The sequence below is a fragment of the Dryas octopetala genome, chromosome 2 (assembly GCF_963921425.1).
Source record: "Dryas octopetala chromosome 2, drDryOcto1.1, whole genome shotgun sequence".
Taxonomy (NCBI): domain Eukaryota; kingdom Viridiplantae; phylum Streptophyta; class Magnoliopsida; order Rosales; family Rosaceae; genus Dryas; species Dryas octopetala.
Genome location: NC_141367.1, coordinates 25,407,739 through 25,521,739, shown reverse-complemented (window position 1 = coordinate 25,521,739; position 114,001 = coordinate 25,407,739). Strand labels below are relative to the sequence as shown.

Here is a 114,001-nt window from a genome sequence, read left to right as displayed (position 1 = left end):
TAGGTTTTTCTTTTTATATTCGTTTTGGCCAATTACTTGTAAAGGTTTTGCACAGAACATTCGGTAGTTATCACAAGACGCCATTGTTTGGCACCCAAAAAAAAAGAATAACTCAGATGGCAATATCCCACACTAGCTGAAGACTTAATTTAAAACTTCTTTAATTACTTTTTCTCCACCGACAATTAAGATGCTAACAATTTTAATTACACATCAAAAATCATCTTGAATAACCATCATGACATAACAACTGCCCTACAAAATTCAGTGCCAGTCCCCCTACAACAAATTTGACTTGGGCACTAGCTATGTTTGAGGTTGGCTCTCAAAACTCTAACCAGTCTGACCGCTGAAGAAGGCTTTCACCCCTAAGAGAGTCCAATGATTTATCATTTAAATATATTTTAATGGCAGATCTCTATACAAAGATCCTCATAACTGCTGACTAGCTGATCGTGTCTGTTGGAGCATCCCACTTGTAGCACTTCGAGTCCTTAGGATTGTTGAAGTATTAAAGGTTGGAAACTTGAATCCAAAACGACCAGAACTTGAAGCCCCATTGCTTGTGCCTTCCGGAGCACCAAACCCATTTGAAACCTCTCGACGATTTGATGTTTCAACCACTTCCGAGATTCCATTATTCTCCTGAACCAATTGGAGGGTTAACACTCAATAGATAAAAGAACCAAACGGGAGGCGAAGCCAAGAAAAAATTCAAATGATTGCAGAACCCAAAAAAGGTTAATAGTGAACATGTTGGTTTTAAAACCAAACAACTTTTCAAGAAACACTTTTCCGAAGTGGTAGTTACAGATAAAACAACCAAGGAGACAAATTAAACATGGGTTTGAAGTTACAAAGAAAAAATGCGTTGAAACCTTATTTCAATTCAAAACCACTTTTTCTTTTTTTTCCAAAGCGTACAAAAGACATAATAAAACACACTAAAATACTTTGTACTTGCTAAAAAAATTTAAAAGGGGAACCACAACAGAGACCTACTATTTCCTTATCCAGACTATATTTCCGAACTTTATTTGAACGCAGAGGAGAAGAAAGCTAACAAACCTGAAATCCGTTGGAACCAAAGCGACGTGGTTCAGATTCTAAAACAGGAGGCAAAGAACCAGTCTGCCAAAGTCACAAAATAAACACTAGTAAGAAGGAATAGCTTTTTGATAAGAAAAGTAGGAATAGCTCACAAACCATATCATGAACATCGAGCATTTCCAGTCAAAAATTGTTTCTCCATACAGTGAAAAGGAAGGCAGAAAATATTATGAAGACCAGTTAAATGGGAAAGCAAATGAGCAATGTATTTGGTCGGAATCGTAATATTTAAATTTCTTGAGCAGATATCCTGATTTGGAGAAAGCATTGAAGACTCCAACACAAAACTCAAAACTATAGTCTTACACTAACAAAGTGGCTCATATCAACAGAGTGCATTGGAAGGGAAAAATAATAGGATTCAAACAAAAATAAAAATGTCCAGAAGCAATACCCATAATGTCCAATACAATAGAAAGTGCATGGTTATATAATCAGATTTTAATATAAACATATTTGTTGATCTAGTTATTCAGCCTTTGGACTTTGTAGTACAATTACCATACTATATCAAATGAAAATATTATAAATTTGTACAGTCATATACATACATATATACAAGACATCAGACTACTTCAAAGCAATGAAACCTACATATATTTGCTTTAAAACCTCCAAGCAATTTAAAATATTTTCTTATTAAAATAGCACATCAAACTGATAAACTATCCACTCGGAAGATAAAACTTACCCTTGAGGGTGATATTGGGGGTAGTTCGAGTGCTGACCTCGAGGACTTTGATGGTGACACCTACATAAATCAGTGAACAAGATAATTGACAGGAATAAATACACAAACAGAAACACAAAAAGAAAATCTCTACAGACATATATGTTGTGTCTGTATCAGTAAGCTTCTCTGACGAAATCCCGCAATGTTAGGTCCCGTTTTTAAATTTTTCATATATATATATATATATATGCATAGAGAGAGAGAGAGAGAGAGAGAGAGAGAGAGAGAGAGAACCATTCAAGTGCAAGTCCACACTGTGAACGTTAGCACCTAACTCGGCCTCTGTGTGTGCGTGTGTGAATGGATGAGCATGCATGCATATTTATCAAATAACGTAGCTAGTTTTAAAAATCATTTAACTAAGAGACCATTGTAAGACTGATGTGAATAGACTTGGATGATTATCTTTACCAAAGATGAGGGTGAGGTTGGTGGTAGTTCAAGAGCTGGCCTGGAAGAGCTGGATGGTGATGCCTAAACATTATGGAAACTAAAGTCAATATGATACCAAATGTATAACACACTGAAAATCATGTCTGATAATATGCAGTTACAAAACCATACAAGTAGTGAAATTTTGGACCAGAGTACTATTGTGATATAAAAAAAAAATTAATGTTGAATGTGGTTGATTTTGTTATATAAGCAGTATAATCGATCATTAGACGAAAAAAGAACATAAAACAACTGTAAAATCAGACATAAGAAATGAACTCCCAGAAATATTATGCAGGGAAAGTTCAGTACATGCCTGAATACGTTCTGTGGTTCTGCCAATTTCCAAGCCCTGGGCATAGTCACACAGCCTCCATACTCCCTCATTAGTCAAATCCTAAGTAGATATCAAAGTCCATGACAATGAGAAAAAAACAGTATTCTTGGGAAGAAGATAAAGCATCACAAATCAAAAGTATACAAATAATTTGTCATTGCCACACAAGTCAAGCTTAATACTATAATACCTGCTTGCCTTCTATTCTATTAATTTTAGTTTCCTGAGACAAAAAGAACAAATCAGTCTTCATTTCCATGTCCATGAAGATACTTGTATGGGGGAGAAGAACAGAAATAAAATAATATAAAATATAAGTCACCAGAGTCAGCACTGCGTGTTGAACTTTTCTAAAATCCTTACTGATGCTATCTGTTTTTCCTCGTAGTTCAATAACCTATAAACGAATTAAAAATATTTTCTTGTGAATAAACTTAAAACACTAGAACAATTGAATAACTACATTACTCATTAATATGTAACACGCCCACCTCCTGGTGTGTTGCAGCAGTATTTTCAATAGTCTCATCTAAACTATGATCCACGCCATCGATTTTTGAAGATAATATCCTCTTAGTGGCCTGAAAAACAGAGCATATATTTACAAAGTAAGAAATCTTTCATGCTTAGCGACCAAAAAAAGATAAATCCTTCATGCTTTTATTATTCATTAGAAGAAAAAAATCAATCAATCCAAAATATGGGCAAGCATAACAGGTTCAGCAAATTTCCTCAAGCAATATGCAGACTTTAAAATTGCATCAACTATAACCAATGACCATAAATTCGAAACAGTATAATAAAGAGCAATATATACTATGTTCTTCAATAGTGGTGTCCATCATGCCATCACCTAATCTAACATTATTTAATACAGAAGAATAATTCACTATTTTAAAGAATAAACAAAATGAGGGAAAAGGAAAACTTGCCGAAATTGATGTATAAACATTCTCAAGCTGTTTGGAAATAGAATTGCAAGCATCGGATAAGCTACGTCTTGTTGCAAACATCATATTAGGAAGTTTCCAACCCTGAAAACATACAAGAATTGCAAATAAAAAATAAAATTTTTGACAAGAGAGCAGAGAGAAGAGGGGAAAAAAGGTCATCCATTCCTTAGTTTTCTTGAAACGTAATTTGTTTATCTAGAAAAAGGGATTTAAGATTTTGGGCCAACATCTATCATAATTACAAAATGCATCATTGCAAACTTCTAAAAAGTTTCTTTAATACTTATACTCTAAACTATGTAGAGTTTTAGAGTATGACAAAAGCACTTGGAAATCCAAAACTCTATCAAGTTTTCAAGTTTTAGATACAATGCACCTCACTGGACCAAGTCAAGCAGAACCAGGAGCCTCAACAAAGTTAACCTCAATTAAGCAAAGCGCATGTTTCAGTAATTTGCTCACTGATGTAAGCTACAGCTGTACCAGGTGACAAAAGACTGTATCATACCAAGTAGGTATAGTTAGACAGACCAAACATGGAATGCACGTTAGGTCATTAAGAAGATGGTTATTTAGATTGTAGATCATGTCAAAATAGCAAAGCAAAAAGTTAAGAGGTTGGTGTCAGTTCACTGGTATCAAAAAATTATTTAGCAATCATAGATGATCATATCAAAATTGTGGAAAAAAAGGAATTATCTTGTGGTTTAAGTTTAATGTCTTCACTAATATGAAAGCAAACCATGTTTTAAAAATACATCAACTTATTCAAACTTCCAATGGAGGAATAAGCTGAAGACTTTGTAATGTGGCCTAGAAAGATAAAACAACACATCAGACTCCTTGTTCTCAAATTTTTTTTTTTTTTTAAGGAAAGAACTATTGCTTTTGTTGGCTCTTCATATGTGCTGCTTATTAACTTTACCAAAATTTTCAAATCCCTTATAAATTACGTGGTAGAAAAGTTAACTATGAGCATGTCATTTCCAATACCAGTATTACAACTTCGCAGGTAAATTTCTCTATATTGCCCAAACAAGTATAAACCACCAAAGTCATGGAGAAAATGATCAATTTGCATATCGGCAATGTTAATGTAATTTACAATTTTACGCAAAAGTATAATTTTTTAAAAAAAAAGTTTGATTGGTTGGCCCAAGGGGAAATCTTTAAGTCTCTTATTATATCATATAGGACAAAACTTCTTACCTTCCACCAAAAGTAGCCATATCCTGCCACTACTACAACAATAATTACACCATATCTGCTAGAACCTGCACTAACCAAAAACAAGTCAGAGAATACTCATGAACTACTAAAGAGCTATATACAACATATTACAAGAAATTATGAAAAAAACAAATAAATTAAAAAACCATTTTATGCTCATTCATTTGTGCAATAAGATGTTTGCAATTTTATGGGATAATATGATATCAAAACTGCACCAATTTTCTTATTAAAGTTCAGTTGACACATGCAATTGGTACTGGTCCAGACATACTATACCAAAAAATAAAAAATAGAAAATATTTAAAAGCAAATAGAAGGCAACAGAAACCTGTTTGAGTCGCAGTTACAATTACTGGTCCACCCCTTGATGCCAATATTTCCAACTCATGCCGTATGGTGTCCATCTGTACAATTTAATTTAAATTTTTAATCACATCATGCCATCCTCAAGAATATTAATTCCTATGAAGTCCCATAAGAAACCACACGGATGCTGACTTAGAACGATAGAGTCGGAACTGCAACTGTGCATAGAGAGGCATCCCTACTCTAATAAAAAACTACATTTAAAAAAATCATCATATTAAAAATTATATTAAGCTCAATGTGAAACCTGAGCCATCAAATAGTCGCTGTGTGGTTTCTTCACCACCGGAGTATGATCATCTCGTTTAATTTGCTTCCAAGCAATCTGTGGTAAAACACCAAATATTTATAAAATCGTATAGTCAGCATGATAGGCAGTATAATTTATGAAAATTTAAACAAAACCCCAAAGATCATTAAAATGTTTTAAAAATCAAATAATAACAGTCTCTAAGATGATACTTGTTTTGAAATCTACTTTAAAGCATATTGCGAAGACCAACAAAATATGCATCTTGTAACTAGATCAAAAGTTCACATATTGCACTAATGCTTACTCAAAAGCCATCAAGGACATTGGACCTTCATCCTCCTTTCCTAATTCATATAACTACCCATTCCTAGGATGCAACATCACAAATTGACAGCAAGAGCAGTATGAAATGCTTTGGATGCAACACATACACAGACTTGAAAATAGTGCATATTTAGAAACAGAAGAAGCATGTGGATTGTGCCTATCTATAAATATGTTTAGTTTCATGAACTACCTTGAATGCACCAGAGACAAGATCAGATACGCGTCCTTCTTTTGCAAGAACTGAACCAAGAATACCTAAAAAGCATAAGACAAACTGATTGATTAGAAAAATATATCCTTTTCATTCCAACGTAAATTTATACTTTTATGCCCAACATCCCACAGGTGCAATACGTAAGTGCAGAGATCATGACAAACTATCAAATAGGCAACGAACCCAAATTGATAAGAACCCTTTACATGAGGATGAAGTCACCCAGCTACAATGCAAATCGAATTGGACAGGTGACAAAGGGAGCCATGAAAATTGAGAAAGAACAGCATATAACTTACACAAGAGAACATTTTCAACATAATGTTAACACGCAAATGATTTCCTTCCACATCTATATAGGTTTTGATACAATATTTAACCAAATTTAATCATGAAAAAGAAAACTGATAGATACATTTTTGAAACAAAACATCCAATTCACTTTAAAAAGCCACTAGAACCATTTGATAAGACACAAGGAGAGTGTACCACTTAAACTAGTTAATAAACACCAAATAGTACACATTTTTTAACAATGTAAAAACAAACCGAACATTATGTCATATGATGATATGATAATCAAATATCAACATGGCTCTACTTCCATAGGCTCAGACGCCTATTGCCAGTGCACAACATTGTGAAAAATGACGGATAACAATATATTAAACAAAAATAATAATTATATTTCCTCCTAGCAATAACCAAATCATCCAATTACTGTTCCATATGCTTAGGATCTAGGGCACGTCCGAAACCCTAAATTTTCTCCGCCAGTGCCATACCCAAAATAAAAATTGAAAATAATACACTGATTTGGGACTAGATTCTGACGGGTTTGGAAAGATGCCAAAATATATTACTATGAACTCTGAGTTATAACGAAACTGGGAGAGTAAGGGGAAGTTAAGGGATTGTACGGACCTGCACCAACCAGGATGGTAAGCTTGCCCAGAGGGAGAGCCATCGACTCTGGTATTTATATTTAGGTATCGTCTCGTGGAGACTAATCTGCGGAGCGATGCGACATCTGAGCCTCTTTGGAGATCGCAGAATTGGTGAATTGTTAAGCAAGAAAAGCCCTCTCTGTCTCTCTCTTTCACGGTGTTTTGTCTCTCTCTCTCCCTGAGAAAACTGAGAATCGACTAGTTCTATAGCTAGCGCGATAACCCTATTTCGGACTGTGCACGCAAAAGGACCTTGGATGGTGTTAAGTTACATAAAAGCCCCTTCAAATATGATTTATTGCTTTTTTTTTATCCCCGCGTATTTTAGTAAGAATAATACTTTGGTCATCCTTTAAGAGTACTACCCCTATAATTTTAATTTTGACAATGTCGATGTATGATCAGAACCGTTCATTTTTTAGATAATATATTAAAGATTATCTCTGCAAAAAATCAAATCAATTGGAAATCTTTTGATTATATAACTGTTGTTAATTAAATATAAAAAAATATATGGTTTTCAATTAAATAGTGATTTTTTGACCAAATCGTTGATTTTTTTTATTTAATCGACAACAGTTATATAACTAAACGATTTTTGATTGAGTTAATTTTTTGTAAAGAATATCTATAATAGGTGATTTAAAAAGTGAACAATTCCGATCATATGCCGACATTGTCGAAATCAAAATTTGAAAAGGTATGGTGACCTTGAGATACTCTCAAGGGTAAGGGGTCACCCAAACATTATTCTTTTAGTAAAGGAAAACAATCTCAAAAACAGGTAGAGGGTGTAGAGCATGAATCAAAATTTTATTAGAAGTCATCAAGTAACCCAAAGCTAATAAAGACATCAGCAAGAAAATTGAACACTTTCAAAATGAATAATATGGTAAAATTGAATACTTTCAAAATGAAAAACGAAATACAATATTTTATACTTTATAATCAATTGATTCTATTTAAGTAGTGGCTGGCAAATTCAATCATGTTTCTTCCTGAGTGAGAGACTGAGTGAGAGACTGAGATGAGTGAGAGACTGAGAGAATGAGTGAGAGAGAGAGAGAGAGATGAAGCTCTCAAAGATTTGCTTTGAAGAGAGAGATTGACGAAGTGACGAGACCGAGCGACCAGACAACTAAATGTGTCGGATGGCATTGCCCAAAAACTGTCATTTTAATAGAAAAAATAACCTCTATAATAGAAAAATCTCATATTGAAAACAAAAATAAATATTTTTTAGTGATTCTTAAGATGCAATTGATTTTAAATTTGATACTTTCATTATCCATCTTATACATTATTACTTGTATGTGGCATTACCAAAACAACTTCATTTTTACAAAGAATCTGACTTATCTGGTAAGTTACAAGTCAATTGACCCATTTACCTCTTGTTAGATCGAAAAATTATTGGGTATATTCGATACACCGTCATGTAGTGTAACTAATTTAACGTATAAGGGTATCATTAGACAATATATTTAGGATTCATTTGGTACTGCTTTTAGAATTGACAAAACCATTTTCAGATTAATAAAAGCGATTTTTGTTATGTTTGACATAAATAAATAAAAGTGTTTATGGGTTATAAAAGCGCTTTAAAGTGATTTTTTGAGAAGCACTTCCAAGTGCTTTTGTATGAAACATTTGAAATTTTTTATAAAAATTTGTATGTACTTATGAGCATAAGCGCTTCTAGTAAAAACGCTACTGATTATAAGTGATTCTAAGAAGCAGTGTCAAATAAGCTATTATATTAGTAGAATATAGTATTAATAACATTGACTCATATTATGACACGTTAGATTAGTTACATCACGTGACGGTGTATCGGTTACACAAAATAATTTATATGTTAGATCTACCACTTAAATATAAGACCTCCTTTGTGAACTGAAAGAAAGTGGTTTACATTGGTTAAATATTTGTGTATTAATATATCATTGATACGAGAATAATTTATATATCTTCTCATGTGATACCACATGATATATCCACTCTATTTCTCTCTATATTTCCCTATTTTCTTGTCTCTATCTCTCTTTTTAAAAAATATCACATTACTATAACATGAAAATAAGTAAGTTTTTTCTCATTCATACATATAGCCATATAGGTTATTTGCATTTCAAGTGTACTTGTTCGCCAAGTATGATCGCATTAATCACAACTATAGCCTCGCGGCTTTTTTGGTGGTATTGGACAACTCTACGTTCAGTGAGAGGAAATGTGACACGTTTAACATTCTGTGTTCAAGTATGGCCACCAAAGGTGGTCCCCTGGCAACAATTGAGTCTCATTATTTCCAGTCAATTTTCTCGCCAAACCATCCATATTTCTTTTTTTTTGGCCAGGAAACCATCCATATTTCTAAATATGCAGACATACATACACATATATAGGTATGTTTCACATATCAACTCTTCTCTTTCCTAATTTTTCTGTCCAGTGTCCCCTACCAAACAAAATATTTCTTGTTTTCGTTACTCATTTTTTATATTTTTGTCACGTACTTTACGTACCCTCTATTGCTCTTTAAATTTCATTCCAATTATCAATCATTACCCTAATATATATAAATAGTTTGTGTTAATGATGAATTAATTTCTTGGGTCTTGGATGGGACTATGGGAGTGCATATCTATACATGCATGAATATATATATATATGCACATTCCGATAAGAGATTTTCCAAATAATTTTATTTAAGAGATCCCTCATAAGGCTTATTATATATTATATTTCAATGATCTAAATCATCTATTTTGTTGGTATCTATTAAAAGATTATCTCTACAAAAAATTAGACAAATCATAAATTATTAAGATATCTAATTGTGATGAAACAAATAGACAAACAAAATGTTTTCAATAAACACTTGAAATTGTGACCTTTTAATCAATAATCAAATGATTTTTTATTTTTATAATTTTTTGCAAGAATGATCTTTCAATGAAAACAACAAAAAATAAAAAATAGTTCCGATTATAAAAATACTCTATGGAGTGAGTCTCATGAGGGATCCCTTAAATAAGCTTATTTAAGGGATCCCTTAACGGAAGGGCCTCGTATATATATACAAGCTCATTTAAATGCGAACGTGTAGATGTTCACATCTAACGCCAAATGCTCAATGCTGATTCAACGGTGTTTATGTTATGGTTTAACTTCGAAATTTTGGGTGGCTCAAACTCCCAGAGCTAAACCCTAATATAACGTCTTCACTAAGTCCATTATATACCCTAGGAGGGAATGAGATGAAAAGATGAGGATTTACCCTAAAAACTCGGCGATGGAAGCATTGGCGAGCGCTTGCCTGTGTTAAAAAATCATTGACGAGCACTCAGCAGCAAGGCGCACGTTCGTACATTCGCACCTGATCGAATATATATATATATATATTCAAGTGTGGACACATCCGCACGTTCGCACCCAGCGTTGAGCGCTTGGGCCCACTTATATATTTAATATTATAATATATATATTTTTTGCATCTAAATGTGCAAGAAGAGCAGCAATATTCAAGTGAAATTTTGATTCAGATTTGCACTCTTAAGATCATTGAAAGATGTTGGTAGTTTATGATTGTATTTGTTTATTAGATGATGATTTTGTAATTTGATAATGATTTTGTTATTAAATGTTAAGTTTTAGTTATTTTAGTATTTTTTTGTGATATGTTAGAGAATGCCCAATTTTTAATTCTTGTAAAAGGCCAACAAATCTCAGATCCGGCCATGGTGCAGCGCTCGACCGTTGTAAAAATTATGCTACCGATTATTTAATAATATGTTCGCACGTTCGTTCGTCCACACCTGATTGAATATGAATATATGTATATGGAAAACTAGGCCGATACGTACATTTTGATCGAAATACCATCAATTATTCAAATCTGCAGCACTGGCATATGTATCATAAAGTAGTTGGCAAAAGCAGCAGCCATTCCCTACCTGCGTCGGTATATCTCCATATCTGGGATAAATCTTGTATGGGGCTTGCCCCATTGGGGCATCTCTCACATGAGGTGGGACCCACATATTGGGGCAAGCCCCACCGAAGACTCACTCCCATATCTGTCCAAATGAGTCTTGTCCTTAACTATGGTGTTATATGAACCATATGATCATAACAAGTATCCGTCAAGCCCAAAAAATAATACCATCATCATCATGAATCATGCATCTATGGTACATGCATGCACGTGCTGCTTCACATAATTAATCACATAGTGTGAAAGAGAGGGGCATAATTTTAATCAAATTATATAAAAAATAATTGATCAACGTACTGATGACTAGAATCTGAATATATCCCTGAGGCACATAATTTTATTTTTGGTTCAAAACTAAAGGGTAATTTACAAAGTAAATGTACGTAATTAATTAATTGTCTGTGCACAGTACTGCACGTACAGGGGCATATATATTAACTAGTTAAAATGAAGTGTAGATTTGCATCTGGCTCAAGATATGCTCAAAGTTATCGGTAGACTTCTCAATTGCATGCGAATGCATGCCTTCATAAGTTGTCACAACAACTCCTTCGTCTTTAGTTAACCTTTGAACTTGCTTTTTCACATTGCACCCCTGATGCGTGCACCGGTAGTAGCTTCTATAGTCAATAAACAAAGAAACAAGTTAACTCCATCAATTAAAAAACATAGATAAACAAAGTTAATTTACTCATGAACACATGAAGTCTTCAATATATGCCAATTATTTAATTCATATATATATAAATGCTTTTGTTTGAATCTAGAAGAAGATCGAGTAAAGAATATTCAATCAGTGTTCTGTAAACTCTTTCAATACCATGAAATCTTGAATATATATTAATAATTGATTTCTGTGTACACGTATTAATTTTTTGGAGAATGGAGACCACATATGGGGGCTAATTAACTAATTCTAACAATGAGAATCCAAGGCGCGCATTTTCTAGCCCATACAAAAAAGGCTCCCGAACGCTTAATCAAAAAGTTTATATGAAGTTTCAAGTGAGATTTCTCACTGGTTGAATTGAAGCATACAATTAGTAGAGATTAAGCTGCAATTAATGATATATGTGAGATATATATACAAGAATGCTCTATATATATATATATATGCAAAGTACTGTTAATTTGCTTTAATGGTTCAACCAAGTTCATGGAATTAATTGCTGGACTTGATCGAGAATGGGTGCCAAATTGGACATCATCATCATCTCAAATGAAGAGTCGATCGATCTGTTTAATAATTAGTATAGAGAAGGTAACGATAATAAGGAATCCTAAATTACCATAGTGGCATATATATAACAGATGACCACTTAGTAATGGTCACAATATTTTAAACCCTATTTCGATCAACATGTATGGTTTATTAGGCAGCTAGCTAGGTGTAATTAAATTAAGTTTCATGGCATATTATTAATTATTTATCAGAAAGATTTTCAATCTATGTTATATATGTGAAATTGATGATGATTATGATGAAAATAGTAATTAATTAAGGAGCTAGCTAGTTTAATTAACTAGAGTACGTACTGACCTTGGGAATTTGTTATTCTTGACTGCTTTTTGGCCATACTTCCTCCACCTATATCCATCGTCAAGTATATCAACTTGACTCCTCGTTTGAAAAGCATATCTGGGCTTTCTGATCTTCTTCTCCGCTCCCTTTTTCGTTCCCAACCTCATCACCCCATTAGTGATTTGATCAGGCCCCAGACCAAAGCTGCTTTTGCTTTGAGCCCTTTGCAGAGAATTAATATCAATGTTGTTGTTGTTGTTGTTGTTGTTAATAATATTGTTTGAAACCTCCATCTCCGACATCAGTCCCAAGAACCCATTCGACGACGACTTGTTATTGCTTTGGAGGAATTGATGATCATGAGCAGTAGTATTGTAATAAGCCTGATGAAGAGGATTTGCCATGTTCAGTGACAACAAGGAAGAAGAAGCAGGTGCAGGTGGCGTTGGTGAAGGCGATGAAGGCGAATAAAATGTTGGGTAGCTTTCCATCATATATCAGAGAATGAGTGAGAGAGATAGAGAGATAGAGATAAATATATGGGGTCTTATAATTATGTGGTTATAAAGGTGGGTTTTCCTTGGATTTAATTTTAAGGCAGTGAGAGGCGGCTAGGTGGCTATATAGCGTTGAGCTTTTTTGTCCTATGTTTGATGTCGTAAACGGCACGTAAAGCAGGGAAGGGAAACTACTGATCATATTAGTAAAGAATTAATTAATGGTCATCCCACAAAGATAATTCATACTGAATCAAATAAAAGTACAATATTTTTCAGAGGTTCCATGATTAAGTTGGAAATGAATGTAATTGCATATTCGTTAGTAATATTATAATATATAATCTTGGTTGGTTTTGACCAGAAATTAATCCAGATTTCGTAAGGGTATACTTTTCTTTGAAATTTGAAACATATATATATATATGCTTATATTTAAATTTAACCAAAAACAATAATAATATATTTGTGATATTTGTAGTTTATTCACATGTGCATGATATAACATATAGAAATATAGACCATATCCAAAGTTTCTTTAGCTTGGTGGACTATATAATTAATAATGCAGGCAGCCCCACGAGGGGACGAGTAGTCTGGGGCCACGTAATTAAAGTTAATTGTGACACACAGTCCTCCGTGTCTCGTAGTGGAGGCGCAGTTTCTTCAGTCAGAAACATGTGTTTTCATATTATTGATGATCTGCAATCTGACGTTGTTTCCTTATCTCGTCAATTCTTTTATTATTTCGACTGATCAAACCATTTTTTTTTCCCCAATTACCAACTGTTAATTAAACTGTTTTGCTCAGAAACTTATGGACAAATTTATTGAGGTACGTAATTGTGAACTCTTAATTAAGTACGTACGTACTGTTTCGTTCCGTTGTTAAGAACTTTGTTGCTCATGACAGTCCTGCGAATTATTTCAGTCACGATCTCGAATGGGATGTGTAGTTTTTTATAACCCCTAGCTACCTGTGTTGGGGTACTATATATTCAAATGGGTTGGACAAAATTAACACTGATGGAGATCGAGAAGTATATATATATATATATATATATCATGTATGCTTGCTCATATACTATATCTTATGAGTGATGATATCACATGATGATCTTTCTGAAAGTATATATATTAGCTAGGGAGATAATTAAGGGCTCGATGAAACTAATAACCAGTTATATTTGCTAATGCAATTGGTACGTTCAAGTTACTTCAAGAATTAATTTTTCCATATATATATATATATATATATATCTTCAAACTACTTTTGGTTTTGACGTCTGCTAGAATATACAGATATCGATCGGGATATATTCAATGGATGTGGAAAGTTCAAAATAACAACTCTTTATTGTCCACTCGGGTTGACTAAATGCAGGAGACCAGAGAAAATGATCGATCAGAGGATCATATATATATATATATATCTCAGAATATTTATACGTAAAAATGCAGTTCATTAGCAGGTAATCAAACATAAGCTTGTTTCGTCGGATGGAATTGACTGTTGACCATTAGGTAGTTGTGATAATAGTCCCTTCTACTAGAAAGCAGGACTATAAGATTTTTTTGCCAAAAGGACTATAAGATTAAACTTGCGGTTTTATATATCGAATATTCTCCTTCTCATGGAAGAGAAAGAAAGATGAAGAGAGACAGATTAAAGGGCACGTGGGTTTGAATTAATATTCTCTAGCAATGCACGAAATGAAGGAAAGTCACTAGCAGTAGCTAGCTATTGATGGCGGCTGGGCTGAGTTTTTAAGGTTTATATAATGGTTGGTGGTCACTACGACACTACATCTGCACAGCCTCTCTTGTACGTCCAAGGGAGTAATTAATGATCAAATGCTTTTCATTAACTTAACATTAGGCCAATTTAATTATTCAAACACTCTAGTTTAGCTAGCTAATTAACTTTCTCTGTTTCTTTTTAGAGTGGGATGAACTACAGTTTTTAGTTGGAAAGCTAATGCATTAATCTCCATTCCTACATCATTTTGTGAGGCCAGAATGAGATAAGACGAATTCTCCTCAAGCCAAACAACTGTCTTTTTTTTTTTAGGAAAAGCCAAACAACTGTTTGATGGGCATCATATATATTAATTACATATATTTATTTACTTTATAATAATATTAGAGATACCATATTTTTGAGTATCATATATATTTTTCATTTCTAATTAATAGAAACAAGATATATTTATATTAATGAGTTACACAATACACTTATTAAAAAGTGGTACACATTTATTATTCAAAATATGGTCTCTTTAATATTCTTCTCTACTTTTTAAATTCAATAATGATGGAGCACTAATTAAACACAAAATTTGACTTTTCAACCGTTTTAGGCGTCTCACAATTAAATGCACCGGACCCAATGCTATTTGCTTTTTCCTCCTACTTTCACGTAGGATGGGTTAATATGGGTTTATAACTTTATACTTTATAGCATTTCCGCCGCCTAGCTGGTGGATTTTAGTGCATAGAAAATCATACATTTAGTTTATTTATTTTATATCTAATTTAATTTTTGTATACAATTTTTTTTAAGTTTAATTTTAATTTATTTATTTTATATCTAGTTTAATTTAGTCTATAATCTTTTTAAATTATTTTTATTATGTTTTCTTCAATTATAAATTATATTTTATTATTTTTTAATCATAGGAACCAATTTAAAGTATTAGAATAAAAGAGAATTAAAATTTGATGAAGTTTAAAAAATTTGAAATTTATTTAAGAAAAATTGGTAGTTTCGAGTACCCTATTTTGGGGCCAATTATCTTGAGTTTTAAAATGATCTTTATATGATTATAAAAAAGAGATGCATAGCTTTAAAAACAAGTATATGTTTGTTAAATTTGGCTGAGATTTGATAGGGTAAAATGTAGGACAAATTTGGATCTTTATTGAATAAGTAAAACAATTAGTGAACTAAAACTGAACTTAAAAAAGATCGTGAACCAAAATTGAACTAGCTATAAAATAAGTAGACCAAATTTGTAATTATCTCTTTTAGACTTTTAGTGCATCTCCAATATATTCTAATGAATTCACTTTTTAAATTGTAATTTGTGACCTATTTGACAATTTAAAAAGTAAAATTTGTTACTTGAATTTTTTGCTCTCCAAAAAAATCTTCTAACTTTAATTATTTATATTTTTTCTATGCACTAATTTTTTTTTTCAGAATTAATTATTCAAACAAAAGAAAAAAAAGTTTAATTTATTCAACTTAAAATTTATTATTATAGGAAAGAGAGAATGTATATTTTATAGGAATTATAAAGAAAATTTAATGTCATTAATATTTAAAGAGAGGGGAGAGGGTCTTAGATTTGAAGAGAAATAAATTGAGTTTTAAGTTGAAAATTCATTTTGAAGAATCTTTTGGAGTCCAAAATAATGTTCTCTTTCTTCAAAAAATGAAGAATTTTTTATTTGAATAATCTATTGGAGATGTTCTTACTTTTACGTACTTTGCGTTATCACCATTCCAAAACAGGTAAATAAACATCCTAGCACATGAAATGACAACTATCATCGTACCACTTAATTAGTGTGTGCAAACTCAAAAATTATACATGCATGAAACAGAATCTATATCGTTGAATGTTGATATCAAATCTGTGCACCAAAACATGAATATGAATTACACTCTCATCAGGGTCGTACCATTCTGAATTTATGAAGGGGCCGATGTGTAAATACTGACCCCTAAGGACCCTAACTCTCATAGAGGGTATTGCAATTAATTTTGGAGCCAGGGCTAAGTTTGTGTTTTTGGGTTGAGGTTAGGTTTAGGGAAAATTAATTAGGGGTAGAGAGAATATAAATAGTACTTTCTAGACGAATCTAGATCGTTTACTTATTTTAGTTATGTATTTATTATTCAATGATAGAAATAGTAAAAACATGAAATAGATTCTTTATATTTGTAATATTTTTTTTGGTGTGAAACTGCAAATATGATTATATAAATTATTAATGTATATTAAATAGTTATGATTGAAAGTTGAAACAACAAAAAACAAGAGAATGAAATAATCTAATTTTTTATTGCATAAATATGTATTGTACGTAGTTTATTATAAAGCAAGTTTGTGTAAGAATTACTATTTTAACGAAAAATACTCCTACATGAAAAAGGCCACTTTCAAGTTTCAACCTCAATTTTTTATCACACACAAGTATTAACAAAGGATTGAAAGAATCAACAAAAAACTGATGTTCGAAATATGGTAGAGGGATATTGGAGTCTCACTTTGTATATATATGCATTTCACTATACATGGCTGGTTTTCTTACTTCTGTTATCTACTTGGTAATTAATCCATTTTAAGCAGTAGTGTTACTTTAATTAAAATGGAATGCCAATTCCATTGTTTGGTTGGCAATTTTGTAATTGCACCAGTGTCCGTACATCTTCTTCGATGTACTGCTTAATTCACATTATATATTTTTTGGTCGAATTCACATTATATATAAAACCTACCTGACCACCTAGTACACGTGTGTACAAGTATAGAGCGTGGTTTTGTCTCCTTTGAATTGACGAGTTCTAAAATTCTGGACAAGTCATATTCCTTCTAGACGGTGAATATATATATATATATATATATGATGTAATTTAGAGGTTACACTTTATATGATCAAGGACAAGATAGGATTCAAATTAACCTTCTCATTTTTCTTGGTATACAACTTTAAGATTCTAAATCAAATTAAAATAATGTATAGATAACGACATGTATATATATATATATAGGGACCTTCCATAAGCGATTTCTCATTTGGTGTTAAATAAGGGATCTCTATGTGGGGCCCACACGAGTCATTTTGTGTCGATATGAACCATCCATTTTTTACATCTTTAATGATAGATCATCTCTGTAAAAAATCAGCCAAATCATAGACCGTTAAGATATCTAATTTGAATCAAACAAATAAACGAACAACAAGTTCGTCTATAAATACCTAAAATTTGATCGCTTAATCAAATGGATAAACAGTTTCCGATTTGGTTTTTTTTTTTTTTTTGCAAAGATAATCTATCAATAGAGATGTAAAAAATAGACGATTTGGATCGACACAAACGACCCGTGTGGGCCTCACAGGGGATCTCTCATTTAATACTAAATAAAGGATCTCTTATGGGAAGGCTACTATATATATATCCACCATTAAGGTATATCTCATCTTAAATATGATGATGTATAGCTTGTGGGACCACTATGCATTGTAACTTAATGATCAAAGCCGTCTATTTTATAAGTCTCTATACAAGGATCATCATTGCAAAAAATTAGATAAATAAAAAATCGTTTAACTATTTGATTAAAGGGCCATCATTTCAAGTGTTTACGGAATCACTATATTCGTCTATTTATTCTTTCACAGTTAGATGTTTTTAATAATTTTCGATTTACCTAATTTTTTGTAATGATTATCCTTGCATAGAGATTTAGAAATTAGACGACTTCGATCATCGAATTACAATATAAAGTGAATCATATAAGCCATACATCATCATGTTTAAGATGAGATATACTTTAATGGAAGGTACCTCATAATCTATATATATATATATATATATTTTTCTTTATAGATAACATATATATCTTTGGTATATATGGGATGAGTTTTGACGTTGATAACATTTATATATATCTTCATAGCACGTAGGTGAGTTATATATTGCAAATTAAAAAAGAGTGAGTTATATATTGCAAATTAAAAAAGAGTACGTATTTGAGTTATATAACTTATACGTATACAAACATTAAAAATGTGACTTGAGTTTTTTCTTTTCATTGATCATGGAAGATAGTGAATATTAATTAATTAAGTAAATAAATTTAATTACTAGTACTTTCGAATTTAGAAAGTTAGAAACTAATAAAAGAACAACCAATCGCATGCTTGATTTTTAAATAAAATACAAGCAGGGCAAATCATTACATTAATGTTTGATCATGAGGGTCAACAAATTGCATGCATATAGTCTAATTGAATTATCAACGGGCGTCATGGCTTACGCATCAAATGATGCCATCTGATGTCTACATGACCCTGACCATATAACATATATGCATATTTTTACTGCATAGGCTGCTACTCATTCTTGTAGTTGCTACTAGCTTCCTCTTAATTTGGGTATAATTTTTTCTAATTAAATTAAACCGATTAATTCTGTATTAATTAATTTTTAATCTGGGTTTCTCTGAATTAAACAAGAAATTAAGAGACAGAAAGTGAAAAATATATATTGGTTTTCATTATATACAATCACGAGTTAAAGGCGCGAAGCATGCATGCCTCTCTTAGCTAGCTTGCACATTCACTTTCTTGACAAAGATTTCAGATTTTCGAAGTTGGAGAAATAGTATTCAAACCTGAATAATTGGAAATCAAAATAAAATTGCCTATTATATTTTTATTTAAATCGTGATTGGTGGTAGCGTCAACCTCCATCTCTGTTTTTTATAATAGTTATTACTATCACCATTATTATTAATTACATGCTAATTCGTCGTGTAAATTTGAGAAGCTTCTGCATATGGCTTGGTACGTATAATCAGGGCGGCCTTGACTTTTGGAAGGCCCATGCGCGAAATTTAAATTGAGCCTTTAATAAAAAATTTTACAAAATAATTCACAATTGACAAGAAATCAATTAAGAAATTTTTGGTTGAATGTCAAGAAAATAATTGAAATTTTTTTTTTAAGAATATAAGAGAAAAATTAAAAGGGAAAAACACACTCAAACATTAATTAATTTCTTACCTTAATGAGACCTCTCTAATTTCTTTCATATTGAAAGAGCCTGTGGAGAACAAAAAAAAAAAACTAGTTTTCCACAATATGGAGAGGCAGAGATCCGTCTTTGCCAATTCAAAGCAAACATGCTCTTTGAATCCAACTTTTCAGAAAGAAGGCATGTACTTTTGATAAAAAAGAAAAGAGATATAAACCCAAGTGCGAAAAGGACCCACTGCCATGCAGATGAGGATGTTGGCTTGCTTTTCTTGTGATTCACGTGAGAAGATAATGTAGAACAAATGACAGAACGCTTCATGCAACAACTTGAGCGCCAGAAGACCAAGAAAAGGAACAAGCTTTAGTCCGGCCTAGTGTCATAAATGGGCCCATGATATACCGATTCGAAGGGAACAACGAGACAAATTCAAGTCATTTTGGCCAAATTCCTTCGTTTAGGGCTTCAAATAAGCAATTTAGTGTTTTTGAATAAGTTTTCTAAATTGCACTTTATTTCTATTTTTATTTCCGTTTTGAATTTCGAACGTCTAGGGTTCTGAACGTATTTAAACAACCTTTTTGGTTGTTTGTAACATTCATTATTATTATTTTCAATTAGAAAATCTTGAGATTTCTCTCATTTCTCTAGTGGATTCCAGATTCTTTCTTAGGGTTAACGCTGGTTTTCTCTAATCTCTTTTAATTGCGTGTTACGCTGCGTCAGAAGTCAAAGAAAAAATGAAGCAAGTTGGCCAAACACAAATTAAGGAAATAAAAAAGTGGCTTTCAACTAATAATCAAGGTAAAATAGGTTGTAGAATCCAAATTTTATATTTTAGAAGGACCTAGTTTTTTTTTTTTGTACAAAAGAGGGCCTAAGCCTAAAGAAAGAAACTAGATAACTACAGCTCTGACACAATAAGTAAAAAGGTCTAATTGCAACGAAAATATTATAAATAGACCTAACAATTATTTTTTTAATATATATATATTAATATATACATAATATAAAAAATTTGTGGGCCCCCTTGAAGGTGGGCACTAGGCGGTCGCACTCGGTGCCCCCTTCAGGGCCGGCACTGCGTATAATATGAATATTCCAGTCAAGCTTGCTGAACTTTCTGAGCAAGCAGCTTCAATTTATTGAGTATAACACACACAAAAAATTGCACTTTCGAGCATGAAATGTATTATGTATCCATTTTTGTTGTTTGGACTTTGGATGACATAAAGGTTTTTCAAAAATTGAAATAAAAACAAACCAAAAATTGTTAAACAGTAGTGTTCTGTGTATTTCAAATTAATAGCAATAACTGATATGAGACCTTTCCTGCGCTAGCATTTTTTGTTGTTTTTGGCCATTTATTAATACATCAGAAGAGAACAAATATTTATGTATTAAAAATAAAGGCTCTTTGAGGCCCAACTCTGTCTCCAAAAGATGCATTTCTCAGTCTTCGCATGCTTACTTCTTAGGCCACACTACACTCTCTTGACCAAGGCCCTAAAACTTTTCAGAAGAAAACGTACTCAGGCCCAGACAGAAATAAATATATGGGTGACTGATTTGAGAGTAGGAATTATGATTCGGGCCATATTTATAGAGACCAATGGTTCGGCCGATTTTGGATATGCCTTCCTTTATTGTGAGCCTATGAACAACTCTTAAAAGTCTTAATTTATAATCTCAATTAAATTTTTGACCTCTCAGAGCGAAGATCCACTTATATTTCATGTGTGCATACATCTTTGTATCTCACTCTCAGCATGTGTCAAGTTATTTGATAAGAGAAATAGGCACATAAAGTGTATACACTCGATTATATATAAAATTTACTTTTTTTGAGTGTGACATAATTAATATGATTTTTTTAAATTTGGCTACTCTGTGTTTTGTAATATTCTTATTTCGGCCTATTTAGTAATTGTGCCGTGTTTATGTTGCCTTAAATAGTAAAGACTTAAGACCTATATCCATGAAGACTCATTTATTATCATACTGTATTCAATGTGCCTTAAACGGGCCGGGCCTACAATTTTTTTTTTTTTAGTTTTTTAGAGTTAGAACCTCATCTTATAAAATGCTTTTTATGACGAGGGAAAAAATAAATTCGTTGGTAACAAGACTTTGCCTTGCTCCCTATGATACGAGACTACGAGAGGCGTTAGATACCTTTCTTACGCTTCTTCCTGCAAGACTTTGTCTCATAATTCATAATCAACATTTTTGTAATTGGAATTCATTTTTTCTAGTTGAAATATTTTTTATAAAGGAAAAAAGACAAAAAGACAACATTAAACAATAGTGCCTAATTTGGATCTCTTTCGTGTTCTTGCCAGTGTTGTACTTGGCTCATGTCGTGGATGATGGGTTGAAAACTTCAACCCTTCTCGACCCATCACTTGTGTCATGCTCGTGCTAATTCAACATGTTTTGTGCTCGTGTTATACCGTGTCTATTTTAATTGTGTTATTTTGTATTATGTTAGTGTTAACTCGACTTATTTGACCCCTTTAATATCAACAAAACAATAATTTTTTTCTTATAAAAAAGCGTAAAATTTTATTAAATAAAAAAGAGTAAAAAACTAATTAATAGTAAATGAACTAAATAAAAATAAAAAATGAGTAGATTGGGACGAGTATAGCAGGTCTTGTACTCCTCCTATTTGATCGGAGGGACTTTATCAAGTTCGGTGGTAGTGTTGATGGTGCTCTTTTACCTGCATTGGAAGTGGGTAGTGTTGGTGATGTTGTTATTAGAGATGGTAGGGGGAAGTTATGGTGGCTATGGCCCTTCCCCTTAGTGGCATTACTTCTCCTCAACATAACGAAATAAAGACAATTTCTTGCGGGTTGCAACTCACTTTGGATGCTGGGATTTCTTCTATTTGGCTAGAGTCGGATGCACAAATGATTCTTTATGGTCTTTCGTCTTTAGAGTTAGATCTTGCAATTGATGGACACCTTTTGAAAGAAAAAGCTAAGACGTTATTTGGTCAGTTTACTATGACTGCTCACTTGATTGTAAAAATAGCTTCGTTTAAGAGCCTGAGGGGTGAAGTACTGAAGTTGACCGATAATAGTCAGTTATTAACTTATTACCACACCGATAATAGTTTCGTTTGGACAATTGGACGTCAAAAGAAAAAAGAAAAAAGTAAGTAGATGTACCCAAAGGAAAGCAAGCGGAACCAATTACAAGAATTTCAACGCTTTTGTCACAGTCATTGCATAGGAAAATCCGTCTGCATTCTGCAATTTTGCGAACATATCCAAAATTCCTACTTGGTATCCCAATCCCAATCCCAAACCCGCCATAAAAGGAAGCGATTACTTGCACGCCACAACTATTTAGCAAGGCGCTTATATCTATAATCATTTTCTGTCTCTACAGGTTTCATCGACGTCCTGGACGATCCGATTCAGCTATGGATTCTTCGGTGAAATCGTTCTTGCTAGGTGTTCGAGCTTCCGCGAATTCGTTCTTATCCGGATACGAGCCTCTGTTTCTCGTTTTCGCTCCTCTTCTTGCACTCCTCGTTGCTTCGACACTTCAATCGGCTCTTCATGCTCTGCACGAGAAGGGAATCAAAGCCACCGTCCTAGGGTTTTTCATGAGCTCCATCAAGTTAGCTTTCCGTATAATACTCATTTCTGTATGTTTGTTCATTAATTTAGGAAATTATCGGTTTAATTTTGTAAATTGCAGGTTGGTTCCTGGCGTGAAGAGCTACATTGACGCTGAAAAACAAAAGGTCTGGTTATATGTATAAGTTTAATTATGAATCATATGTGATTCAATTTGTGTGTGTGTGCGCGCGTTTTTGTTCTTTTGAATTTTAATTTCGTGGCATTTTATTTGTTTCTTGCGTCAATTTGATACATATTAATATTTTTGGGCAATAAATGAAATGAGATAGAATAAGGGTGAGCATAGCATTCAATGTGACACTGTGAGCCTCAGAGACTTGCATTTTTCTATCATCTTGAAAGATGAGCATTTTCAGACCAAAAAAAAAAAATAGAGAAAGATGAGCATTCAATGCCGTTTGTTCAGAGGCAATTGATGTGTAGCCACTAGCCAGTTGTGTGAAATTTACTAAATTAAGTGTCAGTACCAACGGTGCCAATCCCTTTAGTTCTAAAACTTGCGCACATTTCACTATTATGAAGTTTGAATCCGGCCAAAAGGGGGATTAATTTACGGGTGGTTTTTTGGTTTCATGGTAGTAACAGTTGTATTGATCTTGTGAATGTTGTTGTTGAAAAACAAGGTTGTGGATAAGTTACAGTCTGGCAGTAATCCTGTAAGAGAAAGTTGGAGAACTGAACTTCCTAGCACAGGGTTTGGAGTAGGAGTTATAGACCATATGAAAGATGTGAAAAGAAAAGATGTGGCTTGGAAAGGCAAATGCTCTGGTACAGTGTATGTCTGCAATAATTAGCATGGAAATTTATGTTGAAATACTGATCAACACACACACACAAACACGTGTTGATCAAGATTCTATTTATTTCTGTGCCTGAGCTTGGTTGCTTCTCGGTTTGTGTTTGCAGCTACATTGGAGGAAATGAGTTTGAAGGACATTTTTCTATAATTAACGAGGCATGCTCATTGTAAGTAAGATTGATTTATGTTGGCACCATCATGGATACGTGCCCAATAATGTTTATTACAGTTCTTTGCTTCATAGCCAGGGTTACCATATATACCATTATCTGATAAGATCGGTTCCTCTCCAATCTCCACCCCTTACGCATGCTTTACTTCTTGTCTGTACTTGGTTTGAATTGTCTTTCAGGTTTGCACATACCAATCCATTGCATATGAATGTATTCCAGAGTGTAATGCAGTTTGAAGCAGAAGTGGTTGCTATGACAGCTGCACTGCTCGGAAATAAAAAGAAGTCTTCTGGAGGACAAATATGTGGAAACATGACATCAGGAGGAACTGAGAGTATATTATTAGCTGTGAAATCATCACGAGATTATATGAAAACCAAGAAAGGGATTAAAAAACCTGAAATGTATGTCAATTGCCAATGTTACACTTGTTTAGATTTACTGTTCTAGCATGTAAGAATTATTTATATAACTGATTTTATTCCCAAGCTCAGGATAATACCTGAATCTGCTCACTCAGCATACGACAAGGCTGCACAATATTTTAACATCAAGCTCTGGCGTGTCCCTGTAGATAAAGAATTTCAAGCAGATGTCAAAGCAATAAGAAGATATATTAATAGAAATACCATTTTGGTATGCATGAAGATATATTTATCCTTGTATCTGTGATAATGCATTCTAATGAACTTTGTTATTTTGATTTCACCCAAAAGAAAAAAAAAAACTTCTTTGTTTAACCCAATGTGTCAAGGATGCTTTTCCCAACTTAGTCTCTGTTTACCAGTAAAATTTACCTAGATTTTTCTGATGCTGCAGATTGTTGGATCTGCACCTGGTTTCCCTCATGGCATTATTGATCCCATTGAGGTATTTGAATCTTTTGGAAAAACATCTGATCTTAGTTTTAGTGAACTGAGAAAATATGGGAACTTCTATTTCAGGAGCTTGGTCAATTAGCTTCTAGCTTCGACATCTGTCTCCATGTTGACCTTTGTCTCGGTGGTTTCGTATTACCTTTTGCTCAGAAGCTTGGGTATGTCTGTTTTGATTCTTTTTTAGCCAAAGTTTCCAATTTCGACTGATGTGTTTGCTATTGATTTGTGTACCTTGATTCTTACTATTTGGCAGGTGTTCACAGTTTCCATAAACATGTCCACATGTCTTCTTTTTGGATTTATTTACAAATATCTTTGTATCCTGTATCCTGAAAATTAGATGGATGTTCATGTACTTGGTACTTGTTTGAAAATTATATTTTCTTATCACTAATTTATTTTTCATAAATTTTTGTTTCCAGGTATCCAATTCCACCCTTTGATTTTTCAGTCAAAGGAGTAACATCAGTATCAGCAGATGTGCATAAGTATGGCTTAGCTCCTAAAGGAACAAGCATAGTTCTGTACAGAAACCATGAAATTAGAAAGGTTATCTATTGATATTAGTCAAACTTTCAGAAAACATTGGTTTGCATTTGGATATCGCCTCCCTAATGTGCTTTTCTTTTCTTGTCATATTGGTTCATTGGAATGCTGGATTTTATGGCTCTCTATCTCCATCAGCATCAATTCGTTGCTGGTAAGTTTTTGTCCAAAAAGTTGAATATACTCAAGTGATTTTTTGATTTATCCTGTTTCTTGGATAACTTTGACTGAAGTATGCATTTATTACAAAAGTCAATTAACTCACTGGACAAATACTTTTGGTTTTCATGATAATATGGAAGTAATATTGAAATATGCTGAACAATCATTGCTGATTTTCGTGGTTTGAAATTTGTGCTTATGGTCCTTTTCTTGTTTTTACTTCCATGTTGTAGTGACTGAGTGGTCAGGAGGGCTGTATGTGTCTCCAACCATAGCTGGAAGCAGACCTGGTGGTTTAATTGCTGGGGCTTGGGCAGCTATGATGTCTTTGGGGGAGGAAGGTAAGGATGTATTGGCCAGATGTTTCTGCTAATCTAAATATTTCATCAATTTGGCTTGTGGCTGATTATGTTCCATTACATTCCCACATTTTATAGGGTACTTGGAGAACACAAAACATATCATGGAAGTAACAAAAAGACTTCAGAAAGGGTATTGTTTTCACTTATCTTATTTATTCAGTTATTCCTATTTTCCTTTGGGGATGGGGAGCAAGGCCTTTTGAAAATATGCCACTTTGTGTGCAGGATAGAGGAAATTCCTGAGTTGTTTATCATTGGAAGGCCAGACATGACAATTGTGGCATTTGGATCTAATGTTATGGACATATTTGAAGTCAATGATATCATGTCATCTAAAGGCTGGCATTTGAGTGCATTGCAAAGGCCCAACAGGTAGGCTCTGTGTGTGTGTTATAGCATGCGTGTGATTGTGTGAACATAGAAAGCCAGGACAGTAATGTGATAACAGAGGCTAATAGCCTCTCTTTTTCCCCCCACCTCAAAAAGTATCCACCCCTAATGACAATTAGATTTATTATTAACTCACTATATGGTGTCAAATAAGGGGCCTTTCAATATGAATTGGTTGGATGATTCTTGTTGGTGGATGATCAGTTTTAGGGGCTGACATAAATGGTTTATGCTCTATTTGCTGTCTTCATGATTAATTGGTGAACTCATACAATAATCAATTCCTGAGCTTATTTCTTTCTTCAATATGCTTGAATCAGCCTTCATATATGCATGACACTTCAACATGTACCAGTTCTTGAGGACTTTCTCAGTGATCTAAGGGAATCTGTAAAAACTGTAAGTGGTCTTTTACCATAATAAAATACCAAGCCATCTCTACCATTTGATCGCATCCCTTTATTGTGCACCAAAATCCATTAATGTGTATATTTATTAACTGTGATATCTTTCAGGTTAAAGAAAATCCAGGTCCGATAAGCGGAGGGCTAGCTCCCATTTATGGTGCTGCAGGGAGGATGCCAGATAGAGGTATGGTTGGAGAGTTGTTGATAAATTACATGGACGGTACATGCTAGTGGTGCTGTTCAAAATGTTTCTCATACTTTGCTTTGTGCCAGAATTCTTTGTCAAGTTGCAAGAAAAATTTGTTCCAAAAAGAAGTTACAAAAAAATAAAAAATCCATTCGTTGATTTTCTTCAATATTACTTGATATTTGTGCCTGAATTTAAGGACTCATTATTTTAATCCACAAGATATTTGGCATTTGGTGATCGTTTGTTGGAGCCCCGCTATTGTTTCTGTAATTACATGTATTTGTATAAGTTGTATCGGCTTAAAAGGAACCATTTGCAAAACATAGAAATATAGAATGGGAATAGTGGGATAGATTACAAGAAATGCAGAAAAAACAAAAATTGAGGAAAAAAGAGCAATGAAGTGAATATAGAATTTGTAAATTTGTAGACCAAACACAGATATGACTTTTTATAATAGAAAAATGTTATTTTTATCAAACTTATTCCTAGTTTTTTTTTTTTTTTGCATAAATTCAATTTAGACACATAACTATATATGCAATTTCAACGGGATTCACGAATTTTCAAATATTTCAAATATACACCTGATTTATTATGTAAATTGAAAAATGAAATTATGTCCATCAATTTATTGAGAGATCAGTTAAATGTCAGCTTGGCTTTTGCTAACAGAGATTAATTGGCGACGTGGCACCAACTCAGCATACATTTCCCGCCAAATGAGCAACACATGTCCACTTGACACGGGCCCACACACCCATCACCTCTTTCCCGCTCGTCGAACGCTTTCCTGATTATTTAGTCTTCAAAAAAACATTACGTCTTTCCCCAAATTCGAATATAAATCTCTCACTTGTGTTCAACGAGCGAGAATGAGATGATGAGTTTGTGGACCCGTGTCAAGAGTTAGGTGGACTTGTGTCGCTCATTTGGCGGGAAATGAGCGACACGGGTCCACCTAACCCCTAACACGGGCTCACAAACTCTCTCTCTCTCTATTATTATTAAATTGTGGGCCCGTGTCGCTCATTTGGTGAAAAATGTTTGCTGAGATAGCGCCACGTCGCCACGTCGCCAAGTAATCCTGGTCAGCAAAAGTCAAGCTGTTATTTAACTGATCTCTCAATGAATCAATGGACATAAATTCATTTTTCAATTTAGATAATAGATCGGGTGTATATTTGAAATATTTTAAAGTTCATAGATCTCGTTGAAATAGCTTATATAGTTATGTGTCTAAATTGAATTTATGCCTTTTTTTTTTTTTTTTTTTTTTTTCTGTTGTTCTCAACTTATGTGGTACATGATATGTACGCCACATCGCTTCAATCCCGCCCATTACATTTATGAATTGGGCTAAATTTTTCTAGCCAAAATGAGCAAGCGAAGGAACAAATTGAACGATCAATATCAACACTCGAAATATATATATGTTATGACAAACAAAAAGAACTCAAAATATATATATATATACATATAGATATTGAGACGAACAAAAAGAACTCAAAATATTGTGTTATGGGACCAAAGGCCAATCAATATCAACCTAACCGTTGAGCAAAAGGCCAATAGCAATCTAACACAAATCAAAAACTCTATAATTGAATTTGCCGTTGAAATTCGGAATGATATAAGCCTAAATCAACTTGATATAAAGCCTAACCTTTTTTTGTGGTTGAAGATGTAACTATGTAAGCCTAAATTATTCACTTTGCAACGGTGGAAAACGACAAAGCAACTTTCGCGGGAACTGGGAAGACTGTAAAACGGCGCCGTACGTTTTGGAGGGTAACATTCAAAAAACAGAGTGAATAGTCAATAGGGGTTGGCAACGTTTGCACTTTGCAGCGAGGAAAACGATAAAGGCATCGATTATCACCATCTGCTCCCGGGGTAACAATCACATAACCACGCAGAATCATATATTTCTGTTTACAGTTATAATCTATAATGATTTCTTTCTACATTTCACAGCAATTTGAATCATGATGAAAGCAATTTATTATTCATGTTTAATATTATAAGGATCTTTAAAATTATATTTCAAAATTTATCCGAAAATGGTTGAAATATGATCCCACGCACAAGTACATGATCTTATATTTTACATTCAATTCACCAATCAGATAGATTTACAAGAGGGGCTGCCCTCTTTTATTTACCTGTTCCACTCGTGCTCTTTGATCATTATTGGCACACGACCAAGTACCCAACAAGTAGAATCTCACTCTTACAAACAGTAGTACTATATTACTTCTTACTGATCATGCTAGCATGACAATTTGAAAACCCAACTTGCATCTTCTCCCTTTCACAGCTCCAAGACTAGATCTACAGGTAAACACAAGTACACAACACAACTGAATTAGGAGTCACCCAAAGAGCCTTATTAAAATAGCATAGGCATATCATTCATTTTAGTGTTTTGCATGTAGTCATTGTTGTGGATGGTCACATCGTCTATGATGTATTTTGAAATGAATTGTATAAGATTGCAGTGTACTCACAGTCTGCATCTGTTTTGATCCAGTGCTCCCCGTTACCGTTTGAATCAATGCCGCTAAGAGGAAATGGGGGTGGGTTAGATTGGCTCTTGTAGCGTCGTATGCTCTGCTTTGAAGAAAAGCCTTGTTGAGGATATAACATGATGTCTTCATCTTGAAGGACTTGATCTCCGTTGTTGCAATCCCCATCCATACTGGTTGTTTTCTTCTTGTTTTCGTTCTTTTGGTACTTACCAGATTTTTGCGCAGCCATGGAGGTTTCAGGGTGAACTTTTCTGTGGAACATCTGAAGGATCTACAAGCCACACACCATAGCCATCAGCCAGGACTATATATATAGCACGCATTTCGTATACCCCAATTCAGTTAACATTACTCTTTTGAGGCAAGAAGTCTGAAATATATATACAGTGTTTGATATAATAACTATAAGAGCAAAGTATTGAAATAGGTTCTCTTATTGTAGACCATTTGTCATTCTCGGGGCCACTTCATAACTATATATATCATGGGCATCAATATCAATTACTGTTCATGTCTAGGAGCAGTGAAAGGTTATTAGATACCGTTTTTCTTTCCACTTTTATGGAAATGCAGATCTCTTTATAGTGACCCAGATAAGCAAGAAATGAGTTTACTGTAGAAGGGGTTCATTAGAGGTACCTTATTCAGTTTTGTTTCTGCTGAAGCAGGATCAGCAGGACCAGCAGCAGCTGCAGCAGAGTTCCGAGAAGAAGCATGAAGCATTTTTTTCTTGAGCTTCTTTTTCATCAAGTGCAGGGCAGACTTATCAGCTTCCTTTTCTGCTCGTTTCTCCTCCTTGCTGAATTTTGCTCCAGAATTCTCCTCTGCCAATTTACTCTTCTGAAACAGCTCACCAAGAGATGTCCTGTGTTCCTTCTTTGCCACCGTTGTTGTTTCTGACAATTCATATGCTGACCCAAAAAGATATCCCTGGAGTGGGCAGACTGTAGTTCCATTCCCATTGCTCTCTGAGCCTTCCAGTGTCTTGCCACTTAGTGTAATGATGCTACCATGGCTACTTCTTCCATTGCTGACATGGCTGTTTCTTCCAGATGAATCATTGCAAATTTCATCCTTAGCTTCAGCTACCAGCACCTTCTCCAGCTCATCACTGATGAGCTTCAATTCATTCTCTGTGGCTTCAGTTTCTTTTTCAGTTATATTCTCCACAGTAGCGAGTGTTGGAGTTGATGGCTCGGTGATTCCTTGGTCCGAGCCAAGAGTGCCAATTGCAAGAAAGCCATGGAAGAGCTCAGATGCCGCAGCTGATGATTCCTCTTCATAGTATTCTTCTTCTACCCTTGCTGCTTCAAGGCCAGCAAAAGAATTTCGAAGGTGCTGGTCTTTCTGGGCTTGTTTGAAAGGTTTTGTGCCATAGTTTGGCTTTGGACAGTATTGTTGATCATCGAGTGATGGCTGCCCTGAAAGACAAGCACAAGAACGCTCTGACACAACAAAAAATGTAAGGAACTTGAATGTCTCGTCTCTAATAATGAACTTATGTTGGTTTCTAATTACATGTCGTTAATATTTTGGTTTCTAAGCTGTTATGCATATGCACTTCATCATATGATTTATCTTGGGGCTATTTCCCAGTCATAAAAAGCATGCAATAGGGAGAATATTGTCTTTACACAAAATTCTTGTTTGGACTAGTTCTGTATTAGGTGGATGAAGTCTTAATTGCATTCCTTTCTTCAGTAGTGAAACGATTGGATGTATATGAATAGAACTCAGCCTACAAATAAATGCATGCACATGATGTTTTATGCGCCAGTTTGTGTCTCATGGTCAATGATGGCCGTGTAATGAGTTTCATGGCCATTGTTTTGGTGAAGTACACTTACAGGAGCCCATAGCACAAAGATGCATGTGGCACCACACCACTTACCAATGGCAATGAATGGTTCGATGCTATTCTGACGAAACTTGCGATGCATCCAACCTAGTAACTGCAACATTGGCATGCAAGATCAACAACTTTATTTGAGACAGTTTTAGCTCTCCCAAGGATAATAAGAGAGTAGACTTTTCTTACCTTCATCTTATGGTCGTCTTTCAGAAAAACTTGAGCTTTGGTCCAATTCTTTTGCTAGGAAAGGGTGACAGAGGAGCTTCTTTGCATTGGGTGGTCTTTATGCTTACTTATGAATAAGATGTCAAATACGACTTGAAATCCTCCAATGCTCTTAATGAAAGGTGGGCAGAGGGATACACACAGATAGTTACAAAACTTGGGTTGGCTATTCTATGTCAAGATCAAATCAAGTGGCCAAATGGCATGTGGGTCCCGGACACCCAACCCAGTCATGCACATTTGTTTATGTTTGATTGTAGGGTTTATAATCATTTTGTGGATAATTCAGTATTAACCTTAATCACTACACATCTTTCAGTACTGTAGCGTACTAATGTATCTGCTACATTTCATGGATATGGTGTTTTGAGATGCAATTGCACACGCCCTTTTTTGAAAACATGCCCATATCAGGTGTGCCATGTTCATGCACATGCTTTCTGCCTTTCTGCTTAGTATATGAAGAAATTTTCATTCTAATAATTTCCATTATTTTATTATTTTGCTAGGTATTTGTTGGAAAGACCCTGCATTGAAGAGTAGGGAATATTTTGTCGGACCCCAATGGAGTCAAACATATAATTCGACAATTAAATAGATCCTTCTCACTGGGACTCAAAAACTAGAATTCACTATTCTATTTGGTAGGTCCGCCCCAATGGACAATAAACCATGATAAATTGTGATTGCTTTTAATAAATATCTTCATATTATTATGAGGTAGAAGTGTAGAACCTGTTCTTAATCTTTTATTTTGCCGTTTGCAGTCAATTTAATCCTGCTGAAGCAATTAGATGCCCTTGAACTCCCAAACTCCTATATTTTAGTCTACCATGTTTGAAGGATATCAGCTCATCAAGCTGTAATGAGATTAGTAATGGCTAAAATGACATGCAGGTCTGACTGCACATCTTGAACTACTGCCATGTTTTCTGTTTGATAGTCGTAGCTAGCCAGCATTATGAAATAGTTGTAGGTTTTTGCAGACCTTTTGTAGGCAATGGCTTTTGTTTTCCAGCATCATTCTGACATAAAAATTAATGAAGATAAATAAAGTTCCTGCATCGAGTACCTCTTTATCACCTCAATATTCCTGAGTCTTCGTTCCATGAGACAGTAAAGTTGCCACATGTTGTCAAGTTGTTCATGTTCATGTACTTACAAGTTAAAACTATCATTATCATCAGAACTCAGAAACGTGTTTTCTCTCAATTAGAAAAGCCCATGTGGAACGGGGCCGTTGGTCCTGGAAAGCCCCACGAGCATCTCCATATATGACTATATGAGTAAGAAGGAGCTGATAAAAGCTAAAGGGTTTGTATGGTTAGAGACAAAGGTAACAGTCTAACAGATGTATCCTTGATGAGAACTGAGAAGAAACATATTTGTACAATTCCAGTAATAACTTATAAAAGATTACTCAATCATTATAGTAGAAATCATGCTTTTTTGAAAATGATGGATGTGAACCTGGTCTCTTACTTTTCCTTCGACCTCTGCATTCTGTGGTCTTTGGTAACATGAACAAAACCAAGTGGGTATAAGATTATCTCTAGAGACTGGTTACCCTAGCTTCTCTTTCATTGGTTATGTTTCTAAGTTTCTTTTCTTCCACAAGTAATTTCAGCAATTTTATGACTTTTCAATCCTACGAAAAATTATCTTCAGATTGATTGAAAATGTTTATTTAATAGAATGGATACTAATCAAAATAATTGTACTACTGTTAGATTGGCAGGCTCCCTTTGTTTTTATCTCCACCTACATGATATGTTTGAGATTCCACTTTACCGGTCGATTAGCAGGAGACATGGCCCCTGCAAGCATGGATCCTAGTATGTTGATCATGAGAGCTGAAATCTTTCTTTTTATCATAATAATGTCTAAGCATGATGATACTCTTGATTTATTTGTTAATACAAAGAGAGAAAGAACCATATAACTTAAGTTTGATATGAGTTGATGACCTCACTTGATCAAAGGACATGAAGAGGTAAGTGATCCATCTTCTTTCATAATTGTGATTATTTGTATCCGTGAATCTGTATCCAAATCAACTGATTAAGAAGTTGGGGCAATTATTTGTGCAGGTTAAAAAAATTGTCTTAGATGTCTATTTCTCATTGTATCTTCTGTACCAACTGGTCATACAAAGCTCTCAATCTACGCCGCCCACAAAGCAAAATGCTCTGGAAAATGAAAGTTTCAGCATCCATGTTTGAAAAATATCACATTGTCCAAGCGTTGGGACCCAAGTGAACGTTTCTTCTATCTCCTCTTGGGAAGCCAACATGAAACTAAAATACGAAGTAGTGGACAACTTTCTGAGTTTCTGGTACTATCATGAGGGAAATCAACTCTCAAGGAGACACTTAAAGGTACACGCCCATCCCCACTTCACCTTTTTAATCATTTATCCTCAAAGTGCCTACCCTAAGTCCAAGTGTTAAGAGTGTGATATGAATACGTGTTATTCTATACATTGTGTTATGGGCACAGCATTAATTGTTTGTCTGAATGCCTTAGGCTCTTAGCTAGGTGACTATAATAAATAAGCAATAGTAGTAGTCGTACAGCCCTTGAAAACCTGCTTATTCGCTTTGTGGATACAACTGGAATCTGATTGATTAACACCTCATGATCGTATGTTTATATGTGAACTGGTAGGCAAACGAATGCATGAGACAAGCGATGCCTTACCTGTAAGTTGACAGTGATTGCTAACTCATATATGATTTAACAAAACTCTCATTTGACAAATCCTAGTAGTATACCCTGAATTCATATTTGCAGTACCGACATGTTTATGCTAGTTTAATCAACTTTTACTATGAAAAGAAAGATTAACAACTTGTAGTTAGTACTATATAGATAAAAACATTGAAACATCCAATATTCAATGTTAATGCTTCAGAATACAGCTTATTCCTAGTAACCGAGAATGGTGTTAAAGAAGCTATAATTATTGGCATGGGTCATCATCAGCTTATATCTATGTTCTTGTTTTTTTTTACCACACGTACTGTATGTTCTTGTTTATTTTCACAAAATTCAGCTAAATTGAAAATATTGATAAAATGATAAAATAATTTTTCTAAGATACCCCTCCATTCTCTTATCTTCTCACTATGCCAAACAACTCAAGGAATGAAAACTATCTTCCTCTCTTCCACTTTTTGCTTTTAGTTTTCTATTTCTCTTATACCCCACCACCATAAATTGATTAGAGTGGTTTTGTTCGTTTCCCTATTTTGGATCTAGAATAAAAGGCCTTTAAATGATATGTGGACCCAGTTGCCGAAGGGCATAACAGAAACACACTTGGGTTGGGTTTACATAATTAAACCAGGCTTTGCCGAAAGAGTATCTAGAGAGCTCATCTTCTCTAAAATTCTAAATACACTTGGGTTGGGTCATGCGGAGTAGAACATACACTAAATCTGGACACCCCAAATTCATCAATTCCCGTACAAAACTGATGTGATAATGTTGAACAACTCCTACTCGTAGTCCTGTCCAGTGTCACATCTCTTGTAGCAGCAGAGACCAGTGACCCCCCCACAAAGCTTTGTCCATCACAAAGCTAACAAAATGCAACAAGACAATTCTGTCTCAACCAATTCAATTCTTGCCTGTCTTTTAGGATGTACAAAACAATGCAACCCATGTCCGCCAGTTTCATTTTATACATAACAACCAAAACAAAAACCCTAGCATTACTCTCTGGTCTGTACATAATTACTTCTGCCTTAAATTATGCAAATATGACTTCTGCGCTAGCTTACAAGACAAGATTACCCTAGAAAATGACGGTACATCTGATTGCTGGTGGTAAGGAAGGAGAAGGGTATTTTCGGAATTCTTCGTGGTTTGCACAGCTGACATAGCATAGGGCACCTAACCCCAATTCGCAAAGGCCTTGGGAAAATATAAATTGCAAGGACGAATTATTACTTGAAACGATTCCAGCCAAAAGGAATCAAAAGAAAGCATAGAAAACCACATCCTTTGACATTCAAAAAAGGAGAACCCAATAAATAAATAAAAGCAGAAAACACTATCCTAATTTTTACTATTATAATAATCATTTTTTTTTAGTCTGAATAATCTTAGTTTTTTAATCATCGCTACACCCATACAAGTATACAACTCGAAATCGATTGGCCCACCTCACAGAATATCGCCACTAAATTAGGAAAACTCGGTTCCTAATATTCCTATTTCCCAAGCAAAAATAAAAAAATAAACAAAAAGAAGATATAAGCATTTTCCGTAGAAAAAAAAATGAGACCGAACCTTAAAAAGCAGGCAAAAAAATAAAAGCATTTTCATTGAGAGAGCCAGAGAGGGACAAACCTATATTCGAGCACAAAAACAACCTACCAGGCTACCACCAAAAATATAATACTTCTTCTCTCTTTTCTTTTTTTGAGGCTCGAAAAATAAAAGAAATTTCCATTTTCCAATTTTATTTTTTTTGGCTTAGACATTCGGACTCCAAAGGCTCCACAAACGAGAATTGAAGAGGCCCAACACGTCCGGCAGTACTTTCCTGGCCAGACCCTTGTGGTTGTTCGCCGCCGTGGTCCGTACAATCATCGCCATATCATCCGCCGTCTCCGGCGGCTCTACGTTGGGCTCCACCAGAGCTTGGTCTTCCACTTTACCATCATCATTTCTTCCGACAGCATCAGCTTTCTCCGGCGAAGTCGTTAAGAGGACGTCGCTTTCCGGCAGCACCGGAACATCCGAGCATTCGACGAGCTCCGGAAGAGCATTGAGGGTCAAAAAAATGTCGTTTTGAGGAGAAAGAGAAACATCGATGGGGTTTTGGGCCTCACGGCGGCCCAGCTTGTCTCCGCCTCTTCTCTTGCCTCTGCCGGAGTTCTTCTTGGACCTCTCACCGTGCGCTAGGTGGTCTTCAAACGCTTCGATGGCCTGGTGGATGAGCTCGCGGTTGGGCGAAGAGTCCCATTTGAACCAGTAGCTCCTGTAGCAGTCGAAGCAGTCGCAATCGAACATGGGGGGCTGGTGGGTAGTGTTGTTGGTGGTGGTCTTATTAGAATGATGGGGTTTCTTTGAAGATTTTTTCTTGGAATCTGTTTGGGCCGGCATTGAAGAAATGGGGGTGGTTTTCATGGACCGGGTTATCATGTAGGCTAGGACCTCGCGGTCCTCGAGAGAGAGGACAGAGACCAGAGCTAGAATGGCAGCTGGGAGGAGCTTCAGCACTGCCAGAACAACCCCATCAGAAGATGATGGTGAGGATGAGGATGGAGACGGATGGACTTTGCCTTTGTTCTTAATCTTCATGGTTGCTGATTTTGGCTTTCTGTGGAGGGATTGGAAAGGTTTTCACTTCTGTGGGTGTTCGATCTCTGTTTTACAGAGAGAGAGAGAGAGACAGAGAGAGTGAGTGAGTGAGTGAACAGTGTAAGGGTTTTTATTTTTGCTTTGTAAAGCAAACCAAGGCAGGCAGGACAGTACTACGTCGAGCAGAGCAGAGAGGTCACCGTTCCTTACTTTTCAGGTTAACTAGCCTCTCTGCACGCGTCGTCGGAGCGCGTGACTCAGGCCATTTTGTTTTTTGGTAAATTACACCTGTGCCCCTTCAATTCTGTAGCTTGGAAAATGCGGTGAGATTGCACGATCACCCATTCACAGGTCTCTTGCATGTTTGGCTATAAAGTAAGCCCTGCCTTAACCAGTTAACCTGACATTATCGACAAAGAGTCAAAGAGGTCCAATTAAGAAATGTATGCCCCTCAATGAGTGTTTTTTTTTTTTGGGAGCCTAAATGACTTTCTTATGCCTCAACTCTCAAGTGCGAAAGGAGGAGATTTTCGCTTAAAGTTCTTCACATATTATTTTATGGGGATTTTCCCTAAACCCTAATAACTTATCTGTCCCCTATAATATAACAGGGATATGTGTTATCACTTATCTCATTTAGAGAAAGAGAGAGAGAGATAAAGTGAGAAGGGGGGAGGGGATAGCAGGGAAGTCCTTCTCTATTTTATGACATTTTATGACAGTCTTAAACTATATATGTTTGATTAATAACTTTCTGCTTCTAGTTTTCGTATAATAATAATAGATGCATGTGTCTGTTCATAGTTGACGAATCACTTTTAAATAGGAGGCTAACGTTCAAATAATGGACGTTTTAGTTTTCATACCCCAATTATAAAATCCTAAAATCATTATGTAGAAAAACTAAGAACATGCTTTCAGCATGAGGTTAAAGGATAAGATTCCTTTAATAGGTAAATAATATGTATAAACTTGTTAGCTATAGAAATGGTGAATCGAATACAATTATTCCATATTAAATATGTGACTCTCTATAATCAAACATCTCTAGTATGACGTCCGTCGTTATTTTGTGTGATCAAATTAAGGATCATATTAATACAATCTAAGAGGCTGATAGACATAAGCCTCACTGAGGCATCATTATTTTTTAAATTCTTTCAACAGCTAGTTTGTAGTTTACACAAAAATGAAAAAATGCCTAAACATTAAGACAACGCTTTTTAATTGTAGAGATAAAGAAAGAGTTACATACTATTTGTCAAAAATATTATTACACCCTTCAAATTTATTTAACAAGCATTATTAATCTCGACAAAAAAAGGGTATTATTAATCAAATAGATTAGATTAATGTCATTTTGCTTCCTAAACTATTACTCTCGTATCAATTTAGTCCCCGTATTTTTAATTTAAAAAATTAAGGACTCTGACTTTTTTTAATTTTACAAATTGAGGTTATTTCGTCAATTTACACATTTTTTATCTAAATTTTGGTTTGCATAGCACCGTGTGCCAATCACGTGGGATCTTTTTTTAGGGCAAAATGTTCCCTTCTATTTAGATCTTACCTTTTTTTTCCTCATGCATTATTTTTTCCTCTTTCATTTCTCGCTAAATTTGGATGAAAAATTTGTAAATTGACAGAATAATCTCAATTGATAAAATTAAAAAAGTCAGAGTCCTTAATTTTTCAAATTAGAAGTTTAAGGACTAAATTGATACAAATGTAATAATCTGAGCAGCAAAATGACCTTAATCCCTTAATCAAATGAAGTAACAATCATGTTATGGTGAGTAGCAATTTACCATTATTCAAATAAGAGTTCATTTTAGACTAAAATACTAACGTCTATTTTGTCACTGATGAAATATTTGATCAAAGAAATGTGGTTGTTGTTACACAAACTTCGCTCGATAGCTGGATTTGAGTCTCGGTATCCTTGGTATGACTTGGCTCAGTTGACTATGGATGATCCTGTAAGTGAAGAGAATTGACCTCGGAGGTACTTGGGGTACTGATGTGATCCCGGTCAAGTGGTCTCCGAAGGTCAAATCATTGCACTGACCTTTGTGAACAATTGTTGGTGCTATTTATAAGACCAATTATTATTTAACAATGTATTCTATTGACAAGTGGACTTACCAATGACTGACACGTGAAGGTGATTCTGGTTCTTATGTTCGGGTCATTCGGTCCATCTTTGGGGTCGTGGCTCAGTTACCGACTCTATCTTGAAGTTCGTTTTAAATAGTATATTTAATCAATGAAAATCGCTTGTCGAGCAAGATATTGGAAAATAGTAAGTAATCCACCCGTGTACTTGCTATAGAAAAATTATAGGGTATAACCGATATACCGTTACGTAGTATAACTAATTCAATGTGTAAGTGTGTTATTAGATTATGTATTTATATTAGCAGGGTATAATATTAATTATATTCACTTATATTATAATACATAAACTGATTATATTACATGTCAATATATCGGTTATACAAAATAATTTTTTTTCAAATATGTATCAATAGTGGTGAGTGAACATTGTTGTTACAAACCAAATCGCGCAAAACATGTTCAACACTTATCATCAAAATTAATAAACTACCAACCCTCATGTTCTCTCCACGGCAACAATAATTAAGAACCCTGACCAAAAAGAAAATAAGTAATTGAAAGCCTCTACGCGCGTGGCTCTTCAATGTAGCTGCAGTGAGTAGGGAAGGTTCACTGCCCTATTGTGACTGGCATACCCCTATCCGGTTTAAATCAGACCGTCACAGACCTAGCACCCTGTATTACTTTTACTTTAATGGGCAAATTAGTCATTTAACATCCTCCCCAAAAGGATAAGGACAACTGCACAACCGACCAGAAGTACTGTAGGAGGCGCCAATTGAGGTGGAGTGGGTAAAGAGGAGTTGGATCCTCTATTCTTTTCCTTCCTCCCCTTAAATCTTATCCGTTCAAATCATTAAAAACTAGATCAACGGCACGGCCTTTTTTCTGAATTTTCAAAAACCCTAATATTTAATGACAACAGTTAAAATTAAATTACACCCTCATTCACTACTCACCCTTCTCCCAGAAATTACAGAGAGATTTGGTTCTTTTTCTACCTTTTAGATGTATCGGGTGGGTTTTACACTTTTGCCTCGGAGGATTCAACAAAAATTGAACATTTTTTGTTGGTCAACTAATGACTTACAATAGAAATTTGAGCTTTAAAATAAACGAGAATTTTTCCTTTTCTTGAGTTAAAATATTCCTCCACAGTCCACACCAACAAAACGTTACACAAAGCAAACATACAGATCAACAAGCCATGCATGGAGAACATGTTCAAGAAACTACAAGCAGCGAATTTGTTAACATGCAGTGAATTTAGAGAGGTAGGTTCTATATATATATATATATATATATATATTGCTTGACCACCACGGAGCAAGGACAACAAAATCAATCCGTTTTCTTATCTGCCGGTGCTGGACCTGCTGGTTCTGATTTATAATTAACCACAGGTGCTGTAGCAGATGATGAGCGCTTGTCCTCTGCCATCTTGGCATGAATTTCATCCCTCTCCCTGAAGTACCTCTCAAATGCTCTTGGAAGGAATCGAGGAATCAAAAATCCAAACAGATTGATCGAGAAATATAGCATATTGGCCACAGCTAAGCTTCTCCCAAACCAAAACCATGCAACATCCTGCAAAACAAACCCACCACAACATACATTGAAAATAAAGTATTTGAATCATCTCAACTCGGAATTTGGTACCTTGAGCTGTGCATTTGCAGGCAGAGTTTTGTTGATCCACACATCCGTGACCCAATCAAGGATGACAAAGATCCTCCGGACGGTGTAAAGCAACGGAACCAGAGCTCGCACTGGTGGTGAAAACAGCGACAAGCCACTTATTATATTCTCAGTGAGAATCTGAAACGAGAGCAAGAACAGGTGTGGTGTTGCTGAGCGCACCGCATGGTCGTCACCCCTCGCAAACCCACCAAGCACATACGCCAGAGGCAAGAACAGCCCCACCGTGGTCCCCACAATCACGTAGAGCCTGAACAACCTGCTGCCCTGGAAAATCTCCTGGGACCCAGAAGCGCTGACGTGGCCGTGGGATGGGAAAGCCAGGCGAGACAGGGCTAGAAGATAGGCAGAGGCGAAGGCTGGGAAGAGTAGATCAAAGAGTGGGACCAGTCCGCTGGCTGAGAACACCATTATGAAAGCCACCAGTTGAAGCTCTATTACGCGAAGGGAACCCATTACGCCACCAGCCACGGCCTGCTGCTGCAGTCGCTGGCGGTGGACGGGTTTGTCTTCGCCTTCAGAGCCGCCGCTGGTTGTCGTTTTGTCGGGCTCCGATCGAGGAGCCACAGCAAGTGATACACCCGACATGTCGTTTTCGTTTTTTAGATGATCAATGGCTTGCTGGATAGTAAGTAGTTAAATTATTGGATATATAGATGACTTGGTACTTGCTCTATCTTCTTAGCTAGTGATATCGGAACCTGAAAATGTTTAGGCCATGAAGAAGAACCCGAATCAAACATATTCATGATGAAAACGAATCACGATATACAGGGCATCATCAATTCATCAAACAGAGTAATGTCGAAGACAAATGCACCCAATATAAGGAATGAATCAAGGATTTTGATGTTAATTATTTGAAGGACCATAACAAGTGGCAGGTAGCTATTGAACAGGTTACAATTTACAAGGATTTCACTTGGGGACTCATTTAATCATTAATTACTTCTACTTGTGTACAGATTATATATCCATCCGATCCAATTAGAAAAAGGTTAATTTTAACTTCTTAAATTGTTATGCAATCGAGATCAATTGACACATCCATACGTAATTCTATACATAATTAATTGCGAACCCAACATTTCATAGATAGTAACGAATGGAACGATTGCTGTTGTTGAAATTCTTGACCCAAAACTGTGATCATATATGTAGCTTCTGTACGTAACACATGAACATGAACCCCAATATATTTAAGCAAATGATCTCAATGTACAGATGAGTTCACATAACACTCAGCAAGGCATATGATATCAGCACGGTAACAATTAATGCAAAGAGAAATAGAACTAAGAAGATGAGAGTCAGAGAGAGAGAGAGAGAGATCTTACTGATGAAGATATGATGAGTGAGAAAGAAAGCAAACGATTGATTCAAAGCCAAAACCGTAACCGAATGAATAGACGAAGCATCAGGGGAAAGAGCGAGCGGCCGAGTGCGTATTAATATGTATGTGTGAATTGAAATACAAGGCTGGCTCGGCTGCTCGCTCTGTAGACTACCATGTGTTTCTCAATCTCTTTGAACGTGTATAGCTTACTGCGCGACACTTGGCCTCATTCCCACGTGGACATTCAACTGAACCCGCGCGTGTCAAGACTATGCCCCCCACTCTGCCGTTTTGATATGGATCAGAAACTATTAAATTCGTTTCTTTTTTATTGTTATAATGGGGCCAAGGGCTTTATGCAATGCTTAGATTTACAGAATTGAGCTTTTAACAGACTACCATATATTTTATTTTATCTTCTATACGTGGAAAAATCTTACTGTATCGTCATCTTCGCCCGCACCCTCTATGTATTTATACCGTAATGTTCATATAGCTATCTCTCCTTGTCTTTGTGATATTGTTTTAGTTGAATGGAGAAGTAACATATGAAGTGAAGGACCAAGCATACTGTTATACAATTGTGAAAGTCCCTGCAGATCTTTGTTCTCTATCGGCACATCTTACGAAATGGCTATCAGAGGTTGAAAGTTGTAAGGTAATTGATAATATGTTATCAGATTAAAGCTGTTTCTCAATTTCAATATGCATGCAACTATGAACGGTGGAGGAAGTATAAATATGATGGTATGAAACTATGAATCACCCTTACAGCTGTTGTTCAGTAGCAATATTCGAACATAAGTGCTTTCTTGTTCTTGTGCAACTTAAAGGTCCTTTAGAAATATAGTAGTCACTAGTCATTGTATTTTTACATTAGTGCATCCCACAGGAAACCAATTTGAACTAATGCTAAAGTGGGCCTATTCACCAACCCATATATGAAAAAAATATACGAACTCTTATTGGGTGTTAGCCAGTTGATTGGCCTGTTGTGGGTTCTTTTATTTTACGTGCGTGTGTGCAGACTGCGCATGTGTGCGTGTTGGTTAGAAATGATTTGTTCTCTGCTTTGATTTAGGTGCGGGAGTTGGATGCAATGCTTAATGATGCCCAGCACACACTATGTTTGCAAAAGAAGATTTTTGAATATTTCAATGGAGATGATAATTTTGATGTCCCTAATAAGATGGGTAAAAGCAGGTTGGTACAATTCTTCACCAGTTATATCATAATACTAGATAATATGTAGTTGTTGAAACTTAAGTCATTTTAGTCACTCTGCTTGTCCATATGCTTAACTTGTGACATGAAGGTTTCCTTTCTTAACTTGCTATGTACTGATAGCATTATCATTTGCATGTGCAGCCCAATTTTGCGAGCAGATATAAAAGTAAGAACCTACAGATTTACTTAGATCCTATACTCGAGGCTGCTCATGCTTGGAAGTTATAATATATACGTACTGGCTCTTTTTGGCATGACAGGTCTTTCTGCAGAGCAATTCACAAGCCAAATTCACCCCCAGAGCAGTTGCAAGGTTAATGCACGGCATTGCAAGCCCATCCTATCCTTCTACATTTTGGTCTAACACTCACTTCTGGTATGCAAACAAAATTTATTCTTGAAATTGCGTTCATTTGACTTGGAGGTTTCGATGCTCTATTTATAGAGTTAATTAGTGACCCTTTCTTGGCAATGTGCTTTTATATGGTATGAAGTTCATTAGGAACGAATTTGAGCTAAGATGCTAAATCTGCGTTGCAGGGGAAGGTATACAAATATAGACTTCCAGGTATTAGGAAGCAGCAAGGGTGGGAATTGATCAATTTTGCAAGGAAAAGGAAGAATGCAGTCTAGCTGCGCTTAGAATCAAGCATACTGTCTAGTTTAGGATTCAACAGCAGGGTTATTGAAGGTAATACAATAGTTGGAATTGCCGTATGCTAAATAGTTAGAATATTCTCCAACTTATTGTTCACTGCACTTGAAGAAAGATGTTCCCTTTGGTTTTTGTTCTTGCAGTTTGTAATCAGCTAAACAAAATACAGAAGAAAAAAAGATCAACATCTTCAACCAGCATAGAACATCACTGATGATTTTTCAACTCTAAAATGCTCTCCTTGATGAATAGCATTGAAATAAATGGGCACAAAAACACCACTAAATATGCAAACAAAAATAGAAACATTCACAAAGTTAAAAATAAAAACATAACAATTCAGATTAACCAATCAGCTGCCCAATACATGGGTAAACATTCAATTATCCAAACAAACCGACTTCAAGCTCCGGTGACATTCGCTCTTCGTCCACCGTCTGATTTGCTTGGGTACTGTTTTTCTTGAATCAAGTAGGACCTATATATGTATTGGATCACTGTTAGGCTGTTAGCTTGTTGGTTATCTGAATTGTTATGTTTTTATTTTTAACTGAGCACGGAAGAGCGTAGTAGTATTGCTGCCCCTCTCTAAGTAAAGGTAAAGTCTCTCCTTCAGCTAGATTGTAAGGAAATTGAAAGAAGCGCGGAAAAGGGTCAAACGCGGTTGCTAGCATCGAAGAGAGCCGTCATCGACGATAAAGTGGGAGTTCGGACTTGGCGAACGAGCTCTTGCCGCGCCCTATTGATGAATGAAAGAAAGGGTTTATGAGCCCTAGCCCTGTAAGCCCACACCCCGGCCCTCTCCCGCGGTAAGAGCTCGTTCGCCAAGTCCGAACTCCCACTTTATCGTCGATGACGGCTCTCTTCGATGCTAGTAACCGCGTTTGACCCTTTTCCGCGCTTCTTTCAATTTCCTTACATTCTAGCTGAAGGAGAGACTTTACCTTTACTTAGAGAGGGGCAGCAATACTACTACGCTCTTCCGTGCTCAGTTAAAAATAAAAACATAACAATTCAGATAACCAACAAGCTAACAGCCTAACAGTGATCCAATACATATATAGGTCCTACTTGATTCAAGAAAAACAGTACCCAAGCAAATCAGACGGTGGACGAAGAGCGAATGTCACCGGAGCTTGAAGTCGGTGCCACGTCACTGGATTTGCTGCGCTTGACAACCCACAGATAGCCGATTGGATCGTAGATCTTTGCCATTCGTTCTCCAGGATCCTCTGGGTCATACAACAATGTTGAATCAGCAAAACCAGCAGCCTCAGCCCTTTTCCAGCATTTCCACACATCATTCACGTAGATCACAATGCTAAACCCAGTCTTCCCAGCCCGTGTCCTATTCAGACTTAGCAAAAAGAAAAATTACACAAAAACCAACACAGTTAAAAAGCTGCTTAACATTTTGGCCAAAAAAAAAAGCTGCTTAACATAACTAAAATAAACGAAATATTTAACTAAATTAAATAAACAATATATTTACCACTAACAGGGAAACACTTACAGATCAGCAGTGGATCCAGATTTTGCGCAACCAACATGAAGGGTGGTTTCACCGATCTTTAGCACCAGGTCTCGATCAAGTTCAGCAATGTCGCCTTCTTCCCGAGGTTCAACCAGAACTGCACCGAATGCATCCTTGTAGAATTTAATGGCCTTTGAAATGTTTGATTTTTCCAAGAAGAGTGATGTGATACATTTCTTTGAAGGATTAACAATTTGTTGTTGGGCGGCCATTGTGAAAGTGCAGAGGTAAAGACAGAGAGAGAACGCTAGAAAAGAGAAAACCCTAGGGGGGAGAGAGAGAGAGAGAGCCTATGAGAAAGACGAAATTACGAAGTCACGGGAGCAGGAGACCAATTGTTTATATATATGCTTTTTGGTCTTTTTCATCCATTCTAGTGTAAAAAGGGTAGCCATCACCTCCATCCACGCGATCACGTACCTCTGAATCAGAAAACGGAATTGCAATTTGCAAGCCATGGAGATGTTAAAGAAATAGCCATTGAATGACTCGATCATCATCTTATTCATCAGCTGATATGAATAGCGGACATGGACCACACCATGACTAAGCTTTCAACCTTACTTAATCTGCAAATACAGAAGTTAACGAATGATTTCTCACTCAAATTAACTCCCTAACTCCCACAGACCCTTGAAATATGATCAATGTATTTATAAAAACATCATTAAATTAACCAAATATAGTAGAGCCTGCACGGTAACATCAAATGAGACGGTGCGCGGAGCGGGAAGTCGGTGACATGTGATCGGGTTTGCTGCGCTTGACCTGCCACACATAGCCAAAAGGATCGTAGATCGTTGTCATGCGCTGTCCGGGCTGCTCTGGGTCATAAGCAGTAGTTGAACGAACAAAACCTGCCTTCTCAGCCCTATTCCAGCATTCCACCACGTTATTACAGTACAGCACGATACCAAGGTCTTTTTGCAGCGCAATACCATGGTCATATTCTTCATCCTCCGACCCCTCCACTCTACCCAAACAAGAAAAAATATGATTAGTAATCACACAACATAACCAAAATAAACTCAAACAACTCCACTAAACCGGAAAGAAACTTACAAATCAGTGACAACAGATCTTGGACCGATAAGAAGGGTCGTTTCACCGATCTTCAACTTAACATGGTCGTCTTCTTGCCCGGTCTGAGGGTCAACCAGAACGGCACCGAAGGCAGCGGTGTAGAAACAAATGGCCTCTTCAACTTTGAAGGGTTCAATAAGGAGCAGTAGATCACATTTGTGGGCGGCCATGTCAGAGTGAAAAAGTAAAGACGACAACCCTAAGAGAGAGAGAGAGGAAAATTATTTTTGGGATGAGGCTGGGAGTGCGGTTTTATACAAATAATCAAGGGTATACTAGGCAGGGGCGGACCTGATGCGGTGCAAGTGGTGCGATCGCATAAGGCCCATTACAGTAAAGGGCCTTATATTTTGTAGCTAATATTATAGGCTTTATTGCTCTATAAATTTTGAAATACGCATATAATTTCTTAAACATTTGTGTCATGGGTCTGTCAGTCTGTGGTCTCCAACTAGCATAGTAAATCAGGGCCCAACATAACTCGAATTTATTTTTTCAGAACCCTCTCCATTTTGTTCAAATTTGACGTTAAACGATTAGGATTCAAATTATTTCATTCTAAACACGAATTATATAACAAATAACTTACATTTGAAGAAGCCCAAAATCTAAAATTTGATTCATAAAAGATTTGACTGAGTGTGGTATTGATTCGGTGGTGGTGGTGGTGGTCGTTGGTAGTGTTCGGGGGTGGTGCAATTGAATCTCACGTTTTAGTGGTGGTGATGGAGACGAAGTTGAGTGTTATGTTGGGTATAGAAAGTTTAATAAGTTGGATGAGGTGTTGGGTTTTAATAAGGATAAATTGGAAAAACTTGTTAGGTATAATAATAAATTTTTATAACTTCTAATTTTTAGTTTGGTATAGAAAGTATGTTTATAATACTGATAACAAAAATGGGGTCCGAATGACACTAACAAAAATTGCTAATGGAAGATAAAGAAAAAAAAAAAAAAAAAAAAAACGGCGGCATATAGTAAACGTTGGGCTACTGACCAGCAGTCTTCCAGAACTTTTTTTCTTTGTCAGAATTTCTGCCTTTGGATTAAACAACTTAGCTTTGAGAAGGCTGCAGATACCTAGTTGGCCGGATTTAGAAGAACAATTTCAATTTCAATTTCATTACGTAATGAAGCATCCTACATTCATAATAACATCATATCTGAGAGTCAATGATACTATACAATTGTAACAGATAACGATTCCAAACTTCATAAATGAAAATTTTAGCCTTTCTAAGTTTGTGCATTGAGTAGCAGCATATATATGTTATTAAAGAAAAATATTAAAAGTAATTTGGCTCAAGAAAAAATCAGAGACAGAGACCGAGAGACATACTAGACAGTGTTCAAAGGAACTTAGAGAATCTGAAAATCAATCACCAACCAAAGTGGCACAAACTAAGCACAATTATTGAAAAAAAAAAAAATTGATCTATGTGTTCGCTGAGCCCTCATATTGTGGATATCAGCTTGAAAGGTAAATTGACATCTTGATGCTTGATTTGTGATACTCGAATGAATGCAGACTCCCCAAGTTTTGCTTGCTGAAAAGGATGTACGTATTGCAGCAATTCTGAAGAGGTGCGTATAATTAGTGGCTTTGATTACACAAAGCAATTGAATACAACTTTACACCAAATAACATGCGGTGAACCAAATTTGCTTAATGAGATTTTCAGAGACTAAGCAAGGACAATATGTGTTTGACATACCGACTGTGGCAAATAGCATTGGAGTTACAACTACCGCCGTATCAAATCATTTACAGAATTTAAAGGTTTGGATACTTTAAAAGCAGATCATATTTTTAAGAACAATTAACTATCTGAGTTGACAAAGGAAAATAGCTAGGTTGAATTGGATTGCTTGGATTTTGACACCTACCTTTTTAATTTTCATTTGTATATTTTCCGTGTTTGATTGGTATGATTCGTCCCAACCTCATCCCACCCTTAATACCTTATTGTGAAGACAATTTTCTTGCAGTCTGGGCCAGCAGAGCCAGCAGTCTGGGCCTGGACATTCCAGCTAAGCAGGTGGTAGCCCAATTACCCAGGGAAGTGAGTTCATCAGATAAAGAGAAAATTCAACTTTAAGAATTACATGCAAGGATTTACTCAATTGCGTACATGATTTCCGAGATTATTTATACATAATCCACGTGTGATCAATCCATTTCAATCCTAGAAAGCCTAATAATTATTTAGTTAATGCATCACTTGATCTTTAGTTAATGCTAGCAACCCAAAGGTTATGTATCAGGCTCACATTAAATTTATTTATTTAGCTGTTTAATTTCATAGACTATTTTTTATTTTTGGTATCTAATTAATGTTAGCAAAGTAGCAAACCATGAAGAAAACGTACGGCCCTGGATAATTTAATAAAGAGCTGAGTTTTTGTTTTTGTTTTTGTCTAAGAATTAAGAAAAACATATGAATATATATGCAAGGAGCATGCTCCTTTTGTTGAAGTATACCTCAACTTATTTATGTTGAAGTATGACCTTGTTGAGGCCCACACGAGTCGTTTTGTGTCGATTCGAACCGTTCGCAAGGATCATCTTCATTGATAGATCATCCTTACAAAAAATTAGTCAAATCGGAAATTATTTGCCTATCTAACTTTGATAAAACAAATGGACGGTTTCATTGAAAATATTTTGTTCGTCCATTTATTTGATCAAAGTTAGATAGGCAAATGATTTCCGATTTGCCTAATTTTTTGCAAGGATGATCTATCTATGGAGATGTAAAACTTGAACGGTTCGGATCGACACAAAACGACTCGTGTGAGCCCCAACATGGTATACCTCAACATAAATAAGTTGAGGTATACCTCAACAGAAGGAGCCTGTATGCATGGAGAGTGCCAATATATGATTTAAAAGATCATAATGCCAGATTTTACGTGATCACACAGTTAATTTTAATTATCAGTTTTGATTTAGTGGTCAATCCATTTCAATGCTAGCAACCCTAAGTAGTTACTTAAATATTTAATTTAATGACAGGTGAGAAACTGTAAGTTTTTAAATAGCAAAAAGTTGAAAGATACTACAAGTGTTGAGAGAAAAATCTCACATCGAAAATGTGAAGCTTTACATAGTAATTTTATAAAGGTTTGAGCTACTACTCCCATTACCAATTGGTTTAGAGAATGATGCCTAGATTCCTTCATGGTATCAGAGCAGACTATTCATATGGTAGGCCCAATGGCCACACGTGCTCCCACATCACCTAATATAAATTGTCCACATGTTAGGCTTGAGTGACACCACACATACGGAGCGTGTTGAGAGAAAGATTCAGTGAAGAGAAAAAATAAGTGAAAGGTCAAGAGTACTCTGAAGCATGAAAGGTTTTGAGTGGTTAAAGATAAAAACCTTTGGGAAAGGTCATGATCAACAAATGCCCTTAAGATGAGAGGTATGTTATGTACCTACTTACCATTTGGTAATAGAACTGTGATCAAATAAATAGACGAACACTATATTTCGATAAAAAACATATAAATGGTTATTGTTATAATCAAATTGCTAGAAGATTCTCGATTTAAGAGATTTTTACAAAGTTAATCATTGAAATAAGGCATAACAAATGAGTAGTTCGAATTATAAGATTACATTATATAGTGGGCTCAAAAAGGTTGTTAGCTTCGTATTAACTTGCTAATCAGTTAATTTTAGGGGGTGTCCCCAACTTAGATTTCAAAGGATTTTAATGGATTTTAAAATCCATAGAATCTATCAAAATCCAACGGAATTGGCTATAATTCTCATGGAATTTGTTATGCGTAAAAAATGCATTCAAATCCATTAAAATCATTTACTTAATGAAATTCATATCTTTTTTAGGACACCTGATTTTTTTGGATTTCAGTAAAATCTAAATTGGAGACACCTAGATTTCATTAGATATTTAAAATCCAATGAAATCTGAGTTAGGGACACCCCCCTTAGAGTATTTTTTTAGATACATAAAAAAAGCCATTTCATTGAAGCATACCTCATCTTAAATATAATAAGTGAGGTATGACTTGTGGGCCATGGGGGACCCATAAATTTTTCTTCGTGTGGGCAACATAAGAGGAAGTTTTCATATAATTTTTTCTTGAGAGAAAAACTTCCAAATATTCTCCGGCCATTTTTCTTGCTTCAGCTTCTTTCAGGCATTTTGTCAAGAATCTTGCACCTATACTTAGGAAAAGCAATAGAAAAAAAGTTGGGATGTTAGAGCAGCTCCAACATACTCGGCAAAAATCTTTAGCTGCTTAATTAGCTGTGCCACATTGGATCTCCAACAACCTTTGTAAATGGGCTCATCAAAATAGGGACTCAAAATCATTTCATAAGTTTTAACAAGTGAATTTGGTTCTTTAAATCTTAAAATATTTTTAAAATATTAATTTGGCTCTTCAAATATTAATGAAATCTTAATCTTAATGTGAAATTCTAAAAAGATTCCATTATTTCCTTTTGGAATCTTATAATTGTTTTCATACTCTTCCAATTTTAAATATGATTAAAGAAAAAACTAAATATGCACACGGAGTAGACTTGGTATAAATAGTAAAGTATCATGATACGAATAATAATACATCAATGTACAAATTTCAATACCTATAGGCATGGGCGAATCTACGTTATGGGCTGCCTGGGCTGCAGTCCAGGTAATTTTTTTTGTTTTTTAAGCCTAGTACTTATTTTCAGACAAAAAAAAAAAAAGTCCAATACCTATTTTTTATGTTTGCTGTGCATTAACCATCATTGTAGTCTTGGACTCTTGTAGACTTCTAGTCACGTGGGATGTGTAAAGATTAACCAAAAAATAAAATATTAATTTATTTTTTTTTCTACTGAACATTAAACAAAGAATAAAGTTTCATAAAAAATTTGTTTCTTTCTCCCTTCCCAATTCCCCCAATCCCCTAAAGGCAAAAGGGTCAAAATAGAAAAATTCAAAATATTTGATTCCATTGTTACATCTATGAAGTTTATTAAAAATTGACTTCGAAACAAGAGAGAGGATAAATTTCTTGTTGATTATATGATCATTCATATTGAACGAGAATTTTCTAATAGTATCGATAATTAATGATTTTTACTCGGTGAAGAAACGTAGGCCCTAGCTTAGATAGTCTTTATATAGTATTTGCATTGCATATTTAATTGTTGTTCTGCTATCTTTTGTTGTGTGGTTTTTTATGTTTAGATATGCATTTTGATGTGTAAGACTCATTACATCTTCTCTAATTATGTGTAACTTTTATTTTATGACAAAAATATTTGATAAGCTAAGTTTAGCCCAGTCTACTTAGAAATCCTGAATTCGCCCCTGCCTATAGGTATAAATGGTAATGCATCAAAATAAGAATGAAAATATATCAAGGTACAAATGATAATGTATTAATTTATGAATGATAATATATCCGGGTACCAATAATTATGGATCAATATACAATAGTAAGACATCAAGGTATGAATAGTTTGCCAATTGCTCGAAAAACGAGATATATCAAACTCCTAATTTACTCAATTAACCACCATTTATTTACAATTTTTTAATCCAATTTAACAGTTAATCTGAAAACTGAAAAAAGAATAAAAAGTCTCACTCTTTTCCTTTCGCTTCCTCTCATTAAAAGTTTAAAACCTCGTATTAGTTCCATAACTTCCATAACTTCCATTTAAGTTTAAAACTTAAATAATAGTTTTTTATAAGAATTTTCTTTTGTTAAGTTTTTAACAGCAAAATTAAACAATAATTAAATACGAAATGTTTTGCCTAAAATGTTAAGCTATAGCCTATAAAATTGATATTTTATACTTAATTAGATTACAAATCTGAAAATTTCTAAATAAATACAAATCTTTTTTGTCTAACTAAATAAATAAAGAATTAATATTTACAATAAATAATGTATTATGTATCCCATTCCTCCGCCACCAGGCCAACACCCGCGTCAATTCTTAATCCCGCTCAAGAGGCAAACAACGGTAACAACCCGATAAAGTACCGTTTGTAAAGCGCACATGAATAAAAAAACGGTTAAGGTTTTAAATTTTTTATGCATGTGTAATACAACGCATAGTATTAATGCAATTACCTTACGAATCAGAAAGTGCCACGTTATTTACAGACCGTTACTCGAGAGGGTCTTCCATGGGGCATGCCCCAGTGGGGCACCTCTCACATGAGGTGGGACCCACAACTATGTGTGTCCCAACTCATATGAGAGGTGCCCCACTAGGTCATGCCCCATTGAAGATTTATGCCCGTTACTCTCAAGGTTCAACACGGATATTGGGTCCCACCGCGACTATAAGCTGAGTTGTCAAATTCTGATTGGTTAGCATACAATTCTGTATGCTAACCAATGTGAAACATTCGAATTTTTGGAGCAGCTTAGCAGCATATGCCAACTAACAGCAACGTCTAGTGGGGGAATATAATATTGGGAAATAAAATCTGGCTGACTAGCTCAGGTTCACTCACCATGCTCCACCGGCTTACGTTAGCACCTCTCCCTTGGTCAGCATACTCCAAGAGGTAATAAACGTGTCGGATTTATCCACGTGTCCAAATTGTCCAGCTCTTCATAAATCTATCCGTTAACCCTACTCTCTCTCTCTCTCTCCGTCCTCTCTCTCTTCTGCAACTTCTCCGTTGAAGAGGAAGAGAAAAGAGTAAAAATTAAATTAAATAAAAAAAATATTTTAAGAAATTTGGGAAATGGGGAAACTACTGTGCGATTCTTCGACCACGGTTGCGGAAACATTTCAAAGCTCGTCGCCGACGGTTGCGTGGAGGGACGCGCCACTGGACGAGGACGCAATCGAGGCCGTAGATCTCGTTGACCAGTCAACAGCCGCCGCGTGGGACAGCGTGCTGGGCCTGGAGGACCAGCAGAGACGGCACCTCCAGAGGCTGCACACCAAGGGCGTGCTGTGGAAGCACCCAGAGGATGAGTCCTCCTCCGCCGCGTCGTCGACGTTTCCGCAGAAGTCGATGGTCTTCAGACTGTCGCACGGGGGAGAGGTGTCGTCGGACGGGAACTGCCTGTTCACGGCGTCGCAAAAGGCGATGAGGTTGGCGCGTGAGGTCGACGCGCGGGAGCTGAGGAGGCGGACGGTGCGGAGGTTCATGGAGGACTACGGATCTGCGGCCGCGGAGGAGAAAGACGTGATCAACGACGCGATTCGGCATATGTACTCACCCGATCTGAGGACTGGGTGGGGGATACACGTGATACAGGAGGTCAAGTTGTTGGCCAAGAAAGAAGAGCGCGCGAGTCTTGACTCCGCCATTGACGAGCTCCTTCAGCTCGGCATGCAGAGGTGATATTTTCTTGGATCTGTTCCTTTTACTCATTGTTTGGTTCAAGTGAAAATAAATAAAAGAAACGATCTTTTTTTTTTTTTGGCTTAAATTTTCTTTCTTGAAATATAAAGTTCACCAACAAATGTTATTTAGAATGTGGTCACTGGTCAGCGAGATTTTTTTTAGAACAAAAAAGAAAACATATTCCAAAAATGTTCTGGATTTGAAATGAATTATCTCTGCTCCTACTTAGATCTGAAAATTTGATTTCTTGTCCAAATATGAATACATAGATGTTGTTAGGATTGATTGACGTTAATGTATAATGCAAGTTCACCTTTAATTTTTAGGTGCTCGGGAAAACTATGTTATTGGACTCGATTGTCTTAATAATTTTGTTTTTTTGCTTTTTTTTTTTTGGGAGTGTAGAGAGCTGGCAGCAGAGTCTATATATAAAGAGAGATGTATCCCAGTGAATGATGGACCGAGTTGGACCAAGTACATGTCGATCTCTGGTTCCCCTGATGATGAATATGATATCATCACATTACAATACACAGAGGAAGGCTTATTATCTATCGATGAAAATAGAGAAGGTCATGCCGCGGCTTTTGGAGATGATATAGCAATAGAGTGTCTTGCTACAGAGTTCAAGCGCGAGATATACGTGGTAAGGAGAAGCTCTGGTAGTCTTAGATGAAGAATCTCTCTTTTGCTTAACTATCTGTTTGTGAATTCGATTGTTGGGAGATATTGCATGTTCACTCATCTTTTTATACGTTCATGGTTGAAAAATTTTGGTTATCAGTTTGATGAGTAAATTCTTTAATTAGGATACTTGAGTGTTTACTTGGTTATGTTACTATGTAGAAAGTAATACTCATGGAGGATTATATTCAAGCATATGCTTGTACTTTGTTTTTGTATATTCAAATCATATTACTAAAATCTAATCAGTATTTGTGTATCAACTCTTGTGATGTATTGGGAAATTTTTTATATTTTGTGGTGCGAGTTTTTGTAGTTGTGGAATACGGACATTAAAAAAAAACCCCCTCTCAGTGGATGGCACCAAACATAAACAGTAGAAAGCACGAGGGTGTGTTTAAACTAGTCTTATATATTAAAGTCATTCTGAGCAAATGATTATTTCTAAAGTATTGGAGAAGCTAGGTTGAGTTGATATATAAAGAGTGGTCTATTTGCAACAGTGTATGAGGTTTCATAACCAGATTTACAGAGTTGTGATCATGAACCTTGTTTTTCTACAGTTCAGTTATTCAACTTTTCGGTTGAAATCTTATCACATGTTTTTGCATTGTGTCCTAAAGCTGTAGTCCCCTTTGCATATAAGTGTGCCATTTGCTGTGATGGGGAGGAAAAGATACAGGGAACTGAGTGAAAGCATCACCAGTACAGTGTTATACCTGTGCTATGTGCATTTGATAAATTTGCCATTTTACTTTGCTTCATTAGGACATTGGTTTAGATGGAATTTCACTCTGTTGAAGTTTTTGAGCATGTGCTGGAAAATTCATCTTCTGAATTCATCAATTCCAGGTTCAAGCACATGGATCGGATGCAATGGTTGATGAAGAAAATTGTGTTTTCTTCCTCCCCCATCGACCAAGGAGTCAAATTTGTGAACCCCCCTTCTTTCTTTTCATGAAAGGAACAGGTAAGAAAGAAACATCTGCTCATCTGAAATGATTAAGTTGTTCATTAGCTCCTGGCTTATATTTCTGAACATTTCTCATACAGGCTGGTGTGGTGGTGGAGCTGATCACTATGAACCCCTCATTGCCCATCCTTTGTCATTTGTTTCCCAGGAGAAGGTTGCTGTGGTACTCTGAGGGCAACTGTCCTGCAGTTTTGTGGCATTAGAGAGATTGATCAATAGAAGAGAAGTAGTAGTTCTATTTATTTGTTCCCTTAGTGCTTGGCATGCAATCTGATTCACCTCACCCTTCTCTGGGTCACAAGGAGAATTTGATTGCACATCATTCATTTTTTGTTAGCTAGAATCAGTTATCCATCTTTTGACTCCAACTAGCAGATTTCGTTCCTGCACATGAGCAACCCTACAGAGTATTCGTAATGGTTTTACCAGCTTTTGTTGTTGTTGTCGTTGAGTTTTTTGGAGGGTGCATATATTGCTAGCTGGGTGCTATTTCGTCCAAGCTGGAATAGTGTCTTTCTGTTGTATCTTAGCTGGCCTTTGTCTTTTTAATGAAAGAAATGACTTTGTTTTCTTCTATCTCTTGTCTTGCTGATCTTATATGTTTACAGAGTCCTTGTGCGTTTTAAGATCAGTGACTCTGATGTTCCATGTTTTAAAGCATATATTACTGAAAAAATCGTAATGATACGAGCACCAATGAAACAGGACCGTAGGAAGTTCACCATTGTTTGCGTCTTTAACTGGTCGAATCATTTAAAGTTTTGCTTTTTCTAGATTGCTTAGGGACCTGAAGTGATCATATACCCACGTTTAAAGATTTCCTAACCTCTAAAGCAAATTTGTTCCACATGATTGTTGTGACATAGAATGACACTAAAAAGACAGAGCTCTCAATTCCCACGGCTTTGTTATTATAAAGTGATGATGATGCAATACTATGTAATCGTAAAAAGGTGTAGGGGTATATTATGTTTCAACTTTTCTTTTTGCTACATCTGAATTTTGAAAATTTTTTTTTGAGTCCGTTAATATACAAGTATTAGCATCTAATTTTATTAACCAAAATCACCTATAGCCTCATTCTTCATTTGCGGATCAATTACTACAAACTCATTCTTCATTTGCGAACACCACACCACTACTAGATTCCAAAATACCATGCAGACACCACACCACCACAACTAGATCCCAAAATACCATCCGAAAATAGACATAACAAAAACATAACATGCAAACATCTTTCAAAATACCAGCATCAACACATCGCTAAAAAACGGAAACTGAAACTGCAAGTCCGCAACTCCAATAAACTGCAGTTTCACTTGCAGTTAGTAACTGCAACTCCATTAAACTGCAGTTTCAGTTCATTTGCAATTCCAGAAATTACAGTTTCTGCAGTTTCAGAAACTGAACTAAAAAAAAAAAAATCAAGAACCTACTACTGATAAGGAACCTGCAGTTTCAGTTCATTTGCAGTTCCAGAAATTACAGTTTCTGTAGTTTCAGTTAACTTGCAATTCAAGAAACTGAACTAAACAAAAAAAAAATCAAGAACCTACTACTAATAAGGAAGGAACGAGAGTGGAGTTGGCTTCCTCAATAACTTTCTAGGCGTTGTTATAGTGAGGAACTTGGCTTGTTCTTTGGCAACATTGCGACAAGGCCGAGATCAGAGTCAACATCGGGGCTCCGATCGGGTTTGGGGGTTGCTGGGTGTTCTGAGCTCACAGAGATGAAGAGGGAAAAGAGAGGAACTCAGGGGTGGTTCTCTCGTCGCCATCCATGGCCGGATGCACACACATGCCGTCGAGGAAAGTTGCAGCGAGGGAGAGCAAGAGAGAACAAAGAGAGAGTGGTTGAGGAGAAAGAAAGATAGTGATGAAAGAAAAGATAAATTTCAGAAATGAGGGAGAGAGTTTTGAAAAAATTAAAAAATTAGCAACCATTGGATTGCTTGAATGGCTAAGATAAAAAGCCTATACCAAACTGGTACCAAGAAATGGGTAACCAATCCGGCCACTCTCAAAGTGACTTAATTGTTAAATATTTTAAATATGTGTATTACATGTTACAAACAATAAGTAAAGTGTAGTAGAGAGTAATTATTATTATTATTTTTTTTGGGGTCAGGTGAATTATGTAAATTGACTTGATCAATATATATATACCGAATTAATTCTTTAGTAAGGTATTTGTTTATATATTTTTTTGAAAAGATTGTTTGTAGTTATTTAGGTAAAAAGTAGTTGTACTCCTTATAAAGTAAGAACTTAAACTATAAATACATGTTTATTAAGGCATAACTGATTCCTAACAAAGGGAGTTTCATTCTAATTCTATTCCAAATTAATGTTCATTTTTCTTTTTAATTACAGAAGAAATTTTTTTTTCAAGCGCATATATGGAAGCATATATAATTAATTATTATTGTGAAATCATAGGAGTGATCAAATTGAGATGCAGCTCGATAATTGCTGGGCATGAGACCATGAGTATTCTCTTTACCACACCAGCATGACAGCATATGCATGTGCTTGCCATTTAAGTCGGTCTATATATAATATGACAAGACTCAAGAGAGTAGAAAAGAAAAGACACCTTAAAATTTGATCACATGTTTAATTTATTCCAGCTTGACAGTAATAAGGAAGAAAATAAAAGCCCTGTTTAATGCTGCAATAATTAACTTAGTTGTAGACAAAAGCATTGCTTTTACGCCTCCTTTAGATCGAGTACGTCCTTTCTGTGAAGCTTCATTCATTCACCTTCAAATACATGGACTCCACTCTCTCTCTCTCTCTCTCTCTCTCTCTCTCTCTCTCTCTCTCTCTCTCTCTCTCTCTCTCTCTCTCTGTGTCTGCGAGGTATATAAGAGGTGAGAAGTGGAGCTTCTTTTATTCGGAATCTGTAAACCGTCCATTTAGTAAAAGCAAATGCCAATTAATTCATTGAACATTTGTGTTCCAAAAAATCAAAAAGGTGCAACAACTAGTATATACATGGTCCTGGAAGCCCAATTGGATTTGTACATTCTTATATATATATGCACGACTGATATCTGATGGGTACGTCAACAATCAAATATTGTACAAGTAGAAGGGAAGGGTGCCACTCAATAATAATATTATTCAAGTTAAATAATATTAGAATGCTTTTGAATCAAATAAACATGTTAGTACGCTTGCAAAATGCATGCTTGCATGGTAATTACCCCAATAGCCTTGCTTTACAAACCCACCACTAATTCCATGCAAAGCGTTTCACCTCGTGGATGGTAGGTTTCGGCTTAATTTGGAGATCTTTTCTTCTTCTTCTTCTTTGTTCTTTAAATAAAAAATTGAATATTCTTAAGTGATGCAAACCTAACCCTTATTGATGTCATAAATTAATTATATATATACCTCCGATTTATATGCGTTGATCTTTGAATATGCTTAGTTTTGACAAATGATCGACAATGTTGTCTAGCCTAGGGTGTGTGGACAAGATAGTGCATCTCCTTTACTAAGTGCTTTTTCTTCATTCAAAATAGGTGCCATGCACAGGCCTCAATTATAAGGAGAAAAGCAAAAACCATACCATTTTTTTTTCTTTTTACATAAAAATGGCATTTTGGGCACTTTTACGGGGATTCTCTCTTCTCTTGCGATGCCCACCCTAGATAAATTAGCAATCATTTTTTAATGGTAATTAAGTCTTTAATTTGCTAGTTAGCTTTCCTAATTTTATGTTAGCTAGATATGGAAATCCTAATTGGTGAAAGCAAATGATCGAATTAGTGAAAAAAAGTTTCCATGCAAATGATTAATTAACATAAAGGGAAAGCCTCTATTTGAATTTTTTTTAATTATTCTTTCTTTTCTTTTATTTTTACTTCAAAAGGGACGGCTAGCTATAAAGAGAAAAGCCAGGTACGTAGTATGTATATCCCTACATATACATTGCATAGTCGTATGTTTTTTTCCTATCATGTAGTTTTACTATATAAATGATATGCATATAATAGCAATTCATATATGCATGATAATATGATATGATGCATGTGTAAGATGATGAGATTTAGGGATGGGAAGATAAAAGGTTTGAGTGTAAAGTGAACTGATTAATTAAACTTTTTCTTTAATTAATTGTATTGGTCTAGCTGCAATTGTTAGATAGTCCAGTTGGAAGGGTTATGAAATTGCCAACTCTCCATCCAAGTTTGATCCCCCTTTCTCCAGCTCAAAAAAAATATTGTATCGCCGCCTAGCTAAATAACTAAATTAAACATGGTTGATGTCACAGACTGGACAATTAATCAAACGGACCACGTATGCATAAAAAAACCAGGGGCTAGTTTGCTGATGCAACTTTATGTACTTTCTTAGTTCAGAAGAGGAAAATTGAAAACCATCAACAGTACTTGAAAAGGAATTGTGGAAAGCAAAGGGAGGAGGCTGAAAACAAAAGTAGCTAAATGAACACATTCTCAACCTGCCATGACTTTTCAAAAAGTCGCCTTCGCATACATTACATTGAAATAATATTTTTATTAACAAAGCTAACTAGTAGAGCATGCATGCATGCTTTAATTGAATCCCACCAAAATATACCCTCCTTTTTCCCCCACTATATATAACTCATTGTTTCCACTGCTTTAGTTTCAGTCAGATGTGTTGTGAATCCTCAATTCCTCACTATCTAATTCATCCCTCTAAATTGGCTCCAAAGGGCCAAACATTATTATTCTCTAAACCCCAACTTAATTAGAAATCCCACGAAATTTCTTCATCTTATTAATTTTACGGTCCAATGGCTCCAATCAAGGCTCAAAAGCTTGGAGCCATAAACTGTTACCCGAAGAGTAGCATTCATCAATTTCTTTACAGTCTCATTCTTCATGCTCTTATTGCACTAACATGCAGTTTACTTTGTTCCTACTCTTACTCGTTTCCTTCTATGTACACTATCAAACACTTTCTTCTTATCTCTCTTCCAAATTCTTGGTCGGGGGTTTTTAGCCCCAGGTGCCTGTTCATAGTGGTCAATTTCATAGTTGTGTTCCTTATTGGAGAATCAAAGCTCAGCAGCGGCAAGCAGTCGTCTCCGGTCACCGAGCTTTACGATGAATATGTTGAGAGGAGGAGGATTCCAAGTGTTAGGGGTCCACCGGCCTCGTCAATTCAAGAGAAGAAAGAAGAGAGGATCGTACCCGTGGTGAATCTGAACGAGGAGATCAATGCGAGCCGGATTCAAGATCATAAAGAAGTTGATGATCACCAAATTAAAGAAGACAAGCAAGAGGAAGACTTCAAAGAATGTGAGGATCAAAATGATATTGTTGCAGACCAAAAAGATCAAGAAGAACAAGTAAAAGGAGAGATAGAAGAAGAAGAAGAAGAAGAGGCTGGAATACCTGCTGAGGAACTCAACAAAAGAGTTGAGGACTTTATTGCAAGGGTTAACAAACAAAGGTGGCTTGAAGCTAGATTTTTGGTTTGTAGTTAAGCATGATTAATTAATATGTTGATTGGGTAGCCAAAAATTTGAAATCGGCTCATAGAATTGGGATAATTATTTTATAGTACTGCTATAAATTTTGACAATAAGCTAGTTTTAACAATGTATTTTCTATGTTGTTTTAGTCATCATGTGTAATAAATTTTTTTCAAAAAAAAAATGCAACTCCCTCGCTCCCTCAACCCCCGCAGCCATCTCCCTCCATTCAACCACCCTCCCCACCCTCTGCACCGGCCGGCCATACCATTTTATTTCTCTCTCTCTCTCTCTCTCTCTCTCTGGGCATCTCTATCCCCAAAGATGGGGTTGGATGGGTGGGAGGGGGTGGGTCGGAGCTAGGGGAGGGAGGTAGGTCGCCGGTGCTGGTTTGGTGGCCGAATGCTGGGGGGAGGGAGGGGGTGGTTTTTTTTTTCTTTCTTCTGTTCTTTCATTTTTTATTTATTTAATTATTTATATATTTAATAATAAAAAACTAATCTAAAAAGACTAAAATACCCTTGTTTTAACATAAAAATTGATGGGCTTGGATGGAAGTGGGTAGATTGCAAATTTTTTATTTTATTCAGTGGCAGATTGCTTCAATATTTTATTTAGGTTGGGACTTGCAAATCGGGGTATAGTCCGAATGAATAATTTGTAAAAAAGCCTTTTAAAATTAAGGGATATGACTCACCAGTCACTTACCAAGCAATTTATAAAAGATTCACAATTAATAAGGTAAATCATGTGATTATGACCTAAAATAAACATACACTACCTAAATGCATTAAAAAATTTACGAAGTTTATGTTAACAAATATCTTAGCACTCACTTTATTTTTTTTATTTTTATTTTGATCAAACACGTACTCACTCACTTTATTTGGATACCAATAAATCGTGAATATCAATTACCAATTAAATTGTTAATGTTTTATTATTTGTTCATATTTGATCTTATTTTGAATTTCAATAATTAAAATATCATCGTATAGTATCACTGGCTTTAGACTTTGAAGCGCATATTAATATTGAAAATGACTTGTCATTTGTTTTTTCATTAAGACTTGTCGATTTGGCATATTAATTGATCGAACTCTAATAGCTGCAAGTAAGTGTAAGTGTAAACTAATCATTTTAATTTGGAGAAAGGAATCGGGGATTTTGTAGGATTTGGGGCAGCATAGATGGACAATGGTACCCCACCACTATGCTGCGTTGATTTTGACGCTTAATAACACCTGTAATTCCTTCCTTAGCACCGAAGAGAGTAAAAAGAACCAACCAGTCAAGCCCGACTCCCAAATCAATTTCCTTGTTTGTTTCGATCCCCAATATATTACTCATATATAATAATATAATATACCAAACAAAAGTATAAGCTCCCAAAAAAAAAAAAAAAATTCGCAAAATTCATTTGTCTATCAATAATGCTATTTGGACCGATTTTATTGATAATTTTGGTTATTATTATTAACAAAAATGACTAATATAAGAGATTAATTATGAAGAATTGTGACATATTTTATAAGAGCTCTTAAATTAATACAAAATGACACATATTTTTATTAACTTAAACTTCACTCATGCATATTTTATTATTCAATTACTTTTTTTTTTTTACAAAAAAAGAAAAAAGCCTCACCCAAATCCATTGTATTTATCATCTCATTTTTTATCCTATATTTATATCCTTTAATAGATTCACCGCATATTCTCATAAGGTGTAAAATAGAGCTCATGGAGGCTGCATAAACCAAGTGTTATTTGATTAATCTAAGAATTTTTATAAAATAGTCCATTAAAGTTCTTATAATGATAATATTAAAAGTCTAATTTATTGTCAATCATCATTTAGTCTAATGGTGATACCTAAAGTCCCTTTTGTAGGAGAAAATCCTAAATTCAATTAATGACAATTGATTAATTAGAAAAATATCCTATTTTTATTAATGTTGTATTAAATAAAAATGATGTAAATAACATTACTTATCTCCTTATATTAACCACAACAATGCCATGGCGCTACCATCTCATGATCATTGCTAATATGGTTGACTTTTTTTTTTTCTTAATTTCAAATAATAAAATAAAAAAGTGGGGAAGACTAAAAAAGAAAATAACATTTATAAATGAGGAGGTGTGAATCAACCCTTTTTTAGTTTAAATAGATACTTTATGAGCCCAGTTTCCACTTGTGGAGTGTGGACATAAAATTTCTCTCTTTCTTTTGTCCCAGTTTATATAATCACGTTATCAAATATCAATCACATTATGGTCATCATTCCATGATTCCCATTCATGGAGATTGGGCTTCTCAACTTCTTTGTTCCTATGCCTCCCGCTTTGAATTTCCTTTGTGTAAGAAATTCGGGACGGCCCATTACGGTTCAAAAAATGGGCCTACGGAGGCGGCCCATCACTACTCGGGCCTACATTGCTTTAGTCATCCATTACTGCATATTTAATATTTTTTGATTAATTAATGATTTAATTAGAACCTAATTAGAAGAAGGAATCAAAGCGGGACTTGTCCTGCTGAGTGCTTGGTCCCTCTCTCGTTTCATCGTAGGAGGCTTGTTGGCAAAGACAAAGCAGCCTTTCGGAGATCTCAAGGGGTCTAACAACATAACACAACACCCCTTCGATGTTTCCCAAGTCCTCCTTATTAACCTCTTCTCTTCAAACCCAAACCCAATTTGCTCTCTGAATTCTGAAACAAACAAAGAAACCCAGAAAACAGAGAGAGATGGCGGCCCTTCCATCACCCCATTGTAGCCCTACTTACTCACCATTGCCATCATCGTCGTCTTCGTCTTCGTCTTCGTCGGTATCATATTTACCTTCTCATTCATCTGTGTACGGACGTCTGCAGCGTGTTGCGGTTTCTTCGACTCCGAAACGTTTCATCTCAGCTAAGGTTTCTCTGCCATCTCAATCCGTTTCGAGTCCAAAAGCTGTCCAAATGCAAGATGGTTAGCTCCTTTAGTCTCTCAATCTACTTATTTTTTGTGGGCTTATTTTGCTTATATCTTAGTGTGTGATTGTTTAAATTGTGAAGTTGCTCGTTTTATTTGTGTTTGAGTCCATTATGTAGGAAAATACTGGAAATTTTTAGGAATTTGAAATTTTTGGGATGTCAGTATACCGCCTATTAGTCAACTAAGCCCTATGCAATTTAATGGCTTTACTAAAAAACGTAGAATAATTTGCTTCAATTAGATGCCTCAGAAAACAGAAGATTTCTTTCATCTGTTAGTAGCTTCCTCAGTTCCTCCTTTGTTTATTTATTTATTTATTTATTTATTTTTTTTTCAAATTCCAGTCTCTTATTTGGATTTCCATTAATTGTAGGAGCAGTGGCTCCAGCAGTGAACCCCATTGAGAATGAAACTCCTTTCAAGAAATTGAAAGATGGGTTGCTTTCAGCTACATCTGTGGAGGCAGGTAAAGACCCCGTCGAGTTTAATGTCAATGAAAATGAGTCCACTGTCAGTATTACTGTGGTTGGAGCCTCTGGGGACCTTGCTAAGAAGAAGATATTCCCTGCACTTTTCGCACTTTATTATGAGGGTTGCCTCCCTAAGGTGTGGATTTTTCTTTTTTCTTTCCTTTCATTTGATTACTTGATTCCTAGATTTGGATCAATCAGCGAAAAATAAATTTATAATGTTTTGTGGCAGCACTTCACTATTTTTGGTTATGCTCGGAGTAAGATGACTGATGCAGAGCTCAGAAACATGGTTAGCAAGACGCTTACTTGCAGAATTGACAAGAGGTGAGTTCAGCTTTATCCTTTGACTGTGAAATGAGGTTGCTTTGCTTATTCTGTATAGTTTGAAAGCTCTAACAGCTTATTCATTGTTTCTTCTAGTTGGTTATGGAATTTTGTTTTATAAGTTGATTGGTACTTGACAAATTGTTTTGTTGGAGCTTCAGGGAGAATTGTGGTGAAAAGATGGACCAATTTCTTGAAAGATGTTTCTACCATTCTGGTCAGTATGATTCACAGGAAAACTTTGGGGAGCTGGACAAGAAGCTAAAGGAACATGAGGTAATTTGAGTGTGTGCCGCGCTTAGTGATAGACCACTACAGTGGATGAGTTTAGTGATAGAATGTTGCATAGGACGTTATACTTTGCATTCTGATCAACCTTTGGTGTTTCTGTAGAGTAGAGGAACTTTAAGCTCTCTTGCTTTCTTTTATTTGCTAATGCTTTGAATAGGACGTTATACTTTGCATTCACATTCATTTATGGGTTTCACACTTGCTCATGCTTACATTTTGTTATTGCCCATTTCAATGACATTCAAGTAAATCATTTTTCCATATCATTTCTATTTTCCTTTAGATTGACAAGGAACTGCATGTGTAGGCGGGAAGAGTTCCTCATCGCCTGTTCTATCTATCTATCCCTCCAAACATATTCATAGATGCTGTTCGCTGTGCAAGCTCATCAGCTTCATCAGGTAATGGCTGGACTAGGGTTATTGTTGAGAAACCCTTTGGCCGAGATTCAGAATCCTCTGCTGCTTTGACCAAAGCCCTCAAGCAGTACCTAGAAGAGGATCAAATATTCAGGTAGAGCTTTTCTGAACCTGGTTGGTTTTGATCATGCAATGAATGTGGACCATAATCTAATAATACAGTTATTTTTTTTCTTTCTATTAACAGGATAGACCACTATCTGGGCAAGGAGCTAGTGGAAAACCTATCAGTTCTCCGCTTCTCCAACCTAATTTTTGAACCATTGTGGTCAAGGCAGTATATAAAAAATGTACAGTTTATATTTTCTGAAGATTTTGGCACTGAAGGGCGTGGAGGGTACTTTTCTTTCCCAAGTATGCATGACTTTTTAGTCTTTGTGAGTGCTTATGATTTATTTTCTTCCTTGGGGTGTGTCTAGGTACTTTGACAATTATGGGATAATAAGAGATATAATGCAGAATCACTTGCTTCAGATACTAGCACTTTTTGCAATGGAAACCCCTGTCAGTTTGGATGCAGAAGATATCAGAAATGAGAAGGTTTTTTGAGAATACCTGAAATAAGGCTTCTTTAATACTATATTTTATGATTTTCCACTTTTTTTTTCTTATATTTAAATTGCTTGCTCGGTGCCAGGTTAAAGTATTACGTTCCATGAGGCCATTGCAACTTGAAAATGTGGTCACAGGGCAATACAAGAGCCATGTTAGAGGAGGTATTACTTACCCAGCTTACACTGACGACAAGACTGTACCCAAAGACAGCTTGACTCCAACATTTGCAGCAGCTGCCCTTTTCATAGACAATGCAAGATGGGATGGGGTGCCTTTCCTAATGAAGGCTGGGAAAGCATTACATACTAAGAGGTTTGTCAATTAGGGATGAGATCCTTATTCTTGTTTTATGTGTTGTGGTTTGGACATATTGATTCATATTTGTTCCCTTTATTTCCCCAGGGCTGAGATAAGGGTACAGTTTCGGCACGTGCCTGGAAATTTGTATAATCGAAATATCGGAACAGATTTTGATCGATCTACAAATGAGCTTGTTATTCGAGTACAGCCTGATGAAGCTATTATTCTGAGGATCAATAACAAAGTCCCTGGTCTGGGAATGAGGTTGGACAGGAGTAATTTACATCTTCACTATGCAGCCAGGTAAAGTTAATTTTTTTTCACAGTTTGAAAGGATTTGATCTTATTGCAGTGAAACGGTTCTATGTTATAATTGTAACATTTGAAACATTTGTGAAATCCAGTTATTCCCCATCATCCCTAAGGTATGGTATGGTAGATAAATAAAGCAATTAGCATAGATAGGAAACATTTGCCTTGTAGAGCTTGTCATAGCTTTTGTGTCACTGAACATGTTCTGATCAGCACTTTTGGTTATTATTGCTGATTTTGTTTTGCATGTTGTTTGTAGATATTCAAAGGAGATTCCGGATGCTTATGAGAGGCTTCTGCTGGATGCTATTGAAGGGGAAAGGAGGCTGTTTATTCGGAGTGATGAACTAAAGGCTGCTTGGGCACTCTTCACACCCCTATTAAAAGAGATAGAAGAGAAGAAGATTATTCCCGAGTACTATCCTTATGGAAGTAGGGGTCCTGTTGGAGCACACTATCTTGCAGCAAGATACAAAGTCCGGTGGGGTGACGTTGGTATGGAGCAGTGACTCTGAAGTCCCCCTCGCCATTGCTATCCAAGTCAAACAACTGAGGCAAATTCTTTGCATTTTTGCTTGTTTAACTTCGTCCAATGTAGATCAGAGTGTGATGTTAGTAAAAATCAACTAGCATTCAGAGGTAGGATTATCCTTCACTTGTTGTGAGTTCTGCTCTATGTCAACATTTATTTCTACTCCAAGGTTGAATTAGATGGACGCACTTATTCACTCTTCTGGTAAGACACTCATCTATACATGAATATGCTTGGCCTAAGGAAAATGATTAAAACAAATCATTTAGGATTTCAATTATTCGACTGGCAGTCTGGCATTCTTAACACAAGTAATTGTGGAAATGGAATGATTAACTATAGGAGAGCAAAATGTTATTATCAGTAACTCACTTCTTCAATAAATTAATGTTATTGTCGGTAACTAATTTAAAGAATGAGAACCATAGGAATTAGCTGAGGGTTTCTTTTGGCTGTCAATTATTATATTAATCTGTTGGATGTGTCTTAATATTAACCAACTCATAATTGTTGCACTCAACTGGACCGATAGAACTCAATTGCAAATTTGATTAATCGATAATCTGTGGTAAAGTAACAAGCCTTTAACCAAAGAGCAAATGAATTCATTTGAGAAAATAGCAACTTGGAACCATTTAGTCATTTGCCACCTGACTTTTTTTTTTGGTCGAACTATTTACCACCTGACAGACTAGTAAAATCCCAATCACAAGACAGAGCAATGTTTCCTTCCAAAGTTGAAGCTAGCCACTATTATATATGTCTGGTGGTATAGGGACAGACTGTTACTACAGATTAATTTTTCGTTTTGTTGGGGCACATTATCTTACAGCAAGATAAAATTGGGTGATGGGTTGGCGTGGAACAATGACTCTGACAAGGCCTCATTGCCATTGCTATCCGAGTCAGATCATATCGGGGCAAATTCTTTGAAATTTTTGCTTGCTTTACCTTGTCCATGGTAGATTAGAGTGTGATCATATAAGTAAATCATCTAGCATTCAGATCAAGGTAGGATTATCCTTCACTTTTTTTTTGGGAATTTTGCATTCTTTGTTAATATTTTTTTCTACGTACTCCAAGGTTGAACTACACGGACGCAAGTGTTTCTGTTGTCATTGTTACCCGAAACACTTTCCTTGGAAGACACTCATCAATACATGAACATTCTTGCCTGCAAGAAAATGATTAAAACAACAAATCTTTAACTTACGTGTTCAATTATACTCTACATTATTGATACTACAGGTGTATTACAAACTTCGCTATTTTTCCTAGCTTTTACCCTTTATCAATTTTTAACCATGTAAATAAAAAAACTCAAATGCAAATTGATTAATCGTGAATCACATTTGCAATCTGTATAATAAAGTACGTAACAAGCTTGTTTCACCCAAAAACAAAAAAGAAAGTAACAAAACAGTGAGATTTTTAAGCAAAAAAAGCATGCAAGTACTAACAAAATACACCATAAAACAAAAACGTTTATAACGTTCATGCTAGCAAGTGAATTAGCATGTAACTTTGCAACGAATGTTGTCTTGTCCCTGAGGGTCCAGCTCGATGTTTCAAATTGGGCCATCTACCAAGGCCCAAATATTTGCAACTTTATGGGTTTGGTCCATTTCCATGTGTTGCTTGGTTGCTAAGAAAATGTGGAAAACTTGAGAGAACATTGAAAATGTATTTGGTATGTAATTAAGGTTTTTTAAATTTTAATCGTTTCCACCTACTTTTCAGCTAGTTTATAGCATTTCATTTATGCATTTCTTGAAATAATGGTTTTTTTTTTGGTGATGATTTCAATTGCCTCATTCTCTTACTCTAATGCTCAAACATAAATGCTTTGATTGCCAAGCAAAAACTGATCTCATGAACCGCAGGTATGAACATTCGGATGAAACAGCTCTTTTCACTTCAAATGGAAGAAGTTAAGAGAAAAATGCTTTTAAAAAAGGGGATAAAAAAGTAGAACAAACAATGGTTTTCTATCTTTAAACCTACTCATTTATATTTATTAAAAAAAAAAACCTACTCATTTCTAAAGTAAGAAGTTCACCATAAACTTTAGAAATTTAAGTGATTTTTGTTGATTTGTCAATAGCAAGCTTTTTAAAAATCCCTTTTTGTCTCCAAGATGGGCAACACATGAAAAACAACACAAGAATCAGACGCAGATATCATACCTACCTACCCTTAAATTCATTAAATAAAGCAGAGTCTTCCCCACTGTTGTGTACGTGGCTCATGTGCTTACTTACCCCAGAAAATTTCCACAAAAACAGACTACATTTTATAAGACATACAACCTCTTTTTTTTGTCCTTTAGAATATTAAAAATAGCTGATCTATATCTTAGAAACTTAAACTTTGATAACAATGATAGATTAATGAAATTTAATATGATCTTAGAACAAGAACATTTTGAGTTTGAAACTTTGAACTATTACAATTGCACACGAACCAAAATTAAAACTGTCTGCTATTATTATAGAGTCACGTCATCTTTGATGCATGCTCATCAAGTTAGATATACCATTTATTTGTGTTGGCTGTATCTCCCATTGCTTCAAGGAATCAAGATGAGTTGTCAAAATGATAAAAGAAAAGAGGGACTTGACCTCATTCAAGGACCTACTTATTATTTGCACCAAACCCTTAGACCATTCCATCAATTTTCTTATTCCCATAGAAGACCCATTACTTTCAGTCTGCAGGTAGTGTCTGGTACAGTCAAAACTCAGAACCCTGCTGTTTCATTCATGCAGACCAAACATAAATTTACTAGCAACAATAGACACTAGCTTTGTGGCTTCGATTGAGGAATTTGCAGATGAATAGTACTGACTGCACTTATTATCTCAATTTTATAAATCTTAACTGATGCGACCATATTATTGTTTAAAGACGAATTTAGACGGGCCAATAAAAACATGAATCTTTAAAAGTCATGACCATCAATCACGCCCCTTACCAAAGGGCTTACATCACCATCGACCACAAAGAGGTGCCCAACATCTTGGGTGAGTTGGGTCCTCCTCACACAAAGCAGACATGGCAGAGAACAAGCCTGCACAAATCAAGCACTTCCAGGTTATGATTGCAAACAAAGATGACAACAACAGCAACAACAAGAAGCATTTGGCACCTAAGAGGAGCTCCAACAAGGACAGGCACAAAAAAGTGGATGGAAGAGGGAGAAGAATAAGAATGCCAGCTCTATGTGCAGCAAGGGTTTTTCAATTGACTAAAGAATTGGGTCACAAGTCTGATGGTGAAACCATTCAATGGCTGTTACAACAAGCTGAACCATCAATTATAGCTGCCACAGGCACTGGGACTATGCCAGCTTCAGCTGTTTCAGCTACTGGGTCCTCTGTTTTTGAACAGGGGAATTCTGTTTCTGTGTCCTCTGGTTTGGATACAAAAGTTGAAGGAATGGGGCCGAATATTGGGTCTGGAGGTGGTGCCAATTGGGCATTAATGAGTGGTCATCTGGGTAGATCTCATGTGCCAAGTGGGGTGTGGTCCTTTCTCAGTGGGGTTAGGTCAGGTTTTGATCACAATTCTGGTCAGTCAGCACCAAATTTTGGCAGTGAAAACTTGAGTATCATGCAAAAGCTAATTGGGTTCAATGGGTTTGATGTTCCTAGCATGAATTTGAGCTCATTGGGTTTTCCCACAACTCTGAGTGGCAGCAACCAGCAAGTTCAGCAAGTTCCAGGTATAGAGCTTGGGCTTTCTCAAGATGGTCATATTGGGGTTTTGAATTCTCAAGCTTTTGTCCAATTTCACCAGCAGAAGGGGCAGAGACCAAGTGGTGTTGGTTCCTTTAATCAGCAGCAGCAGCAGCCATCTGATACCAATGAATGAATCTCAAGGATCAAGACTCAAGAGTGTAAAGAAAATCATAAGATAGGTTCTCTCTCTCTCTATCTGAGTCTCCCTCAGTTCCTTATATGCAAATTCCTTTAAAGGCTTAATTTTGTCACATGCAGGATAAACTATATATGAAGAGAAAATGGTTTGAAGATTGGATTTGTTTTCTATTTCTTGTTCATTTTTTTAGGTGTGCTATCATTGTTAATGACTTGTCCTAACTCCTAAGTGCTATGCTAAGCAGCATCTGTTTCCTGAAAAATTTAGGAGATGTATCCCAATTGCTAATTAGAATATAAGTGAGTGATGTTTGTATCTAACTAAACAATTGTATAATGTTCAGCATATAGTATACAGATTTCATGCAGCTATGCAATTTGCTTTATATATATGATCTGCTTCTGGATGAATTTCTTTAAAAGTTGCTTCTTCTTTTTTTGGTCTAAAAGTTGCTTACAATAAGCTGGCATTGTAGTTCAAAGAGCTCATTCTTGTGAACATGGCAATGGTTTACCTTCCGTTCTTGGAAAGTGGTGGTGGTATTTTCCTTTTTGTTATATATAAGTTTTACATTTGAGATTTGGATTATCTACTTATCTTGTTTTTACTTGTTTCAATTTTAAACTCAAAGATTTATATAATTTCATTCATACTAAAAAAAGTGTTACGAATTTATTTCATATTTTACTTCTTACTATTAGATAATAAATACATGAAAGTTAATAAAAACAAATACAACCCCACACAATTTTTTTTTCCTATTAAGACGTAGTTTATTACATAACATAAGATTGTAAACAAAACTTTGAAGGGTGGGTGTCCAAAGAACACTATTGGGTGACCATAAAATCCTTGTACAAGCACAAGGAATGTATGTAGCATAAGATTGTAAACAGACTCAAACCCAATTCTAACACCGAGTTGTACAATGGGTGGTCCAGTGAAATGACTTCTTGGACCACATCTACATTGGATCCGGTCCAGTCAGTGTTCTAAGCCTCCAACCAAATTCGGAGGCCGTGTAAATGCCACGGACCGCAAAATATACCATTCAATCCATAACAGAAAACAAAAATCTGCTGATCCTCAAGGTTTACCATTTTTCTGGCTGAAAAAAGTTGCATCATAATTTATATTTTACAAATATCAAATTTAATAAATCTATTAGATTAAGGAAAAACATGTATAAACTAATGATAAAATAAAACCTATCTTTGCTAAGATAGCTAATTAGTGATTAAAACGTATGAATGATGGGTACAAATTCTTAATATAAACTAAAAGTATTCCTTCGGGGACATTCGATAAAATTGAACCCATACAAAAAAGATTTAGCATGCGCAAGGATTACACTCATAAATTGAGATATAAACCTAAAGGAGAAAAGGATTGAAATAATTTAATAAAAATCTGAAGAAGAAGTACTTAATTTCCTAAACCCGTTTATTAAAAACAGTACTTTTATTTTATTTTTCTCGGGAAAAAATAGTAGTTTTATTTCTTTCATTCAATTATATCAACACGTGTCGATTTTGGAAATAGATGTCACAATAAAATTTTATGTTTTCATTTATTATTTACATTTTAAAATGGAGTTTCCGAGTTTGTGTGAACATGGCAATGTTGTAATTATCTAGACACATTAGTGCGGCGGCTACCCCATGGGGACACGAAGGCTGCTGACAATGAATTGCATGATCCTCGGCAGTGAGCACATCATCAATATTCAATAATGCATTCGTGTCAAGTGTCAAGCTGTGAAGTGAAACAGCACCACCTATGAATAATGACCCAATTTCTCACATACAAAATTGTAAAACCCCAATCGCATGGCCGTCTTGTGTTGCATGCCTTGCCAGGTGGGCCTAACCCCGGTACGGACATGTTGTCTCACACACTGCCATCTTCTACTTCCTTTTCAATTAATAGCAATAACTAACAAATAATTAGTCGTTAGTAGCACCACAGTACCACTATTAGAAAAAATTATAGAATATAACTGATATACCATTACGTGGTATAACTAATTTAATATGTAAGAATATTATTAGACGATGTGTTTATATTAGTATGGTATAATATTAATAACATCTACTCATATTATAATATATAGACTGGTTATAACACGTGTCAATATATCGGTTATACAAAATAATTTCTCCACTACCAGACCTATGAGATTTTCCCACAAATTATTAGCAACATGCAAAGTTGAGATTTTGCTACCATATGGACCAACGTTTGTATGGTGTGGTTGCAGTTGTTCGTCATTGGATAGATGAGTTTATCTTTTTGATATAGTATAATTTTTTGTATTGTTTGATCTGTCTACATGTAATGCAAACAAATATACTACAGCTTGTCTAGCAAAGCTAATATTTTTTTTTAATGCAATTTCATGCAGGCCCACTTGGTTAATTTAAGCCTTGATTTCTTCGTCTGCTGTGCTTCTGTGTTTCCATGTGTCTATCATGTGCAGGGTAGGTGGGTATGTTTCCAATTTTTCATGTGGCCCTGCTCTTTATGTGGTTCCTTAATGTATAATCCCATTTGTTGTTCCTTTCTAGCCTGTAGGGAATGAGAGAAAGTTTGGCACTGTAATCCCATGATTGGAACTTTGAACCCAAGAGCTGTTTTTTATTTCAGAACTCATCTTCCATTTTATAGATTGTACATAATACATTTATTCACCTGCATGCTCATATCATAATCAAACACAATCCTATACAATACAATAGTCCACACTCTAATTATATTTCTTATAACGAAGTATGGTCTAAGAGACTCAGACAGACGCCCATAAATAATAAATCCATCTAATATAAAAAGAATTTACACCCAATCTTTTGCTCACAACATCCATTATTTAATGGGTGTTGTAAACATTCATCTTTCTGTAAATTTATTGTCATTTTTTGTTTATACACACATTAATTTACCATAAAAAATTTAAGCCTCATTATTTACTAAAGATTTCAATAACAGCATTGCCCTCATATAAAATTACTTAAAAGAAAAATAATCTTTTTTAAAGAAAAATTAATTGCTTGCCAACGTCGACAATTAGTGCTAAACTTTGTCGACACCTAAGTGCTGGCTATATTGGCTGGCGCTTGGGCATTGGCCTTCGCCAACACTTGAGTGTTAGCCATCTTGGCTGAGTATGCTCCAACACCGTTGTTGTCGGTAATAACAGTTAATTATAAAAAATATAAATAAAGGAAGATGAAAGGTATTTTTTGATATTTTCATTTATCAAGAAGGGTGCTTGAGCAAAATTGATATTTTTAAAATGTTTTAATAAAAGAGAATAAGGTGTGTTTCTTTTTTCAAGAGAGAGGGGGATAAAACTTGAGTGCACAAGGCCAAATTCTATAAAATTTTCAATTGGTCTACCTATCAACTGCGAGAATAAGATGTTTTGATAAAATTTTTGCCATTTTAGGATTCAAATACAATTATCCCTCATAAACACATAATCTTGGTAAAATATAATGGTGAAGTTTTAGGCACATACAAATACTGAAGAATCCACATCTAGTTGATTCAGTTCAATCATTTTCCTTTGTATTCCTTTGGATAGATGAAAATTGAAAACAATGCCATAACTAAAAATGAGGGGCAGATTGGGTTTCAAAGTAGCCAAGCAAATCAAAATAAAAAAGGCAGATGCTTGGTAGCAAAATAGAGGGACAAAAGGGGATCCTTCCAGCTTAGGAGAACCCTACTAGATTTGGAAAGCTCTTTATTATTCATTTTTTAAAATTTTTCTTTGAGGATCAGAAATTTTTTGACTGACAGTGAATGACTAATGAGAGAGATCAGAGATGTTGAGCAGTTGAGATTTCCTTAAAATAAAGATCTGATTAATTACAGCTCAACAAAATCCTTGTAGATTGAAAAAGAAAATCCAAGGGGGTGCCCAAAGAGCCCAACAAAATCTTGCTAGATTCCAATAATTATGAATGAGATAATAGAGGTTCCTCTTTGGAGGGATCCCCTAAGGCTGTAAAGCAGAGCATACTCCTCCTAGGTTTCCATAATAATGTTCAGACCAAAAAAAGAAAATAAGGACTTCCATGATAATGTAGAGAGAGAAAACCCATGAGGTCCTTTAATTTAGGCCTTGTTATATACTTATATAAGATTAATTTGGGGGTACCTTATCCCCCAGGATAAGGTAATAGATTAATCCCTACAATAAGACCATAAAAAGAGACCTAAAACTGAGGCTAAATAAGCATAACCACCCAAAAAGAAATACGTATAATAAATTTTGAGCCGCCTTGTTATTGTTTTGTGAGAGAAAAACATAAAACGCAAACCAGGACGACCAAGTTTTAGGAGGTGAGAATGGGCCCCACTTGGCCGTGACTCAATAGTCGCATGCGCTCTTTTCATTTTTTATTTTTTTATTTTCATTGAAAATATATATATTTTAGTTAATATTTTGTTGTTATGTCCCTCCAAAACTCTTCGTCCAGCTCAAGAGCCACCACCACCCAACCAACACTTAACACACAGCCACAAAGCCTCTTCTTATTTCATTTTGCGAAGGTACAAAGAAGCTGCGAGGGACTCTGAGAGAGAGGGAGCAAGTTAGAAACCCCGTCTAATTGAAAAAGCTCTAGTCTTGCTCTCTCCTTTTTACTGGTTCTGAACCAATTTGTTTCATTGTTTCTAATGGATTTTTGGTCCTCTTCTCTCGCTGTTGACGATGAGTTTGAGAAGCTGGCGATGCGAATTAACCCACCAAGGTAATTCACTCTCCGTTTGTTTATCCTTGGTTATTTTTTTGTATGGTATTTTTTTTTTTTTGACGGAATTGTTCTTGGTTTTTGTTTTAACGAAGTGGGGTTTGCTTATTTTCTTGAAAGTTCAATGTTTCTTGAGATGAAATTTCCCAGTTTGAGTTTATTAATGGTACTGGTTTGTTGATATGGGATTTGTAGGGTTACAGTTGATAATGCCTCAAGCAGGAAAGCCACTTTGATTAAGGTATCTGCCTGAATTTCTTGAATTACTTTGCAAGCAATTCAAAAGGGTCACACTTTTAACATTGATTCTGTTTTTTGTTGGGAAAATTCAAAATTGTAGGTAGACAGTGCAAATAAGCGTGGGAGTTTGCTAGAGGTGGTTCAGGTTCTGAATGATTTGAATCTCATTATAAGACGAGCTTACATTTCTTCAGATGGGGAATGGTTCATGGATGGTTAGCTTTTCATCTCCAACTGCTCTAAGATCTCAATTTCTTATTCTTTATGACTGACTTTCTTGTTTTCTGTGATTTTTTGCAGTATTTCATGTCACTGATCAACAGGGGAATAAGCTCTCTGAAGATGGAATAGCTGAACGCATTCAACAGGTAGATCCGAAAAACTTGTAGCTCCCTTTTCATCTCATTGATCAATATGGAATTTAATTACAATAAAGAGACTTCCCTGAGAATTCCAATGTGATAGAGAAATTGAGAATGGGGTTTAGAGATTAGACCAACTTTTAATAGGTGCAACTTAAAGGCAAACTTGGTTCATCAATTTGTTTCTAGCTGTTTGTGGAGGAAGTTTCTTGAGTCAAATAATGTATCCCCCACCCCAAATACAGAGAGATAGTAATGTACTCTCTACGTCTCACTCAACAGTCATGGTAGGAAGCAGGCCCTATCAAATTGTAAAGAAAATCAAAGACCCTTGCATAAGTTACTTCACTTGTATCTCCTTGAAGTATCCCATTACTAGCTATAAGGACCTCTGCATTACAACACCATCCTCAATAAAGAAAATTGATGACTAGATAACAAATGACACAGAAGTGGTGCTTGCTGTTTGGTTTGTACAGGAAACATTTAGCAGCGTCCTCTGTGGAACCATGTAAATTGTAAGTCATTTTGATGATTTAATTTGAATTTGGCAGTCACTGGGACCAAGAGCACGTAGCTTCCGTTCCTTGAGAAGGTCCGTGGGTGTCCAAGCTGAAGCAGAACACACTACTATTGAATTGACTGGAAGGGACAGGCCAGGCTTGCTTTCAGAAGTTTTTGCAGTTCTTGCTGACCTGAAATGTAATGTTGTTGCCGCAGAAGTCTGGACCCACAATTCAAGAATGGCTTCAGTTGTATACATCACTGAAGAGGCAACAGGGAGGCCCATTGATGATCCTGATCATCTTTCCAAGATCAAGCAGCTTCTCCTTTATGTGCTTAAGGGGGACAGAGATAAGCGCAGTGCCAACACTGCTGTTTCTGTGGGTTCCACACACAAGGAAAGGAGGCTTCATCAGATGATGTATGCTGATCGTGATTACGATATGGATGATGCAGATTGTGGATCAGCCAGTGATCGAAGCAAACCCCTTGTAACTGTCGAGAACTGTGCAGATAAAGGATATACTGTCGTGAACTTGAGGTGTCCAGACCGCCCAAAGTTGCTCTTTGATACAGTATGCACCTTAACAGATATGCAATATGTGGTATACCATGCTACTGTGATTGCTGAAGGACCAGAGGCTTATCAGGTTGTCCCTATTTCCCTCAAAGTCAAACTGTGTTATTGGTTTTTCTGGTTGGATTTGTTACTCCAAATCTCAATCAACATAAATTTCTAACTTTAGTTTCACATTTTGTATTTGTTTAATAGGAATATTACATAAGACATACAGATGGCTGCCCTATTAGCTCTGAAGCAGAGAGGCAGAGGGTAATCCATTGCTTGGAGGCTGCTATTAGAAGGCGAACTTCAGAGGTACAAACATGCTGGAAATTTATTCGCATGCAATTTTGAATGCTTTTCCCAATTTAACATAACATTTAAAGTGATTGCATCATTTCTGATGCAGGGTATAAGCCTAGAACTTTGTAGTGAAGACAGAGTCGGCCTTCTTTCTGATGTGACTCGCATATTCAGAGAAAACGGCCTTTCAGTGACCCGAGCTGAGGTTACAACCAGGGGTTCCCAAGCTGTGAATGTTTTTTATGTGACGGATGCATCTGGAAATCAAGTGGAGAGTGAGACAATTGAGGCAGTTCGGAAAGAGATTGGCTCGACAATACTGCGCGTGAAAGAAGACTTCTACTCAAAATCTCCACCACAGGCGAGTGGAAGATTCTCTTTGGGCGATCTCTTTCGGTCTAGATCAGAGAAGTTCCTTTACAATTTGGGCTTGATAAAGTCATGTTCTTGAGTGTGCTCATTCGTTAAACTTAAACTAGGAGCTGTCTGTCCAATGCCTATATATATTAGCTAGGATGCTTTTTGGTTCGCTGTAAATTGTGCTCTGGAACTACAATGCAAAGCTTCAGGTCCATCCCTTTGTTACAGTTTCATGTACATATACATTTCCCCAGCTTCATCTTTTGGTCTCTAAAGGGTATCATAAATGCATATATATATGACCTATTCTACGACTGACTGCAGAATCTAAAACCTGCTATGTTTCTTTTGGCTCTCTGAATTAGGGAAAGACCCTCAAAAGAATATACCAACTAATGAACACATGCCATGTCTGTCTGGTTCGTTGCTTTTGTATTTCTACTAATTCTCTCTTCCCATCAATATAAACAAGACAGATGAAATTCATTTCTTTTTTATTTTGTGGGCTCAACCTCCGAAGCCCCTAATCCCTGTAGATGAATGAATAAAGCTGCCAGGATTGACTTGTTCCAATTTGATTAAAGAAGTGCGCATTTGGGTACGGTTGGCAAGAGCTAATTGCAGTGGCAGGTATCTTTGGAAGTCGTTTTCATTCAGGGCATTCTCTGGGTGTGCTGCATAGTGCTATGGGTAGGTAAGGTCACTATGAGAACATTTGCCTAAAAGAATCAACCACAACGTAGCTGGCACAACGTAGCTGGCGTGAATGATGTGGAACCATCAATCACTGTTACCACTTGTTAATTTTGTACCGTTCTTCGTTTTGTTGTTATTGCCACTAGTGCTGGACTACTGGTAGTTTGTTTAAAAAAAGAAGGGTTTATTTAATCTAAACTTTGATTATTATTTTAATGTGATATTTAAATTTTTATTTGTCCCAATTGAGTACTTAAATATTTATTTTGTATCTAATAGGTACCAAAATGAATTTCTGTTAAAATTGTCAACAAAAATTAGGGGCAATATAGTCAAAGTATATTTTAATTATTTTCTTTATATGTTTAAAATTATTAAAAAAAAATACAACAAACAAAAAAAATAAAAAATTATAATTAAAATATAAATTTTTTGAAGTGACTATATTGCCCCTAATTTTTGTTGACAATTTTAACAGAAATTTATTTTAGTACCTATTAGACACAAAATAAAAATTTAAGTACTCAATTGGGACAAATAAAAATTTAAGTACTACATTATGATAACGGTCAAAGTTTAAGTAAAACAAACCAAAAAAGAAATTGTGATATTATGCAAGAGGACAAGCAAATGAAGGATAATATACATGATGAATTGATGATGAAGTAATTAAGGTGCAATTAATAGGAGATTTTTGATTTGATTGGGGGGGTGGGGGATGAATGGATGATGATGAGCAAAATGATTTTGTCGTATGACAATGAATCATGTAAATGACCAAAAAGTCCACCGACAGAATCTCAACGGGAGCAGAAGACGTCACGCATCTCCACGCCCACATGTCGCGTCGCTTTCCCTTTTTTCTGTCTTAGCTGGTGATGACTGATGCCTGATGATATTTGATATTTCCAGCTTTATGTAGACGTGGCGCAATACCCTCCGGACACCAAGCCGCCAGTACATGTGGGGCCCGCCTTGGGGATGGTCCACCTCAAGGAGTCACGTGGTTCGGATCTCGTATCGAATCCTCATCGAGGCGCGCGCGTGCGAGGCCAAGTTGACTGTGGCCTGTGGCCAGAGGAAGCAGCAATTTTAAATTATCATAAAATGAGATTGAAATGAATTCAGTGAGCTTCATTACATACAATCGAATCAATTATCGTTGCAATGAGAATGTTACTTGGGGAGAAGAGCAGGGCCGCTCCTATTTTTGGAAGGCGTAGTAGCGAAAATTTAAATTAAGCTCCTAATTTTAGTTGTAAGAAAAAAAAAAATTTATAAAACAATTGATAATTGATAATTTGAAATCAATGTATTATAATATTTTCATTAACAAAAAATTTTCTTCTCATATTTCTAGAAACAAAATTATTAATAATAGTTTCAAATTAGCTATGATAAATTGACAAAAAAAAAAAATAGCAATAACATCATACTCTTTTCATTAGCCACATCACAGTAGCTTTAATAAAATCCAACTATCTAATTTAGTTAACATAACAACTTTTTAATTCATTGTCATCTAATTCAGTTAACTTCTTTAAATCTATTATTTAATGAAGCAAGAGCATTATCGCTAAGGCCGAAGGTGTAAAGACTGTATCGCTGTAAAGTTTCCTCTTTCTTTGAATAAAGATAATGATGAAGGACTAGACGTAAATTTAAAGTTTGTAGACTTTTGTTTTTTGAAATCTGAATCACATTAATTGAATCAATTGATCATTAACATTGGGCCTTCCTGTAGTTTTTTCTACTGACATTGGATTTAGTCATTTGGGCCTCTGTAGGTAAGTAGGTTTATAGCTTTTTTTTTTTTTTTTTTTTATAGCATAAATTTGTTTAAAAATATATATATTAACATATATATATATAATATAAAAAAAATTTGTAGCCCCCCTTGAAGATGGGGTCTAGGCGGTCGCACTCGGTGCGCCCTTAGGGCCGGCACTGAGAAGAGCCTAGAGAAGCGTGGTTGGTCTGCAGCCCCTCCACATGTCTTGACATGATCTTTCACCAAAAAGAAAAAAAGAAAAGAGAAAGAAACACTCTGATTGGCACACTGCATGTAAAATGGAGGTTTGTCACTAGTATTCTAGGCCACCATTATAGGCTTCTCTCTATTTTATCATTATAGCATTATAGTATTCCAGGCCACCTTTTGCGTCGTCGGGATGCTTTTTGTCACTAGCTAAGAGCCTAAGTAATAATATAAATATATTCATGCACATACAAATATCCAACATTTTAAATGTTGATATCCATCGTATCCAAGATTACAAAATGCGAGAATATCAATCATATATTGCTTGATGCCAACTAGATTGCGAGCGGGGGCTCAGTTCTCTCATTTTTTATCATTTTCTCTAAATATCATTCATAAAATGTTATCCATTTGAAATTTAGTAATTTAATCTAATTTTTAATTGAATTGGTTAATGTCAATAATGATTAACATTAATAGAATCACGATTACATAACACATGCGCACATACTTCACACAAATTTAAGTTATCTGTAGGATTTGTTTGGAGTTTTCATTAGTGAAAAGTGATTATAATATACAATAAGAGAGAGATGTGGGTAAGGACGCTTCTAAGTTCGATCTAATGAGGTAGAGAGCTCCTTTTATAACAGAGGAGAGGCCTCCTTTTACAACATTCCAGTGTAAACAACATAACTAAGCCAACAATATGGCACAAACGGGAATATTGATTGCATGATGTGTATATTTGTTACTCTGTTATAAACTTAAGAACAATACTTCTCTCAGTCTCTGGTTGGAAGAACCCTCTCACACCTCTCACAGATGCATGTCATTGTTAGTATTTTTATTCAATTTATGAATTAATTTTTTATTTATTTAGAATGAAAAGATCAAAAACAACATGCTCTAATGAGAGGGGGTTGGAGGAGCTCCTCTAACTAGAGGGACTGAGAGAAGTATTCTTCAATTAATACTATGATATTGTGATGCCCTTCAAATGCGGAGAAACGTGGACATTCCTGGTTTTCAAATTTATCCTATTCTAGGCACGAGTTTCCCAGTTTCAACAAGAGAGTGTACATCTAATAAGCTTAAAATTAACTTTGTGAAGATTCAGATTCTCTTATCAAAAGACAAATTGAGCTGCCGAGTCCATACGAGGAAAGTTGTCCGTATATCGCCTTGGTGTTTTTTTTTTGGGCCCGAGCATTGGTGTTAATATAGCAATAAAGCTTGGGTACCATACTAAAATGGATTTGACATGAACAAAGCCCATAATGTACCTACACCAACATAACGGCCGAACTCAATATCATGATGCCCATATGAATATATGATGTGCTGAACATTGCGAATGTACCGAGAAAGAAACATATTTTGATATTGAGCAGTAAAAGGTTGAATTTGATATTGTAGAATAGATTACGGTTTGGATGCTGTTGCTCCGAGCTTCCCTAGTTAGACACCATCCAAGATAGGGATGGCAAAAATACCTGCGGATTAGGGTTCTTGCGGAGATCCGATCCGATTAAAAATAAATGGGAATGCTAAACAGAGCCGGTTCGAATTTGGAGATTTTAAACGGGGAATCGATCGGGGACGGGATGGGTATGGTATTGGTTCTCCCCAAACCCGCCCCGATTCTATATGTACTTTATTTTTTTAATATTAAATATGTTAATATTATAATATATACATATGCATGGATAGTATATGTATTTAGAGATTTATGAATCATGGATGTATTGTATATGAATTTATGGATTTATAATCATAGACTATCGGATTTGTTTTTGCACATTACTAATACATCTACAAAAAAAGATTGGTGGTTAGATTACTATATGCTACTTACATATATAAGAATTTGTTGTATTGAGGCAACAAAAAAAAAAGAGGTTGGATTCGGGGATTCGGGGGGAACTCCCCGGCAGGTTTGGGGGCAGGAAATCCCCGTTTAATTATCCAGGGGTGCCCTCCCCGCCCTGCCCCGTTGCCATCCTTAATCCAACGGCGACAAAACAAAACAGATCTTTATAGCACATGATGCTTACCATGGACTGATTCACAGTGCAATTATTAATATAAAGATTCAGTCCCCATCATCATTTGACTCATAGTGCGTTCAATTAAACTGTGTTCAAAGGCATCCTTTTAACATTTATCCAGTAAATAACTCTTCCTAATTGGCTAAAATTCCCAGTTCTCAAACTCTACTATCAGAAATACAGATACATAGAAAAAGTTGACAAGTCTGCAGGACTAATTTAAACAAAAGCCTCTGACTGGGTAGATAATAGATTAGCTCAAATTTCCAAAAGGAAGCGTCTAGGGAAAAACAATTAACTCAAGTTGATAAGAACCCACATCAGGCCACTGGAAGCTCTCCGCTGTCGGCAATGACCACCTTCTTTGTAGGGCGATCTCCTCGGTCTGTCTCTAGCGACTCAATCATCCTAACGATATCCATGCCTTCCAAAACTTGCCCAAACACAACATGCCTTTGATCCAGCCATGGCGTCTGAAACAAAACAGTTACATTTAAGCATGTATCAAGTTACAGAATCATAGAGCAACTCTTCTAAGCTTCAACCACCTTTGAAAAGAAACTCAGAATTTTTTTTTAATCTTCCAAATTAGGAACATTACAGTTTCGATGTGTGTTTATGCTAGGCTTCAAACAATAGTGCAATATAAATTCTCCCAGACAAATTGATTGTAATCAAATAGAGAATGAATGACTCTTACCTTGACTGTGCATATAAAGAACTGACTCCCATTGGTATTGGGGCCAGCATTCGCCATGCTAACAACTCCTGGTCCGGTATGAGTCACTACAAAATGATATGCATTACAGAATTATGAGTGCAATGATACAGTTATGTAAGATATACAATCTATGATATCAGAAATAGACGCAACCATATTCAGCATCCTCATATTACAGCAGAAAGAAGATCTTGTGTCAATAAAAAGACAGTTCATAGAGGCCCCAGGCATACATCAATGATTATTGAATTATTCTGTATCGTATAATCTCTGTATTATCTTTATTTTCTTCAAATGTAATATCCTAGCCACGAACTTATTTGGCATGTCAGTCCCAACCTGCTATGAGGCATGAGAAGTGAGGAACAACTTACACTTAAAGTTCTCATCTTTAAATGTACGACCGTAAATGCTTTTACCTCCAGTTCCCTGAAATATAAGTTTTGTTAGTCCAACCAAAGGAAAAACATCACACACAAATAGACTATATTATCTTTCAAAAGAAAAAAAAAAACACAGAAAGAACTGTTACAAGTTCACAGTTAACAAACGGAATGCAAGGTGGCCAATAAAAATGTGGGGTAAATCTTTGGAAAAAGTGAAGGTGTAAGATAGGAATGAAAGGCCTAAATGGGTACTTCCAACCACCCCTGAGTGGCTATTTTCCTAGTTTAGTCAAACATTAAAGCTCTAAATAGTCGATTCCTTCCAATACTAAGGAATTATACTCAATTCCTTCCAATTCTCAGGAATTCAAACACTTCTTTACTAGCTGACAAGGATTATGCACCTCTGTGAACAAGAGTAAATATATACTGGGGCGTGTTGTTATACCTTTTACTGGAAAAACTTATATTTCAAAGTTCAAAACAAATAGCTGTCTTAGGAAACTGAACGCAAGAAAGATAAGTAGAAAATGAGAAGCATGGTCAACCAGCCATATTTGTGTGAAACAATGCCACCGCTATTTTATGAGTGGCGATGTCCAGCCAAACTTACGGACTCAAAAGTTAAGATGTTAAGTTTTGGGCTAGAAAAGAGACCTATTCAAGCTATCATGACAATTAAAAGAAAATGCCCAATTAGCTTCTGTTTCTTCTATTTAACCTTGCAAGCATATTGTTTAGCATAAAGCATACTAGTTGAGTAATAATTTATGGATTGGCTTATAAAGTATCTTATCAAATCTAATGTCAGCTCAATCTTAAACTAACAATATAGTCAATTATCATTGCAATTCACAAAAAATAACGAGCAACTATGAGTCTACAAGAATGGGAAGAGCACCCACATTTCCTTTATCAAAGTCCCCTCCTTGAATCATGAAATCCTTGATTACACGATGGAATGCAGAACCCTTGTACCCAAAGCCCTTGTCGCCTAGTAAAGACACACAGTTCATATGAAATAAAAAAACATCCAAAATGTCACTTTAATCAGAATATATAAGCAACAAACAAAAACAAATAAATCTTAAAACCTGTGCACAGGGCACGGAAATTCTCTGCGGTTTGGGGCACATCATCACCATACAATCCAATCACAATCCTCCCAGCAAGCTTCCCTACTGGGTTCCCAATGCTAATATCAAAATACACCTTGTGGGTCACTTTTGATTGTAATGTTGCTTCCTACAATTGAAAAAAAGAAACTCAAAATAAATAATAAGCTTACCAAATGCAGAAACTTTGATTTTTTTTTTTTATACTAAAAATAATTTGGGATTAGCATGCAAACCTCAGCACTTGCCCGGACTGAGCTAAGAAGACTGGTCCTTCTCCGGGAATTAGGGTTCGAAGAGAATGTCAGAGGGGACAAACGCACCGACCTGGAGAAGAAGCTGGACGACAACGTCGCCGTTTTGTTAGAAGACAACGGAAGTGTTGGAAGAGTGACTGAATCACAGGTAGGGGTCAAAGCTCTGATCTGAGATACGCTCCGAGCACCCGGAAAGGATCCAACATTTGACTGCGAAATGAAAGAATTAAAAAAAAAAAAAAAAACTTCCTTTTATCAACATTTATTTTCCATTTGGGTTTCTAGGGAACCAAACAAAGGGAGAGAGAAGAGAGGTGTTTTTTACCAGGGTTGTCAATGGAGTCGCCATTGAAGGAGATGGTGTCTACTATACTTAGCACTACCACTGCTGCAGCTGCTTTGCTGATAAGGCACAGTGTTTCTGGTCAAATATCAGTCTATTCTTTCTCTGTTGCAGACAAGCGATGAATTCAAATAGAGGCCAGAAGGTCACCAAACACCAATGCAACAAGTCCGAATTTACCAATATATTATCCAACTTTTCCTAAATGCCAATTGCATCCTCCTGAGATTATTGGGGTATTCAGACCACCCAAAATCACTTAGCTGACCACTGCATTAATTTTTTGCCCCTTTTTACCCATTTTGCCCTGCATAAAAAAAAACTCACCCCTCCAATTTTGGCCGGCCACCCCTCCCCGCCACCGGCGCAACCCCACCCCTTTCAGTTGACGGCGCGACCCCAACCCTCCCCATGGCCTGCGCGACCCCCCCACCCCCGATCTCTCTTTTCTCTCTCTCTCTCTCTCTCTCTCTCTCTCTCTCCTCTTTGTTTGCCTCCCTCCCTCACCGGACCACCATGGGTGGCCGGCACGACCCCATAGACCTCTAGATCGGGGGGTCGCGCAAGCCACCCATGGTGGTCCGGTGAGGGAGGGAGGCAGACAGAGGGGAGAGAGAGAAGATGGCAGAGAGAGGGAAGAGAGAGAGAGAAGGGAGATTGGGGGTGGGGGTGGGGGGTCGCGCCGGCCATGGGGAGGGGTAGGGTCGACCAGCGATGGGAGGGTTGGGGTCACGCCGGCGGCTGGGAGGGGTGGGGTTGCGCCGGCCACCCATGGTGGTCCGGTGAGGGAGGAAGGGAGAGAGAGGGGAGATGGGGTGGGGTCAGTGGGTGGGTCGCGTCGGCGGCGGGGAGGGGGTGGCAAGCCAAAATTGGAGAATGGGCATGCAGGGGCAAAATGGGCAAAATGGGGCAAAAATTTAAGGGGGTGGTCAACTCAGTGATTTTGGGTGGTCTAAATAACCCCCCCCCCCCCCCAGATTATTAAATCCTGTGGACTGCTGGGTTAGGTGCTAAATGGGCCGAGGTTGGGCCGTAGGTGTTTAAATATGGGACTCTTTCGTAAGTAAAGTAACATCTTTTTATCCATAATCCAATGGCAATGGCTGTGAGACCAACGCCTCTTCTGCTTTCAGCATTAGTACAATTCCAACCACGGCCATTTCCACTTGCCTACATTTCAAGAAAGACCGGGTTCATAGTCTCTGCTGCGACAATGGCTACCAGTGAACCCCAGAGCAAACCCAAAATCATAGATTCACATCTGCATGTGTGGGCATCTCCTCAAGAGGTAACTCAACTAAGCTTAACACTTCTGCAAGTCTATACTAAATTTTTACTTTTTTTTTTTTCTTTTTCTGAAACTAAAATGGTATTGAAATTTTTGGGTTGTGAAGGCTGCGGATAAATACCCTTACTTTCCTGGCCAATACCCCACTTTACCTGGAGATGTCGATTTCTTGCTCCAGGTATGACTTTCATGATACTTGAAATTCTATGATCTTTGCGTTTGCCCGCAGAGCTATATAAATTGCAAATTGCCCAGCATTGTTATTATTAACTCATTCTTTGTTTCCATTGTTCTAGTAATTTTGAATATGACAGCATATGAGGCCCAAAAAAATAAATATTATATTATATATATATATATATATATATTTCCATGTCTTTGCTCCTTTTTTTTTCTATATGGAACGCTGATAAATGGTACATTCATTTCCAACATATTTTCTATTTTTTTCCCAGTCTATGGAAGAAGCAGGTGTTGACGGTGCACTTATTGTGCAGCCCATTAATCACAAATTCGATCATTCTTTGGTGACAAGGTCTGTCTAAATATCATCATGTCTTCATATCGATGCCAAAGTTATATTTCCTTCAGTTCTTCTTAGTATAGTTTACACTACATGTTAGCAATAACTTAGCATGATTAATATGATAACCGTCATGGCTCAAAAGTTTGTATCGCACCTAGTAAAATTTTCGTTCCCTGTAGACTTGAATTTCAAAAGCTAATGGACAAAGGTTAATTGTCAGAAGTGCATCAGGTGATGTCCTACAGTACTTGGTACAGAACATGTTGATGTACATGATTGTAACCTTCCCCATGCTTGATTTCTTCCAATTTATAGTCTTTACCACATAATGTAGAAGGTATTACCTTATGCTTGGCTTATCTTTGGACAGTGTGCTGAAGAAGTATCCATCTAAATTTTTTGGTTGTTGCCTTGCAAATCCAGCAGAAGATGGAAGTGGGGTTAAGCAACTTGAACATCTCATTTTGGAGGTCTTTGGAGAATTTCACATAACGTTAATCATTTTTTTCCTGTGCCTTCAAGGAATTACCTTGACAAAATTTTCTTTTATTCTAGGACAACTATTGTGCAGTTCGCTTCAATCCATATTTGTGGCCTTCTGGTCAACAGGTAACTTATATATTCATATTTTTGTCCATGTTTTAGGATATATTACTTACAAATACCCAGTGGAAAATTATCTTTGCCTTATTTTATTCCATAATGGTACACCTTGCCTTACCTAAACCAAGTGATGATTTTGAATTGAATTTCGTTTTCTAGATTTCCATAATGGTACACCTTGCAGGCTTGCACCCTATCTCCCCCTATGTATAAGGAAAATGCATGGTTATTGGCCTCTTTGATGGAAAGTCATATAGATGGCTCCCTTCCCAAACTGTTAAGTGTCATACTGTATATATCCTTGTGAAACACCATTAAATGCTACGCAAGTTCCTCTAGAGTAATTGCGAGGCACAAAATAAGAAGACCAGATAACTTCTATGCATTCATATCAGTGCCATCTTTATCACATGTGAAGGTTTCTGCAGATGACCAATGAAGTTGGAAAGGCAATGTTCTCCAAGGCAGGAGAACTTGGAGCACCAGTTGGTTTTATGTGTATGAAGGTATTGTTTATCCTTATTAATTTTGTAAAATTGAATTGCAACTAGTGGCTACATACTACAATCAATTTATATAAAATGGCATATTCATTCAGATTACTTGATTACTTCACACTGAACCACTTAATGTCACAGACCCAGTCAAGATTACGGTAATAGCCCAGTCAAGATTTGCTTTATCTTTAAGTGAAATAGGTTTGTGTATGTGTCTGTGTGTGGGAGGGAGCAGGGGCTACTGGTGTATTTGGAGTCTCCAAGGGCCTTTACCAACTGGCACTTTTTGCCGAATGTTTATTTATTATAAAAATGGGTAAATTCAGGGCCTCAGTCTGCATATTTCAGAAATTGAGCAACTGTGCACAGAGTTTCCATCAACAGTTGTAATGCTTGACCATTTGGCTTTCTGCAAACCACCAATGTGAGCTTCTCGTAATTTGCTTTGCAAGAAAGAGCTTTTCAATATCTGCCTAGACCATTTGCACTCTTCTTACTATAATGATCTTTTCTTGCAGAAATGATGACGAAAATCTGGCTTTCTCTGCACTTCTACAGCTATCCAGATTCCCACAGGTACAAGTCACTTTTATTGCTACCATCTTGAGCAATACAAGGCTTTTATATATTTGTTGACCTAGACCATTACTTGAGAGTTGAGACCCTTGTATTTTCATTTGTTTGGATGATGACTTTGAGAACGAGGTAGGTGGTTGAATCTGATTATTCTTACTGGAAATCAAGCAACATTTGACAATGACAAAGGCTTGGTAAGAATAATTAGATTATTGGGTCGGATATAAAGCACAATAATGAACCCTTGCTGACTCTGTGCTATCTCTGTCCAATGCTTGACCGGTTGTCTTTATGTTTGTTCCTCAATTTATAGTTCACTCATGCTAATAATCTGATTCTCATTGTGTAGTATGAATTTTTTATGGCCAGGTCTATGTAAAATTCAGTGCCCTTTTCAGGGTTTCAAGAATGCCATTTCCATATCAGGATTTAACTCACTCACTGTCCCAAGTTGTCTCGAGCTTTGGTGCTAACCGTGTCATGTGGGGCAGGTAGCTCTGTCTTCCTTTTTTTTTTTTTTTTTTTTGCTTTCCATTAAACCAAAATTCTTCGTTGTTTTTTACCGGGCAGGGAGAAGATGCTAATAATCATTATTGCAGTGATTTTCCATTTGTTGTTCCGGAGTGTGGTTATAAAGGAGCCAAAGAAGCGGTTTCTCTCATCGCCAATCAAATACCTCTATCTTCTTCGGAGTTGGAGTGGATCATGGGAAGAACGCTCGTGCAACTCTTTCAAAATTAGTGGCTTTCATAAGCAAGTTTAGATGCCACTCAGAACTAAAAATAAGAGATTCATGTAATTCCGATTAATGTTAAAACCCTTCAAACTTTGGAATCTGAGACTAGTCATTACTACGATACATATGCCCTTTGCCAGTGTCGTGTGCCCTGTTTTAGTATCACTGTTGCGCTAATTTTGCCCTCGGCCCCAAAATTTGAAGCATCGTTTCTGTGACCAATGTATTCTGGAGCCATAGGCAACTGTTCTGTGGACGTGAATTGTAATGAACTAAGTATTGTATGAATGGCACAGCTACTGCTTTTAATGAAAAACTCAACGCTGGCACTCTGAAATAGATCTAAATGTCTCAACCTCAAATTGGGAAAGTTCAAACTAGAATGCTAATTCTAAAAATATACAGATTTATCACCAGATCACGTCCCATGTAAACCCTGTTAGTCTTGTACAAAATTTCTATCCCATCGGGCGTTGCTGTACACTCATATTTGAAGTGAATCAAACTTTATCGCCTGTCAGTATGTCAACCATTAACCACTAGGATATAGATGAAGAGAACAAATAAAAGAATTTCCACCCGCAGATTGCTTTACAACGAGTGTTCTAAACCTATATAACTATCAAGAAAATGGAGATTTATACAGAAATTAGGTTAATCCTCTATCCGTTGAATTTCACCCATCATTATACGATTGCTGGTAACTTTAAAACCCAGGAGGGCAGGATCAATTTGCCTCCCTTTCTTTCCTTTCTTCTTGCCACTTCGACCCCCTTGCATTGCGTCTGATGTTTCTGAAAATCCTGCTGTTGCATGGGCATCCATTGGAGCAATCTTCTTGGAATTACTCTTGAGCATATCTATAAATGATGCGTCTGACACATCAGCATCACTGGCGGATGAAGTACGGCGAAAATGCATCTCTTTCTTTGAAGTTGCCACGACATCAGAACCTTGGTTTACTGGATTAACCATTGGGTCTTGCCTCCCGCCTGAAGATAAACCCATTGGGTAAATTTTGAAATAAGCATAGATCTCAAACCATCTGTACCAAGATAAAAATACTAGAAGAGAGTTCCAGATACCATACCATCTGGAGCACCACTAGAATTTTTTCCTCTAAAAACTGGATCAGAGATCAGTTCTGACAATCGTTCTTGGGATGCTGAAGCACTTGAGACAGGAGGCCGTCTCAACAGAATATTGTCTTGACCTTTGGATGGGACTGATACCCTGTTGGATTGTTTAAATAAGAAAATTATCTCTACACATGCTTGGTAAAAATTTCGGGAGAAAAACAAGGGACCAATAAGAGTAAGGCCATTTATTTACCGATCCTTGGCAGTTTCTTCTGCAAATGAATTACTTCGGCCAATCTTGTCATTGTAAAAGCCTGCATTCCCACCTGGGAACAAGTAGATTTAGAAAACCACACACTATCAAATGAACAATATTGGACATATTGCAGGGCATCAAAGAAGCAATAAAGAGCAATACCTGAAACACTGGAGGAAGATTGCATGCTAAGGGAGGCATTTGTTGACCTCTCCTCATAATTTGGAGCCACCAACCCTACTTGTTCAACCATTCGTTCTTGAGCCTCAAAAGCTCGACTCATAACTGTCCCCTCATTTTTGGACCCACGCTTCCTCCCCTCAAACTCAGAAAGTTCATTGTTAATAGAAGACTTACTAATCATGTTAGAATTTGCATAAATTGACTGACTCGTCTCATTGATGCCTGCCAAGAATGACTCTCTCTCAACCAATGCCCCAGAATCAGATCTATACATCAAGTTTTCATTGCTTTCCACACTACAGGCCCGCTCTTCGTGTGGGAGTTCACATGGATTAGAACCATATGACCCTACTCGAAATGAGTTATTTAGACCTGCTTCTTGGTCTGCATGAAGACTGAACGGGTGATTTGAAGAGCTAGGTCCAGAGTAAAGGGCAGACGGCAGCCTGTTATCAGAGAACATCCCATTGCTCACATTCAATGACTCGGTAGGTTGATGGCCTGATTTTTGATGGAGCAGCTCCATCAGTAGTCTCTTTGACTTCTCATCGTTAAATCCATCTGACATCCATAAAGTTCGATCCTGAGAATTTATTTTGATTTCTGACTCCCTTTTCTGCCGCTCAGCATTCATATGCAACTGTTGAAACCGAGAGTCCATCCAGTCATTTTCTAGCAGCTCATTCTTCTCAGACCAGTGTCCATCAATTGCGTCCAAATGTGGAACATGAAATTGGTTAGGAACAAGAGGGTGATGAGGATTATGAGAATGCATGCCAGACGAAAATGTTCCTAATTGCCCAGTTGATTGCATACGCCCAATGGAATCCTGCATATCCAAACCCTGAGCACGAGCCATAGCATTTACAACATCCAAGTTCATCCCTGGTGCACCAGCCGGCAATGACATTGACCGCTCAAATGGCAGGGAGCCAGGCTCATAAAACCCTTGTTGAAGTCGATCCTGTAATGAAATATTCCGGTCAAGGTGACTCAGCTGCTCCTCATGGGATGGTCTCTGTTGCCTTTGATAAAAGTCTAAAGGACTGAAGCCCGATGATTGAGCTCTGTGAGTGCCAGCATGGGCCCTGAAAATCTGATTTGATTCATCAGATGGCCAGACAGAACCAGTATGTCTCTCTTCTTCCATCCGCTGCCTTAATCCCATTGGTAACTGCCTGGCTTGTATCTGATGTTCCAATGATTGAATTTGTCCATGTTGTGCACGAGACAGTAGCTCAAACAAATCTGTTTGATGTCCTTGGGCTGTCTGACCAAACTTTGCTTGAATAAGCTGCTCCATAGATGGATCAACATGCCTTGGAAGATGGTGAGACCGTTGTTGAAGTTCATGTCTAAGGTGCTGCTCTAATAGAACCTGATCAAGAACATTGTTCGCTCTGAGAGGATCAACATGTGGCTGTCTAAGTGCAGGATCATGCATTTGACCACGCAGCAATTGTTCAAGAAGCACCTGTTGTACTTGAGATTGCTGTTGCTCCTGTAAAAGCTTCTGCTGTTGATTAAACTGCTGCTGCTGCAATTGATGATGTTGCTGGAGCTGAAGCTGCCGATGCTGCTGCTGTTGCTGTTGCTGTTGCATCTGCAGTGTTAAAAGATGATCCAAATCTGCTGAAGAATGGTTGGCTAACTGTTGATGGTGAATAAGATTCTGATTTGGCAAATGGTCTAAAACTGTATCATTCAAGTGTGCAAAGCTAGACAACATGTTTCGCTGTTGGAGTTGCTGCTGTTGAATTTGCTGTGACATAAGCTGCTCCGCTAAATCATAATGACTGGATTCCTGTTCCATGTGTGCTAATTGGCGAGGAGCCATCATGTCCTGATACAGGTTTGGATCAGAGACTGTATTTTTTCTATGAACATCAGGCCATGTCTCAGCAACAACCACTGAATCGGGAATTGCACCGAAGGGAATGCCCCTCCCCACACCAGAAGGCGTATTGGCTGACTTGGGATGTCTTATTTGACTACCTTCTAGCTCAGACCACAGCAAGCCAAAGGGGTGCAACTTATCATCATTCTGATTAGGCACACCAGATTCTATCAGTTCAGTTGGGGGAGGAAGGTGGCTAATAGAATTTGCTACCCGATCATGAATGCTCCCAGAAGATTTTGCAGTAGAATAACCGGTAGATCCATGTATTCCTGGAAACACAATATCTGGAAAATTACAGATGAACTAGGATGAGACGAAGCAAGAAACCATCTGTCAGCACAAAAAACAAACCAAAAAGCATTGATTATTAAAAGCCAAACCTTCATCTTGTGCAACAAAATCATTAAGGCTTTGACCCCTGGAGTGTGACAGTTGTGATGGAGCTTCAGGCTCAGATATTCTTGGCTGAATATGCTGAGCTGAAAGGCTGTTTAGTTCAGGCAACGGCCGTTGAAGGTCATTTCCCAGAAATGAATTAGTAATTTCTGAAACTGGAGCAGAGGAGGGTAAACTGGACTCCAGATTCCCTACCAAACCACTGGATTCTTCGAGCTTAGAACTTGGATTCATCATATTGGCATGCCCATCCCAGACTTTCAGATGTGGCATGAGCTCCCCCAACTCTATGAAAGGTGTTCCTTCAGGAGTATCTGCCAAGCGAACAGGCAAGTCTGTCCCAAAAAAACCTTGTTCAAACCATGAAATTATGTCGACCCCTAGGTATGGCCCCTGGGTCATCCCTTGAGGATCAAGGTAGTACAAACATAAATCCTCAGGAGGGACATCCCTTTCTAAGTCTTTCATCCGAGGGTTGCTACTCTGATCCTGCTCAGAAGAGGCCAAAGCATAGGGAGTATTTGAATCATTGGGAAGCTTGGATCTGATGTCAGAAGAAGTGGCAAACTTAATGTCACCAGACAGAGGATGATTGGAAAAAGCAGAATCTGCAATTTGCCTACTGCTACTGACATTGAGCTGATCAGCACTATCGTAAGCACCATTGATCTCAACATCACTGCAGATACCATTACTTTTTTGAAATGTTAGGGACAATCCATCAAGGTTCTTTCCTGCAGTAGCTTTGTTTTCCCATTCTTCATTATCTTCTTTTTCTGTAATATAAAATAATTAGGACCATTCCGATATCAAATTCCAGTCAACAAACCTGGCAAAATTCAATATACAGGATAACATGCAAATATTAATATAAACTGTAACTCACCATCTACCACATTCCTCTGTGAACCATAATTCCACAAAGTCCCATAATCATCAGCATTTCCAGCTTCCTGCAAGGTATTGATAGTCTCTTCGGTGAGGGTTGAGGGCAAATTACCCAGGACTCCATCAGAGGCTTCCAAGTCTCCCACACCTAGAAAACCAATGTTTTAGAAATTAGACTGACAATTAAACAAAAAAGGGTTGAAAACCATTAAGCTGAAAAATACCTGTAATATGTTCAGTTGATCTCCCCTTTCTAAACGAATTGTATACTACCCCACTACTTGTAATCTTTCCCTTCCATATATCACCGAGGACAGCCTATTTCATCATATGAACCAATTAAAAAGCATAAAAGAAATCAATCCATCAAGAAAAGTAATCCACAAATTTCTAAGATAGAATTCCATTTCTTACCTCCTCTTCAGCAACAGGGGCAAGAAAAGCCAATGGTTCAACAAAGCCTACTTGAGTTATATGGGGCAATTCCTCCATGTCATCTGGCAATGTACCAAAAGATAGATCAAGCTTTCGCTGACGATAAATGTCAAGAAGCTTCCCCCTTGGGTAGCAAAAACTATCAGTTGAGCGCCTTGGCTGTCCAGGGACATTTTCATTTTGTCCAGATGGAGCAGAGCCAATAACGCCTGCAGATGAAGATCTCCCAATAACATTTCCCCTTCCTCGTCCAAGGGTAAATCCCAAATTTGAACCCTCCACGCGTCCTCTTTCAAGCCCAAATCCAGGTGCAGCACGGTAAGTAGTTGATGCACCAGAGTTAACCTCCATTCTATGGCGTGGCCTCCATTTATCCCGAGAATCTGATTCACGCTCAGAAGCTGAACGGCTGTTACCTCCAAGGGATTGATTGTCACTGTTACTGTGAGCATCTTCCCTCTCCACATCTGTTTTCTTCTCAGTTCGGGACTCCTTTTCTTTGTCTTCAGGACCCCACCTAGACGACCATTTGCTATCACGCCGTGCTTCATGCACAGAATTACGACCATCATGCCACCTGTCAGATGTAGGCAATGCCCTACTATCAGTTGTGTCTCTCACTGGAATATTGTCAACACGGCGTTCTGATTTCCTGCGATCTCTTCTACCACCAAGCAAGCTAGTTTCTCTTTCCTCTTCACGCCAACGACGGCTACTTTCACTTTCAGTAGTAGGCCGCCTCCAATCTTTTTTGTCCTCAGATCCTTCCAAACGCCAACCTTCTTTCTGGCTGCTATCAGTGGAGTTTCCAATTGAACTTGGACCACGCACTTCCTGTCATATATAGCCAATTTAATGACTCGTAAGCTAAGTTTCTAATTTACAAGCAAATCCCGGCTCAAATAACTGTAGATTGATAGATAGAGTGAGTTTTTTCATTATATATAGATTAAATAAGAGTATCAATAAAACAGTTGTACAATGCCACAAATAAGAAGTCTATTAATAGGACAAGAGGATTGAATTTACTACAGCTAAATCTGATTCAGAGCAATAAATTTGTCAATTTAATACTAACACAAAATCCAATCTTTCCAGCACATACCAACTTAGGCTCGCTTGGTTTGGCATAAAGCCACTGGGGGGACAAAGGTATGCTGCTCTCTGAGCCTGCTGGATCTGCAAAAAATTGTCACTTAGCAATATAAATTTACATAAGACAAAACAAACAACAACAAAAGGCAAGCAAAACAGATATTACTTTATTGACTTTTCAGTTCATAAAATTAGTACCACAAAATAAAAATAAATAAAAAAAGTTTACCTTTTGACTCATCAAATGATCCGTTAAGCACCTTATCCTCATCATTTCCTCCAGAAACTTCAACTGCCATGGCATGAAAACAAATTAAAAGACAGATATATGCTATGCTTTCACTAACAAAGCCCAAGTAAAGTCACACACTGATCTGGTAATAAAATCACTAAAACTCCTTATCCACTACTCGAAGGAACTGTACACATTTTCAACTACAAACAAAAATATAATAGTAAGCACTTAATTCAAATAGACTTTCCAGACCAGGAAAGAACTGAACACAGCAGTGAATGCATCCCGACAAAACAATCAAAATCTTAATACCTTGATAAGGTTAAACACTTGAGCTAATTCGATAATTAATTTCCTAAATTAGTCTACACTGCAGATCAAAATTTTCACCCCACAATAAATCTCAAGCATTAGACATCCAGTTGTACTATAAGTTTCATATGCAAATTCTTTTATTTGATTTTCAAAAAAAAAAAAAACATTAATGAAAACTACAAATCATAGAATTTAATAGTTCAAAGCATGAGATATTGATAGTAAAACAACCGATGGATTGCCAAATACTAGTATTAAAGATCAAATTCGAATACTGAAATTACAGATAAAAAAAAAAGAAAAACAAACTGATCTGAGAAAAACCCAATGAACGAAATAAAAAACGTAAAAATCTGAATAGCTCAAGATGCACGAAGTGGTAATTAAGGAACTTGATGTTGAAGGAGACGAAAATGAACTAGTCCACTATATACTTAACGCTTCAGATCAGTAACCTTTGACCTTGCATTAGCTTCATACCGATCAAATCCATTGGATACACAAATCGAGACCAATGAATTGCTAAGAAATAAATGCAAAAATGAAACCGCGGAAGTACCTTTGGAGGTCCAGGACTGATCGGACGGTTTAGAGGAAATGAGATCCTCCGGTAGATCGAACTTGCCTTCCGCCATCGAACGGTCGAAAAGTGACGGAGTCGGGAGAGAGGAGATCGTGAAAGGGAGAAACACACAGTGAATTGAAACTACGCTGCTCGGAGCCAAGAGAGAGAGATGTTTAGGTATGGACGATTTTTGGAATTTCAGAGAATCTAGGGTTTCGAAAAACACTTTTGTACAACACTGAGCAGTCTGAGCAGAGAGAGAGAGAGAGAGAGAGAGAGAGAGAGGTCTGGGAGAGAAGAAAAGGGTGAGGGTTTGGGTGGTGGTCAGAACAGCCAAATCAACTAATCGAGTAATAAGATTTCAGGTTGCATCTTGAGTAGAATAATTTTGTTATATAAAATAATCAAGTTGTTTATTTTTAGGTCTTAGAAAAAATAAAACATTAAAATAAAATATAATAATATAACAAATTATATTTAAATCAATAAAACTTTTGAAATTATATCTTACTTTTCCAACTCCGACCAATTAATAATGTCATGTATTTTATTGTATCAGAAAATATTAATTTGTATATTCTTTTTTTTTTTTTATAGACATAAAATTACGATGTTGTTCATAATTTAGTTTAAGATTTATAAATAAAATTTATGGTATAAAAATACAATACATGGTATATAAATAGGAGTTAGGGTTTAGAAATGAAGTTTAGGGTTCTAAAACTTATGATTTAGGATTTAGGTCTGACTAAAATCCGAAAATTAAATCTTAAACTGTTTTGCTCCTTACCAGTCATATGCAAATCTAATACAAATTTAAATATGAATAATAATATATATTTATATTTATTGTAATTTTTTTTTCATTTTAATCAATAATGACTAAAACAAAATTATAAAAAAATACATTGATTAATAAGTAATTATGAATAATTTTATTAATTTATTTGTAATTAACAGATAATAATAAAGAGTTATTTTTAGCTTTGGAGAAAAGACATTTAATAAAGGGTTTAATGACAAAAAAGCTCACAAACTCTTTATTTGTTTGCTTTAAATGTCCGTCAACTGGATTGAAACGCAATACCGTCCATGAAGTCCATGGGTCGGTTTGGTTCGAGTATAAATAGGAGCAATCTTGTATTTTTGTCCAATCTAAACGACTAAACCCAACCAAACATTCAAGATTTAAACAACCCGACCCGGAAGTACAACACCTATCCACGAAGTCCATGCGTCCTGGGTAGGGTGGGTTGTTTCATATTTGTCCAGTCAAATGTATTTTGTCTCAATGAAATTCAAATTCAAAGCTCTATCATAATTTTACAAAAGTAGTACTCTTATTTGTCCAGTCAAATGTAATATGTTTTTAGGTTCATTGATTTTAACTACTAAATTTTAATAACTTTTTAGTTTAGGTACCAAAATTAAATAGTATTTTAGATTAAGTACTAGTTAAAAAGTCAAACAAAATAATAAAGTAAAAAATATTAGAATTTACGAATATTACATGCCACTACAATAAAAAAATAAAAATAATATTACATCACAAATATTACATTAATTTATATTATATTTTATTAAAATAAAATAAAATCAATCCAGTCACAATTTTACTGTGACTGTCTTGGTAAATTGAAAGAGACAACTCACACCACTATACTATGTATTATTTTGAGTAAAAGTATTGTTTTGACCTCTATTTATACAATATTATAGTATAATTTCTCCAAAAAAAAATTCAATTAAGTCACAACTTAACTGTGATTATTTCATAACTTAGATGTGACTGTCGTTCAGTCACAACTAAATCTGAAGTTGTGAGTGTCGTACAATCACAACTAAATGTGAAGTTGAGACTACATTAGCAAATTTTCAAGATAATATAAAAGCCTTAAGGGCAATTTTGTCAAAACTTTATAAATTTTAACTAACACTCATCATATGTGAGCTAAAAGACAAAAATGTCAAATGGAAAAGACTCAAATCAAATGGGTCAACATGTTTGTGACCTAATCTAAAAAACTACATTTAAATTTGGTAGTTCAATTGAAATATTATATGGTCTTCATGATATACCAAATAATTATTATGATTTGGTATTTAATCCTAATTTTCTATATGTTTTTTGAGGTGGAAATTTGGAATGTTGGAAAAAGAAAAGCGGTAAATTTGGAGTAATTGTGAGTAAAACATTTATGGTTGCATATATTTTCAACCAATTCGTGAGAGGAAAATATATTAATTAAATAGAGAAATAAATTAGTATAAATAATACAATTAAGTATTGCAATGCATGTAACAGATGTAAACATATATTGTCTTTATCTCTTTCATCACGTGTTAGTAAAAATTTTATGTAATAGATGTATACACTCATTATCACCTAACACGTTATAGGAGAAATAGAAACATAAAATATTTATATTTGTGACAGATAAATTTGTTCATTACAACACAAGTGATTAATGCTCTTTAGCATAATATCAGAGCCAATCTTATAAATTTAGATAGAGTCATGTGGGATGAGTTCGACCTTAAGAAAGCTTAAAGGCCGAGAATGTGTTAGGAGTGAAAATTGAATGAGTTATAAAATGTTCAAAATTTGTACTCTTTTGTAAAGTTAGGTCAAATTATAGTCAGCATCAACCCTCCTATATTAAAAAACAAATATGATCATTGTTTTTTTTATAAATGAAAGATTATGATTATTGAAAACTTGAAAATAAATAGGTATAGAAATCAAGGTTACTTTTTTCTCCTTTAAAATCACTTTAGTTTTGTATACAGTAAAAAATGAGCAATTAGTTTAGATGGGGCTATTTGGACCACTCTAAAACTTTTTTCTGCATTTTTTTCTATTTTACCTCTGCATAAAAAAAAAACATCTCCATTAACAACCCACTCAATGCCACCACCACCCCCTCCCCATAATTGGTTCAAACCAATCTAAGCAGCAGTTAGAACACAACAAGAGAATCAAAAACCATACATGGGTCAACCTAATTCGCCGCCAAAATCTGCCAAAATCAGTGACGAAAGCCGGGGAGCTTCATGACATCAATTAGCCGTGCACGGTGATCGGATGAGCAAAGGAAGACCAGGGTTAAGACTCCCAGTAAAAGAAAGTTCGCCGACAAAGGGGCCGATCAAGTCTTTGCCTGGGTTCAGGTTTTCTGGGCTTTTTTAGTTTGAAGGCTACCATGGGGAAAAAGAAGAGAGGCAGCCGAGTTAACTGGTGGTGGTCTCATCGCCACTGGTCACCGAACGACGACACAACAGAGAGAGAGAGTGTGACTAGTCGGTATAGGGTTTTGTGTTTTTTTTTAATAAATTTTTTTATTTACATTAAGGGTATATTAAAAATATTTGCAAAAGAAATAAGGAGAGCGGTCAATTCAACATTTTTAAGTGATCCGCATAGTCCCTCAATTAGTTATTCAAACGCGAACTGGATAAAGGAAAAGGAAGATAAACAGTAACGAACTCAAAGCCAATTTGTTTTGTTTTTGTCAGCTGATAAATCCAAACGTTGAGTGGATAAACAATAGAAGATAAATGATAAATCAAAAGGGACTATAGGCGTTTTTGGGCCCCTGGCCCCAATTTGTACCTCTGGCCTCCGGTCCATTTGAGAAACAAGTCCACATCCCCATTTTTATAGATCGAGTAAGAACCCAATAAAACAGGCTTCGTATTGGATTGGTTGGGAACAGGTACACTGGCTCAACAAAACCACAAAAATAATGTTGCAAAAAGCCTAAACTTGACAAAAATAATGTGGCAAAAAAAGCAAAAGTTGACACCAATATGTTACAAATTTGCATATAAAAGCAAAAGCAAAAACAAAATCCCTTTAAAACAATAAAACAAAGCATTATTATTTATTTCCTTGCAGAAGAGAGTCTGATTCCTTACAATCTACACAGTATGCCTCCTCATCTTCCTTCTCCTTAACCTGTGACACACGAAAGCTCTCTCGAGTTGGTCCACCCTCTGCGACAGCGAGCTCAGCAACCGAGTCTGCATTTCATTCCTATCAAACAGCTCCGTCATCAGACCCATCATTCTCTCGTTGTCCTCCACCATCCTCTCCAGAAGCTGCCTGTTCCTCTTCTTCTCCTCCCTATCTCTGCCTCCAAATCCTTCATTTTCCCCAAGTCCTTCCATCGAATTCTCTGGGTTATCAGAGGAGGATCCAGACTGACTCTCAGTTTCAACACCTTCTTCAGCGTCTTCACACCCAGCCTCATCATCTCCAACAAATTCGGAGTTTGCAGTTTGCTCCGAAGATTGCAAATTCGGAGTTTCATCCAAACTTTCAGGGCCTACAGATTGCAATTCCAGGGTTTGATTCGTGGTTTTTTCACCATCTTCACAACCCTCCCCTGAATCTTTAATCTCCAAATCTCCATGAACATGTTCAGAAATCGATCCCACATTATCAGCCCCTGAACCTTCACCAAGCCCACCAACTGTTTGATCATCGGCAACAGCGGCGTCCACTCTTTCCTGCAAAGCGATCGCCTTCTTAGTTACGGCCCTCCTAAAATCCCTAACCCCAGAGTCCACGCCCTTCACGGAATCCAACCTGAACAGCAAGCTCATCAGCGTCTCGTTCACCTTCAACCGCTCCTTGCCGTCCCTCTTCAACAATTCCACCGTCTCTTTCTTCCAAATCCGCCTCTCGATCTCGTCCACCTCGCCTCTGATGGCCGCGATTTTCTTCACGCTTTTTCTCACAAGGAACCCTCTGAACGCCTTCTGGATCTTCAGCGCCGAGTCGAACCGGCTGCGCTCCGACCCGACGAATTGGACCGGGATCGAGACCACCTTCGGGGACGGCGGCTTAACTTGGCGCTGGACTGGGACTTCTCTCACGCTCGGTAAGCAGTAGCGACGGCGTGGCGCCAAATTATTCCAATTGCTTCTGTAGAATGGACTTTCCATCTTAAATTAAACAAGTTCTCGGAATGATGCTGTTAATTTTCTCAGGAAACAAACGTTTTTAATTTGATGATCAAGAAGGAAGTGGCTTTGGGGTTTTTATACAGAGGAGTTTGATCGAGGAGTGGGACGAACGTTCCAGAACTTTCAAGTAAAGTAGCCATTAGCCAAATCCTTTTAGAAGGGGGTTACTAAAAAGCTTCTAGATTTCTTATACCAAAAAAAAAAAAAAAAAGGTTCTAGATTTCTGTCGACCCTTCTTTCCTATTCTGTCGACATTAGATTTCTTCGATCAATCAAGATTATACTCTGCCACGTCGATGTCCCAACACCTGAAGGATTCTTTAACAAATAAATAATAAAAAATGCTAGATATATTCTTATTTATGCATTTTCTTTTGGGATTAATGTCATTTTATTTTCTAGATCATTACACTTAACTCTGTCTTTTTTTTTTTTTTAAACTAACTTTTTAAATTTTGTTAATTAAAATTATTTCGTTAATTTACACATTTTTCATCTAAATTTTCATTTATATAACACCATGTGTCAATCATGTGAGGTCCTTTTTTTAAAACAAAATAGTCCCTTTTATTTAGATTTTACTTTTTTTTTTCCTTATGCACCATTTTTTCCTTTTTCATTTTCCGCTAAATTTGGATGAAAAATGTGTAAATTAACAAAATCACTTCAACTGATAAAATTGAAAAAGTCATAGTTTTTAATTTTTTATATTAGCAAGAAAACCAAATTGATACAAGTATAGTACTATGGAGAGCAAAATGACATTAATCCCTTCTTTTTTTAATTTTTTTTTACCCTCCTTATTTCAAAGGGCATCTAATCGCTACTAATAACAATTATATAATTAAATAATTTTAATTTTTGGAGAAATAATCTTTAAATGGTGATATGTGGGAAGACAGTTAGTCAAAGTAGGAGGTATAACATTCCTAAAAACGAATTTCCTTTTTCCTTGCTTTTAACTTATTTTTTTGAGTAAAATCTTCTTTTTTAACTTCACCTAAAATAAAAGGAGGTAATTTGCTCTATGAATCAACTAATATTGTAAGAGTAAAGAACTTCTGTTTCCTCAACTTTCCCCATACAAATCCATACATTTGTGTAGTTTTTATAATTTTTGCAATATACTTAACTATAAAATATTAACCAAAATCTCTGTTATGATTTATGAAATCATAAGATCCTAAGGAGCAACCGAGCAACAGACTTTGGAACAAATCAGTCTTTGGATCAAAAGATAATTTAAACTTTTCTTTATTTACAAAAGTAATCTTTGGGTCCAAAATTAGTTAATACAACCATACAAAACTAGAAGCTAGGAATCATGGATCACTAAGTTTGGGTGGCTTTGGTAATAAGTAGCATCAAAGATTAAAATCATACAACAGTTGCTTTTCAGGATGAACAGCAATTGGAATATCGTTTTTAGAGTCGACCATCAAAGAATATTCATTCTGTTTGGTATTTTGATGCCTGCCCGCTCTAAAAGTTCTGCGGAAGCTTGCTTTGCCATTAAAATAACGTCTCCCTGTACAGTTACAATTGGCATTCATAAGTAAACCATGAAATTAAGCGGTTGGAGATTAATGAATCAATTGTTGATTGAAATGAAGCCCCAAAATCTGATATGTATAGTTAATTTGGGCCTGGCTATCTACAGTTGATGTTTATTCAACCTTTTATGTCAAATAAGAGTAAAGTATGACAGAATACCTCATCCACATTCAAAATCTTCTTATCCTTCATAATCCACTGGCCATTGCACATTACAGAGAGAATATTTTCAGTTCGCATAGAGTACACAAGGCTGGAAATGCTGCATATGTAGTAAAGCAAAACATTAATCTTCTTGAATAAATGGTTGCGTTGCAGGAAAAGAAATGAAGCTTTAATATGCGAATTTGGCACTTATTAGAAAAGTATAATTCTGGTCCATATAAATCTAGACCTATGCCATTGCTCATAGTCATGGAAACTGTCAAAAAGTCTGTACAAGAATATTAGAAACAATCCTTTTCATTCACAAAATACTAACAAAATGCGCCTTGAATACTCATTTTAAGAAGCCTGTTAGATAATCCTTCTATATGAATTCTAAGCAATAAAATATATTTTTTCGGACACTTAAATGACAAATGAATAAATTACTTCATATGTTTCCTCGAAGGATGGGTTCTTACCAGTCATGAACAGGAATCATGGTCCAAGTGGAAGGATTGACAACAACCAAGTCAGCCTACCAAATCATGGAAGAAGGAAGCTGATCAGCCAAATATTTTTAATTTGTTGGGATATAATAAATATATATGTTATGACTTGAATAAAAGCAAAACTTTCTCTACCAAAAAAAAAAAAACCAAAACTTTCCTTTCACAATCAATTTCAAACAACTGAGAAAGGGAGGAGGAGCACTTAATATGAAAGATTAAGCAGAAAGACAAGAGAAACTAATCGGAGCCAAAAAGTCCAACCTTTTTCCCAACCTCAAGGGATCCAATTTCATCATCCCAAAGTACTGATTTTGCACCATTTATGGTCGCCAGCTTGAGGACTGTTTCAGCAGGAAGAGCAGTGGGATCAGTTGTTCCATTTGAATAAACCTCCCGTCCTTTGTTAATCAGAGAAGCCAGATACATCTCATCAACTGCAAGGAAGAAAATCTATACATGAATTTCAAGGCTCGGTCATGATTCTTCCAATGTGCAAACTCACCAAAAAAAGAAAACAGAAGAAAAAGATGCAACAATGGATGATCAGGGTTTCAACCTATGCTCATTCTATTATTTGATGGTGCCCCATCTGTTCCCAAAGAGACACAGATGCCAGCGTCAAGCATCTCTCTAATAGGAGCAAATCCAAGCATTCGCATTGCAGCAGCAGGACAGTGAGATACTTTGACCCCAACCCTTGAAAGGCAATCAATCTGAAAATACAGAATGACAGTTACATATATATTGAACAACTTGTCCACAGGCTTGAAAACTCAGAAATTTTATTGTCAGACACACAGCTTCATCCTAGTATCCTACTTTTATTTCGTATATAGGACAGTACAAGCAAGAAAAACCATGCAAAGTATACAAATTTTCTGAGTTCAACAAAGGATTAGAAACACTAACTCACCTCAGAAGGGTTGACCCAAACTGTATGAGCCGCTAGCAAATTGTTTTGGAGAAACTGTATCGTCTCCAAGTGTGTGACCGTTCCATAGTCAACTTTTCGCGTCTCTGTCACAAATTGATTCTCATATGGTATCTCTGCAACATGCTAAACATTGGAAACATGAGCTAATATGGACAAGTCCATTACTCCATTTACCAACCAAAGTCCATAAACCACAATGCATGGTAGAAACTCAAACTTGAGAAATAGATGAGGTACCATGTGGATTCCAGTTTTCAGTTCTTTGGCAGTGTCTCTTGTTGCAAGCAGTAAACGATCAGTTGCATTCATAATTTGCCTAATTCCTAACCATACTCTGATGCGCCCATCTCCAGTATTATGGTGCTTCTTGTAAAGCTCTTTTTGAGACTGTGCCCTTCAAATGTGTGAGGAGTTGGGACATTAATTTCACCGAAACAAGACGAATCAAATTTCCAAAACCAAGTAACTTAGAATAGAAGTAGTTAAGAAGCATATACTCAACCTGAATACAGTCATCGGTGCTCCGGCCAGCCCAAGATGTGGGAAGGCCGTCACCGGAGTCCATGATGGACTGGGCTAAACATGCACGCAAGCCCAGTAACTCAACGGCCCTTGCCATTCCTGACACATGTTGCCCTCCTGCTTCAGCAAAGCAAGTTACCTAATTCCAAATAAGGAAATCAATTGCAGGCTTACAGATACAGCATTTTAGTTAATTTGTAGTAAACTAATTTAACTAAAACCCCCAAAGAAAAGAGAAACGAACACCAGAGTGAATGAGCTCGATGCCGCAAAGCAGAGTGGATATGTAGGAATCTTGCTCGCTCATGTTGGATTCGTAGGGCCAAATGCGGCCGTGCAACCAAGTCATCAAATCCACATCATCGGCTATCCCTCTTGCTAGTTGTTGAGAGGTGTGTACGTGCGTGTTGATGAATCCTGCTCTTAAAGATTTCAATTAATATTCTCTTTTATGTTTTTTCGAGAATTAAAATAAAAAATAATTAGATAGAGAGAGAGAGGACCAGGGAGTAAGATTTGGCCGTTGAGATCGAAAACGTGATGGGCGAGAGCAGAGAACTGGTGAAGAATAGCGGAGGACTGACCGACGGCTGTGATTGTATCTCGCTCGATGACGATCCCGCCGCTCCGGAAGACTCGGGTGTCGGAGTCCATGGTGACGATGGTGGCATTATGAAGTATAGTGACTGAGTTAGTCTGAGCCTCCTCCATCGCTTTCTCAATCTTATCCGTCCTTCTGGATTTCTTGGGAGGCTTTCGAGTTGACTCACCTTCTCGTCTCTGATTTTGTTTTTGTGCAAAGGTCAACTTCAAATTGAAACAGATCGTGGTGTCGTGAGAAACCTCGCGTCCAATAGGCGTTCCTAAGGCCATCCACAGTGATAAGAGTGAGAGTGAAAGTAAGACATAACCTAAAAAGTGATTTTTTGGCCTGAAAAGTGATTTTTTATCTTGAGAGTGAGAGTGATATGTGCTGAAGCTACAGTGGTGCTGAGAGTAACAGCTGAGAGTAATGTAATTGTATATAATTAAATTAAGCCTAAGTTAGATTAAGTTATAGTTAAGTTATAATTTATAGTTTAAATATTTATAAAAATTATATCATTAGTTTTATTTTAAAGAGATCTTTAATATAAGGTTAATATTGACTATATTTGAATTTATAACTTTATTACCTAAAATATAAATTCTATATTTTGTCTCCACCAATACCTTTATTTCATTTCACCAACATAAAACAAGAAAATTTAAGACAAACATAAATAAACATAAACAAATAAAACATAAAACAATCACAAACAAACACAAATAAACACAAAACGACAGCCACAAACACAAACAACACACAATGGTATTGGAGACATCTTCAACATTTCGGCGTTCATCGCCGGCGTCGGCGTCGTGCTTGGCCACGACTTCCTTCTCGCGTCCAAAGGTGCTGGACCAAATCATTCTTCAGTTGCTGGTGGAGTGTTGTTGACCGTATCAACCTAACCCGAGAAAGCCGTTGCTCTAAAAGAATTGGCTGATAACTTTAGCCTCCATCATATGGTTCAGTGTCATACCGTGCCACAGCCCGGGAGATTCTTTCCTGAACGTGGTCAATGTCATCGTCCGATTCATCGTCCTCGTTCTCTGGACGCTCGTCCTCAATGATCATGTTGTGCAAAATTATGCATGTCTTCATAATATAGCCCAGATCATTGGCTTTCCATCCTCTGGCGGGCTTTTTTAGAATCTCTCATCTAGCCCTCAGAATCCCGAACGCCCTCTCGACATCTTTCCGGTAAGACTCTTGATATCTTGCAAATAGCTTACTTGCCTCTCCTACCGGATTCGTTATTGTTTGTATAAGCGTGGCGCATTTGGGATAGATCCGATCCACTAGATAATACCTCATTGTGTAGTCATTGCCATTAACCTTATACTTGATCTGATGGTTTCGCATCTGCTCCTCATCATCAAAAAGGTGTGAGCCATCCAATACGTTGATGTCATTGTTGCTCCCTGGAAAACCAAAATTGGCATGCCAAATCCACGTGTCGTACCCGGCAACGGCCTCTAATATCACAGTTGGGGTGTGATAATGGCCTTGATATGCCCCTTGTTGTCCTACTGGGCAATTTTTCCATTCCCAATGCATGCAATCTAGACTCCCTAGCATACCTGGGAATCCTCTTTTTTTAGCCTTACGCAATAGCCGTTGGAGATCAGCCACTGTTGGTGTGCGGAGGTATTCCGCTCCGTACACCTCCGGAATAACTCTTATGAACTTCTTGAATGACTCCAGCACTGTGGTTTGGGCAATTTGGAAGCCCTCGTCTGGGGCATCAGCCGAGTACCCAGCGGAGAGCATTCTCATGACCGAAGTCAGCTTTTGCTCTGGCGTGCAGCCCCATCTTCCAGTAGCGTCTTGTCTTTGTTGGAAGTAGACATCTTTGTTGCACACATCTTGCATCATCTTTAAGAATAGTGATTTCTTTATCCGATAGCGTCGTCGGAACATCTCTTCAGTATATCTTGCTCCATGGTCGAAATAGTTTCTCATAATAAGACCATGGCCTAGTTGTCGGTCTTGAGGGATATATCGTCGTGGTTGGGATGTGCCTCCATGTATTGGCCTTCTTTCACTTCGTTGTGTATGTCGTCGGTAAGCAGCCATGGCACACGCCGTGATATTTGCGAGCTGGTCATCGTACATGTCTAGTTGTGCCTGAAACATCTCTTCATCTGAATCATAATCGTGGGGGGTAGACATCCTGAAGCAAAGTGTAAACGAATTTTCTGCAATTACTAAGCAGGGTGAATTGGTGAAGGCACGACATGGTGAAATTTATAGACTAGGTGTGATAATGTAAACGAATCAAAATCTTATCATCTTGGAAAATTAAACGAATCAGAATCTTATCATCTTGGAAAGTTAAACGAATCAGAATCTTATCATCAGTCATAATAGGCTATCTTATCATCTTGGAAAGTTAAACGAATCAGAATCTTATCATCTTGGAAAGTTAAACGAATCAAAATCTTATCATCAGTCATAACAGGCTATCTTATCATCTTGGAAAAGTAAAGGAATCCGAGACATATTTAATAATAGGGTATTTTATTTTAATTCATAATAAAATGCATACATAAAGTACACGACATAAATAGTTGGAAAAACAATGACACGTTAGTCATATTGTGAAAAGTCAGTGTTGGGGAAGTACCCTCCCGAGCTTGACGTGCCCTGATTGGCCTCGTTAGCAGCACTTGCATTCCACCTCGCCAAAATTTCACGCTGTTGTGCCTCCCAAAACGCTCGTTGTTCTCCGTGCATGTTGGTGAGGTCCTTGCCCATGACCTCATAATCTTGCTGCTTTTGTTTGAAATCGGTGTGCTCTTTGATCAATCGGTCGCGTGAAGCAGCTATGTCCTTCTGCCCTTGGCAAAGAAACCTGATACTATCGGCAAGGTCATCATCATTAGTATCAACTTGTTTGGCCCTCTTGGAGTTGTTTCTACCAGGTGGCCTCGGGCGACTACCGCTAAGTGGTTGAAAGGCCGGGGCATCCTCATCCGCGCTCAATTGAACCGCTTCAGCTTCGGTATCGGCATCAGTGGGGGTGTCGATTTGTGCATGTTGCCACTTCACAAAGTGTTGCATCTTAGCAAAACAATGGTGCCAAGCAAAAGGACGGTTTCTCGAGTTTGTTGCTTGGTATCGTGCGTTGGCAAATGTCACCTAGTAATATGAAAACAAATTAATGAATTATAAATGGTACTCAAATATTTGAATTTAATTATCACAAATATTTGAGTTTAACTAGCAAAAATAAAGTATACACAATCTGAAATATAGTACACACATATTGATCAAACATAAATATGTGAATTTAATTAACAAAAATATTTGAGTTTAACTAGTAAAAATAAAGTATACACAATCTCAAATATAGTACACACATATTGATCAAACATAAATATATGAATTTAATTAACAAAAATATTTGAGTTTAACTAGCACAAATAAAGTATACACAATTTAAAATAAAGTACACACATATTAATCAAACAAAAATATGTGAATTTAATTAACAAAAATATTTGAGTTTAACTAGCAAAAATAAAGTATACACAATCTCAAATATAGTACACACATATTGATCAAACATAAATATATGAATTTAATTAACAAAAATATTTGAGTTTAACCAGCACAAATAAAGTATACACAATTTAAAATAAAGTACACACATATTAATCAAACATAAATATGTGAATTTAATTAACAAAAATATTTGAGTTTAACTAGCAAAAATAAAGTATACACAATTTAAAATAGAGTACACACATATTAATCAAACATAATTATGTGAATTTAATTAACAAAAATATTTGAGTTTAACTAGCAAAACTCACCGTATCAATTTGATTTTGCCCGCTAGTGCGTGATCGTTCGGCCGCCAAGATACGTTTATGATATTTCGAGGTGGCTTGTTCTATTTTCTTGAAGTGAGCCATGACCGCCCCAATTTGTCGCCCATTCCTCACGGTGAGAGGATATTTTCGAATAAATTGATCGTACACTTTATTCCAAAATTCCATGTTTCTTTGATTGGATCCGATTTCACAATCTTCCGAATTTTCTATCCAAGCTTCAACAAGCGCTACCTCTTCTTCATTGGACCAATTCTTTCTCTTTGCATTTTCCATGATTGGAAAAAAAGAATTTTCTAGGAAAAGTGAGGTGATTTGAATAGATTGATAAAATGAATGAATTGGATAGATAGATGTGTGAAAAAATGAAGTGTGAATGCTCAATTTATAGGAAAAGTGATGAAATAGCCGTTATAAATTTTTCAGAATTTTTAAATATTTTTTCGAATTTTTTTTGTAATTTTTTTGTATTTTTAATTGCATTATAACGGTCAATTAATTGTAGCCGTTGATCTCCAACGGCTACATTAATCGGAGCCTCCAAACGCTGCCACGTGTGGTTGGGTTACATTTTAATTTTTTTTTAAATTGAAACCGGCTTTAATTGTGGACCGTTGATCAGCAACGGGCGGACGATCCTGGCCGATCGTGAGCAGCAGGCGCGTGTCCCGGCGAGTGGCAGACAGCTGCTGCGGTGAACAGTGGCTTGTCTGCCACTTTATTCCCTCCCTCCGCAAGTACCAAATTGCCTTGCCTTCTTTGTTTATTCCGGACTGTGCTGAAGCTTTTTAATTTGTGTTGAAGCCCTTTTTTGTCTTTTCAAATTCGATGGGGCCCACTTAAATAAAAAACTCACACACTCTCACTCTCAGCCGGACCCTCTCCCAGCTCTCAACTCTCACCCTCACTCTCATTACTCCGGCCCACTGTAGACAAAATTAAAGTTTCCTCACACTCTCACTCTCAATCTCAAACTCACCATTGTGGAAGGCCTAATGGCTGAGATTGAATTACTTCTCTTATTGTTAATTAATTTTAGAATTAATGTCTAAATTTTTTATGGTATCAGAGCAAGTTATTCATATGATACGCCTAATGACCATATGTACTTCCACGTCACTTAATATAAATTGTCACGTATTAGACTTAAATGACTCACACGTGCGAGGGCATATTAAAAAAAAAATCTTACATTGAAGATGTAAGAGTCTTGCTAATAACTTATAAAAGTTTAAGATTAATGTCTAAATTTCTTAACATAAGATTTAACCGTGTCTCCTCTCTCTCTTTCTCTTTCTGTTGGGCCTCTGGCCATTCCGCTTTCTCTGGTTTTATTAAGTAATTAAAACTTAAAAAGTCATTACTTAACTACTTACTTAATTACTTAATTAAAGTAATTAAAATTGTTATTTGTCAGAATATGCATATTATAATTGTATTTCATACATGTGAATATTATAGAAATTCTCTTATAAATATGAGAAATGTGATCGAGCATACATAAATATGAGAATGGTGAACCATTAGATTACAAAATACATATTTTATTTAAGTTAAAATCTTATCCATTGAAAAAATGTTTATATATGCTCACATCTTTCATGCTTATTTGTAAGAAAAAAAATTTTAATAAATAATTTTACCTTTTGAACGTGGCATTTAGCTAGCTTAATTTTCGCTTGGAATGTAAAATGTAAGTATTCCCTTTCAAATGGTCTTAATTTGGTTATACAAAGATCTATGACTATTTTAAATATAAAAAGGCAGAATTTTGAATATTCGGCACCTATTTAGTGGTTAATGAAAATGCCATTTATGACACATTTTCAATAACTGACCACTAAATAAGTATCAAAGATTCAAAATAATAGGTACTCACAAACCAGCAGTGATGGTTAATTGAGACTTGAGAAAATTCTTTTTATTGAAAGGTGATGTTGGCACTTGGCACTCCACAAAATTTCACTTGCACTAGCTCCTTCATTAATTTTTTATATGTTTTTATGAATTTATTTTTTAAATTTGTCTTCAAATTAACATGAATGCATTTAAGAAAGTAAAAAGAATTAGGGGTAAATCTGAAAAATCAATAGATAAAATAATATTAAAATATAAAAAGTAAGTGGAGATTTGTGGAGTGCTAAAATTGCATCCCTTTTTATTTATGATATTTATAAATAAAACAAGAGAAAAAAAAAAAAAAAAAAACTAGAACTGTTTTTGAATCGAGAACCAAACTGAGCTTTAGCATTCCATTCTAGTGCCGATTAATTTCCTCCAATGCAATTCAGAGGTTTGAGACTTTTTGCTTTTGCATTTAATTAGTCAATTTCCTTTCTTTAGACTTTTATTTTAAGCAAAATTTTGGGTTCAAATAGAGAAAAGATCGTTATTCCCACCATAAACACAAATTTATTAGTACAACTAAACATATCAATCAAAGTTAGTGAACAGATATAGCAGCACCCTGTCGTGTAGGGTGCATCAAATGTCAATGCTCTGCCGCCAAATTAAGGAATATAACATAAATTAACTAGTCTCGGTTTTTGGCTAACATATAACTAGCCAATTTAAAATGCATTGTTATGTTATTATTTTGATAAAAAGTTAAAAACAAAGCATATTATTTTGATAAAAACAAAAGCATTATTGATCAATCTAGTCTGATTAAAAAAATGGGTTTACCAACTCCAGGACTGAAGACTCCAAGTATTCTAACAGAAGCAAACAAAACGAGACGAAGAAGAAAAAATAAAAAAGAAATAAACAACACTCCAATAGTCCAATGTCAACTTTAATGAATGGCATGCGTGGTGGTGACATAATAACGTTGGATTGTAGATACACGAATATGCCAACAAGATTAGTGTGAATATATATATATTTTTTATATCTTCAGAGATGGAATTCAAATTAATTTGAAATTTTTTTTTAACATAGTGAAGATAAATTAATATCACTACACTACAAATTAGTTAATGAATTAGTGTGAACACTGTGAAGCAGTCTATTACGGACAATGCTTCCCTCACCCTCCTCCCTTCCCCCATTCAGACCGGCCACCATCATCCTTCCTGCGTCGGCGACCTCTCCCCGAGCTCCCCCCTCTCTTTCCCGCTCCGGCGAGCTCCGCCTCTCTTTCCCTGCACCGGCGACCTCCCCCTCTCTTTTGGGTTAAAGGTTTTTTAGTTAAAAAAAAAAAAAGGTTGTGACTGTGCCACGTAGACAAGGACTGAGGAGTGCCTCAGACCATGGTTTGAGGCAAACATTGTCCCTCTACTACTAACTAATATTATTGCATGTTGATAAGAAATTAAACATCAATGTTACAATGTGCGTGTTAAAAAAATACA

The 114,001-nt window shown here is 36.2% G+C and overlaps 17 protein-coding genes across 25 annotated transcripts; 7 read left to right on the top strand and 10 right to left on the bottom strand.

Moving 5' to 3' along the window:
* Nucleotides 1-137: 137 nt before the first annotated feature.
* Nucleotides 138-7,130, bottom strand: LOC147294686 (uncharacterized). Of its 2 annotated transcripts, XM_086232162.1 has the most exons (14): nt 6,886-7,130; nt 5,938-6,002; nt 5,415-5,492; nt 5,130-5,205; nt 4,778-4,842; nt 3,548-3,649; nt 3,107-3,196; nt 2,938-3,012; nt 2,806-2,838; nt 2,595-2,675; nt 2,255-2,317; nt 1,802-1,861; nt 1,069-1,131; nt 138-645 (listed from the first exon to the last, which is right to left on the bottom strand). In XM_086232162.1, exons 1-14 carry the CDS (start codon nt 6,926-6,928, stop codon nt 433-435), a joined length of 1,107 nt encoding a protein of 368 aa, XP_086088288.1. In that variant the 5' UTR covers nt 6,929-7,130; the 3' UTR covers nt 138-432. The 2 variants fall into 2 exon arrangements, with proteins under 2 accessions (XP_086088288.1, XP_086088287.1); XM_086232161.1 differs by lacking the exon at nt 2,255-2,317 and having other exon boundaries at nt 6,886-7,129.
* Nucleotides 7,131-11,150: 4,020 nt separating this feature from the next.
* LOC147294685 (putative WRKY transcription factor 75) lies at nt 11,151-13,021 on the bottom strand. Its single transcript, XM_086230864.1, has 2 exons — nt 12,446-13,021; nt 11,151-11,525 (listed from the first exon to the last, which is right to left on the bottom strand). Exons 1-2 carry the CDS (start codon nt 12,919-12,921, stop codon nt 11,348-11,350), a joined length of 654 nt encoding a protein of 217 aa, XP_086086990.1. The 5' UTR covers nt 12,922-13,021; the 3' UTR covers nt 11,151-11,347.
* Nucleotides 13,022-22,868: 9,847 nt separating this feature from the next.
* Nucleotides 22,869-27,485, top strand: DPL1 (dihydrosphingosine phosphate lyase). The gene is made up of 16 exons (XM_086232231.1): nt 22,869-22,986; nt 23,093-23,326; nt 23,408-23,453; nt 23,973-24,124; nt 24,256-24,315; nt 24,501-24,725; nt 24,816-24,957; nt 25,141-25,191; nt 25,266-25,357; nt 25,622-25,748; nt 25,884-25,899; nt 26,141-26,248; nt 26,345-26,399; nt 26,495-26,641; nt 26,980-27,058; nt 27,175-27,485. The coding sequence occupies exons 2-16, from the start codon at nt 23,127-23,129 to the stop codon at nt 27,295-27,297; spliced, it is 1,623 nt and encodes a 540-aa protein (XP_086088357.1). The 5' UTR covers nt 22,869-22,986; nt 23,093-23,126; the 3' UTR covers nt 27,298-27,485.
* Nucleotides 27,486-29,298: 1,813 nt separating this feature from the next.
* LOC147294683 (protein LAZY 1-like) lies at nt 29,299-32,033 on the bottom strand. Its single transcript, XM_086233787.1, has 5 exons — nt 31,826-32,033; nt 31,679-31,739; nt 30,427-31,208; nt 29,767-30,058; nt 29,299-29,590 (listed from the first exon to the last, which is right to left on the bottom strand). The coding sequence occupies exons 1-5, from the start codon at nt 31,829-31,831 to the stop codon at nt 29,571-29,573; spliced, it is 1,161 nt and encodes a 386-aa protein (XP_086089913.1). The 5' UTR covers nt 31,832-32,033; the 3' UTR covers nt 29,299-29,570.
* Nucleotides 32,034-35,972: 3,939 nt separating this feature from the next.
* LOC147294682 (uncharacterized) lies at nt 35,973-37,819 on the bottom strand. The gene has a single exon (XM_086233410.1). It carries the CDS (start codon nt 37,175-37,177, stop codon nt 36,347-36,349), a length of 831 nt encoding a protein of 276 aa, XP_086089536.1. The 5' UTR covers nt 37,178-37,819; the 3' UTR covers nt 35,973-36,346.
* A 2,817-nt stretch (nt 37,820-40,636) lies between these two features.
* Nucleotides 40,637-41,581, bottom strand: LOC147294681 (uncharacterized). The gene is made up of 2 exons (XM_086231208.1): nt 40,955-41,581; nt 40,637-40,882 (listed from the first exon to the last, which is right to left on the bottom strand). The coding sequence occupies exons 1-2, from the start codon at nt 41,579-41,581 to the stop codon at nt 40,637-40,639; spliced, it is 873 nt and encodes a 290-aa protein (XP_086087334.1).
* Nucleotides 41,582-45,207: 3,626 nt separating this feature from the next.
* On the bottom strand, nt 45,208-47,026 carry LOC147294680 (uncharacterized). 4 transcript variants are annotated; one of them, XM_086234056.1, is made up of 3 exons: nt 46,808-47,026; nt 45,725-46,718; nt 45,208-45,568 (listed from the first exon to the last, which is right to left on the bottom strand). In XM_086234056.1, exons 2-3 carry the CDS (start codon nt 45,955-45,957, stop codon nt 45,313-45,315), a joined length of 489 nt encoding a protein of 162 aa, XP_086090182.1. In that variant the 5' UTR covers nt 45,958-46,718; nt 46,808-47,026; the 3' UTR covers nt 45,208-45,312. The 4 variants fall into 4 exon arrangements, with proteins under 4 accessions (XP_086090182.1, XP_086090183.1, XP_086090185.1 ...); XM_086234057.1 differs by having other exon boundaries at nt 45,208-45,559; XM_086234059.1 differs by lacking the exon at nt 45,208-45,568 and having other exon boundaries at nt 46,211-46,314; nt 46,423-46,718.
* Nucleotides 47,027-53,306: 6,280 nt separating this feature from the next.
* Nucleotides 53,307-56,410, top strand: LOC147294679 (Gap junction beta-4 protein). The gene is made up of 4 exons (XM_086232495.1): nt 53,307-54,170; nt 54,583-54,823; nt 55,714-55,831; nt 55,915-56,410. The coding sequence occupies exons 1-4, from the start codon at nt 53,566-53,568 to the stop codon at nt 56,004-56,006; spliced, it is 1,056 nt and encodes a 351-aa protein (XP_086088621.1). The 5' UTR covers nt 53,307-53,565; the 3' UTR covers nt 56,007-56,410.
* Nucleotides 56,411-60,513: 4,103 nt separating this feature from the next.
* On the top strand, nt 60,514-61,321 carry LOC147294678 (uncharacterized). The gene has a single exon (XM_086234438.1). The coding sequence runs from the start codon at nt 60,626-60,628 to the stop codon at nt 61,319-61,321; it is 696 nt and encodes a 231-aa protein (XP_086090564.1). The 5' UTR covers nt 60,514-60,625.
* A 2,522-nt stretch (nt 61,322-63,843) lies between these two features.
* Nucleotides 63,844-67,704, top strand: G6PD2 (glucose-6-phosphate dehydrogenase 2). Of its 2 annotated transcripts, none has more exons than XM_086230684.1 (10): nt 63,844-64,287; nt 64,673-64,899; nt 64,996-65,090; nt 65,252-65,366; nt 65,689-65,894; nt 65,988-66,137; nt 66,220-66,340; nt 66,438-66,667; nt 66,758-66,958; nt 67,227-67,704. In XM_086230684.1, exons 1-10 carry the CDS (start codon nt 64,062-64,064, stop codon nt 67,474-67,476), a joined length of 1,821 nt encoding a protein of 606 aa, XP_086086810.1. In that variant the 5' UTR covers nt 63,844-64,061; the 3' UTR covers nt 67,477-67,704. The 2 variants fall into 2 exon arrangements, with proteins under 2 accessions (XP_086086810.1, XP_086086809.1); XM_086230683.1 differs by having other exon boundaries at nt 64,667-64,899.
* A 2,753-nt stretch (nt 67,705-70,457) lies between these two features.
* Nucleotides 70,458-71,762, top strand: LOC147294676 (transcription factor TCP20-like). 2 transcript variants are annotated; one of them, XR_015120188.1, is made up of 3 exons: nt 70,458-71,223; nt 71,301-71,418; nt 71,498-71,762. XR_015120188.1 is itself a non-coding variant. In XM_086230685.1 (2 exons), the coding sequence occupies exon 1, from the start codon at nt 70,554-70,556 to the stop codon at nt 71,370-71,372; it is 819 nt and encodes a 272-aa protein (XP_086086811.1). In that variant the 5' UTR covers nt 70,458-70,553; the 3' UTR covers nt 71,373-71,418; nt 71,498-71,762. The 2 variants fall into 2 exon arrangements, 1 of the variants encoding a protein (XP_086086811.1); XM_086230685.1 differs by having other exon boundaries at nt 70,458-71,418.
* A 4,104-nt stretch (nt 71,763-75,866) lies between these two features.
* LOC147294675 (ACT domain-containing protein ACR4-like) lies at nt 75,867-78,780 on the top strand. The gene is made up of 7 exons (XM_086232063.1): nt 75,867-76,135; nt 76,331-76,376; nt 76,476-76,590; nt 76,676-76,743; nt 77,292-77,891; nt 78,014-78,118; nt 78,213-78,780. Exons 1-7 carry the CDS (start codon nt 76,062-76,064, stop codon nt 78,555-78,557), a joined length of 1,353 nt encoding a protein of 450 aa, XP_086088189.1. The 5' UTR covers nt 75,867-76,061; the 3' UTR covers nt 78,558-78,780.
* Nucleotides 78,781-83,270: 4,490 nt separating this feature from the next.
* PNSL5 (cyclophilin 20-2) lies at nt 83,271-86,164 on the bottom strand. The gene is made up of 7 exons (XM_086230813.1): nt 85,999-86,164; nt 85,653-85,883; nt 85,396-85,546; nt 85,207-85,295; nt 84,290-84,344; nt 83,895-83,980; nt 83,271-83,667 (listed from the first exon to the last, which is right to left on the bottom strand). The coding sequence occupies exons 1-7, from the start codon at nt 86,020-86,022 to the stop codon at nt 83,515-83,517; spliced, it is 789 nt and encodes a 262-aa protein (XP_086086939.1). The 5' UTR covers nt 86,023-86,164; the 3' UTR covers nt 83,271-83,514.
* A 941-nt stretch (nt 86,165-87,105) lies between these two features.
* Nucleotides 87,106-90,462, top strand: LOC147294673 (catalytic/ hydrolase). 2 transcript variants are annotated; one of them, XM_086230811.1, is made up of 10 exons: nt 87,106-87,304; nt 87,411-87,482; nt 87,760-87,839; nt 88,201-88,300; nt 88,386-88,439; nt 88,862-88,939; nt 89,257-89,354; nt 89,449-89,506; nt 89,876-89,997; nt 90,106-90,462. In XM_086230811.1, exons 1-10 carry the CDS (start codon nt 87,110-87,112, stop codon nt 90,245-90,247), a joined length of 999 nt encoding a protein of 332 aa, XP_086086937.1. In that variant the 5' UTR covers nt 87,106-87,109; the 3' UTR covers nt 90,248-90,462. The 2 variants fall into 2 exon arrangements, with proteins under 2 accessions (XP_086086937.1, XP_086086938.1); XM_086230812.1 differs by lacking the exon at nt 88,862-88,939 and having other exon boundaries at nt 90,106-90,461.
* A 276-nt stretch (nt 90,463-90,738) lies between these two features.
* Nucleotides 90,739-97,929, bottom strand: LOC147294672 (uncharacterized). 2 transcript variants are annotated; one of them, XM_086230810.1, is made up of 11 exons: nt 97,584-97,929; nt 96,704-96,766; nt 96,485-96,558; nt 95,359-96,213; nt 95,169-95,262; nt 94,943-95,092; nt 94,041-94,832; nt 91,740-93,929; nt 91,575-91,647; nt 91,333-91,475; nt 90,739-91,234 (listed from the first exon to the last, which is right to left on the bottom strand). In XM_086230810.1, exons 1-11 carry the CDS (start codon nt 97,657-97,659, stop codon nt 90,897-90,899), a joined length of 4,848 nt encoding a protein of 1,615 aa, XP_086086936.1. In that variant the 5' UTR covers nt 97,660-97,929; the 3' UTR covers nt 90,739-90,896. The 2 variants fall into 2 exon arrangements, with proteins under 2 accessions (XP_086086936.1, XP_086086935.1); XM_086230809.1 differs by having other exon boundaries at nt 91,740-93,944; nt 97,584-97,928.
* Nucleotides 97,930-101,259: 3,330 nt separating this feature from the next.
* On the bottom strand, nt 101,260-102,709 carry LOC147294671 (uncharacterized). The gene has a single exon (XM_086233834.1). The coding sequence runs from the start codon at nt 102,537-102,539 to the stop codon at nt 101,511-101,513; it is 1,029 nt and encodes a 342-aa protein (XP_086089960.1). The 5' UTR covers nt 102,540-102,709; the 3' UTR covers nt 101,260-101,510.
* Nucleotides 102,710-103,772: 1,063 nt separating this feature from the next.
* On the bottom strand, nt 103,773-107,027 carry LOC147294670 (uncharacterized). The gene is made up of 10 exons (XM_086233067.1): nt 106,730-107,027; nt 106,471-106,643; nt 106,207-106,365; nt 105,942-106,091; nt 105,684-105,827; nt 105,327-105,483; nt 105,032-105,204; nt 104,741-104,796; nt 104,274-104,376; nt 103,773-104,088 (listed from the first exon to the last, which is right to left on the bottom strand). Exons 1-10 carry the CDS (start codon nt 106,935-106,937, stop codon nt 103,999-104,001), a joined length of 1,413 nt encoding a protein of 470 aa, XP_086089193.1. The 5' UTR covers nt 106,938-107,027; the 3' UTR covers nt 103,773-103,998.
* Nucleotides 107,028-114,001: the final 6,974 nt, after the last annotated feature.

Coding starts and splice junctions, on each gene's coding strand:
- LOC147294686 (XM_086232162.1), bottom strand. CDS start 6,928: ATGGCTCTCCCTCTGGGCAAGCTTACCATCCTGGTTGGTGCAG. Junction 5,493..5,937: donor TTGTCTCTGGTGCATTCAAG/GTAGTTCATGAA, acceptor GTTTTACCACAG/ATTGCTTGGAAGCAAATTAA. Junction 1,132..1,801: donor CCCCAATATCACCCTCAAGG/GTAAGTTTTATC, acceptor TGACTTTGGCAG/ACTGGTTCTTTGCCTCCTGT.
- LOC147294683 (XM_086233787.1), bottom strand. Junction 30,059..30,426: donor CAGAAACAAAACTGAATAAG/GTACCTCTAATG, acceptor TGTGGCTTGTAG/ATCCTTCAGATGTTCCACAG. Junction 29,591..29,766: donor GATCAAAACAGATGCAGACT/GTGAGTACACTG, acceptor GTTTACCTGTAG/ATCTAGTCTTGGAGCTGTGA.
- LOC147294681 (XM_086231208.1), bottom strand. CDS start 41,581: ATGTCGGGTGTATCACTTGCTGTGGCTCCTCGATCGGAGCCCGACAAA. Junction 40,883..40,954: donor CTGCAAATGCACAGCTCAAG/GTACCAAATTCC, acceptor TTTGTTTTGCAG/GATGTTGCATGGTTTTGGTT.
- LOC147294675 (XM_086232063.1), top strand. CDS start 76,062: ATGGATTTTTGGTCCTCTTCTCTCGCTGTTGACGATGAGTTTGAGAAG. Junction 76,377..76,475: donor GGAAAGCCACTTTGATTAAG/GTATCTGCCTGA, acceptor TCAAAATTGTAG/GTAGACAGTGCAAATAAGCG. Junction 78,119..78,212: donor TTAGAAGGCGAACTTCAGAG/GTACAAACATGC, acceptor TTTCTGATGCAG/GGTATAAGCCTAGAACTTTG.
- DPL1 (XM_086232231.1), top strand. CDS start 23,127: ATGGATTCTTCGGTGAAATCGTTCTTGCTAGGTGTTCGAGCTTCCGCG. Junction 24,958..25,140: donor TTAATAGAAATACCATTTTG/GTATGCATGAAG, acceptor CTGATGCTGCAG/ATTGTTGGATCTGCACCTGG. Junction 25,192..25,265: donor GCATTATTGATCCCATTGAG/GTATTTGAATCT, acceptor CTTCTATTTCAG/GAGCTTGGTCAATTAGCTTC.
- LOC147294672 (XM_086230809.1), bottom strand. CDS start 97,659: ATGGCGGAAGGCAAGTTCGATCTACCGGAGGATCTCATTTCCTCTAAA. Junction 91,476..91,574: donor GAAGAAACTGCCAAGGATCG/GTAAATAAATGG, acceptor ACAATCCAACAG/GGTATCAGTCCCATCCAAAG. Junction 91,235..91,332: donor TTCTAGTGGTGCTCCAGATG/GTATGGTATCTG, acceptor GTTTATCTTCAG/GCGGGAGGCAAGACCCAATG.
- LOC147294671 (XM_086233834.1), bottom strand. CDS start 102,539: ATGGAAAGTCCATTCTACAGAAGCAATTGGAATAATTTGGCGCCACGC.
- LOC147294676 (XM_086230685.1), top strand. CDS start 70,554: ATGGCAGAGAACAAGCCTGCACAAATCAAGCACTTCCAGGTTATGATT.
- LOC147294685 (XM_086230864.1), bottom strand. CDS start 12,921: ATGATGGAAAGCTACCCAACATTTTATTCGCCTTCATCGCCTTCACCA. Junction 11,526..12,445: donor AAGAATAACAAATTCCCAAG/GTCAGTACGTAC, acceptor TATTGACTATAG/AAGCTACTACCGGTGCACGC.
- PNSL5 (XM_086230813.1), bottom strand. CDS start 86,022: ATGGCGACTCCATTGACAACCCTG. Junction 85,547..85,652: donor CAGTCCGGGCAAGTGCTGAG/GTTTGCATGCTA, acceptor TTTCAATTGTAG/GAAGCAACATTACAATCAAA. Junction 84,345..85,206: donor GGGACTTTGATAAAGGAAAT/GTGGGTGCTCTT, acceptor CTTATATTTCAG/GGAACTGGAGGTAAAAGCAT.
- LOC147294678 (XM_086234438.1), top strand. CDS start 60,626: ATGGCTCCAATCAAGGCTCAAAAGCTTGGAGCCATAAACTGTTACCCG.
- G6PD2 (XM_086230683.1), top strand. CDS start 64,062: ATGGCGGCCCTTCCATCACCCCATTGTAGCCCTACTTACTCACCATTG. Junction 65,091..65,251: donor ACTTGCAGAATTGACAAGAG/GTGAGTTCAGCT, acceptor TTGGAGCTTCAG/GGAGAATTGTGGTGAAAAGA. Junction 65,367..65,688: donor AGAAGCTAAAGGAACATGAG/GTAATTTGAGTG, acceptor CTGCATGTGTAG/GCGGGAAGAGTTCCTCATCG.
- LOC147294679 (XM_086232495.1), top strand. CDS start 53,566: ATGGGGAAACTACTGTGCGATTCTTCGACCACGGTTGCGGAAACATTT. Junction 54,824..55,713: donor TCAAGCGCGAGATATACGTG/GTAAGGAGAAGC, acceptor CATCAATTCCAG/GTTCAAGCACATGGATCGGA. Junction 55,832..55,914: donor TCTTTTCATGAAAGGAACAG/GTAAGAAAGAAA, acceptor TTTCTCATACAG/GCTGGTGTGGTGGTGGAGCT.
- LOC147294673 (XM_086230811.1), top strand. CDS start 87,110: ATGGCAATGGCTGTGAGACCAACGCCTCTTCTGCTTTCAGCATTAGTA. Junction 87,483..87,759: donor ATGTCGATTTCTTGCTCCAG/GTATGACTTTCA, acceptor TTTTTTTCCCAG/TCTATGGAAGAAGCAGGTGT. Junction 89,507..89,875: donor AGCTATCCAGATTCCCACAG/GTACAAGTCACT, acceptor TTTTATGGCCAG/GTCTATGTAAAATTCAGTGC.
- LOC147294670 (XM_086233067.1), bottom strand. CDS start 106,937: ATGGAGGAGGCTCAGACTAACTCAGTCACTATACTTCATAATGCCACC. Junction 106,644..106,729: donor CGGCCAAATCTTACTCCCTG/GTCCTCTCTCTC, acceptor CTTTAAGAGCAG/GATTCATCAACACGCACGTA. Junction 105,828..105,941: donor TGAAAACTGGAATCCACATG/GTACCTCATCTA, acceptor TCCAATGTTTAG/CATGTTGCAGAGATACCATA.
- LOC147294682 (XM_086233410.1), bottom strand. CDS start 37,177: ATGAAGATTAAGAACAAAGGCAAAGTCCATCCGTCTCCATCCTCATCC.
- LOC147294680 (XM_086234056.1), bottom strand. CDS start 45,957: ATGGCCGCCCAACAACAAATTGTTAATCCTTCAAAGAAATGTATCACA. Junction 45,569..45,724: donor TCTGGATCCACTGCTGATCT/GTAAGTGTTTCC, acceptor CTTTTTGCTAAG/TCTGAATAGGACACGGGCTG.